Source organism: Dicentrarchus labrax, unplaced genomic scaffold, assembly GCF_905237075.1.
Source record: "Dicentrarchus labrax unplaced genomic scaffold, dlabrax2021, whole genome shotgun sequence".
In the NCBI taxonomy this organism is placed as follows: Eukaryota; Metazoa; Chordata; class Actinopteri; family Moronidae; genus Dicentrarchus; species Dicentrarchus labrax.
Genome location: NW_026136714.1, coordinates 22482687 through 22626865, shown reverse-complemented (window position 1 = coordinate 22626865; position 144179 = coordinate 22482687). Strand labels below are relative to the sequence as shown.

Below are 144179 nucleotides of genomic sequence, written 5' to 3'. Positions count from 1 at the left end.
TGAGCTCAGAGTTTTGTGGTGATTGAATTCCAACGCGAATGGATTTACAATTGCAAGCCTGGCGCCATTACTGAAGCCTATTCTAGACCCTGCAATTCCTCTCCTATTGCTGTTTCCCCCTCTTTCTTTGTCTCTTTCAAGTTTTTTCCTTTTCCCATTTCCTATCCTTGTAAGGCATAATGATGCACTGATGCACTCTAGGTAATGTGCAGAGGAGATGGAACAAGCTCTATAGCATGCCCTTGAGATTCCAAATCAAATAGCATCTTAACCCTTACAGAAATTGATTCCTTAACCCTCTGCCAGTACGGCTTGAACCCTGAATTGTGCCACTGATAGGCAGGAAATCATAGGAGAAGTACACCTCGTTTTCATCTTGAAAGAGAATCCGACGTAGTGCTCCTTCCCTCCGACACACTGGACAGATAGATTGTTTTTCTTAGCTTGAAATATTCCTGATGGTAAGCCCCAAACAGCGCAGGAAATCGGATTTCATTTCTCACTCACACAACCCTCTGCCACCTCTAATCCAGAGGCGGCTTCCATAGTCAGCCCCCCAGTAGGCCTAGAAAAACACAATTTCCCCACCACATCAATAAGCTGGGGTTTATTCAGCAGCATGGTGGTCCGTGTGGACTGGCTGTCTGCCCTGCCAGTGACAGAGTTTTATTAGTGGGAAGGGATAGTGAGGCGCACTGAGACAAAGAGATGAATGCTGCCACATGGATAAAGAGCGACAACAGATTATTGCTGTGGCCACACTGTTGTAGTTTCACACTTTTTCCCACTAACTTCAAATTCATGTATTGGTATTGGTAGAAATGTAACAAACCTTGTGTATGTAATCTTGTATTTAAAACCAACTGTTCAGCTGAAAACCATTAGAAAATTAAATTGATTTAAAAATAATCATAATATCAGGGTTCCTACACATCCTGGAAAACCTGGAAATTTAGAGACCAGTTTTCCAGTCATGGAAATACCTGGGAATTGATCAAAATGACCCAATATCCTGGAAATAATCTATGTTGTTATCTATTATTTTGTGTGTGATGTACAGCAGTCAGTATTAAACTGCAACCTAACGTTACTATCCCTCACCCTTACACTTACCACAACGATCTGGCACAGGTTACCCACAAGCCCACCTTTCTTAAAGGGCAAGGCTCGGCTTATATCACAGATGCAGTTAGGCTAGGAGTGTGCTAACCAGAGATGGACGAAGGATCACTAATACTAATACTAATACCCCACTTTGAAAATACTGCACTACCAGTACAGTGGGTGTACAACAGAAGCCTTTCCCCCTGCTGCTGAAAGAAATCCCACAGCAAACTCTGAAACCAATTGAAAAGACCTGTCTTACTTTCTCTATTGTATATTTACTATTGCTATATTGCTACTATTACTCTAATAAAGGAAAAGTATTTCTTATCCGATTACATGATGAATCGATGAAATAATCGATAGAATACTATACATTACTTTATTAATCGATAGCTGCAGTCCTAACAAAAGCCCTTAAGAATAACACAGATCAATCCATAATGAAAAGTTGCAGCTTTAAATTACTGTAATTTTAAAAATACATAGGTGTCACTGATAATTTTTTCTTACATCAAATACATACTTTTAACTAATTCTAAACAAGTCAGACAGCATTAAACCCTTCCTCTCTTTATCCCCAAACTCCCGGACTACCTGGTCTGATCCCCCATTACCGGGAGAAAGACGACGCATGCTCATTTTCACCACCACATAAAGCATGGCACCAAAAATAGTGTTGATCTATATTTAAGGATTTTATGACCTTCTGAGGAAGCAGATGAAGTGCTGAGTGGAAGAAATGGAACAAAAGCTCTCATCTCTGGTGTAAATGTACACGATAAAACAGAGAACTCTGCAGGGGGCAACAAAGTCACTATTCATTTCACACTGTGACAGCGAGAGATGGGGGGGTCGTGTTTTTTAATGGCATACTTAATCACTAGTTCATGTTGGCTGAGCAGACTGGTATGTAAAGGTCAGCACTCAGCTACATTTGTTTTTACCACCTGAAGCAATATTGTTTTAGGGTGAACCCAATGGGGTCCACATGGAAATACGATTTGAATGGGATTATGAATATTTACGCAATATGGATTCATCAAATGACATCCACAGAATTATTCTTTATTTTCCCCCTCAACTCCCTGCAGACAAATAAAGACCAATATTACCAAAGAGATGGAAAGCAGCAACCAAAGGACACACGGGGGAGAAACAACGCCTCTTCAGTTGAACTGGAACTGATTGTTCATTCATTCTGTGTCCAAATTAAGTGATTAGTCTCAATTCAAACAGAGAAAAGGACACACTGAAAGAAGTCTTTTCAATAAGCTGCACGTAGTCTGCCTATTTTAGTTCACTACCCACAGGCAACTATTAATTCACATAATGAGTAATAGTAAATATACAGCTTTAAGAGAATTTCTGTCTATGTTAATTTCCATGCGTTAGTTTGACATAAATTACAGCCATCCTTGTTAATGATACCTTTTACAGACTGAAAGCACTACTATGACGTGAATGTCTCGGCTGTGCAGTCCGCAGCTGGGGAGGCACTGGCTGTAATGGAAGCCAGATTTACTCCTAAAGCACCATGGTGAATATAATTATTCTGTAACAGGATTTTACCAATAGCTTAGAATCATGAGTAATAATAAGCTCAGATGGTCAGGGAGATCGCTGGCAACAAGCACACTGTAACCCATTCAACAAAATATTTCTGCCATGCAATGCGCAGTTTCTTCATGTTCAGGTTCACTTCTTCATGTTCAATCACATTAAAAGGATTTTTAAAAAGCAGACGACCATACTCTTTGCCAAAAGGTCACTTTACTCTCGGGGCTAGATATGGTAGGACCAGTGTCTCTGTGCTATTGAAACAAGTGGATAGGAAAACCTACAGCAGGGTGACTAAATATCATGCAGGTGCAAGTAGTAAATAACACAGTGGTTCCCAACCTTCTCCCTGAGGGGACCGATTTCTATCATTGCACACTGACGACCCCTGACTAAGTGACATATTAGAATAGAATGAATGAATATAGCCTGTGTTCAGGTTTGAAAAGTTTATCTTAAATAAAACATCTGAACTTTAAAGAGTAATTTCATTCTGTTTGTTTTTTTTACAAAATGCTGAGATAGAGGGCTGCTAAGTAATTTTCACCTGCATCTTCACCCCTTAAAATCAAGAAGGCCTGGCAACCCCCCATGAAGCTTTGGCAACTCCTAGTAGGGGTCCTGATAATTACAACAGACAATTCTGTGAAACATCTCTTGCCTTTGCTTTCAAATTACACTCTATCCCAAAAAACTCAAGCTTAACTATTTATTTAAAAAAAAAAAAAAAAACTTTTAACATAAAGTCACAGCCAAAAAAATGATTACTAATGAATTAATTGATAATGCAACAGTATCATTAACAACATCACTGGGCTATAAGTAACAATAGGTTGATTGTACCCCCAGTTTGTTCCTAAAATAGACTGCACCTACTTACATATTATTAGCTACATCTGTCCAATGTGAGATTATACATGCAACTGCAATGCCTACACTTTACATTGAAGCAATTCTCTAATGCTTGACTGAATGCAATGCGTGTGGAGAAAATGTGAATGCACTTATCTTGAGTGACAAAAGCATGCTGATTTTTTCCTGAAGACAATCATTAAACACAACAAAAGTCATCTTGACTACCCTGATGCTACTATACAACATTTTGCACAACACCTCAATACAATGGCAAGAACAACTAAAAAAAAACACAAAGTGAAAACCCATTGTGCTACCAGACTATACTCAAGCTACCCAGCTACAGTAAATAAACCATAACATAACAAATACAAAAGATGAGCTCAGCCTCCACAAACAAACAAACAAAAATCACAATTAATACCAGTGCAGGCACATACGTGTACACAGCAGCAGTAACACTGTATTAGAACACAAAAAACTTGCTAGCATTAGTTTGCTGATTGGCAAGCACACCAACACCAACTAAACAACAAGTCCAGACAATCAGACTGCAAACACGTACCTGTGAGGTGAAGCAGACGGCCTTTGGCACCTGGAGATGTTGTGTAGCCTGTTGTTCAAAGCAGCCGACAGCAGGGCAGGAAACTTTAGTGTGTGCCTAGTGCTAAAAATGGAGTCACAAGAATGGGGCACTAATGGCCAAACATGATTATTTCCTCCACAAAGCTGTCCTGAAGTGACATGGTTGAACTGTCTGGCGCTCAAGCTTTCTTACAAAATGCTACTGAGTGTGAGTAGGAGCAACACACTTGCACACTACAGCAGGAGTTAACAAAATTAGCAAATTGGCTTTTCAGCAATAGAAGGTGGGTGGAGCATTTAAAGTCTTATTAGCTACCAGTGATGGATAAACTGCATATTGCAGCAGGTATGTTCAGGATGAGAAAGTACATTAACTCAAGTGCCATACATAAGAACAATTTTTAAGCAATTGTAAAGTACTTCACCTCATTTCTGTTTCATGCTACTTTAAACTCTAAATACTTTAAAAAATATATGTTTTACTCCAAAATGTTCATTTAACAGTTCACACAGGTGTTTTCAGTCACTCCTGATAAGACCTGCGTAGACTCAAGTTATGCAAAGCTATGCTGAGACTTATACAAGGTCACTGAAGTCTGTGCAATAATAAAATGTTAAAAGTGTTACAAAAAAAAAAAAAGGACTTCATGAGAGGTTAATCAAGCTCAGCCTGTACACCCACACAGGTCTGAGTAGGGCTCTAATAAGCCAAATTAAGTGAAAATACCTGTGGGGGGGGGGGGCTGGTTCTCCAAGCTACACCCCACAGTTTATAAAATAGTTCAAATAAACTTTGCCTCGACCGGCTACATTCAAATGCTGCACACATTTTAATCCATGAATAATACAAATACACTAATGTAGTATATAAAATAATAACTGCAAGTTGCATTCAAGATAATGAATACTTTTGCATTGGATGTATTCACTTATAATTCTGCACTTTCAATCTCATGGAATTCTGAATGGTACATTAAGATTAAAAATTACCTTTGCTTAAATAAAAGATGTGGGTACTTTTCCACTGTCATCTGTGCATCTGTACAATATGTACAGCACATGAAAGATATTTTGGGTTAAATGACATGCTGATCATGTTTTATATTTTAATTTCAGAAAAGAACTGAACAGAATTTTTTTTAGTTTTTACAGTAAGACGTGTAATATAGATTTTAAGCTGCATCTCTAAATAATATTATGGGGTTAAACATATTGTGACATTTATTTTTTGCAACTTCCAGAAAAGACGGTGCATTAGGGAGTCAGTGAGAGTCACACTGGCTCAAATGTCAACTTCACTTTCCTCTTCTTTGCTGTGCGCGTCCCAGTGGCCAGACATCCTGTCTCACACTGCCAGGCTGTTGTGAAGGGTCCATTTTGTTTGTCACCATCTGTCTGCACCTGTCAGACATGTTAGTCTTTCATTTGAAGGTCCCCAGCATCAGGCCTGTGTGTGCACCTATGTGCATCAGTAGAGTATGCCTCTATGTGTCTATATGTACACCTATGCTGAATGCTATTGATTTTCCATATATCTGTGCCTGCACATACACAGACATGTGTTCCCCGGAGCAGTGACCTGTCAATCGCAGATGCTGTCTGAGAGAATTGCGTTCTGCTTTTAGACTCCTCGGTCTCTCTGACATAGCAGCCTGTGAGCTGGCCATTCACAGCCCCACTCTAACGCCTGTAGCTGCTGAAAGCATTCCCCAACTGCCGGGGCACCCAGAGAATAATGTGTGAAATGCATGTCATTTTCCATGATGAGAATTTCGATCAAAAGTGGAAAACTGTCACTGCAGGAGCATAAAAATAAACAAGAGAGGATCTGAATTTACTCATTGATCATCTAATTATATTAAAAAGCTGCCATTATAGAAGTCACACTAATACTGAAATTGGAAGAGGCTGAAGGCTGCCTTTTTCTCTCTCTATGGTTGGAAAAATGCAGCATTGTTTTTATTTCATCTGTCAGATGATACAAGGTGAGATCTGGCAGCCAGCTGATTGAAAAACACGAGTTGTGTTTTTCAATATTCCTATTCAGTTCTGCTTTATATGACTTGGTGAAGAGGAGGATACAGCAGGGTAAAATTATGCATTAGATGCAGCAACTCTACATGCTGCATACTCGCATAAGTATCATGTTGTGTTTGTGGTTCATGCTGCACTGTAAAGCTCCGTCATTGTTAAAAACGGCATTTAAAGAATAGATAATGGACCAAACTGCCTGTGCAGTCAACCTCACACTTTTTGCCTTTTTATGCTTTTACACATACAATATATTCACATTCCTGCACACACTGAATTGTGCGCCATCATTTATAATGCGCCCACAAAGGCCACAGGGGGTAAATAATATCTATTTTTCATGTCACACACATAATAGATCGCGTGAACCAGAATGGTATGTTTCCCCCCAAAAGCAAAAGCAAGAAAATCATGCTTTGGAGTTGGTATCGATTAGATGTGCCTGGATTTCCCCATTTCATCACTTTCTATTATTACCCCTGTGATTTATAGTATCATGGCAATGTCGGTATATTTTACTTGAGTGACTGGAACACCTTGCAAGAGGAATGGGAAACACACACACACACACACACACACACACACACACATACACACACACACAGAGAAAGAAAGTGAGAAACCAGGTTAAAATAAAGGTGGAATTCACATTTGTGCCAGGCTGGAAGTATAATGTTTCAAAAGAAGGTGACCAACAATTATACTTAGTTCTTAATTCAGTGCATGAATTGAGACATTAATGCAAAGTAATCAGTAAAAGACTGAAAATGTGTTATAATACTGCAATGTGGCATATAAGTTATAATAGAGAATTGGTTCAATTTCATTATCTCATGTAAAAGGTCAGATTCAATCTTAGACAGTAGACCATAGCATCTTCATTGGTGTACTGTATTAGATTAATAACGACCCTTCAAAAACCAAAGGAATAGGAATTTAAGTAACAGTCAAGTTTTAGCTGCCCAAATGCTGTTTCAGAGGTTTTTCCAGCAAGTCAAGAAAACAACTCAAGAATCAGCCAGTATCCCAGGAACTGCAAAGAAATGGTTGCCATTGCAGGACCTGGCATGCCCTTCATGTAAGTAACAATACAATATTTACCTTAAACAAGGTTCATATCCATAGTTCATCTGTCAGCAGTGTTTTTTCCCTACCATATACAGTACAGATGTTGTAGATGGCAAACCCTAGCATTCGATGTAAAGCAAATCACTGACATTAATCAAAGGTTTTGGAGAATTGTCAGTCATTGACATTCTGATGATAGCAAAGCAAAAAAATGCAAGCTGCTTTTTTTATATAAATACAGAATATGAGCACAATATTTGTTTACCCACTATTGAAATGTTTTGTTCTTGTCCTCAGTCAAATGCAGCACAATAGCTGCGAGCACTTTGTCTTCTGGCCAGATGAACAATGTTCACATGATACGTGATGTTCACCAAATCATAGGTACAAGAAACGACAAGTGACAGTTGAATGAATTATGTTGTTCAACTGAAAGTTATTTATATTCCGAAACAAACAAAAACTGTTTCTCTGCAGATGACAAACACTGCTAAATAGTGGGTGATGACACATTGCATTGTATAGGCAAATATGTCTGTCAAAAGGATATCTGACGGATTTTCATTCATAGGAATAAATCCTATGAATGCACAAGATAAAATGAGATAAGATAAAAAACATTATTATCTCCAAACAGCCTTATGAGTTATAAGTACAGGAAATCACTTACAACATACTGTATGTCTCCAACTGCTCCTTTGTGCAACATATTCAACAGGTTCTGTTGTTGTTGTTCTGTGCTGAATGAGGTGAATTGAATGATTTAAAATATGACTAGAACATTTACTAAACCCTGTCTGTACTTGAAATTGTGTTTCCCCCATCATCATACAAAAATGAAACATAATAAAAATGTAATCAACAATCTTTTTTTACAGTTGTGCTTATGTGATAGTTTTGATTGAAGGCCTGTTTACAAAGGGCTGGCTTTGCATAAATGATGCACAGCGTGACAGGATCGTATGAAAACATTGCTGTCCAACTAGTTTTGCTGCTGATTTTCATTTTGTTGACAATTCACAGCTTGTGGGAAAGAATTGTATTCAATAAAAAATGTGCAAACATATGAGCCCAAAGCTGTTATTGGCTGGAGAGTGGCTGAGCTTATGTAATACAAACAATATGTGATGTCCCTTCCTGCAAATCTTCTGTCTTGTGGTCAAAGCTCAATTTGTTATCAATAAACATGTCCAGGTATTTGTATTTGTCAAGCTGCTCCACAGATTGGCCCTTGACAACATTGGCATCTGTAATCGATCAACACGTTGTGATGCTAAGCTGCAAAAATGAATTCTCGCACGACTGAACAAAGTCCACCAGCAGGTCCAAGGCTGCCCATTCATCCTGTGGTAGTATATTTGTAGTGGGATATGGATCGTCTGCTGTCTATCATCCACAGGGATGTAGTGGAGGGATGCAAAATGAACTCAATTTAATGAAATTTTTAGGCTTATAAATCTTTAAGATGTAAATGCATAGTATACATCATGTAGACAGACATAAAAAAAATTTGCAAGTTATAAAAGAACAAGACTTACAAGGCTGAGATTAACTAGAATCTACAAGAATCTTAATCAACAAAGGATATTTAATCAGACAGAATTTTGCTATCTTGAGGTCATGTTATTCTAGTGTTTGGACATGGATCACCAAGACAAATTCAAGAAGGCAAAGAAATTACTGTGATTTTGTTACGTTTGGTAACAATAACAGTAGTGAGCATCATGCACCTAACAGACCAACGGAAATGTGGAACATAAGGAAGACTCTACCCTAGTGGGCATGGCCGTACGTGAGAGAGTGTATAGTGGATGTCAGTGGGTGTGTGTATTTGAGCACAGAGCTGTGTGAGCAGAATAGAGTAGCAGTGCTGAGTATATGAGGAGGATAAAAGTGCAAGGCATACAAAGATTTCAAGAAAATATTGGAAACAATATAAGGACTGGAGACAGGAGAAAACAAACAGCCTAGATCTTTCCAGTTTTACTATAATAATTTTGTTTTACTATATAAATAACATGTTATTTCTCAAACATAAGTGTAAAGATTACATGTTGTGGTTTTTACGGAGAGTTTGGAGCTGAACTATTTGCTGGCTGTGTGCAGTGACCTCCTGGAGTCAGCCAACCTCTTGCTGATATTGTAACTTCTGATGTACTAGTGGGAGTATTATTAAACTTTGGACAGTACCAGGCTGGCCATTCCCCCTGCTTCCAGAATTCATGCTAAGCTAAGCTAATAGCCTGCTACTCCTAAATTCAAATTAAGCACAGCAAAGACATGAGAGAGGTAGCCTATCATTCTTCTTGTGTAACCCTTGGCAACAAAGTGAATTACTATTTTACAAAATGTTAAACTATTCCTTTAAGAGACCAGCCTGCAGGATTTAGTGGCATCTAGTGGTGGCGACAAAACATGCAAAAAATGCGAAAGGCCCTCTCTAGAGCCAAAAGGCTCATTCTAAAGTAACAAAAACACAACAGTTCATTTTCTTTTTCTTTCTGGTGATAATACACTAATGAAAACATACTGAATATTATATTTTTAGCCAAAACATCCAGTCACACACAGAAAAAAATTGTTTTATCTTTCTCAGATGCAGTCAAACAGAAACCTAATAAGCAGTTGCCTATGTCTCTATCCATAAAAGTGGTGCATTTAGGTTGACAGATGATTTGGATCAGAATGTATCACTGTAGCCCTACTTTAGTTTCTTCCTCTGTAACCCCTATAACTCTGTAAATGCAAAAGAGGCTGAACTCTGGTAGATAGGGGAAGCTCTTGTGTTTAAGAACACAGTGCTGCACTCAGCTACTGCTGCCAGCTGTGAACTGGCTGTGATGGCAGTCCTTGATGAGTTGAATAAATGATGGTGCTCTTCTTTTTGTAGTGGGAGTAGAGCACTCTGCACTGCAGCTAATGGCGGCGCTAGAGGGTGGCCAGTGGTGGCCATGTCCACTGTAGGCTACAATGTGGCAACCCCACTTTCCACCCCACACAGCAGCATATTTCAGGTCATTTATGTCTTGTGCTGAACTTTTTCTCCACAGCCATAGCACCACTGGGGATGCTATTTAGTGTAACACCCATCTCCTTGTACTGCCCCTCCACAGCCTATTCTGCTGTAGTCTGAGGGGACAGGGGGCTGTCGCTGAGATTTGTTCCACACAGAAATAAAGAGTAATTTGGTCTAATTTGGTCGCCCATGATATTGTCTTTTTGTTGCTTTCATTGTTTTTATTTGTATTTATTTATTTATATTGATATTTTGGGGTCTTTTGTGTTCTTGTTACCAGTTCTCTATCTGTCAAGACAAGAGTAAACAGTAAAAGAGACCTAATGATATCACTGAGAGTTATACCTGGTTTTTCCCTATTTCTAGCAGTCAGGTTATTATACTTATGCGTCTCAGCATCCCTGTCCATGTGTTACTTCAAATTTGGAGGTTTGAATTACGCAGATAAATTAATGTGTATATTTGATCAACTACTATCTGCTATCTATTGTGCTATGCAAATACAATATATGAGTGAAAGTGGAGTATTTTTAATGTGTTTGAAAGACTTGAAAGACTCTAAATGTATACATGAAATAATTTGTTCTAAGACAATGTTTCTCGGAAGGGGGTACACACACCCCTTTAATAATGCATGGGGAGATGCAGTAAGATTTTTTCTAAATGTTAAAAATATCAATCATGCATATTTCCTAAAATAATGATACTATAAGTTCAATAAAATAATAAACTGTAAACTGCAGTAAGACCTCACAGAAGGAAGAAAGAAAGTGACAAACGCAATCACGTTCACATAAATGTTAGTTCAGTACGAAGCCAGTCTTCATATTGAACGACAGACACAAATCAAGAAGATGGAATTTGTGGTTGAAACATAGCAGCCATACAGCTGAAAACAGGAGAAAGAAGTGAAAGAGAAAGCGATAACATAAAAAAATAACGGTCTATAAATAGGTGGTGACTTACACTGGTCTGCTTGCATCATATGACGTACATGAATGAATAAAAGCATAACTCAACAAAGAGACAACAACAAGTACATGAACAACTCTCTTCTCCTCGTATCTTTATGGCCAATTGATTCATTTTCTAACGACCACAGTCATTATCGCCTGCATATCATCTGAAGGAAACAACCTCCACAAGGGTAGTGGTGTTTTTATGCCTAAGGCAACATTCCTTGGCAATCAATAGCCTGAGTTTTTCAGGATATAATTTCTTCTGGATTGCTGCTTATGGCTTCTGTTCTTCACATTCGTGAGGGGTACTGTTTACCCTCCGGTGTGCTGAGTGGACACCTGCCATCCACAGCTGAATCTGCACTCTGAAGCTTTAAGTCTTTATCTCTGCCTTTCCCTGTAATATTTAGCAGCTTGGAGCTTTTAGTTTACAACCCCTCATCCAGCTAAACCCATAAAACAAACCAATCAAAAGCCCAGCACAACACTGAGGCTTAGAGAAATCCAATGGCTTTCCTGGGCTATTGATCTTGCCCTCCAGAGCCAAGGCCTTTCTATTGCTCTGAGGCTTTACAAGAGAGATAGAGACACATCTACGCTGGTAAAAAAAAATTACATTGATTTAAATAGAGCTGCTTAACTCTTTAAGAAGCATAAATTACCTGGTGATCATTTGTCCGTGAAGGGGGTCACGCAGTTCGGTGCAGGCCTGTAGCAATCTGCATTTGGCCAGTTTGATTGACAAAGGTCAGAATTTAGCCAATGACATATTTGAATAGCTTAAATTTAAGCTCTGAAGACCAACTGGCTGTTCATCTATAACTTATGCATCTTGGGTATAAAGCACTGCATGCCAAGTAACATATGTGCAGGTTATAAACACGGTCCGGATGTTTCCATGTGATAACAGCAAATTGGAATTGTAGAAAGCATGTTGTGTTATTATTCACACGGGCCTCCATGGCGAATAACCATTTGCATGAAATTAATATGTGCATGGGGGAAGAAAATGGCTGAGCACTCAAGTTAAACTCATTAGCAAGCCCAGCAGGGGCATTTGTTCCACAGCTATCAAGGAATCCTAGGCTCCTTTTCATTATGCATTCTCTCCTAATGCTTCCATTCTCTATTTGGTTGGAGAGCATTTAACTACTAGAGATGGGGAGAGCGAAGACAGAAACGACACTGCCTTCAAGTGTTTGGTAAATAAAAAAAAAAGAAAAGTGCTTTGTTTTTCTGGACAAGAAACATTGATTTGAAGCTGTAAATTGCAAATTGTGAGGTAATGTGTGTGTGTGTGGTAAATATAAAACTAGTTTGAGAACAATTATTGTATGATGTCATTGTGGTTATTTTAAAATGTGTAATTAGTGCGTTTTTGTTGACAAATTATGTTGCAAACATAAGCTCTTTAATTGCTCAGCCATTTGAGTGATTTCAAAATCAAGAATCTTCCTTTTTTTCTTTATCACAAGGGTACGTACTTAAGTCATAGATACTTGAATGACAAATCCATAACTTAGAAATAACCTCTATAACACCCATACATGTAATAAGATAAGAAGTAATAAGAAATAATCTATGAAAGCTGAGTCCTGTTATTTTTCTTCCTGCTTATAATGATGATCCATGAATTTTACGGAGACCTGAGCTACCTCTCTGCATTACCCTGAACACTGTAGGGGTATATCTGCATCAAAGTGTAAATGGATCTTGGTTTTCAGTTTGACAAATGTCTTGTCGGCCAGCACCCACACGTTCCCACACATTCCTGTAAGGACAATGTCACTGTGAGAAAAGGGGAAGTGATGGGCAAAGACAAGCTCCTTTTTGTGGACTGTGATACTCAGGGGATCGATCAAGGGCAACACTGTCTGTATTTGGTTTTGGCGGCGCTCTCGTCCACAGATCAATATTTATCTGTTTATGATGCTATGAAAACAGCATTCCAACGTAGAGGTTCCTGTGGCCAAGGACACAGTTCATCCATTTAAACGGTTATATTCATTAATAGAAATCAAATTACACACGCGCTGTCTCCTGAAGGTTTCAGATTTCAACAGTACACTGACTAGCAAGTGAAAAGGGGCAGGGATACCTATAACTGCACTTGCTACCTGTATATGTTCATAGACAGTGAGTGCACTTAAATCAAAGATAAGGCCCGGTCACACCACCATCTGAAACGCCGAAATTTCACAGCAAAATCATTTCAGTCGAATCAGCGCGATCAGTGGTTTCATTCACACGTGTGCTACTTTCCGGTGTGACCAGGCTTTTACTCCGTACAGTTGCGTCTGCACTACCTGCAATGAGTCGAGCATATTCTCAGTGTCTAAAACCATTCTATGGTTGTGTTTTTCTGAACTGAACAGTGTACAGTTTGGTGGCCTCTGGAGTGAACCTTTGCTATGATGATGTAGTTCTGGCTTTATCAAGATTTTACTTTTAAATTGCTGACCCTTGTGCCAAATGTAAAGCAGTTGGCAGGAGGATCAGCACTTTAAATATGAGGCTGAGTTGCTTCCTCAGTTATGGGTGTTCAGTTGAAGTATTTCACAGTTTTATGCTGGAATCAGAGTAAAATGGAATGTGAGACAGGCAGGCAGATGGGAACAGTCACTGTGGGTGTGTAGGTGTTGTAGCTGAACCATATGGTAGTGACAAGGAAGCTGGAACCTCAAGTGAAAATGTTGATTTACTGTACAGTCACACTCTCACCATATGGCAAAAATATTTGGGTAGTGACCGGAAGGAAACATCAGAGATACAAGCAGTTAAAATGTGTTGCTTTTCTAAATGTCATGTCCTGTCAGTAGCTATGTGGGTGGAGCTCAGTTAGTTCAAAGTGGAGCTGTTGCTCTTTTGTATGAAAATGCTCTGGCTTAGGCAACTGATTAAGTTATGCCTCTTTAGTGTGGAGATTATTCTGGGCACATGAAATTGCGAGGAGACCCCAGGGAAGACCCAGAACACACTGGAGGCTTAATGTATCTCTGGTAGTTAGGAGACAACATGGGAACCCCCAGTAAGAGATATAAAATTAGAAAAAGAACGTTTGCTTGGTTAGCTGCCATTATTACCCAGACCTGTATAAGCCAGAAAATGGATGGATTGATTGAATTGTATTACATTCTCTGTGATATATTGTATTATATTACATTATCTATAGCTATAGCAGTATAGTTGCTCTTATAGCAATTGACTAGTGTGACCTTAGTTTTATTTATGCTTTGAATATTGTGAATTGTTCCCTCAAAAGGTCATATTCCTTAGGTTGTTGATGTTATTTACTACATACAGTCAGATAATCAACACTAGCCACAGCAGGGAGGACATAACAGGTTTCACGAGAATGCTGAGTTAATCTGCTTAAAAGAGACTGCGGCGTCATCAAGGTTGTCAGTGATAAAAAGGGCCCGGGTGAAATTCAATTGGATGAGATGAGTTGCGACAGTTGATATAGAGAGCTGTTGCGCTGATGAAATGGATTCATTGTGACAGCTGAAGATAATGAGCTTTACTCAATCAGCTTGAGAGGGCATCCAACTGCTGTTTCAATTGCTACCTTGGTGACTTTCGAGGGTCTATCGGGGACAGGCGTTACAGACAGGCAGAGCGCTGTTGTCCAGCTGTGGTATGTAGAGAGGCCTGCCAAAATGTGTTGAAAGATTTCTCAGGATACACAGCGCACACTGCTCAGCTCCCCATGGAGAGATATAACTTTAATGTGTTCACACTTTCTAGGGGTACATCTGTTGGTCAGTGAAGTAAAGCTGCATTAATCAATATTTTTATATATAAATAATGGATCAAATGATCAAAGTGTGTTGTCAACCCACGAAGCACTACCATACGACTTTGTGATTCCCCTCAGGTCTGTGGAGGCTTTTAGCATCTTTCAGCTCATTGTTTTGTTGTTGCTTCGATTCACTCTCACTGATGTCATCAGCCCTGTTTCCGATAAGATCTAAAACCCACTGTATAACTGCCCAGCACCACACAGCTGACAGACAGAGTTAGAGGCTAACATAGTGGAGCACTTAGTAGCTTAGAGCCAAGAAAAGAATCAAATAATTCAGCTTTAATTTTACTTTTAACATGCACCAGCTAAATGACTTGATGATTTAAGGACTGTCTTTTATATTGAATAATCACACAGCAACACTTGCCAGGCGTGAGAAAGTTACACAGTCTTGTCCAACTAGCTGAATTGTACCTTCCACTGAGCTGCATTGGAAACTGTGAGTCAAAACCACCTTGCTATAGTGACTAACAGTAGGTTTCAATTCTCAAATGTATATGTGATTGGACCTTACTGTGCAACCTTAACCGAAAAGCAGCCCAGCCTCAGTATTGATGGGTTGAGCTGATTTCTAGTCTTGCCTGTCGTACATTACAGTAGGTAGCTACTGTAAAACATCATAGTCATGTGACTGAGGGATGATCATTGTCAGTCGTGGATGATTAAACAGTGATGGGAGGTTAAATTCAGACTATAATTGCCCCAGCAGCACTACTGTCTAATTTAGCTTGACATTTTGACCATTAAATAATGCCTGCATTCAATGTCACTTTCAACTTTCTCTCAGCTAATTCATTCTATGGTCGCAGGATTATTTGCTACAGCCAGCAAGGACACTTTGACCTTTGCACCATTTCTTGGTGTCTTGTAAGGTTTGTGAGGCTAGAGTTACGACTCGTCTGCTTTTGCACTGTCAAACCCATTAGCAGCAAAATCCTGAAATATAAATGTTAACATTGTCATTATGTGAAACCCTCAAAAATGTGCATTTACAAAGGATTTATAAGCAGTTGGTTTAGCAGTAGTCAGTTCAGTATTGCTTATTCTGATTTTGCAACACAGTAGAGCTTCAGGGTAATTCTTCTTAGTTCCACATCCACCGCTATTTTTGTTCCAAGTATGTTCTAGCAGTTTGCTGTGCTAAATACATTCATTAAAAGATACATTTTAAACATTAGGATTAGACTTCTTTATATGTTACAGACGGTAGATGGTAAGAGTAATTTGAGTACAGGGGAAAGAGCTATTCCATGTAAAGAACAAGCATATAATGCCAACATGTAGGACACTCATTTTGGTGCACAGTGCAAAACTCAGTCAGCTGTGCACAGTGTGGGTGCACAGGATTAGCAGCAAATACAATACCTATCAAAACGTCCCTGCGTCAGAGTGTACTGACAATTTCCTTACAGAGAAGACAGTGCAGAACAGATCTGTCACAAAGCTCCACCAAAAACTGATGTCCTTGTGTGGGAGGTGCAGCATCACCCCGAGCAAATACAGTATACAGCACCTTAGGTTAGCTCGGGAGGAGATAACACATTTTGGTTAGCCTATGTTTCTGGTCCAAGAAGATACGCTGTCCAGAGAAAGAAAGGGTTTAATGATATTAAGTGACGAGCCAACTGGCTGCAGACCACAGGCACAGTTTTGCTAGAACAAGGGAACACCCACCACCCCTGACATTTATAGACAATCCCCATCAGTGCGCACACATTTATTTGTAGTTAGCATGGATAATGTTGGCTTCAAATAGTTTTTTCTGCTTGAGGGGTTTATATTAAACTCAAATTGTTCATACTGCATCACTTGGCAGGGCCACAGAAATAGCACAGAACACAAGTGCAACCACACACGTTTGACCTGGTCTGAGCAGGAAGTGGACATGGAACTGACATTTATTATTGCTGACCTGCTTATTTTTTTTTTTTTTTTTTTTACCTTTTCCGTCATCAAGATTAGGGAAACTCATGACAAAAAAAATGACATTTGGGAAATTCATTCAAATATGTTAATGCCCTGGTTCTTAAAAAAATGACAGTATTAATATTTACAAATGTTTTCAGCGTAATAAATGAATGCCTTATAATGAACTTTAAATACCAATAAGTAGCTGGCATTTGCAAATCCAAATAGCCCACAGCATGGACAGAATATAAGACAACAGCCTTCAGGACACAGACATGTAAATGGCCCCTCACCCTTCCAACACACTGTAGCAGCAAGACACGCAGTCAGAAAGTGATTCATCGTATTTTTGCGCCTCACCTCTGGCCCGGCCTCTGCTTATCCATAATGTGCTTTTTTTCATGTGAGCAATCACTCTGAGAGTAGATCTAATTATTTTCAAATGGTGGTTATCTCCCTGTGATACATGAAACTCTTATCCAGAGTGCTACACACCAAAAGTAATCAAGCTTTAATTCTAGAGAAACATTTTAAGGTAATCTAATTCTAACTCAGCTGTTCATGCTGAGATAAATGCTACATTTGCTAAACGGGAGAAAGTATCACAGATTAGGAGGCATTTCGTTTGGGTTTGAAAGCCTACATTATTTACTGCTCTGCTTTTAAAGTATTCTGTTTGCTCATGGTGGTAGCAGCAAACAATTACCTACTAAATATCCTGCACTCTCCCACAGAGAGGTAGCAGCGCCTTGGCAGTGATCTATCCTTCATGTTAGGTGGTCATTTGAGGTTTTTGATGGTTTTTCAAAATGTGCACAGTGTAATAAAAAACAGGAAAGAGTCTGTATGTGCATGCAATATAGACCACACTGCTAATGAATTCACTTGATGTCATGTTTTAGGCATTCATCTCAGTGATCCATATTGCTTTATTGTGGGAGATTAAGCCTATTATAAATGTGTTTTTGATGCCTTTGTCTCCTGGTGTGACGAAGTAAGAGTGTTATCAGCCCACACTGCAGCATCATTTAGAGGGTAACAACTCAAGGAAATTCAGTTAGTGGCATACTACATTTTGATACTGTAAATGATTTTAGCCATGTTAATGAACCTCCATAATGTCCGTGGCAAAATGCTAACCTTATTTTATTGGGTTTTTAAAGTAATTTACAATCACGTTCTCTATTAAAGCTTGGTTTGGCCACTCAAGCTTCATGCCATAAAAGCAGGCTGCGTGGGCTTAATGGAAAGAGCGAGGAAGGTTAACGGTGTTAACCAGGGACAAGCAGCGTAAAAGAGATGTTCGGAGAGATGTTTGGTGAAGCCAAAGCCAGTGAGACCCTTCCCCCAGAGGGCAGTTCAAACGTCAGCATACATAAACCAGGGACTCATTTATCTCCACTTCAATTACATCACATCGTATGGATAAAAAATTTGTTGACGTGTTAGTAAATAACATTTGCAAAACAAATTAGGAGTAATTATGGATTGAATGAAATATAATTGAGGTCATTCACTTCTATTACCATCAAGCTGGTGCAGTCCACAAAAACTCTTCTTCAGGAGGCTCATGGACACACAGCTCAACATGTTCTCCCAATCAGCGTTGGCCAGCGCTCTGTTCTTTGCGGTAGAGTGCTGGGGTGGAAACATCAAGGGCAGGGATGCAGACAGGATTAGCAAACTGGTGAAAAAGACATGGTTCTGTTGGAGAGCTGAGCCAGGACACCCTGGAGGATGTGAACTGAACTGAACTCCAGCCTAGACAACATAAGATGCATATTTGCACACCAAGCACAGCTCCAAATCCACAGATTAGCTGCTTCAGTTTCAGCATCTCACATTTACAATACATGCAGCATTCTATTTTTACAAGGCATATTACTGCTGTTCAAGTGACATAGATCACTTCTCATAATAAGTAAATGACTAAAATTCCCTTCTGACATAAGACATTAGCGTATAGGTAGCGTTAATGGTGAAACTTAGTCATGGCAATGATTGCTGTGATAGCTGTAGAGGATTACTATGTAACTATAGCCTCTAATTGGCATCATCCAGTACAAAATACCAGCACACCAAACATCAACGGTGCAACAGCACATATGCCACTAAAACAAGAGTTACATAACAGCTCTGTCTTGGCATCAATATAGTGTGTGCTGAGAATGCCACACAAACCAACCATAGGACATTTTGGTTAAAACTCGTGTAAAATGTGGGGTGTATTCAGGTGATTATGCACTAACAAAAACACATCTATGACCATTATATTCCATTTCTGTTCATAGATCCTCCTAAATGTTGCACACTGGACCTTTAAATACTCAATCCTTTTTTTAAATACTGATGCCTCTTTATGACTCTCACACGAGTCCATCAGTAGGAAGATTTCTATTTCTAGATAGTTATTTTTAATGAGTGCCATTGGGTCTGATTCACCTGGAAATCAATTAAACGGGGTAGTGGAAACACGACCGCTTTTGTCTATAGGGGCTGCCAGAATCAACAATAACTAAACATCCACATTTGCTTCCCTGTTTTTAAGCCATGATCTGTTTGCAGGTTAGAAACCTGAAAAGATAAAGAAGGGACTAGGAAGTGTAGTGTGGTTTGCTGTCTTAAACCTTTTCTTTGTGCTTCACCAAAAAAGAACAACAGGATAGCAAATCACCAAAACTATTGGACGAATCAAATATATAAATATATATATATATATATATATATATATATATATATATATTATCATCAATCAGTCATTCAATTGAGTTGACTAATACAAAATGACAAATTGTTTTTCTACCAAGAACATGAGCAGGTGTAGTTTCATCCCAAATTGAGTATGTGGGAGGAAAAATAATAATAATAAAAAAACATGTTCTGACCTTTGTTTCATTTGCAATCTTAAGTGATCCATGTCTACTACCTAATGTATAAGATACAGGCAACTCAGTGCTAATGAATTCAAATGAACTACGTTGAACTGATATTGTCTTTAATCTATCACACATTACAACTGCAGTCTTACCACCAGTAGATCAATCACCAGTAGACTCCAGCAACACCTGCAGCATGCATTGACAGCTAAAATGAATTTGAATCTTTACCTTACATCCTTTGGAAGAAGCCTGGAAACAAGACAACCAGTGTCAGAGGAGGGGTGAGGTGAGGGGAGGTGCAACAAAAACATTTACTCCAGGAGAAGGCAGGGAATAATTACCTGTGTGTGGCTTGAAATGGAACAGTTGAACAGTGCACAGATTAGAGTGCATCCTCCAGTGCCCATTAATCAGACACATTGGAATTAACTTTCAATTGACTTTCTTACCCTTCCGAATAAAATAGATGCCACGGGTGAAAAATGGAGTAAGCAAGCAATCTGTAGCTCAAACATGGTTTGTCACGCTGGTTGAAAAAAAGCAACAATAGAAGAGCTTCAATTTTCATTTGAGTTTCAAAGTTACAAGCGACAGTCTGAAACCCCAGGAGGACTTTTATTCCATGAGGATTCTCCATAACAACAGACTCAATACCTACTAACTGTTAGCTAACAGTTTGCAGTTTATTCAACAGAGGTATTTGTACTGACTGTAGACCATTCCTCTTCTGTGAAGCAGTTTAAACTCTGACAGAAATGGTCAAATAAAATTGGATGGTGCAACACAGCTAATAAGCTGTCTTCCTCCATTTTGAACTCTCCAACTTCCCCTTTCCTCAAAGGTTGAAGTCAACACAAAACAATTTTTCATACTTAAGCTCTCAGTATGGTCCGTGCGTGACCGTGGAATCATCTAACTCTCAGCAAAGAAAACAAATCTCCTAAAATGTGAAACTATTGTGATGGTGATACATGCAGATTACAGGAGCACACAGAACACTTGTACAGTTACACTGCAGTACCCCATTACCTAATGTCTCTGCAAAACACAACAAATTCTAAGTGGAATTAGTTTTACTAATTTCCCTTTACAAAATGAAATGGGGGAAAAAAACTCTAATCTCTCCTGATCCTGGCTGGATGATGTCTGCTTGATGGATCACCATCCGGCTCCACTGACTCACTTGTTACCATCATGGATCACTATATGGCTGTATTCTCATTATGGGTAGTGTCATGGACCACTATCTTGTTATGCTGCAAAAACATCAATGACAAATGAATGCCACAAACACATGAATTTAGCTCCAGTGCGTGTTGTGATTCTACGTGATTTTGATGTACTGTACCTTTGGTGCGATGCCAAACTGAATACAGCTTCAACTGGTGAACATAATTTCATCCTACCTCTCTCTCTCACTGTGACTGGCCTCTGGGGGGAGAGTTGCTTAAAAGATGCCCCTCTACACACTCCTGACACCCAACCTACCTCACTCTCTATCTCATTCTGCCCTCTAATCAGCCATCAGGGAGTGTGTGTGTGTGTGTGTGTGTGTGTGTGTGTGTGTGTGTGTGTGTGTGTGTGTGTGTGTGTGTGTGTGTGTGTGTGTGTGTGTGTGTGTGTGTGTGTGTGTGTGTGCGTGCGTGTTCAGGGACTTTGAATGTAGAGCTGTGCACAGAGGAGCGATGACCCGCAGTCCTCTGCACCCGCTTCGACCTCAGACGCTGCAATCCCCTGTGGCTTCCCCTCCCTCTGCACACACCTCAGCCCCTGCACGGCCTTACATTCATTCACCACCACCACCACCACAACCACCCCTCCCCTCCTCTCTACACCCAACCACATGCCCTCTTCACTGGCAGAGGCATGTAATTATTTTCTCTGGGAGACATACTGCATGTGTGCGCCTCTATCTTTAATTACAATTGAGCAAAAGCAGGCTTTAACAGGAGGGACGAGGCGTGCTGCTTTGATGTCTGTTCCTGGCCCTCCACATTTCTCTTTTTTTCCCTGGCAAATGGCAGAATGCTTACATGTCAGCCCCATTCTGACCACACAGCATCCTATTCTCCCATCGCAGTGATGGGATGTAAAGCATGATATCTTTGTCCAAAGCTTGGATCTGTGGCTGGTTTTCGTGCGGTGACATTAGCTTAACAATGGGCGGCGTATTGTTCTGCTCCGAAAGTGAATTCCAGTCTGACCATCTGCATGCTTTGATCCCCGCTGCCAACTACGACTTTGTTCTTTCGGAGGCAACACTGGCAGCAGGGAATATTATGTGTGTGAGGAGAGTGTGGGCATCCGTGTGATTGTACTATATGTTTTGAGGAGTGTCTTCACCTAATGCATGCATGATATGTGTAGAAAATTGTATTGTGGTGATATTCTATGTTTATAAAGACTGATACAGATAGATAAAAGTGCCAAAACGATCCAAAAATGCAATTTTGTGCAAAATACTCGTATTTAATGTTTCTCCTAGAATGTATTCCTGTTAGCATATGAAACAGCAATTCGAATTTTTAAACTTAAAAAAACCCCAGACTGATAAAAAATATATCTGAAGTGAGCCACCACACATTCATTTCGTGTGTGCATGCTGGAACTATTTGTGCAGTCACTGGTTTGTATGCGCATGCATGTATGCTTGTTTGCATGTGCGTGTTTGTGTTGACTGATTAGCAACTAGGTCTGTGATTACTGCTGTGAGCCTGTGATTAGAGCGTTGGCTGAGATGTTGGCTGCTGGCTCCTTTTGGCCACAAACGGACAAGAAACTGGCTTGAATCAGTGGCTCTGAGTTTGCCACTCAGCGAGCGAGGCCGGCCGCTTTCTGCCCCCGACACCCTGAACTCGTGCCAGTGAACACTTTGTTGTGTAAATAAAGCAACAAAAATGAAAGCCGAAACAATGTCTTTCTACAATTGTCATCTATAGCTATTATGTGGGTCATTTGTGAAAATGGGACCCTAATATCCTCCTGGTATCAGTTCAAAACATATCAGACTGTGCCACAGTTTGCTGGAACTTTGAAAGTTATTGTTCACAGTGTTAGTTTTCAGGCTGATGTTCAACTAATGTCTGTTTATTACATTCATTTCCACACAAAATTGATGTGGTGTGAAGATAAATCTGTGGCTGGACAGAAAAACAAAACAATGGAAACACTGACTCTGGTTCAAACGTGAGTCAGTAAATAAATTTACCTCACAGGAATAGTTCGACATTGTGGGAAATAATATGGTGGTTTGTCCGGGATTGTCACAGTTTGAAGATGGGTGTCCCGAGTCCGAACAAGTCCCACCTGTAAAACACTAAAATAGTGTAGTGGAGTCCCGTCTGTTTAACACTAAAATGTCCTGTTTTCAACATTCACTACCAAATTGTCCCGGTTTTCACCACAATTAAAATAATAATTATATTATATTGGTTTAAACTTGTTTTACATATCTGTCTATCCTCTTCTGCCCAACTCATTATTACCGAACCCAAAATACGTAAAAACATAACAACAATGCACCACGAGTCTGAATTCAGCACTAATTTGTCTGTATGTGTGTCAGTCAGTCAGTGTGTCGTTGTCAAGGCTTCTCCTTAGTCATAGGCAAGCTTGTGGCTCTTTCTGACAGAACCTGTTAATATGCTAACAGTTAGCTGCCATAGAGTCAGTCTTTTCTAAAGAGCTCCAGGTGGCTTCTTGTTAAGTACCGGACAAAGAAAATCCTGCGTTCATGATGTGCATGGTGTAGAGAGGTGCACTCGATAGGTGTGCTAAGTGCCGAAATAATTGTCCCCAATCCTGTTGAAAATGCCTATGGTGAGTGCATACATGTGCACATGCATGAACAGGTGATACACTTTTGAGGGTCCTGGTTTGGAGGTTTGAAAACATGGTCACCCTTGGATAAAGAGATTTGATAAGTAGATTGATACCACTCTTACATGTGTAGCTTAGCTTAGCATAAAGACTGGAAGCAGGTTAAAACAGCTAGCCGAGCTCTGGCCAACATTGAGAAATACACCATTACCTCTCAAGCTCCCTAATTAACTCATCATATCTATTCTCGTCAGGTTGCCAGGCAATACGTCACTAAAGCAGAAGCACGCTCTAAGTAAAACCAAAACTTAATCTTAACATTTCGGTTTTCAACAGATCAAACAAACACAATGTAGTGTGTTATTTTCTTACCTTAAGCTGTGCTGGTATTTGTTACCTTTGGACAGAGCCAGACTAGCTTTTTCCAGCCTGTGCTAAGCTCCTGATATATGTTTCATGTTTAGCAACAGAAATGAGACTGGTATCAATCTTCTCATCTAACTTTCATCAAGACACCAAACAAGCTCATTTCCCAAAATGTCAAACTATAAACTCCATAGAACATTTTTTTCCTTTTAACTTTCTTGTGAATCAATATAGTTATTACTAGTGCTGTCAGTTAAACGCGTTATTAACGGCGTTAACGCAAACCCATTTGTCCGGCATAAATTCTTTTATCGCGAGATTAACGTTCTTTTTAGCCTAGCACACTTTGTAGTTTTTTTCACATGCTGTTGCATCAACTAGTAACGTTAGAAGAACTACAACACCACACTGGATCTAGCTAGACCGGAAACAAAACAACAGGCACGCCGCACACACTTGTTTAAGAGTAGTAGACGTTGCGTTTTGAGTGGATGGCGAGCGCGAGACGCCGAAATGGATGCCAATAATATTCTGAATGGAAAGTTTACTTTGAAAAAGTTGCCAAATGGTTCCATTGACAAGACCAAAGTGATCTGTGTGTTTTGTTGTTGTGAACTGAGCTATCATCGCAGCAAGTCCAGTCTGAAATACCACTTGATGGCCAAGCACACAGCTGATGCAAATTCTCCGCCCCCTCGTCAAAGCCAGGCGACAATGGATGATTTTTCAATAACAGCAACATTTGCACAAAGCAAGCCGATCCACTTTTCTATGTTGATAAGAGCATTAAAATGAGAAAAAATAATGGGACAAAAAGAAATCAAGGGACATTTAGAATAGATAAAAATGTGCGATTAACTGCGATTAATTGCGAGTTAACTATGACATTAATGCGATTAATCGCGATTAAATATTTTAATCGTTTGACAGCATTAGTTATTACATGATACACCATATATCTGGTGTACTAGTTCAGTCTTCAGGCCCGTTAACACTGCTTGCAAACGCTTTTTAGTAGAATGAAGCAATATATTTTAAATTTACATTAATTTTTAAAATTATATAAAGGGCTTTAAACAAATTCCATGAAAATTAAGGGGAGGTTTTGTCTCCACAGCAGCAATATGTTATGGGAATATTTTGAAATGCAACTGAACAGAGTAGAGAACTGAGCAGAGGATTTGTTTGTAATTATAGCTGATTCCGCTTTAAAGGGTTTAGAGTTGACAGTATAGAAATCCTCACAACAGTTCCAACAGTGCACTTTAATGCGCCAATTAAATTAGCCAACACATACAGCTTCGTGTCTTTGTTTATGTGTGTGCATGTGCCTCTGTCGGAGCTCAAATGTATGCTTCTGGGTGCATTTTAATAACATTTCTGTATTCTTTTGTAAATCCATCAATAGCTGTTTTTCTCAGTATGAAATACCCCCACCCATTGTCTCACCCAGAAATTGAAAACATAAACTAGAGGAATGCTCACAAGCCATGGAATATCAATCAGTCTGCAAACAAGTCGAAGGTGTCAGCAGAGTAATGGCTTTTGTTTGAGAAAGAGTCCATAGCTGGTGCACACAGGGATTTAAAACAATAATCTTTCCGGCATAATGACTAGGTAATATGGATAGTCCATTTATCTTTGATTAGATTTTTTGATGCAGGGATTCATTCCCTTGGCTCACTGTTTCATTATTCTTTCTAATTACCTGCACCGATTCGCCCATCAAGCATCGGTACACTGGCAAGATGTAATTGCTTCTGCCATAAATCAAGAAACATTTGTGGGCGTCTCAAGAGCTTCTTCTCCATTTATACAAACACATTGAGAGGCCAAGCTTATGCTCATATTGATAAATCCAATCATTCATTTTGACATTTTGATATTTGATGTTCTCGGTCTCCAGCTCAATGTTTTGCTAGCTCTTACACTGATAATTCTTGTCACTGTTTTGTTTGACAATGTGTGTACAGAAGCAGTGCCTCTGTCTTTGTCTCATTAACATCAAGATTTGCCGTGTCCCCACTTGAGAAAAAAGCATTTTGCATTTGTGACTGGGATGCCACTGAGTGATGCATTACAGGTACAGCCACAGTGGGCTGCCAAGGTCAAGGAGCACATTGTGTCTTAATGAGGCCCCGGCTCTGATAAACATTCAGCTGCTGGCCCCTAGTGTTGCCTAATCTATGTTGTAGAAACACCAAAAACATGTAAAAATCTGCCCGGGGCCACCACATATTCCAGTCCACAGGGTTATTATTCTAATTTAGTTAAGGCATTAGGCAAATCAACAGCAGCGCAGTGGGGAGAAGTGGCTCGAGGAAGAATGTGAATGAGCTAAGTTAAGGCAGACAGAACTGGGGCTTAGCTGTTAGCCTGGGGGTCAAAGTGATAATGTATGAACTTAGCTCTGGCAGTGGAGCAGACAGCACTACATTAGTGACCAACGAGAATCTTAGAGTGGGTCCTTTATTCTGAAAGCGACACAGCAAGTGTGTATGTCAGCTGATCAGGGACAAACATGGATTATTTGCTCAGCTAAATCAGTACTGCTGTTCCTGCTGCATCAGATTTGTCAGCTGCTTTTTTTTTTCTTCTCTCAATGGTCACACTGACCTTGATGTAGCTTGTGGTGAATTAGATCGTTTGTGTTTATGCCAAAACCTTATGCATATTAGGCACTGTGAATACAAATGGAGGGCCCAACTTTTTATCTAAGGAAAGTAACAACCTTGCATATTTTTTGATGAAAGTTGCGGTGTCTAGAGGTCAGATAGGCTTAAATTATTTACCCTTTAAATATTGCATGTTTCGTTTGTGCTCAGTGTTTGCCAATTCTAGCAATTGTTAGTTTGCATTATACTGAACACAAACTACTTTACTTTTAAAAAAAACACAAGGTCTTTCTTTTATTAAATTCCATCAACACACCCAAGAGCATTCTTTTTTATTCTATTAGAATGGCAAGGACAGAGTTTGCATGTGGTTAGTTGAAACCTGGATGAAATGTTGAATAAACACACTATTACCAAAACTGATGAAAGGTTATTTTGATCTCTAAATTTAGTCCTGCAATGCAGTGGGTGTGTGTGATCTGTTGACTTCTGGCTGTCCTTGCTTAATAGCATCTTGTCTGAACACATTCACTCTGCCCGGCCATGTCTGCCTTTGTGAACCAAACAGTGAAGAGCTGCTTCAACTGACGAGAATGTCCAGTGTACTAAAATCACTGGAGTGCAGCTCTGCAACTAAATGGTCCCCAACAAAGCACTTGCTACCTTGGATTTTGCATTAGGTAATATCCTCCTTGGGGCCAAGACTTCTCTTGGCTCCTGGCTACCTATATGTACTGCTTGGTGCTTGTATAATATATGTTATTTACTTTTTAAAGTTGCAATAATCAATATTTTAGCATAATTCCATTCATTGTTTTGGTTTGTACGGCCCCCCAACATTACAGTTTTGGTTCACTGTCACCGCTCTTATCAGCCTCATTTCTAAATACATGAGGCACGTATTTTCAGTAAAATAAAGCTGATAAATTGACTCTGATAATTTGACTTTATAGGTCTCCTGCCTGGCACCAACACAATGATAGCAACTAGCTGGTAAACATTGTGGAGCATTTAGCTGCTGAAGAGTCATAAAATAAATATTTTTTGACTGTTGGTAGAGACCAAAACAGAGCTATGAGGAGAGTGAATATTGGACCTACATTCATCAGGCCTCCTGAAACATGACGTTCCTCAATGTGGGCTAGTCAGCTAGCACTTCCTGGCAAATGGTTTGTTTACATGCTAAATGCCCTGGTCCTTCGTCTTCAATAAAACAGTTCCTTGGCTTTTAAGCTATGGTTTACATTGCAAGTTTCCTTACCTTGTGTCTGGGCTAAAGGATCATTTCGGATTTGCCTTTGTTTTTTCCTTTCATTAATCAGACTGATTCATACTGACATTTTGAGTGAGTTCCGCTCTTTGTAGGATATTTACTGTGTAAGCCACGACTTCCTGTGAACACAGATCTGGTGAATACAAGGCTGCAGATATCTCCAGCTGTCTTTCAGCAGGAGACGCACACAGTCCTATCCAGCCTGTGTCCTTCCTCCCACTGAATATGTTCAAGTGGCTTCGAAACACTGAGTGGGATGACTAAGGGGCAGCTGGCAGTGACCCAGGTTAATATGGTTAAAACACTTGAGTGCCAGTGTCTGCAGTCGAGGCATGCATGGTGCTGAATGCAGAAAATGGAACAGAAGTCTACAGAGAGTCCTGTAGCTAGAGGAGCGTAGGGGGCAGTGATACTGTAGTTGCTGTATGAGCAGCTGTGCTGAGGTCTGCATGGTGGCTGAGGTGGCTGAAACAGTGATTTCCCCATAGTCTGTCTGTTTCTGCAGACCTCGAATTAAATCAGCACCTTTTGTAATGGGACTTGTGCGGCAGGAATGTAAATGTCATACAGAGCTGAGGAACACAAGAGCTGCACGACTGGAGAGGAAGCACATAGGCTACATTCATTAAAACACAGGGGTAGATGACAGGAAAGTGTATCCTCACAACGCCAAGAAAAGTTTAATCAGTGTGTTGTTTTGTTGGATTCAGCATTTTACACCTTTAAAACCCCATTTAACCACATTTTGGACTGCAGGGACTTTGTAGAATATATGGACCACTGATCATCTCTGTGCTCTTGGGTTAAGTTTGAATCTTTTTGAGACTGTGCTCTTCGAAGAGCATGCTCAGCACCACAGCATACCATTTCTCCAGCTCTGAAACAGATTTCCAAGAGGGTTAAAAATGAAAGCTCTCCAATCTGCTCTCAGAAAAGTGGAATTGATTTCATCTTGAAGACGTAGACCATTAAGGCATTTAAAGAGGTATGAGAATGCTTACAAGATCACGTTCGTACCAGATGTCCTCTGACAAAGAGCTGTGTGATCTATAATGTTTTTTTTTTTTTTTTTAACAGTTACAGCTGCCATCTGATTATAGTGAAGCAGCAAACACACTGAAGAGTATAAATCTGAGGTCCTCCGGTGGGTATGAAGTGGGATCACAGTGCTTTGGGAAGCCTGTGCCATGTCTGGGTTTGCTTAATCAAGTAAAAGTACACAGTGAGACTGAATCTCTCTGTACGTGATTTACTTGAGCTGTAATTCATTTGGAATTGGAGATGAGGAGCTGGCAGTGGCAGGAGGGAGGTTACAGTATATTGGGTTGTGAGGAGGGAGTGATTGGGACTGGCTGCTGATGTTCGGAATCATTACTGCATGCTGTGGTCTATACCACCCATGTACTTAAAGATTATAGCTGTGGGGCTTCTGTGCAGAGTCAGGAACCAGCAATGGGGGATTTTTGTGTTGATAAAAGTTGAAGTTCTTTTGTGAAGGTTGCTCACACAGAAATATAAATGAATGCTACCTCCTTTCCCAATGTGTTTGATAGATTGTTTACTGGGAGCAGGGTGTGTTTGTTTGTTCTAATAGGCCTATGATGGGGTTGAAACTCCATCCAAGCATGTGATTCGTGAAAAGATGATTATAGTCCTGAGGTTGACGATGCATGTATGCGGGGAGGGTTGCAGAACATTCAGATTAAAACCTATATACACCATGGATGTGAAGCTTTAAGCTGCCCCTGGCTGGGACATGAGAGGTGAGATGGAAACTGTTAACCTTGCATTACGGATCAGCAACAATCTGTCAACACGTCACATTTTTCACAGTTCAATAACTGATAGGGGGGGATGCTGCTCTACCGAGTGGAACTATTGCTGCTTTCATAGTCGTGCTGTTTATTTAATCCTGCGAGACCAACACGGCTCCTGAATATTCATGATTGTGTCTCCGAACGTCAGGACGCAGCGGTGGCTCTTCCCTCCCTGACAGAGAGCGGAGAGGCTGGGAGGAGGAGGGAGACAGCATGCCAGAGTCCGGCTGCATCTCTCCCACTGCATACGAGGGCAAATCTGCTCTCAACTCATCCTGCTCCGCACCGCCGACAACGGGGACAACAATGGACTGACGGAAAGACAAACGCGGAGCGAGAAGAGACACGGCGGGGGGACAGACAGCGCGGGAGAGAAACGCCGCCTTGTTTTTGAAGCGTGCACATATTTATCCGGACATAAGCTCCTTCGGGTTCACATTCGCAGAGCGGGACGGATCGAGCGACCACAACGCCTTTGAAAAAGGGGGATGTCACAGCAGAGCGGCGATAGCAGGAGGGTGCTTCGATGCGAGCGGTTATTGCAGCGCACCTCCTGGAAGATGGACCAGACATATTGGGGCTAAGGAACTGGCGACTTATCACGTTGCGGAGGAGAGATGTTTTGCAACTGCCGTAGGCTGCTCTAGAGGATGAATGTCTTCCCTGGCGTCGTTTGGCGCTTCTAATATGTAGCTCCAGCGACGGCAGAGCGTGTGCAGCTGTTTCTCGGCCAGTGAAGCCCGTAAAAAAAGCGTCGCTCGCCGGCTGGAGTCGAGCACCGTGGCCGCCAGCAACCTCTTCCGACCTCGGAGCTCCATGTGACGGGCGCGATGCCCCGCTAAAGAAGTGAGCGCAGCCCGCTGAGCTGTCCGTGGTGCTGAACGGATCCGCCAGCTCCTCCGGGGGGCTCTTAACGAGTTGACCTTCTCTCTCTCTCCCCCCCCCCCCCAGCAGAAAATCCCCCTCCAGGAATACACAGTAAGGTGGCAAAGCAGGCCACCGCACACGGACAGCTGCTGGGCTTGACTGTGTCGGCCGGACAATATTCTTCTTTCATGGCTGTGGCACGCAAAATCAAAACTTTGCTGACCGTCAACATTTTAGTGTTTGTGGGGATTATCCTGTTCTCGGTCTACTGCAGGATCCAGGACCGATCCGAGGAGCTCATCCAGATAGGGCGTATTTCTGACCAGAGGCTGCGAGCCAGGAATGGCAAAGTTTCCAACTTGGTGGACAGGCAGTCTATTCTCCAGAGGCTGGAGAGGCTGGAGGATGTGGTCTACAACCAGCTGAACGGTAGGGCTTGATAGGCTCAATAATAATGAAAGGTGGGCACAATGTGTAACTTACTAGTAAAGAGGTCATCAGCATACCGAAGTAAACAATGACCACTGCAAATAAAACTGTGTGAACTGTGTCTATGCCTGCTGAAAATACACTCCTTATGCAATGTAGAGCACTTTTTTGGATTAACTGACCAAACTGTCTTCCAAAATCTAAAATATGTGCTGGCTGCATGCATTGAGGTGAGTTTTCCGTAGACCTGAAGCATGACTCATGCATATTTTTCAGCCTGTCAGCCTGTAGCCTCATTTCTTTGGTAAAACAGTGAGAAATCTGCTTCATTTTGCACATGAAACGAGGTTAAGGTCTGCTGCCTCTGCAGCACTGACCCTGTCTGTTAAGAAGCTAATGAAGCAGGGTGATGTATTACAGTGCAATACATGGTATATGTGCTTAATACCGTTTGTGTTGATAGACTTTATGGGGCTGTTACTTTAACAGCCTATCAGACTGTGCCACCCCCAACCCCATAATTGACTTGTTGTAAACTTCACATAAACTTATGCTATAAGTATTGATGTCTGCAGATCTGCACTGAATTCCACTCAGAGGAAGTCTGTCTCTCAGCAGCAGCTCATTTCACTGGAGGCAGCGCTGGTGAAACATATCAGATTTAACAAGCTGTCTGAGTTTTGAAGGAGAGTCTAATGTAATGGCTATATAGCGGAATGACAGACTTGTATTTCATTACATGGCCATTAGTCTGTGGGGCGGATTTGCTCTCCCCAGCAGAGCAGCAATCTTTAAAATCAGGTTTGGTTACCTATGACTCCTCATGGTCTGTTCTCCTGTGGGAAATCAAACACAATCAGGACTGATGTTAAAGATACAATCAGGCATTTGTTTGGCATCAGTCATGCTTGAAAAAGACTGATCTGGATACAGTACATGACATATTAAAAGTGTATAAGTCACTATGTGTCAGCGTTTAATAACTCACCTACAAAAAGCAAACACATTTCTACTTCCTCAGAATTCATGTCAGAATCACATACTCCAATGCATTCAGTTATACTCATTCAATTACTTTATACACATAAATGCATACATTTGATACAACATTGTTTAAATCACTGAAATTTAGGGCTGGAACATTAATTGTTTGGCCTACTAAATGTCAAAATTATGAAAAAGACCTGTCTCAATTTCCAAGAGAATCAGACAATCGACTAATCGATTAATTGTTTCAGCTCTAATGACATGCATGTCATCAGCAAGTAAACCGAGAACTACTATTTTCTACTATTTCCTGATAAATGTCTGTCTACTAATGTTGGTTTAAAGACTCAAAGCCAACAATGTATGTAGAAGAGGATGGTAATTCACTGTTGGATAGCTCCCCACTGACTCCTGCGCAGGTCAAACGAAATAAACACATTTCATAAATTTAGTGTATTTTGGACTGACCAGTGCTCACTCACAGGATATCGAGGCTATGTGGGATCATAAGCACAGTGTTCTCACACTGTTGGGTCTGCTGTGGTGGCATACTTCAAGACAGTGTCAGTGGTGTTGTATGAGAGTGCCACAGACATGCTGTACTGCTGTAAATAGAATAGAATGCCTTTATTGTCACTGTAAACATGTACGATGAGATTAAAAAGCCAACTCCAACAGCAGTGCAAAAAAACAGTGTAAAGAATAAAAAATACATACAATGTAAACATAGCACATAAAGTAATTGTACAAAAAAGGGAGGTAAGGTGCACAGTCCTGAGGACTAAGAGCACTAATAGATCCTAATGCATGTGCAGGGGGGGTTGATAGAGTTGTTGAATGGCAATGACTCACTGATTGCTAAATTAGCAACCTTTCTGCCTTTTGAAAAATATACTCAAAAATATATATAAAAAATATTATTACATATATTCCAGCCCAACCTCAGTTTTGGATTAAAACTCCTCACACACAGGCATTTCAACTAATTCAAAATAATCCAACCTATTCACTCGACAGTGATAAGGGATGTGTTTTAAAGCATGATGTTTCATCTACTAAAGCTACAACGTCTTGTTCACAAACCAAATAATGAGAAATCAGTGTGCTGGAATGTTACTGCTTAGCAAGGTGTTACTGATTGATTTATAATCTATCAGTAAAGTCCATTCCTATTTACTAGCTTGCTGTTCTCTCCTGGGAAATTGTGACTTTAGCATCTGTGTAAATCACAAGCTGCTGAAGGGGGTCTGCGGGATAAGGACTGTGTAGGAGGAGGCGGGTTCTGCTTGTGTTGTTGTATTTCATGCTGGTCACCAGTAGAGGTCACAGATACCTTAATGCCCCTTTAACTACAATTCAATCCCCTGAAATGTGTTTCAGTGCCAAATTAAAGGCAGAAGAGAAATGGAAGATATATGGAGAAAGTAAGCATTTCCCTGTGGTTGAAGATACAGTATCCCTAACTGATTTGTAATGTTAGAAAGAGCCCTAAAAAGTGCCTTGACAGTCCATTTGACTGTTTTGTCCTCAACTGACTGTTCAACAGTCAGTAGTTGAGGACGTTTCACAGCTTCATGGCCGCAAAACAGTGCGAGTGTGGACCGTCTCGGCAGGATTGTGTTATTATGGCCGAGCTTTGGCAGCTATTTGAGGGTCACTCTGTCACTTTGAGTTATGCCTGGCATCTGGCATCCAGCCAGCAGGCATTGCCTCTCAAAAAGTACAATGCATCCCCTCAGTCACTTGGCTTTATATAGAGACAATGAAACTATAAGCCAGTCAGCCCCACAGTGTCACTGCTGTGGGACAGAAACACACTGTGTCTGAGAAATTTTTTAAGGGCTGAGAGAAAAAGCAGCACTTATCTACTTAAACATTTACTTGTGAGGTTATACAATGGGGGTGGGAAAGTCTATATGGATTGTATCAATTTGTCTCATGCCAATTTTGAGTGGGTGGATTTTAAAACATGAATCTGGGTTATTAAGTTTAATTGTTAATTGACTGTTCTGGCTGGATGGCATCTGCCTCCTCTCCTCTAGGCTAGTTATACAAAGTCTGAAGAGGTGCATTTCGTGTCAATTGTTTTATGTTAGCAAAAATCATATCAGGTTCATAAATGATTCTCAAAACTGACTCTTCAGCACTGTACAGTAACACAGTCAAGTCCAAGTAGCTGGGACACCATTTGCAGATCTTTCACAAGTGGAGAGAGTAACAGTCGATTATGGGCTGAAGAGAGGAACAAGCAATGAACTAAGTGCAAAGCTGGCACAGTTGCCTGCCTTCCAGTTAACATATGAATGCAAGAGAATAAAACCATTCTGAACCTAGGTGTGAGTCTAAAATGAATTAAATAAGTATAAAAAAATTCGGCAACAATCACATGCAGTGTAAGGCTGTTACACTGAATTCCAAATTGAGCTTCACATAGAAAATTGCTGAATCCAATAATTCAACAAACCCATTTGTTCATTGTGAGCATTACAAATTCCAATTTACAATTTGCAAACAAACTCTACAGACACATACTGTATCTCTTTCTATGCAATCCAAGTCTGAGACAGAAAAAGGAATCAATTGCGGTTCGTAATTTTTCTTTGACAGCGGCAATGTGTACCAAGGAGTGCACACAGGCTGGGAACGTTCGCTGGCTGTCACAATCCCTCCATGATTTGTCTTGAGCTCTTTAATGGCATACTTAATCATATCCTCATATCCCAGGTCACTGCCCCTTTTTCTAAATCGTGCACAGACCACAAATTGTATTCTATGGCCACTGGGAATAACTATGGTGAGAGGAGGACTCAGCGCGCCAATAACTATTAACATGTCCGGCAGCGATATGAAGTAATTGCCCATTCCCTCTGTTGTTTATTGCCTACCAATGGCATGCCGTGGGAGCTGCAGCAAGGTCCAATTAGATTTGAAGGACATAAACAAGTCGCAGAATTCTCTTTTATGGTCGCCTGATGGATGGTCACCAGACTCCCAACAAGAAAACAACAGTCAAGCTTTATCAGCAGCCCATTCTGCTCAGAAATGAGCAACATGAGGGTTATCAGTAGCACCGCTGTGCTGTGGATGCCACCGTCTTTGGGTTATCAGATGAGGAGGTTTTAAGCTTGTTAACAAGCTTATGAAGCAGCGATTTGACCTTAAGTACTGCATTAGAACCAGCGAATACCTTCCCGCCGGTACTTACCTGCTGAAGCCCTGTGAGTCTCACTAAATGAACACTAAACACAAATAAGATTAGCTGCCATTGTAACACTCAATTTGAAACAACAACTGTTGTTATAGATTTCATCAGCAGTGGCTAGGCAAGCTAATTAAGCTAACCTTAGCTCCAGGAGTTGGTCGGAAAGGCCTTCTGAGGTTGACTTTGTAATGTTTGCAGCTGGCTTGATATTAAACGAAAACCTAGTAAAATATGCGCTTTGGGCAAGATGCATGATATTGTGTTAAAAAGCTAAAGGATAAAGCTACATGTCACAAAAAAGTCATCTTCCCCAGTTAATGATCCATTGAAGACATGGAAATAAAGAAAAACAATTGTTTGTGTGTTGCAGTTTAGCACAATAGACCTTCCATTATAAGGAAATATGTAAAATATTTTATTCTAATAAGCTTACACACTTGTTTGTATTTTCATGTTACTAGAGTAATATCTTTGAGCGTGATAACTGACCAGCGTGTTCGGCAATATGGCGGGGAGTGAGTTTGGCTGGTTAGCCAGGATTGCAAACACAAATCAAACATACTGTTCAATCCATTCTTTACACTTTTTGGTTTGAAAAGGCTGGAAAAGACCACTTCAAGCGCTTCAAATGCGAGCATTGCTCTCACCACAGCTCCATGCACACCGCATCAACAGATATCCAAAGCCCTGCCATACCTAGGTACAGTTGCTAAGCTACGATTGGATGATTGATGTTCGGGGGAAGGGTGTAGTGAATTGTCAACTGCAAGGCTCAGATATGTAAAAATAGACTAGTTTAATAATAATAAACAAAACATTTAATAAACAAAAACAACATCAGATTGATGATTTTCATTCTGATGGTCTTAAGGTCAAGCTTAAATTGGATGAAGCTCAAATAAAACTACCTGATTTTTATTTAATTGTCTCTCTTTCTTCCGCTATTCTGTCACTGGAAGCAGAAATGCTCTAAAAATAAGCTTCTTAAAAAAACAAATATTGTCATTAACAGGTGAATGTGCCACTACTGAGTTCTGACCATGTGTCATTGCTAGAGCTCGGCTGTTGTCCCTCAGCTCACGGTCCTACTGGCGCTCTTGTCATCAGCCATGCATGTCACTCCCGGCCTTCTCCCGGTGCGTAGGTGCTGATGGGATGGCAGCCTCACAGGCCCAGCTGCAGCACCAGATATGCTTCTTATCTATAATGCCCAATTATGGCAAAGAAACCAACGCTGCTTATATGCTAAGCCTGCTGGGGCAAAGACTTGATGAGAAATGAGAAATGTCACACTCTTTTCCACGCTGACACACACTTGATGCTCTGACTGTATCTTAATGATACACATCACGGTGCGCCTATATTTGGTTGTGCAGTGTGGAATGGCGGCGGCTGCAGGGACACCGCATCACAGCGCGGTGAAGCCTGATGAAATGAAATATATTCCAATAACGATATGGAGATGAGGCTCTGGTCGACAAAACAGTTTCAGAAACAGATAAGAATCAATTCTGCTCAGCCTTGAGGAATCATGATAATGAATTCAGCGGCTAACCTGACAATCAGCACAGTCAGCCAGAGACAATAATGGGTATTTAAGATGGAGCGAGCATTCCTCTTATTTACACTGTTGGCCTTGAGTCATGCAGTGATTACATTACTAACATTTAATGATGACATCCGATGAAGGAGGGACATATAAGCCAGTATGCCAGGCTGGATAATTAATGATGTGAATGGATTTTTGTTTTCTTTCATTTTGTTTTGAAATGTTTGACTACTAAGGATGTAACTGAATACAAATACATTCAGATAGGAACAGATAGTGCACCCCGGACGGACAAACACAGTAGAATTTGTATTTTTTTTTTCCTTTACTAAATAGACCTGTCATCAGATTGACCTTCAGACATAATTTGGCACAGAAATCAGACAAAAAGGTGCTCCTCATAACTGGATCTTGCCTCATAGTCGTCGGATTCAGACTTTATCAGAAGCTGCTGCTACTCCGCAGGACTTTACATGCAGATTTGCTGAAATGTCAACAATCATAGGCAATACGTTTGATATTCAGGGGTTTGGTGTGGTCAGCCTATAATAATCAAGATCCGTTCTGATCAGATTTGCATGAAGCTTGACTGATGCTGCACAGGTGTTATTTACACCTGTTAATGCCATATTTAAGCCTGACTCTTTGAAATCTTTCATTATTTGGCAGTAGACAGAAAAATAACAATCTTAGAAGTGCATGCATGCAAACAGCCAAAAAAGCCAGACACTAACTTTATTCTCCCACTGCATGCACACCTCCATTTTGTTTAAACAATACTACACAATTAGCTTTTTTTATCAATAGCACACCACTATTTTATTTGAATAATTGAGGCACGTGTTTTTAATATAATATAATTTTTGTATAGTCTGGGAATAACTAAACTCACACACATATGAGGAGATTAAAGGCAGTAGAAAGCAATTGGACATAGAAGAAGGAGGCAGTAGATAATTCCCAGCAAGTTGTTGTGTGAATCAGAACACAGATAAGAATGCAGATATTATGTGTGAAATTAAGTGATACAGATAATAGCTTTGCACTCCTAGTAATTACAAAAATTAGATTGAAGATGCTTTCTATTCAGTTCTAACAATACACACAAAATACATGCTAGTGTGATTCTGCGTTGATACCGAAAAAGCATTTTCACTCCAGCGCAGTAGTATTTAGTCAAACACAGCGGCTAAGAGTCGGTGTGACAGGGAAAGCCGTACTAAAACTATGAATGGGGTCTTTAATGGGTTATTTTAATGCAGCTGCCTAACTACAGTTTTAAACGAATACAAAATGTGGCTAGTATGTGAAAAACAAATGAATAAAGATTAACCTAATGTCCTGCCTCTGCAGTTTGTGCTGTTTATATGTATATATTTGGTGTACTTGAACTGTCATGTGAGCTCTTGTAGGGCTTACATTTTGCATAAGGACAACAATCTATTGTTTAGAGATAATTTCCGTCTAGTGCTACCAATTTCCAAATCAGAGTTGTTATCCTCCTGACATGCCTGCTGCTGTTATGAGTGGCAGTGCTAGAATTAATGCAGCTCTTCTCCAAGCTCTCAATATTTCATAGATTTGTTTTGGCCTTTGAAGGCTTTAAACCTCTCTAGAAGAAGGAGTTATTTTTCCCTACTTGAAGAGATCACTGAATCCCCCACCATCCCCTCACCATCAATATTTAGTACTCCGCTGCATCACTTTGGACACACATAAATCCACTCTTGCTCTTAAATCATTCATTAAATATGGGGTCATCTTTGACTATTAGACTCTATCTTATAAAGGCCAAATCAGACACATTCCAAGGGTTGCTGTATAATTTATAGCTGTTATGGGTTTAATGTGTCATGTCAGAGGGATTTGGACAAATAGATTGTGAGGAAGGAACACATGGATGGAAGTATACTCGGACACAATAAGATTCAAATTGGCACCTGACGTTTCGAGGATCCGCATCCAGCTGACTCTCCGGATGGGAACGAAAGCAGAGTGGAAGAAGCAGATGTTGAGCTGAAACTGCCTCGGAGTGAGATGATGAAAGTGCTAATGTGGTGTTCGTAGTGTGAATCTCACATCGGAAATAATGAATGAAAGAATACTTCACAGGAAATACATGGAAATTTGCACAGTTAGTACAGGTATGATATCTGTTTTAGCTTAGAAATCAACATTCATCCCGTCTCAGCGGTTGAAGTCCTATACTACAACGAGCAGCGTGGGGGCCTTTAGTTGTTGTCATCTTTTTTTGACCAGAACAGAACAGCCCACTTACTGGATGCTTTTATACAAAGTGCCTCACAGGATCATGTGTGCATACATTTTTAACTTGTGCAGTCGCCGTGGGAATAGCTCTTAATCCTCACAGTGTTGCTCTACCCGCAGACATGCACAGTCCAATTCTTCCTTTCAAGATATGTATTAAAAGCTTCTATTTTTGTTCGTAAACAATCCACTTTTGAAATAAAAATGTTGCTGTGTAAAAGACGTATTTGGGTTTGGCTATTGATTAATTATGCATATTCAATTTTTGTATGACTTTCTGCTTTCCTCAAAATACATTTCCAAAGAAGAAATGGAGAAAACATGAAAGATGAATCAGAGCCAGGCAGAGTTATTTAGCTACCTCAAATTACCCACCAGGCATTATCAAAACAGACTTTTACTACATAAAGATTTATAAACCTTCGCAGTTAAAGCTTCCGAACACCATCAGTTTGCTGCACTGCTGTCATAATGTTAAAAATACAAACTCCCCATCATGAGATTGCTTCTGCAGAATCTTTAAACTGAAGTGCTGAAGTGCTACAGACAAACAACAGTGGAGCAGATTTTCAGGCTTCTCATCCCATAATGGAATTTCCTTCAGTCAGACCGAGGAAGTGGAAGGCACAGGGAAGAAATAACGCAGCAACCAGAAAACAAAGCTGGCAGGCATTGTCCTCCTTTCAAGACTCATGCAGAGACAGAGAGGCCCTCCAGACTCGAGTCTCCGGCTCTGGAGGGTATCTGTGTTATTGTGTGACATGGGCCGCTATGCCAGATGGCTAGTCCGTGACGTGAACCCCACCCATACTTGTCAAAATGCCACCATAGTGGCTGGTGCAGGGCATGCTAAATCCCTCTCGTGGGAGAAGCCAGTTTGCAACCATTCAGCTCCAATTACAAATCTTCAGTAGCACCCGAGGATTTGAGGCCATCCAAATATGGTGATTACTCCGCAGTTCCTGGAGGGGTGAGGCTGAGAGCTGAGCTCTTCATTGGTATGCACTGTTTACTTACTGTCTGTGTGTCCATCTGTTGATATGGAGAACAGACGCAGCTCGATTTTTCTGTGGAGGCCACACTGGAAGCTTGGCTCGCATAACAATTATCTGACATTATCCTGCAGTTTCATGGAATTTTAAATAGTCAAACAACAGTCAAGCCAGCAGAGACGGATATGAATAAAGCTGACAGCACGCTTTTGTTGAAACAAACTTTCTTTAACAGGCGCTTTAAAGCTACAGTAGGTAAAGTAGGCTAACAAAAATAACTTGCCATATGATTCCCAGGTTGTCAAATACTGATGTTTTGGGTTGGTGGCTTGAAGACAGTTGAATGAGAGTTGAGCCAAGAAAGATAGTTGATTGTTGAGTTTCATTCACCAACCCGGGAATGAAACTCAACAATCTATCTTTCTTGGCTCTAATTGGTTGCTTTTGTTCAGACGCAGTGGAGGAGCACTGTGAGGAGCCAGATTTTTTTCACAGATTATCTGTCTCATGTACTACTGTCAGGATGTAGTGAAGCAAATATGACAAAAAGTTATTTTTATAGAAGTTACCTTCTGCAGAACCAGTGTGTAGGATTGCAACTCCCTGCTTCACAATCCCCCTCCAAGCGCAAAGGAGAAACTAAGAACATGCGAAAAAAATGGAGCCAGCATTATGCTTGTCCCCTTCTGGGCTACTGCAGAAACATGGCAGACTCTAGGGTCTTTAATTTTTTCACATTTATTTAGTTTTGAAATTCCTTTTTTTGTTAAATTTACCACAAAAAAGACTGAATAGTTCAAGAACATAAACATCATAAACATGAATCCTAATAGTTTGTTTTAGTATGTGCAGAGGACAGAGCTGCTGCTTGCTTCATTTATTCATCAACAATATACACTATAACTTATTATTTACTAGCTCTTGGTTCAATAGAGAGCAGCTTGAAAAACAACAAAGAATACATTTATCATGTTTGCTAATGATAATGTTTATAATAGTGTGTATAATATGTAATTTATGTCAAAATATTGTTCAGTTAACATATTATGTTTGAAATTAATCTTTAGTTGAGATCAGGGAGGAGTGTGTTATATTTTTTCAAGTTAAGTCAAAGTCATCCCAGCTCTTCCTCCCAAATAATTTCCATACACTCCTTTAGAGTTGTGAATCAGACTTTTTTTTCCACCAGCCAAGATTTCATTCTTGACACTGCACCCCAGTTTCCCCCTTTCCCTTTCTGAAAATGTCACTGTCATGACACCAAAGTGACGGTCTGTTAAATCATAGTCATGAGTCATTTTAATGAGACCAGAGGGGTATTTTAAGTCCAACACATTAAATCCGGTGCTGAATTTAGTTGTGTTAGTCCAAAGAAGCCTAACATGAAGGGGTTGACCAAGGGCTGGCTCCCGTTCACCACTAAGCAAATTGAAATGGAGCTTTGATGTGAACGCTGAGGCAATATGCAAAAAGCAACAACAAAGGCTGTATTTTCTGTGGAGATAGAATGTTTTTAATGTTGACAGACAGTCAATGGTGCTATTCTGCAGACCCATCAGATTATCAGTCCTCACCTGCTCACTGATTTGTTGGTAAGGAAATCTCAATGTGCAAAGCAGGAATCAACTGGAAAACATTGTCAAGGCAGCTAGTCAAATCATTGGTGAGCAGCAGCTTCCTCCGTCTGACATTTGTAGCAGACAAATCACACAGAAAGCTAAATCCATCAAATCAAATCCAAACCACCCTCCCCTTAAGGAATTTAACTTCTTCAATGTTCATAAAGTACCAGCACTTTTCACCTTACTGTGTTTATGTTTCATACGTGTATGTTTTAATGCTGCCTTGCTGCCTCTTTTCTCAACCTGAACTGAACTATGCGCACACATAGGCAATCTGGTATCTCTTCAGGGATTACAAGGACCTGCATGGAACAAGCACTGTTGGAATAACCACCACTACGTTTATGGTGCTGCTAAACACAGCTTTCCTAATTCTTCCATTGAGCTGTTAGGGGTTCAGTTAATATCCAGTGGCAGTCTCAAATTTACAAAAACAAATTTACTTCAACTTCATGGCAGTGATGCTTTACAAGCATTTACATTGCTGCTTACATTGAAATCATGTTTCAATCCAAATGGCTATATGCAGTGTTGGGAGTAATGCATTATAAAGTAATGCATGACTGTAATTCCACTACTTTTGGGGGTAAGTAGTAATGTAAAGAATACATTTTGTCCTCAAGTTGATGTGTTAGAGACAGGAAAAATAGGCAGTGTGAGGATTTGAGCGACTTTGACAAGGGACAAATTGTGATGGCTAGAGAACTGGGTCAGAGCATCTCCAAAACTGCAGCTCTTGTGGGGTGATCCCGATCTGCAGTGGTCAGTACCTATCAGCTACGGGCTACTGTAGCTCAGACTGCTGAACAAGTTAATGCTGGTTCTGACAGAAAGGTGTCAGAACACACAGTGCAGCACAGTTTGTTGGTATGGGGCGGCAGAACATTATGACCACCAGGGTGCCCAGGTGCTCATAATGTTAAGGCTGATCGGTGTAAATAATGCATTTACAATTAGTGAAATTTAAATAGTCGTAACACTCTTTACTTTTGTCTCAACTGAAAATTGTGGACAACTGCAAAAAATGGCAGACAAACGCAACGCATCCAAGCATGATTTGTGGGTTTGTGTTCTAATGTCTCCCGACCTTACGGTGGCCCAAGACAGTTCAGTCCGTTCATCAAATATTTATTTATTAACTAACTGTAGCAAAGCTCGGTGAATGATTACATCCATATATACATACATTGTACTAAAGCCTGTGGTCTACTAATCAAGACAAAATGACAAGTGTAGCTTATAGGTAGGAATGCTAGTTGTTGCTGCCCTCTGGTGGTTGGGAGTATTAATAACTAGATAGATTTGTTGCCCCACAGCACCCCGAAAATAATAAGACATTTAAAAGTAGCAGAAGTTACTTTCTTTAGTAACTAGTCAATACTGGAGGATTCACCATGACCATGTTAGCCAGACACAGCATTCTGTTAGTCGCTCAACATGGTTTGGGTGACTTAGCGCTGGGTTGTGCGTGAAATCAGTGATCTTTTTTAAACTATGCCGAGGTACAATAATGCTAACCTTACCACAACGGCACCTCTCGCACCAACTGAGACTCCACCAGTGAATGTATATCATTTACAGCTGCGACCAGTGATTATTTTCATTATGGATCAGTCTTTCTGAATTAACGGATTAGTTTAGTCCATAAAATGTAAGAAAATGGTAAAGATGTTGATCATTGTTTCCCAAAGTCCACAGTGACCTCCCCAAATGTCTGGTTTTGTCCACAATGCAAAGATATTCAGTTTACTGAAAATATTCACATTTAAACTAGTTGGCAATGAATTTCATAGTTGACAAGTAATTGATTAATTGACCCATTGTGTTTTCATCTGCATGCAGTGTCTCCTCTCTTTTCTTTCAGTAAAGATAGTACATGTAATTTGTTACTTCCACCCATGCTTACAGCTGTGCACTATAAATTCTCTCTAGTCTCTATTGCATTGTTGGCCCATGTACCACTGTGTCTCTCAGCATCTGCTCTGCTCGCTTTTGTGACGTCTGTGTTCGTGTGGGTGTTTTGCACCATCTTCATTGACAGACAGTGTAATGATGCCCTATGGATGAGTCCCGCTGGGTCTCAGAGCTGCCATACACCAGTCTTCTCACACTGCTAGAGAATGTCAATCAGCTGCCCCTCCGCATGGCCTCTTTCCTCACCTGTCTCTCCCTATTCTGTACGTGTGCATGTGTGTGTGTGTGTGTGTGTATCTTCCTTCACACATGTACATCTGTATGATTGTCTTTCTGTTGTGTCATTTTCTTGGCAGGTTTAGCGAAGCCCATGGGGCTAGTTGAAGGACCCGGAGGCCTTGGCCAAGGGGGAGCTGCTGCCACTCTGGGAGAGGACAGTCATGATGCCGAGGGGAAATACGAGGAGTACGGTTACAACGCTCAGCTCAGTGACCGCATCTCCCTGGACAGGAGCATCCCTGACTACAGGCCTAAAAAGTATATCCACCTCCTGTTTCTTCCTATTTTCTGTCATGTACATTCTCCTTCCATCTACAGCTCTACACCTGTTTTTCCCTCTGGCGGGGTTGTATAATTTTAGAGAAACTTGTAACTGGAAAGTTCACCTGTTTAATCCCTGCTGCAGTTGATGGGCTCTATTTTTGTGAAGGCACACAATGTACAGCAGGACTTTTTGCCAGGAAACTGGCGTTTTCATCAAGCACACAGTGTTCATCTCCTCCTTCTCTTTTGTGTTTATTGGTATTTTGGTGACTCTCCAGGACATTTACTGTGCCAAAATAGTTGAGTTGCAGTACAAGGTGAGTCAGAAATAATAAGCTGTGCGGTTGAAGCGTGGAGTTGAGGATTACTGGAATTTACAAGAACTTCCTGCAAAGCTCAGACAAGGTCAAAAATGCATGCCGTACACATGATATTTTTATGCTTTTGATAAGTGATGAAGTCTGAAAAGCTTCTTTTCCACAATTCACCAACTCTTCTTGGATTTAATTCCTTTCACAGACATAGGAGAAAATCTAATATAGACACAGATATCAGCAGTGTTAACAACTGTGATCCAACAATGAAATGTATGCAGTTTGTGGGGATGCACTAAGTCAGACTTACTGTGTCCTCTACAGGTCTCTTAAGTCCGATGCAACATAGTACCCAAATTAGCTTTCTACTTTATTTAATTCAAAGTGCTGTATGTCATCCTAATGTCTTTATCTTTATTCAAGTCTTAGCATGTAGAACACTGGGCCCAGTACCTGCTGATGAGATGTATGGAATGTCATATGGATCAAAAACGGACTCTCATTGGATCCATATTAAACAAAAAAAATGCAAATGTAAATTTAAATGGCTTCCAGCAGGGGACATTCCTGCACACCAGGTGGTTTATGACATCAATTTTGCACTGGCTGCCCTCAACTTCCCATTGGCACATGGCATGTTGTAAACTTGCGCCAACCAAAATGACATGAGTCACAGAGCAGTGCATTTAAGAAGTATGAATACATTTATTTTGTGCTTGGAGCAAAATTCTCACTTCTCTCATATTTGGCATCCATTTTACAATGGTCAGCATTAATGTTGTTAGCAGGTAACATCAGCATTTTCATTGTTTGTGACCCTCTTGGTGTTCAATAGAGCAGCCTTTCTGCTCCAGTGTCCCTGATGAAATGTGCGTATGTGAGATATTATGCAAAGTTGACTTTCCCTCCACTTCTCAGATCTTGCTTCTCCTCTGTGCCTCCTCATTAGGGAGACTCTCGAGGGACCGCTACAACCTGCACATAGTGGGTCACATGACCCTTGAGAATAGCAGGCTCGCACTACCGCTAGCAAGCTAATCTGCTAGTATGTTTACTGCTGGCTGACCACTATTTTTTGTTCAAGCTACTATTACAGTGTTGTTTTTTATAGACTTTACTGGCTGTTGGTTTAACAATGTGGTTTTAGAAAACAATATAAGGGGACACATTTCAGTAAGTTTTTTTATAGACCAACACATCAGAATATTTTAGAGAACATATTTTGATAAACATCATTGCAATACAATAACTGTGAAGTAAGTTAAAAGCTGAAGAAATCCTTAAATTAGTTTTTTCATCATCATTAGTTTCCATATATAACAAGGTTGGCTTGCCACAAATCTGTATTCAGTTTGTTCTCTCAAAATCGTTTTTAAATTATCACAATTTTCCATTGATTACGTTTAAATCACAGTGATGAGGCACTGTTTTGTTGTCAAAGTAGAGCAAAACGCATCAGGTTGATTACCAAGCTGTACCGCCATTTTCCCTTTGCTGTAGAGACTTTAATTCACCCCTTTCTGTCAATGCATTACAGTCATTTTGCCGCAGGGCATCTCGGGGCCTCGGTCATGGGGAGTCATACAAAAGAAAACGACTTAAGACACGGCTAATCCCAACATGAAAGGGCATGGACAAGATGGTGGTGATAGTTAAAGAGCTATGTTATAATGTTGCAATAAAAGGAATCTTGAATTGCTTTATTTTTTATGAAAGAGACCCGGTGGACACCCAACAAGCTGCCTTAGTGGTCCTTTTAAAATACATTTTATATTTAGGCAGTGAACTACAGCTGTGATGGAGTGAGTGCTGCAGGAGAGGGATTGGGATGAGGGGGTGGGGGTGTAATCAGGGCTGCCAGTGGCGTTTATATCACACAGTGTCAAAGAACAATGGCGACAGGCAAAGACACTGAGAGGAAATCTGACGGCCAAGAGAGGTTTCTAAGGGCTTTAGTGGGGATAACAATTCATTTCATCCATGCTGCTTTGTTCTAGGCTCTTTTTCACACCCAGAAAAAATTAGACAAGAGTGGAACGGGGAGGGGGAAGGGGGAGTAAAAAGGAGCTCGCTAATTAATAAAGTCAGCTGAGAGTGCCTCTGGAATGGAAGGGTTTTAGGAAATTCCTTTCTTTAATCAACTGGTTTCACAAAAAATGGGAAGAAAGTAGGGTTGGGTACCGAAACACGCTACCAATAGGGCACCGGTTCCGACTGAAACGGTACTAACCAGACCGAATAAGAACGAACATTTCGGTGCCTGACTTTCTTTTTTTTTACCGCCCCCTGCTGTTCCGGTGTCAACTTGCGTGACTTCAGTGCCGCTACTCAGCACACTTGTTGATCAGAACTGATGGTGAGAGGATCAATGAAGATGGCGAAGGCAAACGCTCCAAGGTTTGGCTGCATTTCACGTCTAAAGATGCAGACTCTGCGACATGCAACAGATGCCATAAAAAAATTGCATGCAAGGGAGGTAACACGTTGAATTTGATGAAACATCTGGCGACAGAATGGAGTTTATTTAAAAGCCGAACAATGCACTCCAGCAGCCGCAGCCAGTGTCGACCTCGCCGGACAAATTGAAGAGACTCCCTGCCCTGCCAGTGTGGTGGTGGACATCACAGATAATGATAATGACAGCAGCCTTTCCTCTTCGGGTAAATCTAGTAATTTAATGCCAACCGCAAATCATGCATGTCAAGTAGGCTAGCAAACACCATTGCCATTCAACAGCGTGAGTGACAACGTGTGCTATGTCCACTCAGTGTCCGCTGACTTTCTGCTTAATATGAAACTCATAATATTGTGTTCAATTTGGCCCTGGAAATAAAAGGGTATTGTTTTTTGACAAAGTGTGTGTGGTTTAGTTTTTTTAAGTAACGGTTCGAGAACCGTTTAAGCACCGGAACTGTTTAAAAAATACCGAGTAGGCACCGGTATCGGATAAAACCCAACCGATACCCAACCCTAGAAGAAAGGCAAAAGTGAAGTGAGTTTTGGGGGTTTGCTGAAGTGGTTGAATCTGGTTTTAAGTGGTGCCAACTTTGTTATGAGTGTTTGAGTATTGATTTAGTGTTAGTTTCAAAGGTTGTGACAAGATTCTGCAGTCCCCTCATACACTCTGTTATATGTTTCCTCCTTCTATCCGACCTGTGTCTCTTTGTCCAGGCAATGTGTCAATTTCTGACATACAACATATATTTAATAATATAAATAAGCACACAGTCTCTGAGGGTTTAACAAAACAAGTTGTGTCAAACTAAGTAAAGCTTCAGTCTATGATAGGCATTCAGTAGGTACACTGTATGATACAGACTTTGTACATTTATTGTGAAACAATTATTAATACAATAGAAATTGCAAACATAGTTTTCTTTGTTTCTTTCTTTTTCACTGAAGCAGCACTTTAATGAACAAGAGAAACATCAAAGCACTGCAAGTGAAAGAACTGTTCCCAGAAGGAAAATTGATGTGCATACAGCCAGTACAATGCTGTAACTGCCAGTGTTGTTGTGGCTCTAGTGAGGACTTTAGGGGTGCCTTTACGCCTAACCTGTCTGGTTCAGTTTAACCAAACGCTGGTGCATATTTCTAGGAGATTTGACAGGTTAAGCTGTCAGTCAAACTCTGGTGTGGCCTGTGGTTCAGTACTTTTGTGGTGTTAAAGGCACACTATGCAAGATTTGTACCTTAATATAACAGCTTCAAAGTAATTTTGATGGTAAACGAACTCGTAATATAGCGAATCATCCCGATAGCAAAGCACGAGAGGGATGACGCTGGCAGAACCAGCAATGCAAGTCTGAAAGGTGGCGTCCGGCCAAATCTCGCGAGAATCACAAATTGCTTTACGGCGTGACATCACATACATCAGCGACATAAGATCAGCCTCAATGGAAGACACTAGCAAGCATTCACTCAGACGTTACCTGGTCAGTAGACATCTTCGGAGTCTATCTTTGCCTGTTCGATGTGCGACGCTTCCATCCTACTGAACATGTACCAGTATACAGGGGGGAGGGGATCAGGCCGTGAGTGTAGAGACGCAGAGCCGTATATAGAGACGGCTCTGGTGAGTGGTATTTACAACAGTTGACGATAAATACAAGTACTCCGCAGCGACTCTAGGGGTAGCTGTTTGACAAAACCGGAAAATTGCATAGTATGCCTTTAAATGAAAATGGACCAACCACAGATAGACAGCAGCAGTTACGTACGATATGGTAAAAGCTAAAATCTTTTAAATCCATTTGCTGGCTGTGAACTGTCAAGGAACAGATCTCGTAAGCAATCCGTATAGGCAACGTACTGTATATATTTATGAAGAAAAAAATCATTGTAACCATGGTAACATGTCAGCACGTGAATGTGGGTTGAAACGTAATGATAACATAACAACTATTCCCATGTGATATTTTCATCCTGGTCTTTGGTGTTCAGAAGAGGAGGCTGAGTTGCAGTCTAATAATGCTCATAATGAGTTATTTCTTGAACTCTTTGTGACACCAGAGAACATAAATCTGCATTTAAGGTTCAGTAAAGTGCTGCATGACTTCAGTCACTGGAATTTGCTCTCCCCACGTGGGTCCATGTGGCGCTGCTGATGATACAGTATGACAGTTGCCAACACTGTCCAATGAATGAGTTACCTGTCAGCTCATATAACTTCATGTTTACAGCTCTTGGGTCATTTATATCAAGGTATTTTCTATGTCCAGACCAAATGAACTGAACTACAGGTGTGACAGTGCCCTCGGTCTACCTGCTGCAGCTCTCTGCCTCATACATTATAAAAGCCAGTTACATATTTCTGATTTCTAATTCTGATACTGTAATTATGTCCTGCAGGCAAAAGGTGACTCGAGCACTGCAGAAGTGAGGTTAAATTCAGGAACCAGTCAGACTCCTGTCTAATGGGCTTTTAATTGAACAGAAGTCATTGAGCCGAGGACTTTGATGACTACAGGGAAGCAAAGTCCATCGCCATGACCGAACGGTCTGCACATTCTCAAATCTCTCTCTTTTCAAACCTGCCTGTCTGCAGCAAAACCAATTCATAATGATTACAGCCGCAATTGTCTCTCGCACAAAAACCTGTAATCCCCTTTCACCACCCACTAGCCTGTATTTCTCTCTTGTGCCCTTCACTTCTGCAAGTGACATTCTTAACTGAGATACCATGGGACTTATGTAGGCTCTATATTATGGTGACTCTGAGCCTGCCATTCGCTGTCCTTGGGAGGCTTAGGTATGATAACAGCTCATTGGGCTGTGGAGAGAAAAACAATACAGGTAGGCAAGCTGATAAGATTACTGATGCCCACAAAAGAAACTAAAAGATGTTAAATGTAACTTGTGTCACTCATAAATAGAAAAATACAATTCAAGGCATGAAACCTGCTTTTCGCCCTCCATTTCTCCTCTTCCTAGAGGATTCTTATTCAATTACACCTAATCGCACCTCTATCTCTATTGTCACTTTGCTGAAGATTTGATTTATATTTTGTCAAAATCGTTGTTAAACCCAAAACTATATTGAAGCGCAGCAGATTCTCTGCTTTCCCAAGGACCCTTTGCCTTCTGTTTGTCAGCCTGTGGGACGGTGATAACCAGAAAAGGAGGCTGAAGAAACAGGCTTACCTCATCTCCTGAGTGTCTGATATTGCAGAATGGGATCGTAAGGTCTCCACGGTGCGGGAGCTTCTGCTGCAAATTGTTGCTCTTTCCAGTGCTAGAGTTTATCTCCTGGATGGGGGGGGGGAGAAATGACAAGGCAAACGATTATCTTTCTGAGAGGAGTGCTCGCGGATTGGAAAGTTGCTTTGGTGTTGCCTGCACTGCATGGGTTACGGAAGGTTAATGTGAAATTTCACAGCAAATAAGAGCGGCCAGCGGGGAAAAAGTCAGAGGGAGCGGCCGGGGATGCAGGCTGGCGAAGGAGGAGAATGGGGGAGGTGTGATAGGAATGCATCTTAATCTGGCGCTCTGTTTCTGTCAAAGCTTGTTCCGGGTCAAATTATGAGCGCTGTCCAGTGAGCTCAGTCCCATTACAAACAGATGAGTCGATCGCTCATCCTGTTACGGCTTTACTAGGCTTTCCCGCTCCTGCAGACAGGTACAAATTTAAGGCTGAGCGATGCCCTAAATTGGATCCAGTAACTAGGGCAATGGAACTACAATATCACTTTACGATCCCGACACTGAAATCCAGCCTCACACCACATCTCAACTAGAAGCGATGAGGCAATAAGCAATGCCATGCCCCCTCTGACATTTTCAAGATATTACTTTGGTAATATTCATTAAACTCAGCCTCTCCACTAGTTGTATAACTGAACATGAGTGAAATATACATTACTTTGTTTTGCACAGTTGACATGTCATGCTGTGTCTCTGCAAAGGCACACCGCGGTGCAAAAAGTCCCCTCTCAAACTCACTGCCAGATTTCTCATTGTATTTATAGACCTGGCAAGGCTGATTGAGAGAGGCAATAGAGAAAGCTGCGAGAGGGAACAAAGGAGTTGCTGAGGGAGAGCATAAATGCATGGGGAAGGACTGAAATGATACAGTGGAGGGGTTATCAATCAAAACACTTGTGCATTTACTCTTACGAATAGAGCGCCAGAGCAGGGCTTAAAGTATAGATAGACGTGCGCAGTGTGCTCCATCATAAACACTCTCTGTGGTTTAGTTTTCCTTTTATTACCTCTGCTGTCAGATGCATGTGGGCTGCGGTAATGGAAGTGATTGATAACAGTGCATGAAATTAAGCTTTCCCAGTCCAGAACAGCAAGCACTTGCCTACTTGGCCAGTGAGACTATAGGCAGCAGATTGTCATTCCTGTGCATGAATCAATGCCAATATTTACTGAAGGTATCGTGTAGGAAATGAAAAGTAATTAAGTGTCTGAGTGCTTTTTAGGCAGTTATGTGTATTATATTCCAACCACCTTAAAATCCAAAGTGTCAATATCTGAGGCTTATCTCTGCACCAGTTGCCATAGTGTCGCACAAAGCAGAGATTCAGGCAGAATTTTAACAAGTCAACTGATGACAGTAAAAATCTTTTTATAGTAATATTGGATCACTTATGTATGTCTGTAAAATGGGTCACTTATGGTGATGAACCCATAACCTTGCGAATTCCTCAGCTCCAACCCTTACAGCTTCTTTCAGCATTTTGTTCAATTATTTTTGTCTCGCAACTCCTAAGGTAGTTTTTGACCTAAAACCACTGTGTGCTACCTGTCCAGGTATTTCTCTCAGGAGTTGGTGGCAACCAAAACAGAGCTAAAAGGAGAGTGAATATTGGACCTAAATTCATCTGATGGCGTTCATCACGACTCCAAATAAATGCTAATGGTGCTCAGTATCTTACGGAGCCCCTAAAGGGACATGAAAAAAAAAAAAAAATTAAACGTTTCTAGTGAGCACTAGATAGTATCTAGTGCTCACTAGATAGTATCTAGTGCGCACAAGATAGTATCTTGTGCTCACTAGATAGTATCTAGTGTGCACTAGATCAGTATGGATCTAGTGTTGTGGCGAACAGCACATGGCTCATTTAAATATTAAAATTAGCCATGTGTTAATAGGTCACAACACGAAAATGTAACCAATGAAATTACTTATTTTGACACACATTTTAAGCCAATAAGTACTACTATCTAGTGCCACTAGATACTATCCATATTGTGGTGAATCAACACATGGCTAATTTTAATATTCAAATGAGTATTAAACTAATTTGTCTGTAAGTAAAAAATAAATGTAAATTAATCTGTAACCTTTTTTGTTACAGTCCGCATTTAAATGCCTGTCCTCCTTTTGAGAAAATAACAAAAACAGTCCACCTTTTGACATATTACCTTGTTAGTTTAATACGTATTGGCTTAAAATGTGTGTCAAAATAAGTAATTTCATTGGTTACATTTTCGTGTTGTGACCTATTAACACATGGCTAATTTTGATATTTAAATGAGCCATGTGCTGATTCGCCACAACACTTGATCCATATCTAGTGCACACTAGATACGGATCTAGTGCTCACTAGATACGGATCTAGTGCGCACTAGATACTATCTAGTGAGCACAAGATACTATCTAGTGAGCACAAGATACTATCTAGTGCTCACTAGAAACGTTTCATTTTTTTTTTTTTTTTCATGTCCCTTTAGGGGCTCCGTAGTATCTGCTGTATTTGTAATAGCCAACTGTTTGCTCACAAGAAGCTAGAAAGAATTAGTTGGTGAGAAAAACAAATCTTAATACTCTCTATGCCAGTGTCCATGTACACCTGGCCAATTATAGATTTTGTGGAAGAAGAAACGTCATTTTGATGTTTCAAGGAACCGTGTCTAAAAACACCAACCGAGTGGAAAATCTTTTTCTACATAAACATTCTGGGAAGATGATTACCTCGCATTCATTTCAGAAAGTTAGCTAGCATGTAGCTCGGCAGGTGTTGAGTGTAAATGATAACAGACTTACATTTCGTGACATTTTCAAGCGCATCATTATCAGTTTAAGCTTATCCCCTTAAAAGCTCAGCATTGAGACTTCTAGCTTTTATGCAAAGCATTTACAATATAATTTCACAAATAAATAAGATACCATCTGTTGTGGCGTCCTACATAATTGCTAGTTCCTCTCTTGCCAGTTCTCATGGTTGAAAGGTGAGAACCTGCTAACACATGCCCGCCACACACACACACACACACACATACACACACACACACACACACACACACACACACACACAAAACAGTGGCTGTGAAGTACGCGGAGGGTTCCATTGGGTATAGAGGGGAGGATGTAACTTTAGTGCCACGCTGGGATCCATCTGCTGTGTGGCCGTCCCCCTGCGGCCTGACCCCATGGATGCTGCTGACTCAAGCTGACATCCCAGTACACTGGAGTAACAGGGCGCTGAGCACCAGTAGAGTTCAGATGGCTCACAGCAAGAGTGGAAGAGCAGCAAACGTGCTGTCTTTGAACAAAATGTGCTCAAGGTAGCATCACCACACAGAAATTTGACTTTGATCCCAACACTACTAAGTCATATATTTAAAAATCGGACATGAGGTGGGGAAAAACATTAACCACTATTACGTTTACTGTATGCAAATCTGAGGTTTCAATTGTATGTGCTTCAACATGCAGAATATAATACCACAGATTATACATTCGGTCACTGCTCGTCCCCTCCCATGGGCAGTGATTGTATACAGCGCCACAATTTCATTTGGGCATTTAGGATAAGTTTGCCGTGTCTTATTAGTTTTGACTATGGATGGGTTTTTTTGTAGCAGCCCTAATTTGTGATTCAGAATGATGAGACAGTACTTTGCCTAGTGCAGATTTTCAAGACTGAATTTCAGCCTCACTCGTTGCCTCTATCACATCTAATCATCTGTGATAGCATGTGAGACTGATACATTCTGACAAATCAATACATTGTCTCATTAATACTTCTAGCATGAATGGTATTTCACCTGGCAAATGCAATATGTCACTTCAGTGTCTTTAACTCAACTCTGCATTGATGTTTAGAAAAAGACTTCAAGAGCTTAAAAGGATTTACTGATTTGTTTACTCTATAGTTGATTTATATCAATTTGATATTCTAATACGGAACAATATTACAAGTGTTTCCTTACAGTCAAAATCCCTTGTAAATAATTGAACCACAACAATTACAATAGCCACCTCATTATCCCTACATAATGAGTCAGCACTGCTGAATAAGATATGTGAAAACATGGAGAAACAAAGGCAGAAGCGAGTGAAGTGTGTTTGTCAGCTGTTGCGTTCGGAGCCTAATTGGAGCAGCGTGGAAAGATTCACAAGATGTTGCCTCTGTCTGCGTTCACAGTTGCCATAGGTAACTTCCGTCCAGTCAACACTGTTATTTCTGACTTCAAACCACAGTATGTCAGTGAGAAAATACTGTTTTTTACTGTAAATTACAAGTTTGACACACTCAAGATCATCAGCGGAGTATATAAAGTGCTGAGTGTGGGACTGTGCTGAGTTTGAGAGGGAGACACACACACATACTTATAACCTCGCTTTGATCATGTTTATATGGAACATGGAGAAACCAGGTTTTTCATCTTCCCGTATAGGTGATCCTAACATTATCCAGGTTTCTGATTGTCTCTTTCTCCACATCTCTGTCATTTCGGGACTGAATGAGTTCCCACAGCAGTTGTGGATGAACCCAGTTTGGCTTTTGGCTACCTGGAGTCAGCAGCATTTCTCACTCTCAACAGGATCTGGCTTCTCCATCTGACCATTAGTAATGGCAGAAGAATGGGACAGTGTAGTTTATCTTCTACATTACTGAAGTTGGACTCTGCTTATAGATACATCAGATATCCTTTCTTGTTCTTAGTCATGTTAGCGAACTTTGGTAATCCCATGGCCTTTACTCTAGCGCCATCATCAGGTCAAAATGTAACTTTGTCCAATACTTTGGTTTATGATCAACTACCTGCAAAACTATTGAGATTTCCATCGGACTCAGCTGTATTCTGTGTTTAGTGCTAATTGTCAAATGTTAGCATGCTATGGTGAACATTGTAAAAATGCTACCGCTAACATCAGCATTGTCATAGTCATGGTAATAGAGTGCTGCAGGCATCGCCATTGTTCAATTGACAAAAAAAAAACCAATGGGATTGTTTATTGGATTTTGGATTAATGTACACATTTTGTTCAGTAAGATAATATTTACAAATGAACACCACTTTAATTATTTTGAAGCAAAAAGTTAACGTTAGGCTATAAATGAACTACACCGCTGTGTGATAATGGATTTTGACGGTAGAGACAGGGGTTATCTTCCTATGTCCCATTTATAGGTTTAGGTTACTAAAAAACTTGGTTATGGTTAGAGTGTTCATGGTTTTGGTTGAATATTGATACTGACTTTTCCAATATTTAACAATGACCACACCTATTCCCTTATATAATAAATTGCTTGAGATGTCCTAAAATTGTGTTGGCATTGAACAGTTTGTAGTTTAATGTGAGAGTTTATTTATAAAAACATAATGCACGGTGTAAAAGTGTATAAATGTAATCTTTTGTAACAAACATAATATGGCCTTATAGAAATAAGAACATAATACAACATAATGAGCACATTCTCCTTCTTTATAATGTCAAGTACAGTGGGTGCTACAAAATGTTACTTGGTCAAGAACCTCTCAAAAATACATATATTCTTCTCCTGACCCTGGAGAAATGTACTTTTTGCTCAGCAAATGGTTTCAGTTTGGCAGCTATACTGCAGCAGCAGCCAAAATACAGTACACAACATCCAGCTTCACCATCAATTGGATGTGGCCTTCAAATGATATCTTAGAACAGTGCTATTTTTTGCCTTGTTGGTTAGGTGCACAGTGGAAAAGTTATCCAGCATACGCCCCTTTGTTTTTGGAGAGAAATGTAAGGTTGCTACAACTTGGGAATACACTGGGAATGTGACACTGAATGTTTTACTTTACAGAAAAAGCATCTTAAACTCAAACCAGTGTGGTTGGCTGAGGCTGATTTACATCCGTCTCACAGACCTTTCTAGGTGACAGTTTAGCTTTTCAAACAGGTGTAACTAATTGCAGTAATTATGCCCACATCCCATTTACTGCAGGTGAGCCTGCTACTGCACATGCTCAATGGCTTAACTAAACAGAGCCATCGTTAATGTTATTAGTTACACCTGTATCCAGTATATTCCTGCTACGACAGGTCAAAATGTCTGCTGTGAGAAAGGTTTTCACTGTTCGCAAGGTCACACAGGGGTCCTTCAGGTAGCACTGGAAGACCCCGATGGGGTCCCTTGGAGCCATAAATATGTTTTCTGATGGGGTTTTATTTAAGAGGTTCCAGTGAATTTTCTGGAAGCTTCAGGGTAACCTGGCAAAACTGTGAATGATGTAATTTTACTTTTCTTTTACTCATTGTCTATTCTAAAGTGTTTTAGTCATCGTTGCACACTACATAGTTACATTTTAAATAATAAAATATAAATAATGAATTAATTCCTTGTTAAAACTGTTGACCCTTTCACATACCCTAATGCAGAAATCACTGTTTCTTACATATATTCCTACATATACTGCTGGACTACAATTGTCTGGCTTTAAGAAATAGTTCTTGCTGAGACTTAGTAGAGAAGATAGACATTGCTCACATGTCTGCACAGTAAATATGAAGCCAGCAGCTGGTTAGCATAGCTTAGCATAGGGACTGGAAACAGAAGGAAAGAGCTAGGTCCCTCTGTTTTCAGTCTTTGTGCAAAGTTAAGCCAACATTCTCCTGGCTTCTACTTAAAAGACAGATATGATATGGTATCAATCGTCTCATCTAACTCTCAGCAGGAAAGTGAATTTGCATATACAGTACATCTACTCTGTTGTGTCAGCTAACTGCTCATCTCAAACGCATACAGAGAAAGGTATACATGCTTTTCTCATGGAATGATATCCAGGTGGTCTTAGCGCTTGCTCATAATCTTGAATTTATTTTAACAGGTGTAAGCAGTTGACGTACCCAGAGGACCTTCCTCAGATCTCTGTGGTCTTCATCTTTGTGAACGAGGCACTGTCAGTGATCCTGCGCTCCGTCCACAGTGTGGTCAACCACACACCTGCACACTTGCTGAAGGAGATCATCCTGGTGGACGACAACAGTGACAGTGGTAAGAACTTTCACAGCTTTATTAATAGGATGGAAAAAATATATGGGTTGCTCGATTTCTAAGCAATATGTAACCAGCCTTTAACCTCCGGCCTCTAACTGTATCAGCTTGACATGAATTGATGGCAGCCACTGTGGAAGTTTTCTGATCATTTCCTTTTTGCATCACGTTTAATTGTTTCTCTTCCACAAGTGTATCCTCTCATACTTTAAACTTTAAATCATAAAACTTGCAACCGTTTATCACTGTCTAATGCTGCAGGTTTGCTTATGTAGTCAAGACATTCACCCTATTTATCATGTTTTGTCTTCCCTGGTGGAACGTGAGCTAAGGAGTCACAGACGGATGAATTACTGTGATGTTTTTGGACTCGTGCCAGGATAGTCAGTCTTCTTATGCTATAGTTTTCCGAGTTTTCTGCTTGTGTTTTGGTTGAAGGGATAGGGAACCCCTGAGGGTGGACTCTCGAACACCAGGTTTTAAAATAGCTGTATAAAAAGAGGAAAAAGAAGCGATGGGATTTGTCTCGTCCTTTTCTAAACTGCTGCGTACGTTTGTCTCCAATGGCGATGTGGGCAAATGCTTCAGTTGTTTCCACACCATGACGCCCACAGCAGCTGACGATGATCGACTCCACATCCCAAAAGCTTTCCCTTTTGGAGAAGGAGGGACAATGAACTAGATTCCAGACGACACTTGGCCCTCCTTCACTTGGCACAGAGTAGCAGGCCTGCTTCCCTCAGGCTGGCAGAGGAAAAGGGCGCATGAATAACATACTGAAAGAAGGCCGAGCGGGAGTTACCACTGGCACATCTCCGCTCCCCGCTGAGTCTCTAACTGTCTACCATTAAACATGAAGCCGTTAACAGCCAGTGACCAGACAAAAATGGAACCTGTCCGCTCCTCTCATTATGTCATTATGCCAGTTTGCACCACCCACTTTGACTCTCACAAGGGTTTCCCTGAAATACATTTTTGAAGGACAGCCCTATTTTCACTTTAAAGACTGCAATATTTTCTGAGAGTATTTAATTTGATCAAATTGTTCCTCTCCTCCTTCCCATGAAATGTTATTATTGCAGGAGTATGCAAGCTGTACTTGGAGTAACTCCAATTTCTTTATAAGCACAAAACTCTGACACACTGCTACAATCAATATTTTATATGCACAAAGATTATATGACTGTGAAATGTGAAAGGTGTTCCCCTCTTCCCTGCAGAGCATTTTACCATCTTTAAATTCATTGTTTTGGCCCTGCAAACTAACTGTTTTGGTTCATTCTCACTGCTCTCTTCAGTGTCATTTCCAGAAGTAACAGGTGGCTGTTTTCAGCAAAAAAAAACCCCTAAAAATGTACGCTACCTGCAGATAAAGAGCCAGATATTCTTTCAAGATTAAGTCGAGGGGGAAAACGGAACTAAATAGACACAATGGACATGCATTCCCATACACTGCATATGAATGCTAATGTTGCTCCATAACTGCTTGCTCTGTAAATAGGCAACTCTGTGCTAACACAGTTACCATACCCACTTTATAAGGTGATAGTGAGTCAATTTTATTGCACTGCCTCCAAGCGGCCAAAAAAAATCAATGAATGCCAGTTTACAAAAAGACAAAGGCACAGCTGAACAATTAACAAATAAATCATGCATGAAAATAAAATGTAAGTGCTATTGTTTGTTTTTTATGTAGTTTTTGACAATGAGTAACCACCTTCATCAACAAACAACATCCTGATATTTAAATCACAAAATTGGCATCCCATTCCAACTAATTAAACCCCGGAGAGTTACACACTTTGCCACAATAACACTTCAGGCATGGAAACTCATCAGAACTGTTAAAATTCTGACGATAAAATTCTCCACCCAGAAGAAGTGACAAACTGAAACCGATGTACAAGCTGTATTTTAAAACAGCAGCGAGCAAAACAGAAAGCCAAACTCCTGTTACAGCTTCTGCCTCTGTCACTTCTGTAGTAACCTTCACTGTTAAGCATCACAGACTGGGGTTTACCATTAGAGTCCTGTGTGCAGTTCACTGACACCAAGGTACATGACTACTAGGTGTTGACGTTCTCATCATCCACTTGCCTTGTGCATGCTTCATATGAGGTCAAATTCAGTTCACTTTCAGCCAACACATCCGTCAGCAGCTCTTACTGTATGTTTACCATCAGTGATGATAATTTGTGCAGATGTGTGAGCTGTTTCTTGGGAGCCGCTCTGCTGTGACATTAGACAATTAACATGCAGGCTGGACTGATTGACCTTTTCTGGATGGCTCTGTCTGTCCTTTCTCATTTAAACAAGGCTCAGTGAGACAAGTGAAGGTACAGCCACACTCACTCCTGGCAAAATAAATCACGCACAGGAAGCATGTTTGCCTTGTCGCCGCGACACGTTTCCTTTGCTGGCACAGCTGGTGACATTTATTGGTGGCTGAGAGGTTTATTCACACTGGTTCCAGCAGTCTGAACTAAATTCACATTCCCTGTGATGATATTTAGCTATTGTGTGTCAGGCAGCACAATTCATTGTTGTTTGCCATGTTAGCAGCAAGGATAGGCTTAATGAGCCCTACAGGATTCAATCCCAGCAAATAACACCACCAAATTGATAACTTAATGATTCATATAATGAAAACAGGATATAAACTGAGGACCAGTTGAGTACAGCTTGTATTATTATTTTTGAGTGGAGCTGAATTACTTCAAACATTGCATGCATTAAATCAAATTAAAGCTTCTGAGTGGAAGATTTGCTCATTAACATACTGCCGAAAATTAGTTTGAGACATTGCGTCATTTGCAGAAAATAATTTTGAAGTAGACACTGTTTCTATTTACTATTACTGATCTTCCTTTGTTCTCCATTTGGTCTAATTTAGCTCAGTTTTTTGCTCAGTTCTCTAAGTTTTTGTTCCAAACTGAATCTTCAGTTGAAAAAAAACAATTAATGAGCAAGAGATTGTCTTTTATGCACTGTAGTCGAGACGCTTGCATACAGCATTCAGTTACTTGCAGCCAGAAAGGAGTGTGCAGTATGTTTACATCTATAGAGCAAATAATACAGTAACCTGGCACTAGATAGAAAGAAACGAAGAGGGGTGATGAGAAGACAGTGCAGAGAACCAGAATTAAATTCAGGTTAGAGAGTAAATCCCTGGTAGCTGTTTTTCATAATTTATCTACCAGTGATTCAGAGAAAAGCAAAGCATATGATGTTGCCTGAGCAGAATTTTAAATGAAGGGAATGTAACAATGTTAAGAGTAGGTTAAGGGTGGAGGAGTCCAAAAACACGAACTCATTTACCATTGTGCTGTTTCCAATAAATGTGTGAGAGGTGGATAACCTCCATACTGCCACTGCATGGATTATTTCCACAAAGCACAGGTCTACTGCCAAAATGTTTCCCACTTACAGTCGAGGGCTCATACAGTAGCGCTGCATTTGGATGTTATTCCTGAGAGGCTGCTCTGCCAGGATAAGTAGCATCACTTTACTTCTGGCTACAATTATTTTATTTTTTTTTAATATTTAATGAACATCACATTACTTGTGGTGAGCCAGTTTACCCATTTATGCAACTTCACTAGTCTGCTTGTGATGGATCAAAGCGATCAATTTCTGACCTGTTTCCGTGTCGGTGTCTGAGACAAGTCCATAAATCCACTGTGAGCAGACTGTGGCCTGTGGTTTGTGGAGCTGGAGTAAATCTCTTTTCTCTGAAAATGATCATTACACAACAAAACACAACTGACAGGCTGATCTTACTGGATAAAGAAAATCATGCAGGCTGTTTTTTAAGGTATACTGGTAGTTAGTTAGCACATGTGAGGCAGTATGTGGGAGGGTATAATTCAAGCGTTGCAACATGTACTGTAAGTGAATTCTAAGGCTTTACCACAGTTTAAATAATCAAATGCATGTTCAGTACCTCTCCGCCATCTATCCTTAACACAGCCGCTGCCATAATCTCCTGTGTCGCCAAAGGAATTCATAGTGCTCCTCTTGAGTCTACTGTGCATTAATTTTAAATTCATAGCATGATGGATAGTTATTTATCCTCTGCTATGTTGCACTGCCAGTCCGTTAAAATGTATTCCCTGCTCCATAACTCTCCTCCCGTGGATGCAGTCCAATGTTTTATTTGCTAGGATCAGAGGGAGGCCCATAACTTTTCTCCTTCCCAGCAAAGCCCAGTAATTATTGCTCTCTAATAGCTTTTATCATATTGTAGCTGCAGGGTAGGCTGATGATGAAGGAGACTCATTGCACAGGTTGAAAAGCTCCAACAGTACATACAGAACCAAATTGCAAAGGTCTCTGGACCCTCAAAGAGGAACAATGCAGCTTCCAACTGTGACTGCTCCAAATGGGAATGCAGTAAAGTTGAAGCTCATTATTTATAAATGATTTTACGTGACATTAGTACTAAATGTTTCTACCCACCACTCTGAGATGCTTTATACCAAAGACATGAGAGAGAGAAAGGTCTAACTTTGAAGACTCCAACTTTCTCTCAATGGAGTTTTTTAACTGCCACTTCGGAGACAATTAAAACTTTTTTTTTTTTTTTTAATGTTTTAAAATATTTTAAAAGAGGTCATTTGGATAAAAGCAAACCTATATTACGTCAATTCTAAAATCATCACTTTATACAGAATTGGTAGGTAAGTGCTGAGATCTTTGATTCAAGTCAATTTAAACAGAGTAACATTTAGGAGGATCTATCGACAGAAATGGAATGCAATGTTCATATGAATAACATATTTTCGACAGAGGGAGCGGGCCTTCATCCAAGGGGTCAGCCATGTTGAATCACCATGTTTCTACAGTAGCTCAGAACGGACAAATAACTGGCTCTAAATAGGGCCTTTCGCATTTCTGTAGCCACTGTAGTTTCTCCTACATGCTAGGAAGGTGAATGGTATTCAGTTGGTTGCAACTTTACTGTTATATGCCACTAAGCCCAACACACTGGTCCTTTAACTATAAGTACCAACAAAGAAATGCTAAAATAATATTTTCAAGTGAAGTCCTGCATAAAGAAGAATGATCAACACAATGTATTTAGAGTGTCAAAGGTAAAAGTAATTGTTTGAAAGAAAAATGCCCACTTTGACTGATATATTATTATATGATACATTAGATTCTTGATACTGATGCATAATTATAAGTATTTTGCTGTTGTAGCAGGTGATGCTAGTTTTATGTAGTTGAGTCCAGTGATTTCCACCCTATAAGGCTCTGTCCTCCCTAAAAGGTCACAAGATAAATCTGAGGGACTTGATTAGTGGGGGAGGAAAGAAGGAAAACAAAATGTTATTTGTATCTTTTCTTTGCTTTTTTGTGAAATATTGGATAATTTAACCTCTTTGGACTTCAACGAATGAATGAATGAACAATCAAATGAAACCCTGTGAGACGTTTAAAAGGGAAAATTGTTTGGTGGAACTGTTAACAACTCATGGATTTAAAATATGACCCCAAAATCTTAATCTTTAACTATGACTTGTATTTTAAATCTAATTAGATTGTTTAATGTAAATCTGTCTTTAAAGTAGCATAATTGGAAATATTCATGTAAAGTACCAAAAAAAAATTGTGTATAGTGCTTGAGTTTATGCACTTAGTTACTTCCCACCTCTGGTATTAGACACATACACCTTCATTTACAGGCAGCGTGTCTTTGAACAGGGGAAGAAACATGACCAGTAGATGTAGCAGATTCAAATATACTACCAATTTTCAGTCACAGCGCTAACCACTGATCCATCCTGCTGCCCAATTGTTCATGTTAAACATAAGAGCGCTATTGAAGTAGAAAACATCCACAGACAGACAAAGACAGATACCAAGTTCCCATGACTCCCATGAGTGGTTGCTTTAATTCGGTGTCAAACGCTAACGCCTGTTTGCTTCAAGGGTCACTGCTTCCAAATTCGCCCTCTCTACCTGCAGCCAGCACCGCTGTACAGGATGTTAAGACCTTCAGGTAGAAAGAGACTCTCTGACAGCCCACACTCACTGCCTGTCCTCAGTCACACAGACAGGGGATTAGACTGCCATTTTTTTTACTCGCTGGCTGATTTATGTTTTCGAGCCAAAGTCAGAAGCTAGGTGTGGATGCTGTTTAGAGACGGTTTGCCATGAGCATCCTTATTAATCTCTCCCTCAGAAAGTGGAACGCTCAGCAGTAACCCAGAGGAGAAGCTCAAACAGCCATCTATCCTCAGACGAAACACAGACAGCAATTTGTGCATCTGGCTGTTTACCCGGCAAACTTTGTTTCCAGTGATGACAGCCAGCCTCATCTGTGAAAGCAGAGCAGGAGGGATGTTATAATCCAGTTGGAATAAAGATGTCAGCATAGGAATAAATTAGATAGCTGCACTGTACAGCAACGAAAGTAACCTTGAAGATTGTCTGTTAGGCTTTTTAAACGAATGCTGCTTTTGTTCGTTTAATTAGATTTATTGTTTTGTGATTTGCTGCCAAATATCACAACAATTTTCTGAAAAAATACGTAGGCCCTCAGATATTTTACGTCTCTCATCAGTTCAGTATCCTCTTTTCTCACTATTTGCAGCTCCCATCATGTATGTAAAGTTACTGTTAGACCACGCAGCCTGATTACTGATAACAAATTATGTAAATTATTATCAGGCAGCAACTGGAGGGAATGGACAAGATGCAGAAGGGGGGCAGAGAGGTCACTGGGCAGGTCTGGTGTTGGGCAGTAATGCCTTACTTAATAATTACAGAAATGTACAATTTTGGGGGTTCGGCTTGTTTGCAAACCTCTGAAACACATGTCCAGCCATAGTGTGCCATTAATTGGACCATGACTTAGTCTAGATGAGAATTGTGGGAAAATTCATGTTGTCTCTTTTTTGTTTTGTTTATTTGACAATTACTATAAAATGACAATTAACTTGGTTAGAACACCATTGTACCTGCACCATTAAAAAAACATCAAGAAAGTAACAGGACATATTTCCATAGTGGTCCTTACAGAGTTCTATAACTCTGTGATTCTGTTTGATGTCTTGTATAAGGCACCTCGGCACTGCCTCGGTGGAGGAACTGGCACCCCCCAGCTACCAGTCCACACTCGTACTGTGGTCTGTGCTGTTTATCATTAGAACGAGCCATTTATATTTACAGACGCCGTGGGTCGCCCTCCATGGAGTCTGCTATGTTTCTACGGTAGCCCAGGAGAGACAAACCAAACACTGGCTGTAGATCTGGCCTTTTCCGTTAGTTTTCAGCCGACGTAGTTTCTTCAACTGCAACTTCACTGCAAGATACCACTAAATTCTACTCACAAGGTTTTGATGATCAAGATATACCTCCAAACCATAGACTGGGTGCTTGTGAAACAATTATACCTCGTCTTCTGTTTCACACGTGAAGCACAGAAGACTTGTTGTGTGAGTATGGAGGCTTTGGAGTTGTTAACACCTGTGGGGCTGAAGTAATGTAACTATAGTTACATTACTTATGTAATGAGTAAAAACAAAAAAGTGTCTAAATGAACACTAACTTTTATTGCAGTCCTGATATAAAGACTCTAAGGCAAGTTGGAACAAGACCCATTAAACATTAGTTTTGGGTTATCGTGGAAACACTGGTTCATATTGTCATTTGGATGTCAAATAAAAAAAGGTTCTCTCTAATCTGCCCTCTTTCAGTGGAGCTGAAATTCAACTTGGACCAGTATGTGAACAAACGCTACCCAGGCCTGGTAAAGATTGTGAGGAACAGCAAGCGGGAGGGCCTGATCAGGGCCAGAATACACGGCTGGAACGCAGCCACGGCTCCTGTCGTTGGCTTCTTTGATGCCCACGTCGAGTTCAACACCGGCTGGTAAGAAAAGGTCATGTTTAACACGACAAGGTCTAAGCTGTTTCTCTGTCCTTTCTCACCTTTACCTTTGCAGTTTGCTTTTTATGTTTTCAGTACAGAGGGATGTCATGTAAGATTATTCCCGTTGAAATATGCAGTTTAGTCTGCCTTAAGCATTTTGATATAATGCCAGGCCATTTTCTGACTGAGACAGCACTTTTCACTAGAATGACCCTCATTATAAGTCAGGGTTTATCATTAAGAAGCCTTTCTCTCTTGCATCTCCTTTTTAAATTGTGAGCAATGGGCTTTGGTTTGAGTTAAATAAAAAGACATACCACTTTAAATGACACTTCGTGCCCAACAAATACACATTTATGACAAGAGAGAGAGCCAAACACTGTCAAAGGCGAGAGAGTGTAATTAAAGAGGGAGCTCAAATGTTGAGAATTTCAACATTATTTTACCTGCAGGCTCTGGGCTTATTTTGCGATATGAAATTACTTCTGGGGGTCTCAGTCCAATGTCTGCCTGCTGCTTAAGTTTACCAGCAAACAAGTCACTCAAATAGATGTAATTGGCACCTAATTTGAGCCTGTCATGCTGTCAGTGTTTGAAGATGAAGTGTAGCTTTTGTTCCCTGGGAAGCTGCCTGGGAGGCAAGAGGGGGACAAGGGGGATGAAGGAAGAAGAGGAGGGATGGAGGAGGATAGCAGAGAGTAATGTGTCAGTTTTATAAATTGTCTAGTGTCCATGGGTACAGCCTTTTTGGCTAACTAGATACAAGGAATGTAGAGAAATACTAATACATTGTTGGTAAATGAACAGATGGTGCGCTCTGAACTTATATGACAAGCTTAAGCATCCCCAACCCTCCATGTTTACTTGTAACTAAGTTGAAACACACTTCAGTCATAGACAGTAAGGTGCTCCACATAACTTCAGATCTTGGCTTAACAAATTCAAACTTTTTTTCTTCAGTATGTAATCCAAGGTGTAGGTGTCTGGAGGTGTAGATAGTTTTAAGAGAAATTAATCCTTCAGTTTGCACCAGATTTGTTGTTCAGGGTAAAGCTTGACTGAAGTTGGATATTGAAGCTGGGTAGTAGTTCTGTGAATTCAAAAAATCTCTCAATGCGTTCTCAGTCTTTTGACTACGTATTTTCAGATTCACATTTACATCATCTCATGCACATTTATATATTTGTGTACATGTTCACAAATCTTGTTACACTTGCAAATCTGAATTCACATGTTCTTACACACAACCTAACTTTCATCTGGATGCACAGACTTGTTAAATAGTGCAGTCTGGCCAAGTGAGTTATTACGGCCCATATTTTATATATTGGTCAAAGTGCAAGGGTAAACATCCCTTTTTAGATGTTAGTCACCAAGGGTTGGATTTTATTTTATTTTCAGGATAACACCTCTAGTACAATTGGTTAAGACGGGTCAGATATTTTATAATGTATTCTAATGGGTTAAAATGAGTAAGAAATAAATATAGTGTGATACAGAAATGGCTATATCTCAAAACCTACAATATCAAACCAACTTCACTTTCAATAATGTGTGCTTTGACCCAGTGCAAATATTATTTAATATATTTAACCAGTCAAATGAATGTTTAACTCATTTTGGCAATTTTCTTTTTTCAATTTTAGAAGAAAATCAGCTTTGTCTGCCAATTAAGGCTTCATAAATATAATCAAAAATGTTTATTATTTTTATTTATTATTATTATATTATTAAGTGTCAGTTTCAGCGCAGCTTTTGTGTTTCCACCTCTAACAGAAATAATTCTTTGGAGCTTTTTCTTAACATACTAAATATAATCATTGGTGATTGTTTTCATAGACACTTCTGACCAACTTTGTTGAAACACTTTTCATTTCCACCTGGACCTTTAACAGATACACAGCTTCTGTTTATGATCAGATTGGATTTTCAGTTTTTGAACACAAAACATGAATACCTATTTGATTCATTTAGGTTATGATGTATTTTAGTAACAGCGCAGTAAAGTATAAATAGCAGTAGAATCCTCGCATCATGCCTCACGGGTTGCAAACAAAAAAGTTCTGACACGCCAGTTAAAAGCAAGCTTTACGTTCAGTTTATGAACCGAACTAAATAAGGCCACTGTCTCACTCCCTTGGTCGTGAAAACACTTAAGTTCAGGGTGAACATGACCCAGCTTATAAAATGAATAAAGCATACACACTATCTACCAGCCATTTACTATACCACCAAAGACAATCGACCTTGTAACTCTTGCAAAGGAGTGAGATAATGCCTCTCAGCACACTGTTTTGTAGCCTGAATGGGAACTTCAGGCCCAGAGGCTGTGCAAGGCAAGCCGCCCAGCCAGCGAACAGCGCTCAGGGAGAAAGTTGCATCATTGCCTAGGTACATTACTGATGATAATTGATACCCTGGTGGTTCCCTCATCTGTTTCCCCATCTGTTCTTGCTCAAAAATAGACGTGCCTTTTCATGCCCCCATGTAACCCGTTCACCTCCGTATAGGCTTCCTTCCTTGTCAGTTCTTGTGCTATGCCAACCACCCCACCCCCGCTTGCGCTACATGCAGAGGCTGTGTCTGCAAATTTCCTTTGAGTTAGTTCACCTGCTGCCATCGTGTGAATTTCACACACCTCCCTCTCTTCAGTCCCCCCCCTCTTACACACCCTCACCCACGTACCCGCCTCAGTCTTTCTTTGATAACCCGCTTCCTTCATTTTTTTTGTTTTGCTGCCTCAGATTTGTTTTTGTGAGAGCTTTTATTTACAGGAGTCAATGAAAAGTAGAACAGAATCCCTGTGATTTTTCCTCAAGTAGATGCTGGGTAAGATGATATAGAAATGGAGATGACAGGCATCTTCCAGAAGCTCGATCGTGAAGCTTAGATATCTTTTGTGTGTAGGTGTGTGTGTGTCTGTGCATTTATTATCTACTGTACGTCTGCAAAGATTTGGTGCTACTCCTTTTATTCAGATATATTCACTCTTGGTATCTACACTATCTATTTGTTACAATGGAAGAAGCCTCCTATTTATCATAATTTGATTATTCACCATTGCACATACAGTGATAAGTGAGATGGATGGTTCCTCTAGATGTTGTGGTGAGTCTCCCTCAATGACCTTGTACACACTGCCTGTGCATACTGAGCCAGAGACAATGCTGCCAGCTCTCAGCTGCAGTGCTGTGATTCATTGGCATAGTGCCCCCCCTCCCCCCCAGGGTGCTGTACATTTGCAGCTGAATGTATTGCTGGTTCGAATTACTGTTAAAGCAAACATAATTGTATCATAGTATGGTGCACTTGACAGCCGTTTCCCATTCCCTCACACCATGTTGGTTTATGAGGAGTTAAGAAGTGAGCGGTTTCCACCAGAGGAGTGATGTAATTTGATTTCCACGGTTTTGCTCTGCTTTAATATGACGGTATGAAATCGTTGCCCATCATTAATGTGGTATTGCATCAGCTAAATGTTCACAATCCATCTCCTGTAACGCTCTATATCCATCCATCCCAGAGACAACGGTTGTCCATTCTGCTCCAAACAGGAGCAGTTTCCCCCAGCACACTCTGTAAATAAACAGAATTAATGGCAGGAAATGGGAGCGTGTTGTAATTAGGACCTACTGTATGCCACACTTAAACCACGCAGCTGCAGAGGGGAGGTGGAAGGAAATTGATATTTATTTGGGTTTTGAAGCCCCTGCACGGTTGCAATCTCAGGTTATTAACGATTAATGATTAGAAGTGTAGCAGCCGCTCCCTGCAGTGTGTGTGTGTGTGTGCTGGAGATAAGATTGTCATTGCAAGGAGGTTGTAATGAAATACATGCTTCAGAAAGCAACACTTTGATGAAATTTGAATGTTCTGCTTCTATGTGACCTGGTGAGTTTTTCTAAGAATAAGACAAACTGGTGGAATTCATAAAAGTAAGAAACTGATAAAAATCAACCTCCGCCTCCTGTAATTATGAAATATGTAATATTTGTCACATCCATATTTGATATCAGTTCCTTGTTAATATCTTGGAGCTCTATCTGCTTATAATGCCGTGCAGGTGCAGTGGTATTATATTAAATTCAATGGTACATACATTTCAGAGTTCTTGAAGGCTGAGGAAATATTTTTTTTAGCAAAAATAAATAATTTCTTTACTCTTGCTGGTGGCTCAGAGTTTATATCTGTCTGGAAACAACAAAGACGGCTGCAGCCACACTGAGTGCCTCACAGAGCACAGGCCAGGCACAACTCCAAAACTGCAGCAAAGACAGAGATTTATGCCACCTTTACATTTGTATCATATCAACCCCGTCCAGAGCAAATGCATTTAGAAGTAGTGTGGAATCTACATTGCATCGTCAGAACCTTTTCCAGTTCATGCTTCTGCGTCTGCTTCAAAAAGCCCTGACGGCATAATGAATTGATATTCTGCGTGGATACCTTTTTACTTTCTTTAGATTCTGCATTTTTTATAGGAGGCATGAGACTGGCCAATTTTAATATGTGCTCTACATGTACATGTCTGAGCTGCTCTGTTAAAAAAGAGCCTGGCAGGAGGACTGTGGACGGCCTCTCATTTACAGAGATTTAATGCGCTTAAAAATGGCTAGAGGCACTGCAGGCTTAGATTCTTCTCAACGACACATCACATCATATGCATATGCCTCATATGTACCCAGCAAGCATAATGAACACTATCAAAGCTCATTAAACACTTTACAAGTATATATTTGGGTCCACATCACAGCGTTCATTTAACTCTTTTTAAAGTGTTGGTATTTTAGCACAGTGAGTACATATATATTATAATTATCATACTATATATAATATGTAATTATTGACTCTTTGTTTGGTTAAAATTGAACAGCCCACAGTGCTACTTAATGTTGGCTGTTGTCAGCACTAGAGTGCATTTAGAAATAAACTCTCTCACAATGTCAGTGTTAACTATAGGAGTTCACTCCACATTAACCCAGTAAGGTGTGAATATGCTTGTTTCTCATAAATCACATCTAATGCAATCAACAGTGAACATACAGTGACCTGAGCAAAAACAAAACAATGTCTTCAACCCCAGTCATTCCCTATTCATTATGTTGTAATGGCGCTATAGTGATAACTATCTATATCATCCAAAATATTAATAAAACCCATATAATGATGACAAAAAAATAATACATTTGAAATATTCAATTATATTATATTAATTAAAATAAAAAGGATGAATGTGTATTCTTAATACAGTAACATATGTACATAGTACCAAAATATCCAGCTTCACTTAAAAATAAAGTCAGAAAAATGTAAAGAACTGATTAAAGCTCTTGGCAATAGCTAGAAAAGAGAGCCAACTTTTTAGCTAACCTTAAGTGATAAACAGCAATCACAACAAGTGAGGTAAAGTTACGATCTGCATTACAATACATGTGAATGTGCAAAGTCTTATCTTAAAATGTAATGTTAACACTCAGAGGATTTGTTACTTAGAGTTTAGCACTGTCAGAGGTCATTTAGAGAAAACAACCTTGACACTGTTAACACCAACTTTTCTGTTGACAGATGAATTAAACAGATTTCACTCAAAACAGAGATAAATCTTTTTTTAATTAAGAGAGATTTATAAAGGTTCTCCTAAACACCAGTTATGCAGTAAACTCTCCTCAGTTTGCTGTACTGCTGCACAAGAAAATAAAACATAATTATTCGGTTCATCCATGAAAGCAGCGGTACACCAAAATTATTTTTTTTCCTGCATGGATAGCTCACATGTTCTGCTGCGTTAGGTCCAATGCAGAATTAAAGGAGATCTTATTTTAGGCACTGAGGGCCCTGCTGCTCTTGGGGCATAATACTGAGGGCACTTAGATTCCATTATCTGATAATTCCCTGCTTCACAATCATTAACAATTTGAGATCCATTTATCTGGAAATTTTAAAATAAAATATGCAATCTCATAGGGGAGGGCTGCAGGGTTTTTACTTCAGCACTGGACAGAGGAAGGACAGATAGTGAAACATTCTGAGGTTGAGTCAAGCAGATATATAAATTGAGATTGTACAGAGATATTTGTCCTGGCTTGTTACACACTGTGCTGTTGGTTTAATTCCGCGAAATGTGTGCGCAGCCTGATGTTGAGCTCCATAAAGGTACACCGGCTATTATGAAAGACAAACAGGCAGCCATGAAGAGTTTATAAATCAAAAGAGCTCCTGCTTCAGTAAGGACTCCTACAAGAAATGGCATGGTGGAGCGAATGGCAATGAAGGTTGTCAACATGTATTCACAACATTGGATGAGTCATCGCTGGAAGGGGAAAAAATCCTATTGTAATATGAAGCAGAGAATGATTCAGGCCGATGTGGATGAATAACGCTCTCGGTGTTATGCAGATGAAATGGCAGATACAGGAAGAGGAATTACAAGGGCTCGTCTGTCAAACCCACATGTGTCCTCGCTTCCAGAGCGTCTCTATCTTATCAGCCTCATGGATCCCGGAGGTACAGGAACTGCTGGCTGGCTCTGGGTTGTTTCTGGGGTTCTGAAGGACGCAGGGAGATGAATTGAAGGTGCTGGGATGGCAGAGAGAGCACCTCAAGGTTAGGGAGTATAGGAAGAGATTCAGTAGCAGCAACGCCTCAGCTAACCTCGACAAACCAACCACGTCAGGAACAGCGATACATTAAATAAACCTGTCTAAAGGTTTAAAGCCAAGTCTTTATTCCAGCACATATTGTACACGACATGTTGGCCTTCAGTCAGCAACGTTTGCTCCTACTGTCTTATTCAAACAATGGAGTGACTCATTCAGTGAGATGGCTTTCAAACATCAAAAGGTTTCAAAAAGGATTCACTATGTTGCAACCTGCAGCAGTAAGAACTCGTTCAGGCCATTTTTCTGCAGAAATTTTTTTTTGAAGTTTAACTGTCAGATCTACTTGATTGTTCTCCACCAAACAGAATCAGCACCTAAACACATCTGTGCATCTTGCGGCACTGCGGTGAAAAAATCCTGAAGCCCTATCCCCACAGACAACCATTATAAAAGAGACATCTGTGAAACTGACGGGACACGTTGAACTGCAAACCAGATCAATTCTTCAATTATTACTCTTTGTATTTAGAATTTTTAATCAGTGAAGGCGTTATATTGGTACACCTTACCCAGAGCCTAGACATTTCATTTTCAAGTTTGTGATGTCAAATTTCATTACTTGCTAACTTATGATTATAAAGAAGCTTATCTATGATTTCTTGCAGTGTATGTGTGCAAATGAAAAAAGTGGAACTTCAACTGGGAAAATAGTTGTTGCCACTGCAGTTCAGAATGCAGACGTGAGGACTTATTGGAGATTAACTAAAGTGAACTTGACTGAGCAGAGATTTGTTTACTGTTGAGGTTGAACGTGGAACAGCCAGTGTAGTTTTGGTGATTTTCAGGTGCATACATGATAATTATACACTCAGTGGCCACTTTATATGGTACACCTGCATCTATTGCCCTCCGATACAACTGTTCTGCCATAAAGCCTACTTTTATAATGCCTGTAATGTTCAGTTATTTTTCTCATAGAGGTGTTCTAGCTCTGAGGTCACAGTTAGTATTGGTGTTGTACTGGACTACATTATACTGTGAGGCTTTTCTAATATTCTGCCAACACTACCGTAACACCACCTTTAACAATGACCTTCATCATGAACATATAATTGAATTGACAAAAACATAACCTTTTGTAAAAGCAGAATTTATGACAGTCTTCATAGCATACAATGTTATGCATAAGTTTAAAGAAATAGTTTTTCCATTTTGGGAAACACTCTCAAACATGTTTCTGTAAGAGTTAATATTGCTTCAGAGTAAAGACAGAGAGCCATCTGCCAGCCTCTCAGAAATCCGGCTGTAGTACTTTTACCAACCACTCAGGTTATTAAATGATGGCTTTTTCTAAGTACTGCTTCATATTTTACTGACATCATCCCATATAGTTCATTTTGGATCCATTCCCTCTGTACTTTCTGTCCCCTACCTTCATGTGATAAGTAGTAATTTTGCTTTTGGAAGATAAATGGGTTTCACTTTTTGAAGAGAAGTAGATGGGGGGGCAGAATCAGGGAGTAGACGGAGAGAAAGAAAGTCAGTGGGCAGGGAGATAGAAAGAAAGTTGGAAGTATTCGTGAGAGATACATTTATCATTTCATAATTGCATCCTCTTTTTTTAAATTTAGAAGTATATCATGTGAAGAGTTGAGCATATGAAGAGTTGCTTTGAAGATGTGGTGGAGATCATCTCTCAGCATAAGCAGAAGATTATAGCCAGTGCCAGCAGCACTTTCATGTCCTTCTGTACCATATGGATCTCAATACCATATATACTGTGAAACTTTTGCTTTGGATGATGTTACATCTTATGATTGGTCAAAGGTGTGGTATACGCCGATCAGCCATAACATCCTGAGCAGTGACAGGTGAAGTGAATAACACTGATTATCTGGTTATCATGGCACCTTTCAGTGGGTGGGCTATATTAGGCAGCAAGTGAACATTTTGTTGTCAAGTTAGAAGCAGGAAAAATGGGCAGCGTAAGGATTTGAGCGACTTTGACAAGGGCCACATTGTGATGGCTAGACGACTGGGTCAGAGCATCTCCAAAACTGCAGCTCTTGTGGGGTGTTCCCGGTCTGCAGTGGTCAGTATCTATCAGAAGTGGTCGAAGTAAGGAAAAGCGGTGTACATTTACGCGGGGAGTGAAGGTTCGATCCAATAGATGAGTAACTGTAGCTCAAACTGCTAAAAGAGTTAATGCTGGTTCTGATAGAAAGGTGTCAGAACACACAGTGCATCACAGTTTTTTGGTATGGGGCTGCAGAACATTATGACCACCAGCGTGCCCAGGTGGTCAGAATGTTAAGGCTGATCAGTGTATGGATGCATCTATTCATCAAGAGAATGAAGAATGAATGGCATGCGAGTGGTATCAATCTTCTCTTCTAACTCTTGGCAAGAAATCAGTGCTTTTATTATAGGTGGTGTAAATCTATAACAAATTAACTGTTCTGTGAAATGGTTTGCAGGGTTTGATGTACCTAGTGCCTAGAGAGCTGCATACTGTAACTAGCTGTGCTCTCATCAACATACTCAAATTCATATTATATATTTATTTTGACCCAGTCACTAGATGGACTGCCAGCCGCGGCCACTTTCAGGACTGTTTGTGACTTGTTCGTAGTGACTTATGCGTCCTCTTGACTACCCCTAACCTTCCACAGACTTGTGCTAAAATTCTCCATGAACTAAGACAAAACCCTTTATTAAAGTATGTAAGGTATGACAAGCCCATAATTTTGAGGCTTTTCTTCCAAATTGGCCGGTTTAGAGCTACTCTTAAGCTTTAAGATGTTATGTGAATATGGCCCCTGCTCTCTGCTTGGTGTGCTCTAAAAGAATGTGTGCCAGCCAAAGCTGCCTGGGAGCAAAAGCCATGAGATGAAGAGTGTGGCGAGCCAAGGCCTTTTTCAAAAAACTAACTCGCAACCCTTCACATAGAGGAAAAATAAGAGAGTGGATATTTTTCCTAGGAGCGGACTAAGCCTCTCTTTTCACCTGATGTGTTTTACTTTAGCAGATTTTACCTCTTATCAAGTCTCTCACCAGGATACATGTCACATTTTGACATTTCGTTTTCATGAGCAGGAGATATAAAATAAGATATGATATTTGTTGTTCCATGGAAAAATTCATTTTGCAAGACCTTCACATCGCAAACAGTGGAGGAAAGTGGATCCTTGAAATCGTTTTGAATGCTGAATAAATGCTGATTCGACAGACTGCATCATTGCTGAAAACCAGTGTAAAGTCGAGACGACATCTGCAGTCATCCATAGCTGCTCCCGGCATCATTTTGTGGAATCAAGATCTACAGTAAATACCTCTCTTCTCAAAGAAAAAATATTTGGGTTGATTTCCTTCACAGTTTATATGAAACCACATTCACAGCTTTCACTTCACTTTTGCATTCAGTTACATTATCCATCTTCATATCAGATTTATTCATTCTAACATTGTTGCAATATTAATACTTCCAACCTCTACAGGGCAGAATGAAAATATGCAATACTTTATTGTTTGTCCTATAGCAGACTTTTCTCCTCTCGCGCTCTTTCCACCTTTTGCAAGTGTTCAATGAAGCTTCTGCATACCTAATTCAAAAAGTCCACTCTTAACTTCTGTCTATTTTTCTCATCCAAAGGGCTGAACCTATTCTGACCCGGATGAAGGAAGATCACACCCGCATCATCCTGCCCGCCATAGACAACATCAAGTACAACACGTTTGAGGTGCAGCAGTACGCCAATGCCGCCCATGGCTACAACTGGGGTTTGTGGTGCATGTACATCATCCCTCCGCAGGAGTGGCTGGACAAGGGCGATGAGACCGCCCCTATCAGGTGAGAAGCCCAGCTGGCGAACGGCGTCCATTATAGATGAGGATGTTTGATGAAATATGGATAGCCTTGGGATATTACTTATTTATGTGTGGAACTATCAAACTAAGTTACTCTGTAGTCCAACATGCTGCCCAAACACACAAATAAAGCCTTCCTGTAGAAAGCTGTCTAATTACCATGATGAATGTCTTCATTTTGATGCAGGATCACGAGGTCACAGCGAAGCAGTGTCATTAGTGTAATTGTGTGTTGAATATGAGCAGGGCATTCCATTATACCACCGCTGATTGGAGGACAGCATTGGCTGGTATCATGTTTCTGTATAATCCTAGAATTGATTATGTGTGTCCTGGGTCAAATCATATTAGATTTTAATTGACTGAGAAAGAGTACAGGAGTATTGTGTGACATGGAAGTGGTTTTATATTTCAATCAACATCTGTTTGGCCAGGGAAAGGTACAGTAATACTTAGTAGTAGTAGTAGTAGTAGTAGTAGTAGTAGTAGTAGTAGTAGTAGTAGTAGTAGTAGTAGTAGTAGTAAGTAGTAGTACAGAGTCCACATGGTTGTTAAATTTGATGCTTTATCTGTGGACATTAGCTTACTATTAAAGCACTTTACTAGACCTATTGCTTTCAGTACATATCTGCATAAAATAGTGGCCATATAGGTTAGAATAATATTATGTAATCACAAGGCGCCAGTTGTTCAAAACATTTTCACATCCAGATACACAGTTTTCAAGGTTACCAAATCCGGATTACCAGTGCTCTAAATGGGACAACATATCACAATGTGGGCTACCAGCTATGTAAAGAACAACAGGTAGAAGAGCCAACATGGGGTCACTGTGTTTCTCATTTTGAGACAAAACACAAAAATAACAAACATCCACTTCCATTCATAATTTCTTTTATGACCCCTCATCTGAGCAACAACAAATAAAAAACAAATATACATTAACAAATACATTGTGGATATTTTGAAAACATCTTAAACTAAAAAAAAGGCTCCAATAGTTAATAGTTAATAAAATAAAGAATGTTCAGGGTTCTTCTTCATCTTCGGAGGAGAGACCAGCATTTTCAAGCCCTGCTTTTAGGAGACGGAACTGAAGTTTCGCTCTGGTTTGCTGCAGTTTGGTCAGCTTGATTTGTTCCTCTGCCAGGAGTATCTGTGCTTCTGCTCTTTCAGTTTCTCGTTTAAGAAGTGATTCATAGGCATCATCATTATTATTTGGCAAAGGACGCTTCAAGGCTCTTTTCTGAGCTCCTGTGACTGCTGGCTCTACCAGTGAGGATCCAGGTTGTTCTTCAATAATAGGGCTGAGATCCTCTGCATTAGGAGGTACTGGCTCACTTTCCTCTACAATCGTAGGCTCACCATCCCCTAGAACACCTTGAATCCCGTGCAGAGCTTTAGAGTTCTCACCTCCAATAATGTCCAGAACCACATCTGTGTATTCACCTTTCTTAAAGGGTTTGTTGCCTGTTTGGGTGCTTCAGCAAGGTCCTTTGTTGCTCTGGCCCTCAGATTCTTCCATCTAAATTTCACTTGCTCCAAGGTCCTCTTCTGGCCAGACCCCATTGCATTCACATTCTGGGGGATTTCAACCCAAATGTCTTTCTTCCTTTTGTTTGTCACCATTCCACCTGCAACAGAGCTTCCTACTATTGAGGCATAATGGCACTTAACACCCTCCAGCAGTGCATGGGTTTCTGCAACAGTGAAATTAGGTCCTTTTGAGTCCATGGTTCCACCTCATCTGTTGCAGTGAACATAGTATTTATATGCCTTGGGCATGATTGATTTAATTGAAAACAAGCCAAAGCATGTCAGCTAATGGGTGGGTGGGTATTTGACAGCCATCTTATATTCAGCCTTTCTCAGAGGACTTTCTCAGAGAGGCACTGACATGGCAGGTATTGTCCATCGCTACCACCATTTTGGTGGAAGAGGATACCATCAAATGGTGTATGTTGAGTGTGCAAAACCACTGGAGCAATACACCACTGAAGAACTGTATGCTCGCTTTCGCTTTGGGAATGCTGATATTAAGTACATTGCAGACCTTGTCAGGCCAAAACTTCAACGGAGAACCTGAAGGAGTCACAGTCTGTCTGTGGAAGAACAGGTTCTCATTGGTCTGCGCTTCTATGCATCTGGGACTTTCTACCAAGTTGTTGGTGACAATATAGGAGTGGACAAATCAACTGTGAGTGATGTAGTGAAAGCTGTGTCAATTTCATTGGCCAGCCTGGTCAATCAGTTTGTTTCACTTCCAAGGGATGACCAGATTGCCCAGAACAAGCACAAGTTTTTTCTTTTGAGGAACATGCCCAATACTATTGGGGTTACTGACTGCACTCATGTGCATATCCAAACACCTCATGAGAGGGATTGGGAGTACATCAACCGAAAGGGCAGTTGCAGCATCAACATCCAACTTGTGGGCGACGCTGACCTCATCATCACAAACTGTGTCGTGAAGTGGCCTGGGTCTGTTCATGATGCACGTATCCTGAGAGAGAGTGCTTTATACAGAGAGCTCCAAACCAACCGACCGGATGGCATAATATTAGGAAACAGTGCCTATCCACTCCTACCATGGCTGATGACTCCTTTTCTTGCAGCAACCACACCTGCGCAGGCACGCTTCAACACTGCTCATTGCAAAACAAGATGTGCAATTGAGCGTTTAAATGGAGTTCTGAAGAGACGCTTTGCATGCCTTAACTACTTGCGAGTGGAACCACAGGGAGCATCCAACATAATAGTTGCGTGTACAGTCCTGCACAACATCCCTACCAGGTGCAATGTCCCTCTCTGTGATGATGTTTATGAGGCACCTGAGCCTGTTGAAGAACCAGACCAACCTCTGGCGTTCTGTCAGAATGAGGGACTGACTGGACGTGTAGTAAGGGATGCAATTGTTAGAAATTACTTTTGACAGGTTCATCTCTGATGATTGTTTCTTTGAAATTAATATACAGTGATGAATGACAGAAAAATGTTACATATGATTTTTGTTTGTTATTGAAATCTGTTTGGGGATAATATCATGGGGACAAGATCATTTTTATTTTTATTTTATTTTTACTTTACTATACTGAAAGGCTTAATTGGTAGCCTATGTCTACTTTATCTACTTTATCACTGTAACTGTTAAACAAGTCAAGTTCAATATATAAATAAAAGTATATACACTAAATGATACAAATGTATTATTTGACCAATTTTAAAGTTTTACTACATTTTCTTCCTGGAATCCACCTTGAAATCCTACCCCCTGTTGGGGTCAGGATAATCCTGTTTTTTTGGATCAAAGTTATCCAAATCCTACTGACAAGTTTTGAACAACACAAACTGAAGGTTTGATCCAGATTAAAACTAGGATTGGATTCCATGATCTAATCTGATTTCTGATTCCTTCTTTCCCTTTTGAACAACCCATTTTCAAGATTTGATCCAATCCGATCAGTTTACCTTTGAACAACTGCCCCAGGATTACAGGTTTGCTCATAGAAACAAAATAAAATGAATATAATGTATTTTTCCACAACACCATTTTAACTTTTTGATGTCTTTTCGATTACTTTTAAGCTACAGTCAATGAAACTCAACCCTTCCTCCCGATGTTTCATGGGAAGTCTACCAGAAAACACAGAGCAGGATAATGCTTTTTGGGCCACTGGAAGACTTTTTTACGTGAAACATCTGTGCAGGAAGTGTTAGAAGTGTCTTAAGGTGGGGTCCATTGACCCATGAACGCCACCTGTTGTGTTGTGTGGCTTGCTCTGAGTTTGTTTCCTGTTTACCATTACCCAAAGCATCAGTATTTGATGTCCTGGGAATGGAACCATCAGTTATCGTTCTCTAGAATGACTGACACAATCTTTTGAAAAGGTTAAAAACCTAAAGGACCAGTGCGTAAGATTTAGTGGCATCTAGTGGTTAAGTTGCAGATTGCAACTAATTGAAACAATTTGCCTCAACCATGCGTGTAGGAGAAACTATAGTGGCCGCGAAAAACTTGAAAGGCCCTATCTAGAGCCGATTTATGGCTACTGTAGAAATGTGGCCACCATGTCACCATGGCCTACTCTGTAGGAGAAGACCCACTCCCTCTGTATATAAAATGGCTAATTCTAAACCCAACACAATTCTTATTTTGAGGCATTATACACTAATGAAAACATACCTATGAATATCATGTTCCATTTCTAGGTCCTCCTAAATATTACACACTGGATACACAGAGTGATTAATAAAAAAACTTCTACTGCAAAGTGGACTTGAAATAATTATTGGATCTGTTAAAAAGCAAGGCTGGGAGTATGGCAAGTTGTAATTGATGCTCTGGAAATTATTATAACGAATTTATCAAGACAACAGGAAAACACTGGAACTGTGATTATGTTTTTTAGTTGTACATCTGCATAGTGATAGGTACAGAAAATTTGAATATCAATGGATGTTTACCTGCTAAAACTAAAGAGTTAGATTTCTTTGTCCATTTCATGTTTTATAATCAGTGTGGACACTAAAAGACTATTAGGCATCACATTGTGGGTGTGTGATACAATATCACATCCTGAGGCATGCAGCCAACCAGCATCTTCTCTTTGAATGATCAAATCAGAATTGGTCAGCACTGCCATAACAATAGAGAAAATTCAACAGAGAAGATTACTGTGATTTTGTTGCCACGGCAGCGAGGCTGAGCCTGCATGAACATGAAGGCACAAACAGAGAGACAGCAGTAACTGGAACGTGTTCAAAACCAGCAAGAGAGATGTGACTGCAAAAATGGATGTGTTGCCTTTTATCGATACTCAATACTATTCAATATCTCTGGCTAGGCTTGATTCTAGACTAAATATGAGCAAAATAGGAATATGGGAGAAAGGAAAAAAAACTGATAAAAGATCTTGTAGGATGCATATAGCAAATGTGGTCATGCCTATTAAAATGTCCTTAAACATTGTAGCTGCCTCCCAGGTACAGGGTTAACACTGCTTTTTATGAGTAAAATGCGTAAATGCATGCGTGTCAGTGGGACATGTAAGGAAACAAATGGCAATGTGAAAATGTAAGAAATATCATGACTGAATTGTATTATTTGTGGACATTTAGAAGATCTTGATGGACACTCTGAACATTTCATTATTTCTCCTACTTTAATTGAAGAACTATAACTATAGTTGCTGGTGCAGGAGCCAAGTCGGTAAGGTCAAGCCAGAGCCAGCATGAAATAGCTCAGCTATTGTTTTTCATCTCCTCCATATTCATGGCACTGCTGGATTTCAAATGTTGCTGGGGGCTTGGTGTATTGCCACTGCAACTTTAGTGCTATAACATTTTGGGTTCAGAACTGAAGGGGTCATATTAAAATATTTTTTTTAAATGGAAATAAAATGAATATACAGCAGTTATTTGGTGTGACTTGTCATGACCCTGAAAAATATCTCCATTCTTTAGGAGCCATAGATGATACTAAAAATACTGCAGCACATTATCCTGCTCTACAGGGAAGTCAGAGGTCAGCGATAGAACAGCAGCCTTGATTATTATTCTGCGTCTTGTTCAATTACACTTCAGTGAGGAAGCAATTGCTTTCACTTGCTTTCTAGCTCTGCTTTTGGTGTCTACCAAATCCTGAGGGAAACACCTGGCTCTTTATGCAAATGCACAACTATGTTCACCAGCTAGTCACTAACTTTTGGTGATGAACAGGTAGTTAACAGTAGATTTTTAGAGCTTTTCACTGAAAACTGCAGCCTGTTAAAAGCGAAACTATGAGAGCGATGAGAGTGAATCAAAACAGCTCTGTAAAGCTTAGGGGAGCTGATAATTGGGGGGATGATTCTCTTTAGTATAGTATATACTACGTATATAACTATAGAATAACTATGTTATACCCCTTTCACATTGTCATTATTTTCACATTGTCATTGGATACATTGTTCTAAAAATATCGATTAGAAGATTGCTTATGTGCCAGGGTATCGAAATAATAAAGAGACACTGATTAACAGAAGCAGTTAAATGAAGAAGGGGACTATTCAAGAGTGAGCATAGAGAGCATAAACATACAGCAAATGGCAAACTATGGCTGCATACTTGCTTGCAGCTTTTTATTGTCTTGTAATGCTCCAAAGTCAATTAGTAACTCTGTCAGATGAATCTAAACCCATAGGCAAATTGAACATTTGCAGAATATATAATAATAAAATAAATATATTTTTTAAATCACCAAAGCATCAGCTGCTGTATTTGCTGCAAATGAGCCATATTGATACCTACTGCCAGAATGGCTTTTAATATCCCAATCTACTATAAACTCAGACATTCACACACACTGTCGAATTTTGACCAAGGGCAACAGAAACTGAATTCCAAACCAGAGTTTCATTGCCTCGCTTGGTTCAGCATAAGCAAAGCAATAACAGTTTCATTTGATACACTTGGTCTCATGCAAACAAACAATGTGGTATCAGTTTATACTGTGGACCTAAATATTGGATGTCTTATCAAAGCTCCATAAAAATCATGTATTATTGAGCATTAAGTGCTAGACTTGAGATAGGAGGCAGATAAGAGCAGCCTCAGACACTGCAGAGCTGGTTCGTGTTCCCTATTGACACTTTTCTGCAAATGGACAGATCGCCTCAAGGCCCAGCTGAAGTGTGTCGGCTGCGCGGATTTCTATTGGAAATCATTCTCCCACTTGTTTCCTCAAGGTATCTGCCCATCAACAACAGAAGCTCTGTGGCCATTCAGAGCTCAGACTCAAAGCCTTTTCTGCCTATTTGGACACATTCAACAACAAAGCGGGTAGAAGGACACAAGAAGACACAAAACAGCCACACTCTGAGAGTACAGAGGATTGCAACCATTTTGGAGATTTGACGAAAAGAGGTTTTCTCTTTCTTTTCAACTACAATGAGTATTGACAGGACAGAGTAGGAAGGGGGTGGAAACCACCAAGTGGTTTTGATGTGTGGACTGAAACCTAAAGTCTTCAACTGAAATCACACAGAGGCTGTTGTTTCCTGAGTGAAAAGCCATCTATATGGAAGTAAGTAAAGGCCCACACTAAAAACCTGCGTAATTTTGTAAGACTGTTTATTACTTTTTCGCAAAGACAATATCATAGATTGTATAAAACATGGATGTAGTCTCTGTGACGTCACCCGTAGGTTTCTGAAGAGCTGTTGTGAAGCTCACTGTGGTGGCTCCGGCCATCTTGGCAGTCCTGACTCCACCGGCTCCTGGCTAATCCAAAAGTGGGCAATGGTGTGGAGTGTGGGTGGAGCTAAGGCAGGCCGAATGAAGGTTACTGAAAACAGTCACCTGTGACGAGACCCACGTGCCACTCAAAGCAGTCATGCCATTAATCGTGCATAACATTAAGCCTTAATACAACTTAACAGGTTGAGTTATATTGTACAGTTGTCATGAAAGGGGGAAATTAGCTTTAAAGACCAAAACCGTCTTTTGTATGACACTGTAAACCTGTTTGTCTGTTATGAAGTTGGGCATTTTTAACCTAAACCATAAACCCCTTATGGAGATTGACTTGCTTTTGGAGCAATCAAATGGTCTTTCGAGGGACTGCAGCTCAAAATATAAGCATCAGACATGAATAAGAAATGGATACGGGCATCGCACCCACATGTCACAAAATGGACAAAAAACTACAAGTATTTCCTACCTTTAAATTATCTGTCCAGTGAAGTAGTCTTTGATGGCTAAATCTTTTTTAAATTACTTTTTGTATGGTCAACTTATTATTATTATTATTATTATTATTATTATTATTTATTATTAGATATTACTGCATGAATGAAATATGTCAAACAAAAATATGTATTACATAAAAGTGGCTTCAGTCATTCTGGACAAAGATAGTTGACTGTCGAGTCTCACTCTCAGGTCATCAAATACACTCAATCACAGTCACACACAAATTACCATAACCCAAAGCGTCAGTGTTTGACGACCTAGGAATGAAACTCAATAATCAGCTATTATTCTCTAGAATGACTGACCCCAACTTAAAAAAACTTCCATTAGTATGTCTGCATTTTTCTTTCATACTTTACTTGAACCATCAGGGCTATCATACAATTTAAATGGGAGGTCATAGACGAACCAGCTGTCGGCTTCAAAAAGCAGTTTCAACAGCAGTGTCTTCATCTAGGAGAGAATTAAGCAATCTTAAATGAAAGTCTATTTTTCCAAATTGCATACATGTGTCAGGGGTTCATACTGCTCACTGCAAGCAAATAATGTGGCGGGGGCCAGAGTTAAGGGCTGTGAGGGGCGGATGAGCCCTGCAGGCTGACCATCTGTACACTAAAAATAACTTAACCTAATGACATTAAATGAGAAATTCACTGGAAGATTGCAGCATCAGTCTGTGATGTCTAATGTGGTCCAGAAGTTATTTTGTGTCTAACTCTTAAGATTTCTTCTTGTATTTCTTTCTCTCAAGTTGCTGTTTGAGAAACCTCAGAGTTCTCTGTGCTGTAATACATGTAGGTACAAAGAGCCGGAACAACGGAGAGAGAACAATGGCTGGGTGTGTCATTCCCACTTACAAAATATCACAAAAAAGCCACAGGGGACTGCTGTATTTCACACACAACTGATGGCAGGGTCACACAGAGTAGAAACTGTGGTCACATTGCATCAGAGTTCATTGAACGGTTTTGTCGATGGAGAAATGTCTGCCTCCTCTATGATTGATTTCTCTTTGATTGTTGAACGCTGCTGTAAATCGTGAGTAGAGACTGAAACCAATGCTGTTTGATTCTCCGAAGCAAGAGTGGACATTTATATAGCATTTTTGGAGGAACAGCTGGTTCTAATTATTCATTTAATTGGTTTCAGTTAATTGGCTCTAGTAAGGGAATTACATTTTCATGGCTAAATATTGCACGTTTGATCACCTTGCACATCAGACAATTGAGAGAGGCACCAAACCTCCTCATTTGTTCTCTTTTCTTTTCCCATCAAACATTACCAACACATAACCCACTAAAGTTCTGACTATAATCCCTGTGGGGGTGTTTCTTTTACAACATAATACCTTACCTGATGTGGAAAAGCTTCAGAAACATAACAAATCTGGTCAAGCAGACATTTTCGCTCCATCATCACAAGCATCTGATGTAAGGTGCTGAGTCTGTACTTACACACAGAAACAGTGTTTACCTTGCCAGGAAGCTTATTCTAAAGAGCGCACTCAAAGAGAGCTGCACAGAGTTTGCACTGTGCAGACAGGCAAGGTAGGTCACTTGTCAAGAGAGGAGAAAGGATTGAGGTGATCGGGGCTGAGTGTATGCTGTGTCTGTCTTTTTATCTGCACAGTGAGTGCAAATAATGGTACTTGAAAGCCTCTCTGTCACCACCTTATCATTTAAACAAAGACTATATGAGGCTGCATCAGACAATAAGAGCATATATACTATAAGTCAGCAAGCATGAGTCACTTTAAGTGTGGAACAAAGGTATTTAGGTAATAATAGAAAAGACATTCTCAGCATTATTTCGAGGTTTTTATTCTCCACTAAAAATGTGAGAGAGCAAGGCTAAATTGTTATAATGAGTGTCAAAATACAACTTTCAATATAAATATCAATGAAACTTTCACAGTTGTCGCTTTCAAATGTCTTGACTCACATCAATTCGACACTACTTATATTACACATACTATGAATGTCAAGCCATAAAGATTTCTGTCTGAAAAAATTGTGAGAAAGATTGTCTTGGAAATATGATGGTCCGGGTGGGTTTACATCCATCCCTGCATCAGAGATCTATTTATCTACTGATCAAGGGTTTTGAACACTCCATGGTCCTGATAATGTTCTATATGTGGTCTAAACTTAAAAGCACCATTATTTTTGGCTCAAACTCTATATGGCTCAGCACACTCTTTTAATACAGAGTCAATGAATCATACTGCAGCTGCCTTCTTCTGGTACTTTCTACTGCCATGTCTTTCAAACTGAATTGGCAGACACACATTTGTCTCTTCTGTCTGTGTGTGTGTGTGTGTGTGTGTGTGTGTGTGTGTGTCATAATATATAGCGTACTTACCCCAGGAGCCATTCCAGAAAGCAGAAGAATAAAGCCACTCATTGGTCACTTTAGTGAAAAGAATATAGCTCAGTACTCTGTATGAATGTAATGCCTTTTGTGAGGCTTTGTCCAAGAGCACTTAAGAACTGACAGATAATAGTAGTGAAAAGCAGCCCCGGGGGGACAGCAGCTAAAGTGGGACCATTTCTTTTAGTAGAGGTGGAAAGTAACCACTTCCCTCTCTGAAAAACATTCACTAACTCATGCTCTACCAGTCGAACCTGGTTGATGCGCTAGTTTTGAGAGTATTTTAAGGTCTTACTGAATTGGGATAAGGAATAATGCGAGCGTGTTTTATTTTCTCCTCTACTGTAATTTTTTATTTCATGGAAATATTAAAGCTGTACAAATCATAGTTTTATATTAACTATGTACCAAATACCTATATTTAATATGAAGGGTGTAGCTCATAGAGATGAACCCACAGAATAATCCCCCAGTCTCTGCAGTAACCCCCCATAATACAGAGCATTTTTGTGTCTTTCAGTTAATGATTTTGGTTTCACTTAACACTACTGTTTCACTCTCATCAACCTCAATTCTAGCAGCAGCTGGCTAAATTAAACCAGGCTGAACTGGGCTGATGATAAATTCAAATTGCTTTTATTATTCATGTTGACATTTCCTTATTGTCACAACAGAATACTGAGAATACTCAGAAGTTGATAACTGCATGAAGAAACTGCCACACAGTATCAGATACTGTATATGTGATCCTCAAATAAGACTGTGTAGTCTATCCTAGAGCAATGGGAATAGACCAGAGTCTCTCCATGTTGTATACATACATTAATCACAGTTTCACACACATTTATAGTTGTAATAAATACGCTGAGACGTTAAAAGGTGCTTCATTTTGCCATATTAAAATCCACCTCATCAGTGCATAAATACACTCCAAAATCAAAACTGTACCTTCTCTGGACATTTACATACACTTGATTAGTTACAATACTGTAACTTTACTTTGAAGACATCACAACTAGTGCTTTTATTTTTCCAAGCTCAACAAGAGAACCCTCTAAATCCTAAGATTCCTTCTGCCTTGATAGCATTGAATATATTAGCATTCTCTGTTGGTGTGTAAAAGTTTAGTGGCTGGATAATGATTTTCAAAAACTGTCTCTCTCTTCTCTTCCAGAACTCCAGCTATGATTGGCTGCTCCTTTGTGGTTGATCGGGAATACTTTGGCGAGATTGGTCTTCTGGATCCTGGCATGGAGGTCTACGGAGGAGAGAACATTGAGCTCGGCATGCGGGTAAGGACCACAGATTGCTTCCCATGCTGCTGTTGAAATGCATTCAAACTGGAAGGAGACTTTAATAAATAACTTGAAATATAGACTTTTTTTCTATTTTAAACTCAATTAAAAGTCACTGTGTTAAGCAGAAGATGAAATTGCTGGGTGAATTGCTGCAAGAAAAAGTGTTTTTTCATGAGGCATTCCTACAAAGCTGGAGGGTTTTTTGTGTGCAGTTGTGCACCAGGACGGCCACACAAAAAGTCATAATTACAAATCCAATATTTGACAGGGTAATATTTAGATGTACAGTCCTGCTCGGAATGATTTGTGAAATCTATATTCAGACTTTGGAAAAGCTTATGATGAAGTTTTCTTACGTTTTCCAGCTGGAGGGATACAGCTTAAGATACAAAACCCAGGGGCGTCAACAGAAGCCATGATTAAACTTTGCAAAGTTTCTTAGATGGGAGTGGAGGAGGGAAAAAAATCCCCTTAATGCAAATCTTCAGCCAAACCAAAGGCTCTAAAGCCTGTATACGGAAAATGTAAATCTCTTTTGCTGCTGCTTTGAGTTGAATTTAACGCTTCATATGAGCGAAGGGCTTGCTGAAGAATTGGTTAGCGTTTAAATTCAGAAAATGTTTCTCTCCAGCCGAGTGGAACCATTTTGAATCTAAATGCACTCCTTCAGCTTATTGGAATGAGATATGCTTGAAAGATCTCACTCCTTCATTTAACGTCATCCCCACATCCATTTTAAAATCTCGAGATGGCTTCAACAACACCTCTGAAGTGTCGACCGCCTTTGAAAAAGCACTTGAACGGAGGTCGGAGAATGGATCTTGGTTTACAGATTGCTGCAGTGCTTTATCCAAGCAACAGACATTTACAGTTGTTGACCATTTCAGAGCCTCTCATTACTCCAGAGTGGCCTTTCTCCTACATCAACAGCATGTGTTTTTTTTGCCATGACACAATCATCTAGTTTCTCGTGTCTTCATCTTATAGTTGTTTTGCCATTATAATAGAGTGATATCTCAGCATTATGTATTATGTGCCAACAGCCTACAGCCTCCCCCAAGGTTACACAGTGTTTTCTCACTCAGTAGAGCTGCTTATGTGTACCTAACAAACCATGCAACTGAGTTAGATGAGGTTTGTGCAGCTAAACAGCAGCTAAATAAAGTTAGGACAACGGTGAACTGTGTGATATAGTGTAACAGTGAACTTCTTTTGGCTCTTGCACAAGCTCCTCATTGACTCTTGTCTTTTTTTCATCATGAATATTTACTGTTGCTCTTTGATTCATGAAGTGAAGAGAATATGCCTCTCTGTCTGCAAACACAATGCCATCACAAATGCAATTACCTCTCCTCCTGTTTGGCCCGTCTGTGTGGAAATGAAACACATGCTGCAGAAAAAGGGTTATTCAGCACATGTACAAGCTTGAATAGGTCTGCAGTCAACAACCAGCTTCAACCATTCATATTGTACAGCTGCTAATGGAATGGAGATGGGCTTCTGGCGAGTGGACGGCAATTATTCCTCTAAGGCTACATCGGCTCGGGCAGCTCATTGTAGTGCCGGCTGAGGAGTTGCCGTTTGGGACCGGCTTGATTGACAAGAACATGTTTAACAATTAGCCAGGGCAGCTCACAATAGCTGAGCCTGCCCAGTACCATCTGACTACAGGGGGCTGATGAAAGGCAGGGTTCACACAGAGAGGTTACTGTGTATTTATAATTTACTGTGAGTCCCGGCTTCTGTAGCTTGCTCTGGGTAAAGAGGCTGCCAGGATCCAAAGATCTGGTCTCTCTGTAAGCAGCTAGGATGTGCCGGTCTGATTATACCACACATAGCACTGCATGTGGTGTTGTTTCTGTGAGGAGGAGAATAAAATAAAGCCAAGGGAGGGGGGAAAAAAACAGATTGCATTGAATATTTCTGTTTGTTCGGGTGTGCAGTAATTTACAGGGTAGGACCTGTAAATGAAAGGAAATGAACAGAGAGAGGATAAAACTGCAGAGACAAAGAAAATGGATATGTAAAAGATGCTCCCAGCATGATGTAGTGAAGGGTAGATACATCATCTACAGACACACCACTAATACATGAATTCTCAGCTAGACAGATTGGAAGCTACTTAATCATTGCAAAAGCATATAGAATCAACTGGATGTATTCTTACTGTCAATCGATCAGCGACTAATGCTGCTTAACGCCAGGACACGTCTCCCTTTTGCCACATCTACTAGCAACATAAGAATGTGATAACTTCACCTTTTAAAAAATTGTAAATGACATGTCTGAACAAGAACATCCCGCTTGGCACCAGGCTCCGTTTGCAAACAGAGAAAAACGGATGGGAACAGAAATGATGAATTCTGCCAGAAGTGTCAATATGAGTTTATCTTGTAATGCGTCTCCCACCCCTCCTGCTTTGCTGAGTCTTTGCTGATATAGCATCTCAGGAGACCAGGACATTGCCTTTCATTTCAAAGTTCCTGTGGGCACAAGTATTATGGTGGGTAACTCTGTCAGCAAATATAATACTACATCAAATCTATCAAGGGTCATCCCCGCAGCTGCTGCTCCTGCTAGTTGCACTGCGAGCAAATGTGGAGTGAAACCGTTGTACGCATAGTTCATTTTTCATATAGATTAAGGTAAGGGAATGGCGATCAACGGAGTGTTAAATTTGAATCAGCACATTGATGAGTTAACATTATCTGCTGGGGTTTGACTGATTGTGTTTTTTTTTTAAATGCACGCAGTCACACAATTATAATTATATAAAAGTTGCCGGGGGGCATTGTTAATACTGTCTTTAATATCATCTCATTTTCCAAAGTAGTAAAATAAATTATTTCCCTAGCCTGTGAAGCAGCATTTAGACTCTAAAAACAGGGACGCATACCCTGTTTAAAACCACAATTAATCCTCAAAAATATTCATGTAAATTTGAATAATTGCAAAGACACACAACTATGCATGAACAGGAAGTGCCAGTAATTAGAGGAAGTAAAGGAATGTATGCTTCATTGTATTAATTTGGAGGCTAATAACTTATATTACTTATTATATAATATATACAATTGTGTTTATTCTACATGTCTTTTTTTCTTCAGTAAGTAAATCAATATATGTCAACGCATGTGCATGTTGAATCATGACAGTAGCAGAAATATTAAATTAATTGGACAAGGTTAAAGTATTTAAATCAATTTCACAAACAATTAACACTGAAGTATTGTCTACACAGTTTGAGTCGTCCGTTTCACATGTGTCTGACGGAGCAGATACACTTCTATTTCAATCAATCCAGCTGTCTTCATGCTGCATAACATTCTCAGGCTTTTTTCTTACATTTTATGTCAGTTACTACTGGGCAACATATTTGTCTGACCCTAGTTTGTATTTTAGAGTGACTTATCGTCAAATGCAGTTCAGCCCAAACAGTAACTTAAAAGGTGATCATCACTATCAAAAACATAAAACCAGCAACATCACAACATTCAGTCATGCCGTTTCTCTAAATACCAACTTTATATGTTGTGTACTCATTTGGTAAATAAGTACTTTCTGCCAGGCAACATGATGATAGTATCTTTTCTGCCAAGAAAGGCCAATCTGAGTCTAGATGGGTTTACCTCACACAATATGCCCATGTGCTCACTTTGCCATCGGGAAACCATCCAAGCTGCTTTTTGAAATCTGTCTCATTTTCATAACAGTTCAGTCAATCAGTCACTTCCAAATCCAAGAAACTCAAGTGTGATCTCATGGGGTGGCCTGCCTTTCTCAGTGACATTTATTAAACTCACCAGGAACTCCTTTCAAGAAGTAATGAACCAAAAAATGATTCTATTTTTTTTCCCATCTTTGAAGTCTCGTCTCCATAACCACCTGGGTTGGGCCTCGAGGCATCTGGTCATAATCTCTCTGTAGTGAGGAGAATGGAGCTAATTAAAGTCTAGCAGTACCAGCAGCTAGACAGGATTGGGAGATAATTACACTTCACTTGGTCCCCTCTGCATCCCAAGCAGAGTTATTACAGTGTGATGACAGTTTACAGTACAACAGTTTATTATTTTGGGTTTAGATATGATTTTTCATCAGTTTTGTGTATCAAATATTGAACAGAAAATGCACCACTATTCATAATTTACAAATTAATTTAAAAAAGGGAATAGGTGCATGACCGGGTCCTGAAGACAACAGGAAGCTTGTTATTGTAGTCTGACTCACAAACACGGTGAGCGGTTGGAGCTGCAGCAATGGCTGTGACACACAGCTCATGGAGCCAGTTATGGTACTTTAAAACCCTTAGTGCCTCCTTCTCTGAGTCAGAACTCAGTCAAATCTGAACACACAGAAATGATGCACACATTTTTAGACTTCCGGAGGACATCCCTATCCCAAATCAAATAAACGTCCATAAAACAACTTAGAAAATAGCAACAAAAAGACTCCTTAACTTGCCTGAGAATCATCATATTTTCAAGTTAAGTCTTCAGTATCAAAGTAATCCAGTGATAGCTGTCTGTACCTCCATGGATACTTTGCAAACAGGAATTGCTAATAATTCAGCATACTGGGGCTCAAGTTGTAGCCCAGAACTAACTGACTCCATGGCAATGTCATACTTCCTGCTAACATCCCCCAAACCCACCAGTTCTCTTAATTTAGTGTGAGGGGACCCCACAGTGTCACACTTTGAACCTGCTAGAAAAATGTCAGCTGTGTAAAAGGGTTGTGTGCAGTACATAGACGGTACCAAGCCTTTACCTGAACAGACAAACCATTCCCTCTTTGCTTTTGTTTAACAGATGTACTGCATACTTGTTGTGCCTAGCTGGACACCATCAGATGTTGCTGAAGTTGAGTCCTGTTATTTTGGACTCTATGAACTATTGTGGTAATTCATTCTCATACTCAGTTTCTATGCAGTTTGCTTCAGTTTATTCAAAATCTTTTGCAAATGGAAAAACATTCTAAATCAGTATTATGATACAGTATGTCATTTAGTAACAAAAATATATTTATTTGTGGTCAAATATGGTAGATTATTGTTTAAGTATAACAACCTCTACCTAAAAGACGGATGATGTATCGACGATGATCCATTAGTTATCAGTCAGCCAGACAATAAACCTAAGAGCCAATCTTACAGTATGCTGCATCTTATACCACCCACTGCTCTCATATCACAGTCCATCAGTTTTTTTCCAGATGGAATCTTTTTCTTCATAAAAAATAAATAAATTAAAACTGTGAACTCAAGAGGAGCTGGTAAGCATTATTACGGTGGTACAATAACAGGTGCTGCATCAAAGCAGTTGGTGGATGCAGTCAGATGTTGCTTTTGGTTCATTCTGAGAACATCTGCCCCACTGATACAAACATGAAACCTGGACACTTTAACACAGTTGATTAACCTCACAAACCATCTGGATTTGTAGATACAAATGGATTCAAAGCGAATTGCCACACTCTAGGTGCATTTCTTTGTTAAAAGTGTGACGACAATACAGTGTATTATACAAATTCTTAAATGGATGCATGCCAATATAACTATATAGTTTATACCACATTTTACCATTATTGTTGCATGATACTGCAGGTGTTGGTATTATATGACAGCTAGACATGATGTTCTGAGACTGTGGAAAGGATTGTTCAAACCGTTCTGTCATTCTAATGTATGAGAATTGAGAATTGAGCAGGGGATTGGGGCTACAACAGTTACAGAGATAGCACGTGGGGACTCCAAGAACTGAAACAGAAAATGTGCGTGTTTCTATACATTTCTGATGCTGGACTGAGATTGATACAGCATGACGCAAGTTTAAAAAAGGCTCCATTATCTTCTCCTTTCCAGCAACACACACCTATAGAGACATATTCACTGCACTCAGAATAGAGACATATTCACTGCACTCAGAATAGAGACATATTCAGTTTTATCGGTAACAAAGCAGCCCTTCCCAAGTTAGTGAGAAACTGTAAACACAGTTACTGTGGGGAATATAATTAAAGCACAGTACAGCCCGATCATGTAAAATACCCTGATGATATACTCAATCAACCAATCAATCAGACTTTATTTATACAGCTCCTTTCAGACTAATGAGATGCGATTCAAAGTGCTTTACTGATAGATTGTCAAAACAGGATTTTGAGACCAAGGCACATCGAAAAAACAACAAACGAAAAGTAAAAGTTAAATTAAAAGATAGCAATAAAAGCAGTAAAAAAATTAAATGATCAAATGCTACACAAAAAAAAATAATGATAATAAAACAGTAAAATGTGTCAAAATAGAATAAAATAAAAATAAATATTTTAATTAATAAAATAAGTATACAGATTACAAAAAACACTGCATAAAAGCATGACGGAATAGATGTGTTTTTACAATCAAAAATTTTTTTTTTGTTGAACAGCTAAAAAAGAAGAACCAGAGGATGCGAGCGGCCATCCTGGCTCATAAACGTAAACATAAAATCAGTTCTGAGAGGTACTCTGATGCAAGGCCATGTACTGCCTTATAAAACTAATAAAATACTTTAAAAATCAATATGAAAACCGAAAGGTAACCAGTGTAAAGCCATTAAAACAGGCGTAATGCGTTTTCTCCTTTTGGTCTTAGTGACCGCTATGTTTGAGGGACCTCGCTCATGAGCCTTGGGATTATACTGTTGGGGTCTCGGGTGCGACTCCCAATCAAGCCCTTATATCAAGCGTAAATTCAGGTTTACACTGACAACCAACACAATGGCTAACACCATTAAAAACACATTCAATCTGCTTTCCAAAGGTTGTGATCCTAAAGCTAGGACCAGCATAATTTTGGTAGCACTCTTTCTGTCAATTCACAACATATCACAGCAAGAATGATCTTGTTCTTCATAAGGAAGTGTGTTTGTGTGTGTGTTTTGGTAGGTTGCCTTATGTATTTAGCATACAGGAACAGTCAGATCATACAGACTATACCTCAGGCATTTCCCACATACACCCAATCAGAACAGCTGACAGACTGCACAACGTCTGTAGTACTTGCCTCAGACTCCACATCGAAAGCAGTCACCTTGAAAAGGGCAGAAACGTCGTTATGAGGCAGCATTAAGCCCCAGCCATCTGTGGACACCAGCCATTCTGGCAGCTTCAAAATCACCAGCGTGCCCGTGTCCATCAAGCAGCAAATGACAGTGGGCGCTGACCATATGTGAGCCCTTTCCAACAAACTGAGTCATTTCAAAGATGAGAACAAATCTGAGGCGTCTGAGGAATTCTGATATTACACATCAACAAATGGAAGAGACAAATGCAGAGAATTATTGGATAAATGCCATAATGAGGAATGCTGTAGGAACCTGTGGACACAATATACCAAATAATCTGGTAGTATAGTGCAGTACAGTAATCTTTATTGACCTCTGCTTATATGACTGCTGTTATCTGTTACGTGGCAGTAATACTTGACTATGGTCTCATTCTAAGTTCTATTCTAAGACACTTTCTCCATGTTGTTTTCCATCATCTCAGAATAAACCAACAAAATTTAATGGACACTGGTCAGAGACTAGTTCAAGCTTGGTCTTGGGAGAGAAGTCTTGGTCTTCACGTGACTCTCAATCTCAGACCTTTGTCACGACTGTGTTCGGTCTCAGGTAGCCCTAGCTACGACTCTACCCCATTTGCTCATCCCAACCCTCGTACACGACTGATTCGTTCTCTCACAACATAGTAGACCTACAACGAGGGAGGAACCATCTGCTCTCTATCAATACTGCCTGCAAAAAGGTAACAATAGCATCGGATATTGATTGGGCATTTGTCTTTTTCAATGCCTGCATTATTTAGTGGCTGAATCAATCTGTTAGGCCTTAATGGACTCAGGTTTACTTACTCCATGGTTCATTACTGTATGTTCCAGCCTGCATCCATCTCAGGGGGGAGAGACAAGTGAAAATAGATGCAGTTGTAAAAAAGTTATACAAGGCTTGGATCAAGTATTGTTTCAGAGGAATTACTGCAGCTACTGAGGGGCTTAGTGCTGACATATGGTAAAGTAGAGCAGCTCTGGATATGCTTTATGTTGTTGTGGAATTTACCGTATGTGTTTGCATTTAATTCACTGACATTATAAAACATGTTCGTGATTTGCATTCATCGGTGCGTTCCATGCATAGATAATTCAAGACATACATTGTCTTGTTGTTACTTCAGGTCCTGCTGATCCAGGCTATATTTATAATTTACACCTCAACAGATGTGTGTGTTTGGAAAACATACTTTATGATTACAATGACATGTAGCATACGCCTGAAATGGCTTTAGGAAGATGACACGGGTTCCTGAGCATCAGCATACCTCAGAGAGCTGCTGCTTTGGTGTTTAGGGCTAGAGGGATGAGTAATTAGACAGACCTTGTCAGCCTGCCTATTTTCCAAGTGAATCATAAACTTCATTAAAAAACACTCCCACCTTAATTTGAGCACACTTTGACAAGGTAATTAACAGCATTTTAGAATGAACTGGGCATTGAAAATTGATCTGCTATTCAGGACAATTGAATTACGTGAAGAAGGATGGAAACCTCTCTCTGTGGACGGTAGCCTCACCAGGAAATACAGTAACACACACGGGCTCATCTCGTCATTATCTGAGCATTAGTTAATCTGTTCACGTAATTGTCTGTTAGATGTCTCAGACTCAGGCAGAAAACTTGAAATGATCTGACAAGGCCGACGTATTTGCAGAGTACTAGCACGCGCTGATTTGGCCGCACCAGCAAATTGGCAAGCATATCAAAGACAAAGGACAGCAACTGGATGGAATTAGCTTTTGACAGGCACAGTTAAAAGGGCCTCTGCATCTATCTCTCCATCAACATCCTGCGTTTTATGGATGTATGAGGAGGAGAGGCAGGAAAAGAAGGCATTAAATGAAGTGATGGGCCACGGGGAGTGGCTCATATGCAGCCTCTCAATGGAGGAGGGAGCCTTCAGTTCCAAACGCTTTGAAAAATCACTCATCATTACACAACAAGACTTGAGAGGAAGGCAGCGGAGGAGGGTAGCGTGGCTGTGAATTCTGTCCGGTGTGAGATATCAACTACTCTGGTAAAATCCTCAGTTAAAAATGTAAAAGGGTTTAATCTAAAATAACAAAACAAAGAAAGCAGAGGGTTCTGCTAACTCTGGCAAGGGTAACAAAACAAAGAATACTAACATTTGATAAATACTCTCATTTGCTCCTATTCAATACCAATGGTCTGTAGCTTCTGCGAGGTAGCTTCAGATAAAGCCTATGCTCAGCTAAGCTACCTATTTAACATTGAGTACAGACATGAGAGTGATAGTGATCTTATCCAACTGTCCACAAGAAAGCAAATAAACGTTTTCCCCAAAATGTCGGACTATTCCCATACCAGTCTTTATTTTATAATGGAACAGCTAAAAAGTAAAGCAGGGTATCGGCTATTGAAGGCTCATTATGGTGAAAAACATCAGTCAAATGTCAGGTGCCTTAAATAAAACTTCAGGATCAGGCACCATGTCATCTAACACACAATGACTCGGTGAGTCAGGGTATACTGCTCAGATTTCAGCCTTTCACAAAGTAATTTTCCACCCTACTCCAACACACATCATTTACAGAAAAACACTATTATTGTGAGTACTGCTTAACCTCTTAACCAGATGTTCTGTTGTTGGGGCTCTGTCTGAATGAACTAGCTGGTTTGTGCTTTTGTAAATATGTCAATTTATTATTCATGGTAATTAGAGGCCACTGTGAGCACTGCCAGAGAGCTGTCAATGTCGCATTTCCTCCTTTTCTGATGGAGGTCGATAAGTCATAAATTACTTAATGCACATTTAACTCTTCAAATGCCAATGTGAGATTGAAGCGGCTGGCTTTATCTCACGAGTGTGCCCAAGATCATCTTAGTTCAATTCTAATTAAAACAAATGATTCCTAAATTCCTGTAAAAACAGTGTGTGTTTGTGATAGATTTCAGTTATTAAATCAGGTTGTTTGTAGTCCTTCACATCATAACGTTGCCTCTTTATTTCCCTGTTGATATTCTTCTCACTCAAACAGCTTTGAGAAATTACTTGCTACCATGTGATTTTCACAGCTTTCAGATCTGGAAATTGGTGTCGGTGAGAATAAACATTGCATAGATAGTGACACCAGAGCTGATTCTAAATAAGGAAAAAGGTTAGCTCCATGCGTGTTTTTGTATATGCTGCCTTCCCTGAGTTTTTTAACAGTGCTGAATCAAGATGATTCATCACAGGGAACTCAGATTGTGTTTACTGTTTCTGTAAAAATCACTTGATATTTATCACAATGTCTAAATGTCTTTCTCCCCATAACATAAAAAAAAAAAAAAAAAGGATGAGAGCAAATATAAACATGTAGTCTGACCAGCTTGCACCCGTAATAAGCATTTCCTGGGATTTCTTTGAAATGGGTGAGACTTTTTGGGATATTATCCTGCAAAAAGACATCCCTTGGGTGTAGAGATTGCAGAGTGGAGAGCATTTCAATTAAAAACAGGGACATGTAAAATTCCCCCTATGCAACCAAGCGCACACAATTCATTATCTCAAGTGGATACAGAAAGTCTGTGGATGGCTTTTTTCCAAATTAATTGTGAACATTTCTATATGAATGTGAAAAAGTCCTGTGACACAGGTCTGCATATGAATCAACCTAACTCTATTAAGAATACATCATGTTTTTTTGTCTACTGGCACTGGGTCCAACCAGAAATGTGATGGAGGCATATCTGCTGGCTGCACAACAGTAACGTCCAGTTCCTGTTAACTAGATGGGCACTCAGAAGCTGCAGACCTCCACCAAGGCCCCCTGTCCTGCTTGCTCTGCTGCTGTGATTCACTGCATGCTATTAAGATAAACAGTCAGACTACATACAGGCAGCTTTTGTTTTAGCTTGTTTGCAACAATTTGCTATTAGCTTAACAAGTGTGCTGGGATTGTAACAACTACGGACAAAGTAGGTGGAAATATTTTTTCTGCTTTATATTGGAGTTGACGGCATTCATAAGATCTGTTTTTTATGCACCTCCATGATTCTGTTTTGTGTCCACTGTGATGTTTGAGGTGGCTGTTTATTCGCAGCACATTGTTCAGTTCAACGATGGGTTCACGCATTGCTAAATGAATTCATTTCAATTTGCCACAGGAAAGTGAAAAATAATTTTTGTATCCACCCTGTGATTCAGATCAGCTCCAGGTCATGTCATGTCATGTCAAAGTCATGGGTCCACCCTTGGTCCATGCTAGACCCTCATACCAAGTTTCATGGAAATCAGGCCAGCAATTTTTCTATAATCCTGCTGACAGACAGACCACACACTGCTATGTTCATTACCTCCTTGGTAGAGGTAATGAACAGGAGCAAACATACTGCAGCTTCACATTCAGCTTGTGGACATGCAGTTTGTGATGTCTACATTTTATGTGAGATTACCAAAGTGAAAAATGAAAAATACACATTATATGGTCATATTTGTGTCATGCAACATATCAGCATGTAAACATATTCAATTCCTAGATGTTTTTTTTTTTTTTTTTGTTGGTATTAATAAGTAGCTCTCAATCTTAATCCTCAAGTATTACAGTACTTCTGGTTTACCTACTGTCTAGTCAGGGACTGACTCATACCTGGGATTTAAGATGAATGGTATTTAGTGGCTGATAAGACAGAAAACAATCTCAGATGTGTATTCAAGTACCAGGACTGAGAGCTGCTGGATTAATGCATGTGCACAATCAATTCTGAATGCAGCAGTCACGCTGCAGGATGATGATCTGTTCAGGTTTTTAAATGTCACCTTCCTGCAAACTGAGCCTGTTGAACGTCCACAAAATAAAGAGGAATAGATATTTAAGTTTATTTAGCCTACTTTCGACAGAAGACAGGAACAAAAGCCACACAGAGTTGTCTACCATCATCACAAGTCACCACACCGGCTGAGAGGAATACTAAATAAATGAAACTGTTTGAAAGTAAAGAGATGAGTTATATAAAGTTAATTCCCAGTGTTCTGCCAACAGTGCAGTAATGACAGAGTAGTAATTATCTTCTGCTCCATATGGAGAGGAACAAATGACAGGAGGAATTAATGCATTTTCATGATGTTTTGTGAAGAAACTTCAAGCAAGCAGGTAGATTGGCAGTCAATTAAGCCCCCCCAGTGAACCAGAGAGGCACAACATGTCACTCTGTGATATGACACATAAAATGAGAGCCTTCATCTTTTGTTAAATTGTGAATAGTGCTGAAAGTTTTAACCAAAGTGAGTAAACTTCAGTTCAATATGTTGGAATAGTAAGCATTATTGGCCACTGTTACTTGAAAAGGGATGACTGGAATGCAGTCGTAAGTGTTGGACATTCTGACCTGTCAGTGGTGCCAGGTGTAAAACAGATGAATTAATGCAGACATATGCTTTCATAGCTTTATCTACAGCAAAGACAATAGCATAGATGTCTCATGTCTCATCTCAAGCACCATGACTCCAAAATGTCAATAACTTCACGCCAGGAAGAAGGCATTAGCTAAAGCATCGATTTTTAGAGCAGTATGGCAGATGTTATATTTATGACTGTGCACATGCTGAAACATGCACAGAGGTGCAGGACATAAAGGTATCCTTCTAAAAGAAAGTCACACGGTTACTATGAAGAGTGCAACAAAACATGACATGTTTGAACTTGCTATAAGTCTATAATCAATATCAAGGTGAAATCAGGTGACAAATGTCACAGTAAAATAAGAAAACATCAGGACCCACTTTTAAATGTTGCTGTGTGTTGCTGAAAGCGGCAGACATGCTGTCTTCTTCTTCTTGAAAAGATCAATACAGCCAATGAATTACACACCAAATACACCAAAAATTAGATCGCTGCACATCTTCAAACCATTGGTACTTGTTTGTGGCCATGCTGTTTCCGTCATGCAGGCGGAACAGCAGAGAAAAGTGGAGATGAACTTTGGTTGACCTCAGGCCTCTGCTACATTCATTTGTGCAAAGCTGGGACATCCGTTTGTCGCTCCCAGTCTGTCAAATGCGTCAGCTGTCAAGCAAGATGAAGCATTACAGTATATTAAGTCCGCATGACCTCAGCACTCCCTTTCATCGTCTCAATCTGGGTTCTAAGCTGCTCACTGGATCCTTCTCCTCTGCCCTATTTTCCATTTTGACCACTAACTGTGAAAAAGCCTGGCTTGCAACATCCTTGCAGTTTCAGTAAAGGTTACACCGGTTGGATTAAAAATCATGGGCTATTTTTCAAGGTGTCTATATATACTAGGGATGGGCATTTTAGGAAATGTATATGTAATATATATATCTCTAGTCACAATTATCCTGATAAGATATCCTCTCTGCCCTGGTGGCATCACAATGGTGTGTGCTAACACTGCTAGCAAATAGGGTGATGATAGATTGCCTGTTATCTGTCTCCGCTGTTCTTCCTTGCGCTTAAACACAAATGGTTTTCTTTGAAATGCAAGGTAACGTTACATTGCTTGCACTGCACGTTCATTTTGTTTTTGTCAAAATACAAGCATGTCACTTATCCATTCAATATTAGATTGAGTGATATGTGACTGAAAATGTTAAACATTATCGGCAACTGCGCAGATCTATCGTTTTTACTATATAGAAAAACATTTTAAAAAATGAAAAAAATACTGACGTCCAAATTGAGTAGTGGAGTACTCACGCCCCTTCCGAATGTATACTCCAACAGAACTGCTTGTCAGAAGGTTAAATTCCCTCCCTCTACCTTACTGACGTGGAATGAAACAACAATTCAACATTTACACCCACTTCATGGAGGAGGCAGGGTTTGAACTTTTTTTCTACAGCTCTCCTTTTTCATTCTTTACACAACTATTCACTGTCACCTTTTGGAACTGTCACTCTTTGTATTCACAACCAAGTGCAACACAATGAATGCCTTCCATGAGAGGCTATCTGTTAATGTGTGCCATTATCCCCATACCCAAATGGTTATTGGGTCTCGCTCCTCTCTGTGATGCCAGTGTTGAACCCTGTTCACCATCAGTTTGTATTTCTTCTTACCTTAACCCAAGCCTAACCCCCAGCCAGTAATCTCTGAGACCAGATCAGCCTTTTACCCTGCCTTCAACTGTGGTTGCTAGAAACTGCTAAGTGCTTTTGCCTTCAACGTGGTTGGAGATGTTATATTACCTTTTCAAGCATAAGCCAGCCTTCAGGGTTGATGCACTGGGAACCAATTGATACGTCTGGTGTAATAGTAAAAAAAAAAAAAAAGAACCTACCTGAACCTTTGACCTAGTCATTGTAGAACCATACACAACTGGTTAAAGATGCTATTATATGCATATAACCTTTATACCTTTCTAACTACACAAAACAGCGGAATGTTGAGACTTCACTAAGAAGCCAAGGACAAACGATACTGCTTATTTGAATCTTTCCCATACGAGAGTGTGTAACCGTTGAGTCCATTCATGGATGACATGAATAAAACTTTACAGAAAAATAAGATCATACTTTATAGCCATCACACTGGTCCATTGCTTGGAATTAATATATGAGTATATATATATATATATATATATATATATATATATATATATATATATATATATACTCATATATATATATATATATATACTCATATATATATATATATATATATATATATATATATACACTCATATTTATATACACATACACAGTATAAATAACAGTAGTATAGTATTAGAGGAGAAGTTTTGTCTAGTCACTCTTATATTTCTTAAAGGTTGATTCAATTCTTTGCAGAGTAATTCCAATCTGGGCACACTGATGATGCCCAATTTTTATTCTTTTAAATATAATTCAGTGTCAGTGGAGAGTTCTCATGGCCTATGATTAAATGCCGTTTCAGTGGCTTTTTTTTCCCCAGGTTAAGATTTTTTTGGCCATGAAAACAGCAAAGAGTAAATGTAAAGCCTGTCTAAATGCCAATCATAAGCTTCTTTATGCTGCATTTTTCCAGTTTATTGATTGTACTGTGTAATGGCGCTGATGGAAACCTGTTTACTGCTGTTAATAGCTTTTATGCTTTTTTATGGCAGATGTTTTCTGTAGCCCTGTGGAGCTTATCACACAAATGGTCCGGCTGCAATTAACTAACTGCGTGAACAGAGACAATTAAATTAAATTAGCAATTACATTACCACTACATCAAAGTGCTCTGTGTTAAGTGCTTCCTCTTAATGATGCAGGCTGCAATTTTATGAAAGGGTCAGTGCCAAATGGACTTCACAAAAGTGCAGTCCTGAGGACCTGTGTGGGATGTCATAAAAGGTAGAAGATTACAACAATCTTATTTGGTATTTAGATGTTGTTATATTTCCATAATATTAGAATATTTAAAGACACAATCTGTAACTACAACCCACCTGGTTTTGAAGTGCTGTAATAGCTTTTTAAAAATGTATTGTCCATTCATAAATGAAGCCAAACTTTTTTATTCCATGTGTTTGGATGATTCCATTGTACACTAATTTATTTAGATAATGAGGTATTCAATTTCATTAGTAAGTACAGCGGCAGATAGACATCGACGTATCGAACAACTCAGTTTAGTTAGTGTAAATGAGTCAACCTATAGTTGAGTGTGAATTCTAATGATTTGCATTACAGCAACATAAAGTGAGACCTATCATTAGCAGAGGCAGAGGCACTCTCAGCATGGTGTTAATATATTTTACAGTGTGAACACAAAAGCAAAAGCATCCTTATGTCTTATGTCAAGGGGGAAAATTATCTGACATTTGGTCTGATATTCTCTGCTAATGCTGTGACTGTCGCCCTGGTTACAAAGATACAGACAGCAGCACGGAGTCATGAGCAGTCCTGTTTGAGCCAGCAATCTGCTGTCCTGTTTTTTTCTCCAAATCATCAGATTGGTGATTCTCTCATGCGTTGAAAAAGGTCACATCAGCACTGATGATCCTCAAAGGCAGAGTTGACTCCCTGCAGATGTCTTGTCCCAGGTTGTTCGCTGTTAAATCGAGGAAGAAATGTACCTCAGCCTCCCCCCTCTTTACCCCTGTTGTATAGTTAGTGGTTTGTAATTAGTTTTTCACATCACCAGATAGTCTCTTAATACAGACAATAAAGGTTACAATGTAACCAGATGTTCTCTATTGCATTGAAATTGTCTTTCCACTCCATTACACATTCCACATGCACAGGGGAACTGTAAAATACACTGTGGAGAGATGGTGCAGTCTAATAAATCCTGAGGCCTGCACCCAGAGGTGAGGGGCAGCTGAATTCAGAATATAAGATGAAAAGCTGATGGAATGATGTTGAGTCTAAAGTTGAGTTTAGATCGAGATTACTGCTGCATTTCAAAACACATCCTCCTCATTCCTTTCAGTAAGACAACTGTGTTGGCTCAGCGGGGGTCCTGATGCAGAGGGTCTGGTTAAAAAAAATGCAGCATCATCTGCAAAAAGTAGTAAAGCAAAAAAGGTATTTTGACATAGAAGTGTTGTGACTGCCAATAAGCCTTCAAACTCATGAATGTATCAAACCCACCCCACCCCAAACCCACCCCAATGCAGCCTCTTGCCTCTTTTTTTTTTTTAAAGTTGTGGAAGTTGGATCAAGTAATTGAACTGAATTGAAATTATTGGCTGGTGAATGAACATGTTGAAGGAAGACGGAAATTACTTTTCAGTTACACAATGACCAAGCAGTTACCATGTCATGCCACTTATGTCATATATCAAAAAAAGGCAAAAACCGCTGTGTGCACATGTAGATCTATCAGAAGAGAATCACAATCTAGAGTGTAAAATACCGGCAACACAGAGAGGTCCCACTACATTCGACTGTAATTGCCATAGTGAGAGGGATACTGACAAACATGGTAAACTGTATAAGATGAACCACATACAGTTGGCTTACAGTCTCTCAGACTCTGCCCTGCTCCTAGAGATGAACAGGGATGAGCATCTATATGTAAGAAGCTACAGCAGCTCAGGTTATTCAGACATGCCATCTTTTTTTTTTTTTTAAACATAGGAATAGCTGTACTTCATTTTCTGCCCTTAAAGTATCTGGAGCTCAGAAAACACCCACAGCTTCCTAAATTGGCAGATAATATAGCACTTTGCTTGGTTGGATGTCACATTTAAAAGTTTCTTGCTGTTTACTTGTGCATGTGATTTATAGCACCGCATGTTGTGATATATAGTTAAAAGACATTATGCTTACTGAGATGATTACGGCCGCACAGTACTATTATCATCTGTCTGGGGGTGCAGTGGTAACAATGTTTCTATATGAAAGAAAAAAATATATATAAATTAAAATAAATATTTGACACTTGATCTACCTATTGTATAATTCAATTGTGTATTTTCAAACAATACCTGGGTTTAGGTAAGAAAATTATTATTTCCCTCATTACTGAAAAAAAATGTTGAGTTGATTGTGTCCAATGACATTCCAAGAGTCCTGATGTGATGCAAAGAAACTAAAGCCTGTTTCACAAGTCTAGTTAGCTATTATGTTTCTGACCTTCTGGAAATGGTGGTTGAGAAAATATTGATCTTCAATTTGCTTTTAGTGCCAGGCAAACTGCTAACTGCAATTACACATATACACATTTTCAATTATCCATGAGTGCTCCATGCACATCTCCACACGCTTTTAAAACACACACACACACACACACACACACACACACACACACACACACACACTCTATTGATTTTAAACAGGAAACCTGGATAACGAAACCAAAGAAAGACGGAATTGCACAGAGCTTACCATGGTACAAAAAGGTGATGGGTGGAATCTGCAAGGACTAAAGACTTACCATTAAATTGGTATTGCACTTACACCCACATAAATGCACCAACCATGAAGGCTATGGTGGAAAAGTAGCACTTGTCATGGGCAGCAGCAAAGCAGCCAAAGCCTACTCCAAAGTACTAATGGATTTTTTAGTCCAGGGTCACTGTGGATCATCAGCAGTGAAGATGAGGGGTCAGCCAGTCAATGGAGGTGTTTAAGCTTAGGTCAGCCCCAGCCAACTACTACCACTGTTACAGCTGGGAAAATTAAGGGTTTCAGGGTAAGAGGGAATAAAAAGAGGATGGATGCCTTTATTAACGTACAATTAAACACCCTTGAGCACTACAGAAACATGTCAATTATGATAATTGGGACTAGAGTAGATGTTTGATAGTGTCTCATTTCCTTGAACACTGCACACTTGGCCATATGGCTCAAAGCTTACTGATTCAAGCAGATTTTGATGTTATTTTGTTATCAGTTTGGTCTATTAAATAACACTTTACAATGAAGAACACAGAATCCTATAGTTGGCAAGGAAGGAGTAAGAAACAAACTAGGAGTGAATGACTTAATTATTGCAAATCAATCGCTAATAAGTAGCTTCTGAACAAAGAAAGTTGCTTGAGAAAAGACTTTGTGATACTGTATTAATGAAACATTATGAAATGATTAGTTGACATACTCACTACTTTCTCAGGGAATAAGTCGGATGATATTCTATATTTTTTAACAAATTCCAACTCAACTGATTATATATAGTAATACGTATTGTCCATGTCCCCAAAGTCAGATTTAGCTTAATCCTCTCCACCATACACCTCCATTGTTGTCCAAAACTATTAAAAACACATTCATGAGTCACACCGTGTTCCTAGGTGACATGTTCTTTCATTACCATTAACATGGGCACTGCAGTGTATTTTGAGGCAATCCCACATATACCGAGCTGCTGCCAAGTCCTCACTAGAGTACCAAATGTGTACTAATCCGTGGCTGAAAATAAATCCCAACAAATGCACTTTTTCCTCATTGTTTGACTAACATTTGGTAAAAACTGCAATTCTCAGTTGTTTCAGAAACTTATTTAGCTGATCTACATCTTCAGTAAATCTTGGGGTTTCTCTGACAGAGAAGTCTTGAGAAACACATTATTTTTTTCTGCTCTTTTCAAGGAATTTATTGACATTAACAAGGGACAGCATCGACTCACCTTATTCTTTAATGAGTAGATTCTGATTAACCTTGAATCTGATGCTGAGTGGCAAAACTAATAATCATTTATTTCTAATTACTTAACATATTTTTGTGACTCCTCATCTAAAGTGGTTCATTATACTAAGTAGAATGAACCTTCATTATTTCATGATTACCTCACCATTACTTATTATTTGTGGACCCCCCTGAAGGAAGGCATCATCCCACAAAACTAAAAAGTAGCTAGTGAGTGTTTACCTACCTGAGTATTGTGAACATGCCCTAACGCATAAGAAGCTGTATTTATTTGCATGGCATTAAATAAACACGGCCAGCTCAACACAGGCTTCACCCCTGCTCTGGACTTAATTGAGAAAATAGTTTTGCAGCAGTATTCTCCTTTAACACCATGCAGAGGGTATCATTTTGGGTTCAGAGGGAAGTTAATGGATCAGGACATCTGTTACGCATTGTGGCGATCATCATTAAGAGACTGTGGGTGGTGGAGGCTCTGCAGTTTGTACGGCTGGAACGACATTACCATATGCTGTGGCATTCTGATGACGTTGCGCGAGTGTCTAACTCCTGGGCCACTTTCCCACAGCATGCTGTGTATGTGCTGATTTGCATACAGTATATCAATGCAGGATGTTATTTTGCAGAGTTTTTTTTTTTAAATTCTAATCTTTTGCTGCACTCTGTGAAATGACTGTTTTACTACTGTGCCACTATTTTCTTACCTTGAGGATGTCGGACGACTGTCACAACATCCCAGAGTCTACAATCAATCAATACTTTCTGCTGTGATGGATGCTTTTCAAGATGACATAGATGTACTGCCTGGCTTTATATATCACTCCTTATGTCATACACACAGCACTCATGGTCTCAGGGTCTCCTGGTCGTCACAGTAAACTCTCCACAGACTTGTATTCATGGGCGATGTGCTCTTAAAGCTACTTATCACACTTTGTGTTTTGTATATTTGATTTGGCTTGTTTGAGAGCTGGAATATGTAGTAGCAGATTTCTGTGTGTGCATGCATTTATCTTATATGTTAAGCAGTCAGCTGCATCAGAAAGCAGGGGAACACGATGTGACTAACACATTAATGAAGATGTATGTTTGACCCCGTATTTAAATTTGATACCAACAGTAGTAAGATATGAATGTGTGTATTTTACTCTTTAAACTCCTGGGCTTCACAGTCAGAGCTGCAGTGGTAAGAGATTAAAATTCCAAGTTTAACACTTGACTAGTATTTAATGCAAGAATGCAAGATTTAAAGAATTTTAAACAATGAATAGAGTGCACTTGTGTTTCATGTTGTCACACATAAGGTCAAATTTGAATGGATTTACGCTATGGCGTGAATATATGTACATGATATATAAGGCAAATGTGACTGTTTAGAATCTGTGGCAAATACCTAAAGCAACAGAAGCTGTGTATAGCAATGCTCTTGCATAATTCAGTAAACTACAACTTTTGATCAAACAAAGCATGTAAATGGAGCAGAAGGGGAAAATGCTGTTGAAAGGCTTTAAAAAGTTTCTTTGTAGAAAATTGTTGTTGGCTATCCCTCCCATTGGCAATGATTGCATTGTACTCACTAAGTTGCTCAAATGTGGCGAGGTTGCTAAAAAAAATTCAGATGGGGCAAGGAGCACAAGCAGCAAGACAATCAGGCAGGTTTTTTAAATAAACTCACAGGACATATTAACCGTTGCAAACATCCATCACAGTTTACAGTCCAAGCTCCGGCTCCTGTGCAAGAATTATTACCGACATTAGACCGGCCTCTGCTTTTCCCTCAAAATGCAATGTTTAAAATAATCTGACTAAACTGTTGGCTTGTTAACAATTAATCAGATTTTCTGACAGCTCTGTTTTGTCTGGACTGACTACATTGTAGCACTGTTGCCGTGTTCCAAGATCTCAGCAATTACTCTGTGAGTTCAATGTAATAATGACTGATAGGATTAACAGCCAAAACTATGAAAGTAAGAACCAATAAAGCAGAATTATCCTGTAATACCCATGCTGCCTGATATTCAGGTAGGTTTCTTTTTTAGAGGAATTGTTGCAACTGTTTTCAGCTTGACTTCATGTCAAATGTGCTTCAGTAGAAACAGATTTTCATTGCGGAAGACTCAGTATCAGTATGTCCATATAATTCCTTAAAGGTCCACATTTAGGAGGATCTATTGGCAGAAACTGAATATAATTTGCATAGTTTTCATTGTATAATAACCTAAAATAAGAATCATTGTGTTTTCCTTACCTTAGAATGAGCTGTTTTTATCTACAGAGGGTCCTCTTCCACAGAGGTGGCCATGTTGAACCGCTGTTTCTTCAGTATTCCAGAACCTGATACCAAACACTGGCTCTAGATAGGGCTTTTTGCATTTCTTGAGTTTGACTGTAATTTTTCCTATACTGAACGTACTATACGTGCGGTATTCAGTTGGTTGCAATCTGCAACTTCACTGCTAGATGCCACTAAATCCTATACACTGGTACTTCACTCAGCATAATCGACGTAAAAGTCCTGATTATCAGTGTCTTTTAAAGCCTCATATTTTAGTCAAATATGGTGCAGTTATCGCCTCCTTTTTTGCTAACGGAGCGATGAGGACAACTGCTTCATAAGCGAGAAAAAAGGTGGCATTTCAGTGGCATACTTTTTTGTATTTGGGCCTGGCGAGGGTAGATCATACTTGTCAATTCTAATTAGCAGTAGCTGTGGAAGAGTTTACTTTCCACTGCACCCAGACATCCTCCATTCCCATTATGTTATGTATATTAAAAAAAATCTCTGGACCGACATTTCTGTGTAAATCCACATTTGATGGTAACATGGACTGTCTTTCCTGCTGCTGTCTAGGTGTGGCAGTGTGGAGGGAGTATGGAAGTCCTGCCGTGCGCCAGAGTGGCCCACATCGAGCGCACCAAGAAGCCCTACAACAATGACATAGATTACTACGCTAAACGCAATGCCCTCCGGGCTGCTGAGGTGTGGATGGATGAATACAAATCCCACGTCTACATGGCCTGGAACATTCCCATGAACGTAAGTTTTTCTCCATCTTAGATCCCTCCCTCCCTCGATCCCTGAGCTCCATCTGCCCCCTCTCTTCCCCTCTGACTTGCTCATTCAGACATGCAGCCCCGGTTCTCCGGAGACACCAGTCAATAGAAATTCAAAATTCAGATTTCATCCCACTTGACCTTCACACTGGCAGCCGAGCGAAGGCAAGGAAGCAGTAGATTCTCACTCCAAACAGAGGAGAGAGGTGCACCAAGTGAACGAGAGGAGCCTTCTGTCTAATAAGTCCATTTTCATACACATCACTTTAGCTTAATTGCTTTCAAGGTTCTTTTGAGATGGGCTGCAAAATAATAAACAGCTACTTTCATTAATAAAGAGTTTAATATTGAATCCTAATTGCCTCTTCAGCCATGCAGAATGAGATGATTGTCAGTGAAGGACGTCAGTGAAGGCCTCTGAACGCTGCCCAAAATAACACGCTGCTGTTCATAACAAAACAACAACTGGCTGTGTGGCAGTCACACACAGGTCTGATACGCTGCTGATACCTGCATGCTATCTAGAAATTTGGCACAAACATCATTACATGAGAACTCACTTAGTGCAGGGAGGAAGTGCCAACTCTGGAAATGTTTGAAACATTGTGTGTGTGTGTGTGTGTGTGTGTGTGTGTGCGCGCACGCAGCATGGAGGGCATGTTGTGTAAGGGGGAGGGCAGCACTGACAAACTAGCCAATCAGGACACATCCCCTCTCCAGTGTAATTACAAACACAGTGGTATGGCACGTTATTACCCCAGCTGTCCTGTGGCGCAGAGTTATTTTGTGTACAGTACAAAGACCTAACACTACGATTATTCCATCTACCCCCCTTCCTCCCTCCCTTCAAATCCGCCCATACACACAATCATAGATTCTTGTTATTGTCTGAGGTACCCACTGAGAGCACAATTACTTTGGTGGGGGAAGGCTTTATGATTCACCACAGTGGCCAGCCCCAAGTCCAAATACTAAACAACATCTCAGTGAAATTGAATGCATTTGTTAGTGTCACTTTATGGTAGAAAAAAGTGGACTTTTCCAGCTAGAATTCATTATTAACAGATGTGGAAAAGCAAGTTCAGCAGCTGGCTGTAGACTCCAACAGTTAGGGGGAACTGATGGGGAGGATTTGCCTGTAAACACTGGTAGTAAAACAACGGTGTGTGTGTGTGTGTGTGTGTGTGTGTGTGTGTGTGTGTGTGCGTGCGTGCCTTCCATCATTTTCTATGGGAAAGCCATTGTCCTTTTATATGCATGTTGTGTATATTTTCTATGGCTATACAGAATGTGTGTTTATTTGCATATTCATGTGCATTTAGTGCACTGTATGGCACATACTGATATGGACTTGGTGTGTGTGTCAGGATCAGGCCTCTGTGCCAGGCAGGGAAGCTATTAGGCATTCCCCTAATCAATCCGTGAAGCCACCTCCATAATGCAGGCAGGGCCGTGAGGGCTCATAATTAAGCAGCTGATTAGAATTTGCTCAGCACAGATCATGTCTAATGAAAGAACAATGAAGATCCCACATGACAGGCGCATCTATCCATCTCTTAACTAAACGCTTGTTGCATCCTCTCAGCACCTCAACAGTCTTGCGTATTCTATTTCTCCAGCATCTAGTACTCTCACTTGGTTCTTAAGTAAAGTGCCCGCTGGCTAAGAGTCTTTTTTTTTTTTCTCTGTCTCATTTTTGCACCATTTGTTGACAGAACCCGGGGGTAGATTTTGGGGATGTCTCGGAGCGCCTGGCCCTAAGGAAGAGGCTGCAATGTCGGAGTTTCCGCTGGTACCTTGAACACGTCTACCCGGAGATGCGGATCTACAACAACACAATCACATACGGCGAGGTGAGAAAGATACTTGCTAAAATGATTACTGGCAAAACTCTGCATCTTAATTTTTATAATTCTGTTACAGAGCTGTGCTTTAAAGAGGATGCACACACTGGAACTAGTCCCACAGATGAGAAACACAGAAAATGTGTGAGAACTTAATTTGAGTTGTGCATTATCAGGATATTTTCTTTAGAAATGTTTTTCTGCAGCACAGATGTAAGCAGGTATATGAGATCTGCTTTAGTCTGTACAAAAATCCTAACCATCCACATCAAAGATTATGCTTAAATAAATATGCTTTCACTGTAGCCAGTAAGGTAAAGGTATCATTTCTACAGCATCACCACACAGGATAAGATGCAATTTCCTCAGAATGAGTTTTAATTAAACACTTATTAGTTTTCCATTCCAACTTGATTGTTTTGGGCTTGGTTGCACACTCAGCACAGTGGGGGAAGAAAACAGGATTAGAACAGGTTGAAAAATGTAACACACTCCAGACTCAGACACTATTTGGAGGTTTTCTCAAACACACAATTTTTTTCGTTATATCAACTGCAACAATGGAAAACAGAGGAAAATCAATATGCTCTGCAAATGCAAAATGCTGGAATACATTAAAATTAACCTCTAGATTCATCAAAGCTGCGTGAATTTACTCCCCTCTTTGTTTCCCCTGCCGTCTGTTTTGGCTCTGGCACCCAGCTAATGGATGCCTCAGAGCGGCAGCCACTTAAGTGGCACTATTTCAGATCTGTCGACAAGCCTTGTGTTGCCACACAGCCGCTGCAGCAGAAGTGAGTCTCATCTGTCACTGAGCATCAGCACCGCGCTAGGCCATGCTGACCAGACCAGCCGAGTGGAACCTTCCCTGACAACAGCACATGATAGATATGTCACAACCTGGAAATGAAGCCGTACGCATTCAAATCACACTGAAGTGAAGCTCACGCTCAATGCACACCACCATCTGGAGGCCTGGAGGGAGAGACAGAACTGGGACTGGTCACTGCATGATGATATCCTATCATGGCCAGGTCATCAATTTGTGATGATATAAGACTCTGCTGTGTGAACAAGTCACAATGGATCCAGTAGATCTTAGCAAAGAATAAGGCAGGTTTCTAACCAACTGACACCCCTAAGGCTGATGACAGAAACTAGAACTGTGACAATTATTGTCCATTTTATGATCAATGCAAGACTGCAACATTTTGGGAAATATACTTACTTTCTCACTGACAGATGGGAAGATTGAAATCTGCAGCCAGGAGACAGTTAGCGTAGCTTAGCATAAGACTGTAAACAGGGAGAAAGAGCTAGCCAAAGGTAACAAAATCTACCTACCACTAATTAACATGTTATATCTTGTTTGTTTCATTCACCCAAAAACCTAAGTGAAAAAAACAACAAGTTGCAGCTTTTTGCGGGGGGGGAGTATTTCTTGGCTTGGCTTCCTAAAAACATGAAATAAAATGTGTTAATTAGTGAGCTTAAGAGGTGCTGGTAGGCTTCAGCTTCATAAAGTATTTAAGGAACAGGCAGGAGAGTGGTGAATCTTTTCATTTAACTCTTGGCAAGTCGAATGAGAATCTTTCCAAAAATGTCAAACTCCTCCTGTTAAATCCTTTGTAGGAACAACCTTTAATCCTGATGGTCTCGCAACTGCCATCTACCATACGAGATCCTTCTCTCTTGTCTCTTCTCAACTCCTACCATAATCTTTTCTTTAATAATTCAAACATTTATTGAATACCAGTGCCTCCTGTGTTCTCTTTCAGGTGAGGAACAGCAAAGCTAGTGGCTACTGCCTGGACCAGGGCTCTGAGGACGACGACAAAGCCATCCTCTACCCCTGCCACGGCATGTCCTCCCAGGTCAGACCAGTCCCGTGAACTGTTAGTGTGTCCATGTTCACTGCTGTATTCATTAAGCAACCATGTTCATCAGGCAGTCAGTGAATAATGCAATTAGGCTGTCAGTCAGTGTAGTGTGTGGATTCTTCCAAAGTAACATTACAAGTGTGTGTGTGTGTGTGTGTGTGTGTGTGTGTGTGTGTTTATGTATTGCCCTCCTGGCAAATGTAAATACTCATTCTTAGATTTACAGATCAACTTATTCTGCATTTTAACACTTGAGGACTCTCCTCAGGATGATGTGGTGTAATTACTCTCCTTCTCAAGCACCATAGAATTTAGTGGTAGTAGCAGTGGTGGTAGCAACAGCGCTTTAGAGAGAAATATGTTGCCTGATTGCTTCTCATTTACCAGAACTATAGACCCCCGCACACATCTCCACTGAAGCTTTTGAGTGAACAGCTATGACACACATTAGACACACTGAGGCCAGATTATAATATTATAACCCAAATCACCAGCGAAGTAGTTACAATAAATTGCTAGCCAAACTAATTATAAAAACACATTTGAGAGCTACATAAATTGAAATAAACTGGTGTGTGGATTCAATCAGGACGCACATCTACTTCAGCAAGTGTTCTGGTTGAATAAACTACAGAAGATGTTCGTCAGGATACTCATGAACGAAGGCCCCACACACCCGCAAGCTGTTCACAGTTGAGTGGAACTAAAACAAAAATAAGACAGGAGTTTCAGGAAGATAATGATCAAGTTTGGTCTTAACATGACACATCCACTAAACCTGTGTGGGTTTAATTATTGAATAATAAATAAAGAAGGAAACAAACCAGAATAAAAGAAAGAAATGCAAGTGATATGTGCTGGAAACAAATTTGCCATGCATTTAAAAAAGTCTCAATTAGATTTAATTTCAGGAGGTCCAGGTGCAAAATGTTACGATTGTATCATTTAAAAGAGTTTTTATTAGCATTAGCTAAGAGGTCCCAACTTTTGTTTTATCAATATCTTTGTTAAGGTTCTAAAATCTTTTCATGTTATAAAGCTGAAGGATGTCCTGGGGATGGGTCTTCATTTATCAAGTGGTTCATATATACAGTATATGTATAGCAGATGCATGGCCTCTAGGCACATGAGTTGGACTCCAGTCAGACTCAAGTCACAAATTCAATGACTTTAGACTGACCTGACAAAATCAAGAAAGACTTGCCTCTCGACTTGGACTTTAACACCTGTGACTAGTGACTTGTGACTTCACTTGGACTTGAGCCTTTTAATTTGAAAAGAATGGACACCTTCCCCCAAGCCCAAAGATTAAAAAGTTATTTGTCTATTTTAAAAAAGTGTGTCACGTAACAATTTCCTAAAACAACTAATTTCCATTCATTCCCAGCAGGTCGACACTTAATTCCACTTTGTTTAAACCAATCTGACATCATCCAATCATGTTGCAAGAGAGAACCATGGAAAACTAACATTACCTTACTGAGCACCAGTTTTGTACCAAAGATTATTTGGTTTTGTTTGCATTCGGACTCATTTCTATGACTTGAAACTCAAAGTTTAGGACTTTAGACTTGCCGGTCAAAACTTGGGACTTGAGTGCAAAGACTTGAGATTTGCTTTGGACTTGTAAAACAAAGACTTAATTCCACCTCTGGTGTAAAGTAATCCATTTGCAGCTGTCATATGAAATTATATCTCTCTTTTATTCATTCAGAGACCTTCCTCTAGCATCCTGCCTTATTTAATTAGCTCTTGTCATAAATGTGAAAACATCTCTCAGCACGCTCAATTACAGCAGTGTCGACAATATCCTGTATCTGGATTTAATGTGAAATGCATTTAAATATAGACATCATTTCTCTGAATCATAATCAGTGGGAACTTGAGTTGTAGAGGAAACACATACTGTAGAGTGTGTGAGTAAAAAGGTAACCAGATAGAAAGCTATTTATTTTGTGGACAAAGAATGCCTTTGGGCCCTTTTGTATTCTTCAATCTATCTATCCAAAAACACTTGTTACATTGCAACCCACTTCAATACTTGCACCCCATATTGTTTTTCTGGAACTCAACTTCTTACTATCTATGATATGTTTTCTGAAGATGGACTTTTCCAGTGGGTACGGAAAGTATTCAGACCCCTTTAAAATTTTCACTCTTTGTTTCATTGCAGCCATTTGCTAAAATCAAAAAAGTTCATTTTATTTCTCATTAATGTACACTCAGCACCCCATCTTGACAGAAAAAAACAGAAATGTAGAAATTTTTGCAAATTTATTAAAAAAGAAAAACTGAAATATCACATGGTCATAAGTATTCAGACCCTTTGCTGTGACACTCATATTTAACTCACATGCTGTCCATTTCTTCTGATCCTCCTTGAGATGGTCCTGCTCCTTCATTGGAGTCTAGCTGTGTTTAATTAAACTGATTGGACTTGATTAGGAAAGGCACACACCTGTCTATATAAGACCTTACAGCTCACAGTGCATGTCAGAGCAAATGAGAATCATGAGGTCGAAGGAACTGCCCAAGGAGCTCAGAGACAGAATTGTAGCAAGGCACAGATCTGGCCAAGGTTACAAAAAAAATTCTGCAGCACTCAAGGTTCCTAAGAGCACAGTGGCCTCCATAATCCTTAAATGGAAGAAGTTTGGGACGACCAGAACTCTTCCTAGACCTGACCGTCCAGCCAAACTGAGCAATCGTGGGAGAAGAGCCTTGGTGAGAGAGGTAAAGAAGAACCCAAAGATCACTGTGGCTGAGCTCCAGAGATGCAGTAGGGAGATGGGAGAAAGTTCCACAAAGTCAACTATCACTGCAGCCCTCCACCAGTCGGGGCTTTATGGCAGAGTGGCCCGACGGAAGCCTCTCCTCAGTGCAAGACATATGAAAGCCCGCATAGAGTTTGCCAAAAAACACATGAAGGACTCCCAGACTATGAGAAATAAGATTCTCTGGTCTGATGAGACCAAGATTGAACTTTTTGGCGTTAATTTTAAGCGGTATGTGTGGAGAAAACCAGGCACTGCTCATCACCTGCCCAATACAATCCCAACATTGAAACATGGTGGTGGCAGCATCAGGCTATGAGGATGTTTTTCAGCTGCAGGGACAGGACGACTGGTTGCAATTGAAGGAAAGATGAATGCGGCCAAGTACAGAGAGATCCTGGAAGAAAACCTCTTCCAGAGTGCTCAGGACCTCAGACTGGGCCGAAGGTTTACCTTCCAACAAGACAATGACCCTAAGCACACAGCTAAAATAACAAAGGAGTGGCTTCGGAACAACTCTGTGACCATTCTTGACTGGCCCAGCCAGAGCCCTGACCTAAACCCAATTGAGCATCTCTGGAGAGATCTGAAAATGGCTGTCCACCAAAGTTCACCATCCAACCTGACAGAACTGGAGAGGATCTGCAAGGAAGAATGACAGAGGATCCCCAAATCCAGGTGTGAAAAACTTGTTGCATCATTCCCAAGAAGACTGGCTATAGTAGCTCAAAAGGGTGCTTCTACTCAATACTGAGCAAAGGGTCTGAATACTTATGACCATGTGATATTTCAGTTTTTCTTTTTTAATAAATTTGCAAACATTTCTACATTTCTGTTTTTTTTCTGTCAAGATGGGGTGCTGAGTGTACATTAATGAGAAATAAAATGAGCTTTTTTGATTTTAGCAAATGGCTGCAATGAAACAAAGAGTGAAAAATTTAAAGGGGTCTGAATACTTTCCGTACCCACTGTATATACAAGATGTATATAAAAGCAAGTAGGAGATTGAAATTTCCAGATCCTTTTTAAACTTATTCACAGATTCACTCTTACGGTCCATACAGACTCCATACAGTCATTTAATCTTCATCTTCCCAAATATCTCTTCTCAGTCATATACAGTGGGGCCAGTTAAAATCACATCTTCCTTAAAGTCCTACAAAGCATATTTTGAGAAGACTATATGCGTATTTTGACTATATGAATTTGTCCTACATTATTTAGGAAATTATTATTTAATTATTATTTATTTAGGAAATTTTCATCTCCCTGTTCATTAATTTTCATTATTTGTCATTTGTTTGATTTGAACCTGTGTAAATAAACAACTCAACCTCAAAACCCTCAAAAGTTATGTGAAGACCTGAACACAAAAAAAAATCTCCATTAATCTCTAAATTAATTGAAATAATTCAAGTTTCCATATAGGTTAACAGGGAGAGTGATGCATTTTGTCCTTTTTATAAAACAAAATCTGAGAGACCCGTGGGCTTGAGGATTCACATTAATGAGTGCAGTTAGTCATGGACATACTGGTTTAAAACAGAGAATGACCAAATTACAAAGTGTATTTTGCAAGCCTCATTGGGTATCTGTATTATTTCTTTATTTAACAGTAAAAGAGCACAGAATATATGGCTCTTGGGAGTATAATACTGCAATGAACCAAATCTTCACAGTGCTTCATGATTAGGTAAAATCTATTTCAAGGTTTTCACTGGCTTAATAACACTGCATGACATCGGAATGCTAGGCTTAGAAACTGTTCATCAGCCAGAGGAAGCAAAAGGTGGATGGTAGTGCCGTGCCTGTACAATTGAGCAAGGCATCACCAACAGCTCTGAGCTGCTCAGTGGGAAAACTGGGCCACTCCCAGGTGAGAGTGCATGAATATGCAGTCACAGCTGCCGTGTGCTCAGCATAATAATTTACTTGAATAGATACCAGGACAAATGGCATGGTGGGTGGGAGCCTGTCCTGTTTTTGTGCTTATTTTCCTTTTATGCTTTGGAACAAAAGATAACCCTGAAAACAAATCATGCAAATGCTATTCATGCATCACTTTTCTTACATTTTCCACCTTTCCTAACCACTTCCCTGAGTGACATGTTCATTATTTGTCTTATGAGGGAGTTTTTATAAAAAGGCCAGCCTCTTCTCTCTATAAAGCAAGAGCTCACTGAGGTCCAGTAATGTAAAGCTTCACTGACTCTTTTAATACTGATCCCTTGGGGACACAAACAAATGTATGATGAATGAATTTTGTGCCTTTGTATCATTAGATTACAGTGATGACCGACATTACTGTGAGCAGACAGAATTTAATTTTGTGGGAGACTGTGATTTTGCATTCCTTTTTACCATTGCTCCTTTTACTTATAAAAAAATATAATTGGCCAGAATAAATCTTTATTGTAGTTCTGACGAATGAGTCTCTCTCTGCTGGCTCTCCCAGTGGAAATCTAAATCACGGATAATGTCTCACCTTTGTCCGATGCCCCTGCATGGCAGAGGAGCTACAAAGCCTGCATCACTGCTCATATTCACACATAAACACACCAAGCAGTAGTCTCTTAAAAGTAAATGATGCATCTTTTTTTCTTCCTTCCTTTCTGTTGACGAGCATATCTACAAGAAAACACGGAACGCAATAGTGGTAAAAATAAAAAAGCCTGAAAGGAGGCTGTGACAGGATTAATGTGCCCCGTTAATCCAGCGTTCTGCATAAACAGGCAGAATACCTACCCGTCTGATGTGTATAGAGGTGTGTGTGGTTATTTTGAAGCGGCCTGGTGTACAGTCCATTTACAATTTTGGGATCAACTATATTCATTTATAGATAGACTGCTTAACTAACGTCCCCTCTTCAACCAGATCAAATGAGTGTTTCAATAAAGTACTTTTTAAGCATTATTGCTGCACATTTGCATTAAGTATTTAGTTTGCTGTTGTGATTCTGAGACAAACACTGCTTAGGGCTCTCAGACTGGGTTTCCTCCCACAAGGAATCCCAGCTATGTGCGGAGCACTTGGGTACGCGTGGTGCTGATGGACACCATCTGTGCTGCTTATGCAATGGGGCCTCTTAAGTCTGTCCTTCAGGGGTTTGTGTAGAGGTTGGAACCTCACTCAGATTCCCATGCCAGACCATAGTCCTGTATTGAGAGGACCTGTGCTGGGCCCAGAGCCGAGGCCCCATGCCAAGCCCTTTTTAAGACGTTTGCCATAATCTGTAGAATTAACTTTCTCATAATGTCATGGTGGAGCAAGGTACAGCAAAGGTAGAAATGTGGAGATTACAACCCGATACAATGTACAAACACTCCACTCCACTTATATTTATATTGTCACGGTGTTGCACCGTTAATGAGCTAATTAAGTAACTTGTGATTAGCCTGACCTCCAAAAAGTAGCTGCAAAACTTTCCCGAGGTACGGCGCGAAGGCAATGGAGCGTCTAATGTTGCTGCATGAGGCACAGGTTAATTGGCTTGGCAGAATCATTTCCTCACGTTAATTATTTGTTATGGTCCCGTTTTAAATGTATTAGCGTATAAAAGGCTGCAAGACTGAGCTGTAAACAGGTATTAGCAGGGATTATACGGGGGTTTCCTTGTGCCCAGTCATAGTTTACACCATGGATAAATCAGCTTAGAGCCTTATAACCCACAAAGACCCAAGACAGCAGTACAAAATTCCATGAAGAATTCTTAATCAAACTGTCTGTAATAATGACCTTTGAGAAAAGTTCAAGGCATTATGTGTTTTGCATTAGACTGAGAGTTTGAAATATGTTTATGTAAATGTCTGACATTCCTTAGTCCAAAGAATTATCTTTATCAGCAGCCCTGAGCAACCTCGAGTGACATATAAAGTGGTGCTTCATTGTTTTCTTATTTGTTCCAAGTGGCTCTTTCAAAAACCACCTGCATTCGCTCTTCTCACAAGGAGCAACACCCACACAGGCCACTTACTGCAGCTCCAAAAGTCTCCACTCAAACAAAGTTATATTGTTGGACAGATTTCTTTACTAAAATTAACTGAGTACTTGAACAGGGACTATCTGTGTATGACCACATTAATAAGTTTTTCAAACTATTACATTTGAAGTTTCAACAGATTCATTGACAGGTGTGAAGAGATGGTAGCTACAAGAAACAGCTTTTGCATTGGGCTCAAAAATGTGCTTATATTTCATCTCATTTTCTCAGTCAAACCCTCAGACAATCTGTAACAAAGTAACATTTGGACACAAAAGGATAGAGTATATTTTTGCATCAATAAGCATTGGAAGACACATTTTTTTATAAGTCGTCTTTTTTTAGCAGTCTGGATTCAGAGGCATTCTGTTACACTGATTCTTCCAGGACTGTGAATAACATATAGCTACCTTCCCTGTGCTTTAACAGAAGGCTGTGTGTGTGTGTGTGTGTGTGTGTGTGTGTGTGTGTGTGTGTGTGTGTGTGTGTGTGTGGTGTGTGACATTCATGTATTTGTCCCCCTCAAAGTAGGGCTGCTGTCGTACCAAAGACCCCCCTATCTTTAGTATCTCGTTTTTCAGAGAGGATCACTCCCATAAATAATAAATGGTATCTCTACTGTATCCTTACGTAATAGATACTTATCGTTACAGAGCCTTTCATGTGGCGGATTAAACAGTGACGGATCAAGTTTTGGTTTGGGGAAATATTTTGGCATTAACAAGCTGTGCACTCTGGTTTCTGTGCAGTGCTGTACACTGAAAACAAGACTACATGTAATAAGGAGGGACAGTCTTGCACTGAAGTCTAATAAAATAAACGGTTAAGGTGAAAGACAAAATTATATAATATTATATATTATATCAAGTATTATGCCATAGAAATGTATAATTTCAGTGAAAACAGCTTTATAAAATTGCACCAAACAGCCCACTAGAAATAGATAGAGTGAAAGAGTGATAGACCTTAGAGTGAGACAGCCACACCTTAACTTAAACTAAATGTACTTACTGAAGCGAGGGCATCGTCTGTAACGACACCACTAGATGTCACCAATTCCTACACACTGGTCTTTTAAATGTACTGAACTATAAATTCAGCATTGTATTGTTTTCAGTATAAATATGTATAGGTGACGGGCAGACGACAGACACCTAGCAAAACAGAGGGTTAACATGTGTAAGATATGGGCTGTGAATAATTAAAATAAACTTCTATTTTCTTGAGCAAGCTGTTAAAATGACAAAGGAAGCTGAAAGAACACATTTTGATGGTATATAATGTGTTTTCCCTTATATTCAGCATGGATTTTCTTAGAGTCAGTAACGTTATGTGTTATGTAGGTTCCTGTCACGCAGTCTGCCATTGTTGAAGCTATGATTGCTGCAACCGTGCGTGTGTCTTGCAGTTTAACACATTGGCTATTTCGGTGTTGCAGCTCGCCCGCTACTCTACCGAGGGCCTTCTCCAGCTAGGGCCCCTGGGGTCGACCACCTTCCTGCCTGACACAAAATGCCTCGTTGATGATGGCAGAGGACGTACTCCCAGACTGAAAAAATGCGACGCCATTTCAAGGATTTCCCAGAGGCTTTGGGACTTTACACAGGTAAAAAGAAAATACATGATCTTTTGATCGCCATTGCAACACTTCAGACACCAAATGCAATAAAATGGATGGTGATGCATATGTTACTGAACAGATTATAACTGCCATCGTTATTCTATGAATGAGCTCTTGTTGTTGCAACCATCTGTTTTGTCTTAGGTTATCGTGCAAATTTGGTCATGTTTTTTTTGTTTTGTTTTTTGCAGAATGGTCCAATCATCAGTAGGGACACTGGTCGATGCTTAGAGGTAGAGATGTCTAAAGATGCCAACTTCGGCCTTCGCCTGGTGGTCCAGAGATGCTCTGGTCAGAAATGGATGATACGAAACTGGATTAAGCATCCCAGGCATTGAAGCCTGGGCAGTTTTTCAAGTCACAGTTGGATTTCAAATGTTGGGACAGTTCAGAGGAGAGCGAGGACTGGTGATGCTAGTGTGTGGTATTTCACACAAACAGACTGTACTGCACACTAAGCTTCCCTCAGGCCACAGAGCTTCTCGACACTTAGTCTTAAAGAAGAATATGATCAATTCAAGTGTTCCACTGAGCTGTGCGTTCACAGAGACCTTACGGCAAGCTGCACTGTTTGAAATGGCCCACATTTCTGACATTCAGCGACATGTATAGAACAGAGAAACAGAACAGAGAGACACCTGAGTGCAGCCCCTGAAGGTGGTTCAAGATCCTAGCAACTCTTTTGTTTCTACTGTAAACTAAACTATCAGATCTTTGGAGGTGAGAAAGCGTGTGTGTGTGTGTGTGTGTGTGTGTGTGTGTGTGTGTGTGTGTGTGTGTGTGTGTGTGTGTGTGTGTTTTCTTTTTCCTGAGTGCATCTGAGCAAATCAAAAGATATGATTACTGTCAATTGCCACATCAAAATGGTTATTTTGGGTTGTGATTTGGAAAATTGCTTTAGTCATATTGCGCTGCCCTGACAAGACATGTAACAGGCTTCGAGGCTGCCCATCATCTGACAGGGAGGCCTTTCACCTGCACTCACACAAACTACTACAGCTCTTTGTTTCTTTGGACTGTATTGCTCACTGTGGACAGGAGCAATCATGTGCCTTTTTTCTCATTTTTCTGCTTAATCTGACCAGGGAATGTCAGTCCCAAAAGCATGTACAAAATTATTTGAGAATTATTAATATATAAAACAATGTATAAAACAGTCTAATGATAGTAATATATTGTAAAAAGTGAAAAATTGATATCCGTCCTCTGATAACAATTAGGATAATAAAATCATTTTTATGATGAGACGCCGCTTCGTCTTTCTCTTCCCAAGTGTTTATATCACCGCTGTCGTCAGTTCAAAGAATTCAATGTCAACTTTTGCTCCCCGTGTGTACTTGGCTGTGTCTTACATAAAAACTACAGATCTTCTTTTGTAGTGTTGTAAAGGCAGTTGCTAACAGCGCCAGAACGATTGCCTGTCTTTTGTTTTGCCCGCACTTACAACCACCTCAAGCCTCCATCAGGTTTCTGGCTCTGTGTACTGTGATTGTTCCAACCCGCCCACTGGATAACGGGTCTGCAGAAAGCACAGAAAGCTTTCCAATTATTTTACCCAGAAAGAAACTTCTTTACTTGTTCAGTTGTTCTCATGTCTGGCCAGAAATGTGTCCGTTTAGAAAGAATGACTTTAAAGTGTCTGACATGCTTTTTGCTTAAATATCTAATCATGTTTAACACACAATCTTTTTTTTATGTAGTTGGTTACTTTTATTGACATGCATTATGATAAATTTACTACACCAATTGACAGGTTCCTCACTGGTGCCCCCCCCAGAAAGTGAAGTCATTGCTTGGCGAGTGTAACAAAGCACGGCAAGGCTGTCAAGCTTTGAATTGACTTGCATTGTTATATTTTGTTTCTAAACCAAAAAACACAAAAGCAAACTAAAAACTTTTAAACAAAGTTTTTATGTATGCTGTAATTGTTAGCGTGTCGAGCTTACTACCTACTACCCTACTACTAGTATATACTATCATTAATTAACTCTATCAGTTTGTGGGGCTACAGGTTATGTTCAAAAACAACAAAAACTCATTCACAACTTTCACATCCACTGTGTAAGTATTTTCCCACTGTGTGGATGCTTGTCCTGGATGCTATCAATGTGCTAACTTTAGTATCTCTTTTCTCTTTTGGTAGAAAAATACCAACAAGTCTATCAGCTATGCAACCAAATTGGGTTATGTTACAATGAAAAAAGTCTGATTTGGCATTTTTTCTTATCATACTTAGGACTACCTAGCTGTACACTGCGATACGAGAACAATACTGTTAATTTATTACCATGTATTTTACATGGATCATCAGCTACTGAGGATGCAATATATGTTTAGCCTCAGTCATAGTCCGGTATCATGTATGTAGCCATCAAGTGCATATTTACAGGATTCTCAAGTGAGCAGGGATTTTAACCACTTTATGGAATTAACATTATCTGGTTGCTGTAGCTAGAGCTGATCAAATCTGACTGTGTTAGTTGTCATTTAAGTTAAGAAATGAAGGGCTTAAAGTTAACTGTGTATGTGCTGATACAGCAACAATAACTAAGGGGAGCAATTGATAACACTTTTTTATTATTATTATTTGGCGTGAGAACAAGATGTGAAAATTCTTTTCCTTTAACACAGACATCATATACAGCAGGGCTTAAGCTTAAAAGTGCTCTCTACCTTGAAAGCACTGAATACATTTGTTGCATTCACAAGAGGCTTCCTTGTGTGTCCAATTTATTTCTCCTCCATCCTCAAGCCCTGATATACTGAGCATTTTAGGACCCAATGGAAAGTGAAAAGTCCTTTTACTGTGGTTGGCCATGCTATGCAACCTGCATGTTCCAAAGGCTCATTTTAATTTGGTTTCCAGCTGGTTTACCCTGAGAGATTGCCTGTACTTGCCACTATGTCATGCTTCTTTGCCTCTAATCATTTCACATAAGCAATGCATCATCTGTGTGTCCTCTAAACGAAGACTGCTTCAGCCCTCCCAAGGTAATATCTTATTCCGGTCTCTGACAAGGTTTACAAACACACCGCCAGGGCAATGTCTCACGGACCCCATGTCAGGAAATAGTTTGAACCGAGAAATTATTATTCTAGCAATATGGGTTTCCCTGGACTTAACACCCGCAGAATAATGGTACCCCACCTGATAGAATGAATGGATCCAGTGGGTTACAGGTCTGTGCCACAGAGGCTTGCCTGCTGAGTCGATTTACACCGGGCTCCACAGCACAGAGTGAGAGCTACTGTACTGAATGTGGTTTAGCTGTATTTATATTAGGTGGTTTGTGTCAATGTATGTGTAATTCCTTAATAATTATTTGAATTGATGGTTATTACTTTTGCCATCGGGGTAGTAGTACCCAAAATCAGGACTTTAAAGTATCAAACACCCTTTGTAGAATATGCAACAAAACATAATGCCTCTGCATCTGTGTGAAGAAGCAAAGCATGAGTGACAGATTTTGGGTGGATTATCACTTGAAGTTCAGCTCATGGATAGTGTTACATTTGTGTGTGCAAGGTGTGCATTAGCGCTGAACGCTTGAGCATCAGACAACAGCCACTGAGCTGATCGCAGCAGGTGAAAGGGAAGGCGAGCCTGCATTAAAGGTTTCATTTTCCCTAAGACTGGATGACAGAGTGACAGTGAGTGATGGGCTGGAGGCGGGCGGGCGGTTGGAGCAGGAGGGTGGGGGTAAGATATGTGTGACAGGGAGCTAGAGGCAGGAAGCAGTGTTGTGCGGGAGGTGGGGGGGAGGGGGGGGTTGGATGGACAAGGACACCACATCCGTCTCATGAGCAGGGGACCCTCGTTCAATCTCATTGTGATACTGACAATACTCTTTTTACGTCTGGCCTGCAGCCAAGAGGGAGAGGTGACTTTATTATTCAGACAGCCGCGGTTTGAGGAGGGGGGAGGGGGGGTGTAGGGTGGCAGGTACAGGGAGTTGGTGGGTTTTGAATTGTTGCAAAAGGCTAATCTGATGCTAATTTCCTGGACTGCCTGGAATGGATACTGTTTGCACATATATTCAGAACTACGAGAGAGGCAGGAGAGCAATCGGTGTATTATTTATCTGCAGAGAAACTGACAGCAATTACTGCTGTGTTTGGAAAGCAGAGATCTGGACAGATAGCCAACTCAATAAGCAAAAAAGTGCAAAAGTTTTAATGAGCAAAGTTTGAGGGGCAAACACACAAACCTGTATAATATAAGAATATAAGATGATATAAATGTAGATTCATCTTATAGAAAAGTGCATGCATGGGTGCAATGTAAATGTTACCTTAGGAGATACAGATATATTAATCAAAATCACAAGAAGAATTTTTTTTTAATTGACCTTTTGGCTCTGTCTACTCAAATCCATCAATGGGGATTATTTAAAAAAAAAAAAAAAAACAGATTTTCCTGTGGTCTGGGTACCAGCCAGACTTTATGGGTGACTGTGAGTGGGTCATTCCTGCACAGATTAATGTCATACAGTTTATGAGCCCTACTTGATATAAAATGACAATTTCTCGATACAATATTTCACCTCTTTAGGACCGATAGCCAGTGTTCACTCTCATTCTGGGCTGGAAACATTTTTCCTTGTCATATTTCTGCCTGTTTAATAGTGTGCCATTTACACAGACCCAAAATGGGAACATAAAAGAATACTCAAATAAACTCAATATACAAGGTAGCGTAGTATAAAAACGCCACCCAGTGTGGCTTTGCCTGGGCAGGATATCAACTTTAAAGAGAGACATTTTTGGCGTTAGAGTTATGTAACACAGTGATTTCAGGTTTGATCGACACCCCAACTTAAGTGTCCTTGAGCAACATACTAAAACCAATGCTTGTTTCCTTGTTTTACTGATGCCTTTCCTGAACTCTTTGTTCTATGTTCTATTCTTTCAACATATTTTGAGTGTTTTTGAAGGTTTTCCTGCAAAAATATGTTGAAAGAATTGTTCAATATATTAGCGACTTTTTGGGAAATACACTTATTTGCTTTCTGTCTGTGAGTTAGATGAGAAGATCAATACAAAACTTTTGCCTGTGCATTAAGTACTATGGCTGGAGCTGGGGAACCGTTAGCTTAGCTTAGCTTAGCTTAGCATACAGACTGGAAGAAGCAGTTAGCCAGGCTCTCTCAAAAGTTCCAAAATAGCTCTAGAGCAGAAAAAGACTGAAATAACACATTAAATCTTGTTTGTTTAATCCATACACAAACAGTTCTGTAATAACTGATGGCTTTAGAGCAACTAACATGATGTAACTATTTCTTGTCAACAACAGTTTATCCATCCAGCTAGAACTTATGTGCCAGTTTCCCCATTCTTCCTGTTCTTTTATGCTACGCTAAGTAGGTATGTCACGATACCAGAAAAAAAAATTTAGTAGTCGATAGCAATACAAGCGAAAATTTCACAATTCTGAATACTAATTCAATAACATGGTAAAAAACAAAATGATAAATCCTTTTTCTTGAACATACATTGCTTTTCTTAACAACATTTGAACATTTCACTAAACTTTGATTCACTTGATTCCCCGGTACCTTCAGTACTTACGGTACTGAAGAAAGACGAGTACCGTCACATTTTTAAAACGCTGGTATCGACTTGGAACTGAAGTAGTAGTTCTTGTGACATCCCTAAAGCTAAGCTAAGCTACACAAGCGCAATTCCCAAAACTATACTATACTATTACTGTAGTGGTTACCTGCATCTTCTCGTAGAATCAAGCTGAGCACCTTCACTTCCAAACAGTAGTTTTCTTGTAGTAATGTTTTATTAAACTTAGTATTATGTTGTGGAAAAAGTTATGCATGCTTGTTTTTGTAGTGTGTTCTTACATTGTCTTATATATACATATACATATACACATATACACACACACACACGCACGCTTGATAATACTAATCCATAACTCTGGAAATGTTGCACCTGTGGAAGAGAAAGTGAGGGGTGAAAGAGTGAAAACAGTGTGAGAGCTAAGCACCCGAGCAGCATTATGAAGAAAAAAAAAGTCATGCTTTGGGCATTTCAACAGTCATATCTGCTGTCAAATGGACAAAACTTTCTAAAGACTTTGAAACCCACGCTGTTCTCATGGCTCAGATCAGAGCTGCTAACTAGACACTCGCTATTGACAGCTAACGGCAAGATCAAACACCTCGCAGAGCAGTTTATCTGTTTGTCTCTATGCCTCTCTCTTAAGGTGCACAGTGCAATTTCCTAATCAGCAATAATTGTTTTATTCTGTCAATACGGCAAAGGGGCGATGGAGATTTCAGACAGTTATGATGTACAAGCTGATGGGATGAGAGAGTGAAGAGAGCGGGTACGTGCCTGAACAGCTTGTGGATCTTATAATGAGATCTCCAGAGATGAGCAGCACAGTAGCTCCAAGACACAATTAGGCCTAGTGTTGCTCTGCCTCCGAGATAGAACTGCACAGAGGTGGTATGTGTGCATGTGGGGGTATGTGTGTGTATGTGTGTGTGGGTGCGCACGCTGGTCTGTTTAAGATTTAAGCAATGCAATAAATAATTGAGCATTTTTAGAGGCTTAACTAAAACAAAAAACAATGACAATGATCTTCAGGTGATTTTCATTTGGTAAGTTTTATTTCTTAAACTTGCTTTGGTGTTTGGTAATGCTTCAGTTACGCTTCACAAGTCATACTGCATGGTGCTATGTATTTATATATTGATTGTACTTTCTGTAGCTAGTCAGATCACATTCTCTCTCCAGACGGCGCTCCAGGCTGGTTTGGAAACCTTAAGAGGAAACCAGCCCCTCAACACAGTCTCTGACCCATTGGTTTGGACAGCAGTGGTCCCTCATGCCCAAATAAACCCAGCTGAGGAAGAAACTGCTCCAGGGTTGAAAATAACTGCTAAAAACCAATAAAGCAGCAAGATGCCTTTAGGCCTTGATTTGGCAAATGAGTAGACAAACAGGTTTCATCTGTTTAATGGGCTTACATTTAATGTGATGGAAAACAAAAGGCTGTCTACAGGGACAGTTATTGAACAAAGTGGAGGAGTCTCTAGCTTGTAGAATGACTGTTATTATAATACAAAGTTGTTCCAGCATTTAATAGCATCAGAAAGAAGAGAGAAACGTTACATTGACAGGCAACCGACCACATTAAATAATCTATGACCTTGGAGAAGTTACATCAGCACTGAAAGAACGTGTCTTCTCCTACACATGTCCCTGGCAAGCATGTCTGATGTCATCAGTTTTTATTTCACCGCAACTTCAAGCTGGAAAGTCAGCAGCATCTGGCCGAAATAAATGATAAGTATTATTATAAATAGTAATAAGTCAAAGGTATTGATCAGCAATTCTTCCCTGATTCTAACCTCCACACAAACAAACTCACAGGTTCACTCATTTACAGCCCAGGCTCTACCAACAACAATCTTGATAACTTTTTTCACTGCAGCAGCATAAATCATGAGAAAAACAAACACAAAACAAACAGGTGGAATTTTAACAGAATGGCTTCCATGCTTGCAAACTGTAAACTCAAACCAGCCGTGGACTAATAGACTAAGTGTGAACCTGCTGGTTGGTGTGTCAATTGTTTGGTCGATATGCTCTCATCCGACCAAATTGTCATTGATCACACAATCGCTTGTGTTACTTTAATAAGGAAAAAAGCGCTTCTTAAAGTTATTTTTGGGGGTGGGAGGGACATATGCACAACGGACTTATGTTGATGTAAAGTATGCTATATTGTTAGAAATAACATTAATTATGTATGAAAATAATATTCCAATATATTAAACTCAACAAGTGTGGTTCTGTTTTTATGATCGTATGGTTTGATAGACAATAAGATCTATATCTATCTAAGTCAGGAATTCAAAATGTACAACTGGCAACCTGGACACTGCAGGGCGTAAGTTTCTGAACACCTACTCAGCTCCAAACTGACACAATGTCAAATAACCAGCGATAATCTCTACATCAGCCCCCAGCCTCTGAGGACGGAAGAGCTGAGTGGATAGAGTTTATTTTTGATGACAGCGTGTGTGCGCATTTTACTACTGAGTGCTACGGAGTAAGGAGGGCTAACAACGGGCTGGTAACGAAGGTTCAAACTCAATGATGGATGGATAATACCAGCCGCCTGCGACCGGACTTCAAGCTGTGAGTTTTGTCGAGTTTTATGTTGTTTTTGTGTTAACTGTGTTGAAACTGAGAAACTGAGAAAGGTTAAGCCTCGTTTGAAGCCAACTACCGGTCAGGTTTGATGCCGGTGACTTTTTACTGTGTTAGCTTTGTTATTGTACAGAAGCCCATTTTGCTCGGTGGTCCTCGCTGATACGTGCGTTTGCATGTGTGTATGTGTTGTTGCTGTATGTAAATATACTTGACATGTCCTGGAGGTAGAGATACAGCTACGTGTGTTAAAATAAACAGTTAAAGTGCAGGAATTCACTACCAGATATCAGCTACCAGGTAGAGTGCACTGTGGTAGACTTCGCTGACCTAGAAATAACATGCTGATCTTTTTTTCCCCATCAATCAGAGAGCGTGAGAGAGAGAGAGAGAGATAGTGTGTCCTGTTAATAGAATATTACTGCAGTGCTTTTACTTTGAAAAGAAAGTTTAAACTGTAGTGAAATAACAACAATAACAATATTGTATATTAGGTATTAAAATTAAGTTAATAAAAAAATAATATTGAATTATTACAAAACTCAATACCCCATTCTTGGTTATTGGGAGCAGCTTAGAGCGCAAAGAACAGTGTTTCCACAGAATTACTCAACAGTGGAGGAGTAGATTTCTATTTCTATGTCACTTCCTATTTCACCATTTTAATTTTACTTGATAACCCACCTTATGTTGGGGTTTTATTGTTGACTCACAAAATGCTTTGTGCACTTGCTATTTCCATTATCTTTCCCCTCACACACGCACACATGTGTCTCACACACACACACACACACACACACACACACACACACCAGCTTGCCCCCTGCATGCATCATACTGTATCAACAGAGGCTGCATGTTTCTGCTCCGTTACTTTGTTGGTTCAGCAATACGTGAACCAACGTGCAAGAAACACAACTCATTTTTTCACCCGTCATTCCGTTTTCCCAACAGCAGGTAAACCACGAGCGGAGAACGTTTGTTAATGACGTCGCCTATCGAAGCTTATCGTTTTGGTTGTTTGGCTGCAACTGTAACAGGCAGGTTTTTTTTTCAGCAAACACACAAGGTCTGATAAACCCATTGTGCACTCCTTACCCTTACACACACACACACACACACCTCAGGTTAACAAAGTTAGCGCCGAAATAGTGGGCGTGACGAAGCAGTATCCACGAAAGAGCCATGCATTTTTCTCAGGAGTTGATGGAGACAAAACAGAGCAAAAAAAGACAACGAATATTGGACTTAAATTGGTTGGCCAGGCAAAAATATGACTAAATTAATGTGAATGTCAGTTCTCTTGCTGGATTTGTAAAATATGAAAAGTCAGTGTTGTGTTTCAAAGTTGTTGTTTTTTTAGCAGTTTTCAAGTGTCCAGAAAAATCAATGTACACAGCTTTCAATACCAAAATCAACAGTGTGATCTCATTACTGCGGGATTACTTTGCCTATAAATAGTCACAGTGTCCAGTGAATGAATAGAACAGAAAAATGAAACAATCACAGCTGACTTTCAAGAAATCTATCTAATTTCAGATAAAAGCATCAAATCCACTTATTGAGAGTGCTCATGTCAAATTGTTTACACGCCATACTTATTTGTTTTAATCGTTTTGTCATTAGATCGCAGCAATCCTATTATATATAAAAACTATTACTCTCCATTTCAGAGTGTACATACATCAAGCAGTGAACAGGAGAGTTTCTTTACTCTTTAGTTCTGTATAATGCAAGGTTATGGGAAGCAGCTTGCAGAGCTGACTACATTTCCACATGCACACACAACACCACTACCACCCAGTATGTGGGGCCCAAAGGGCTGCTTTATGCTAATAAGCTCCATCAAGGTCAGCCAGTCTTTTCACTGCTCTCACATCCCTGTGTTCTTTCCACATTGTAGACAGTGATGACTTTAATGGTGCTATTTCCCAAAACAGCACAATGACTTGAGGGGGAATGCATTACCCATAGCAACATTTGAGGTTATTTGCCACAGCAAGGTTCCCTCAGCCCCTGAACTCTTTCTGCAGCTTCATCCCACCAGAGATCTCTCAGTGTGTTTTCTGCTCTGGTTTCATACTCTTCATATTAACACAATGGCCTTGCAAAAATGGCTCCATGCATTACGATCAGTCTGTAAACATCAATCAAATATCGAGGTTCCATATTGTTACACCCTAATGAGACAGCTCATACATTAATGCCATGTTGAGCCTGTTCTAAATCCAAAAATCAGAAAGCGAATTAAATCTTTTCCAAGCTGTGGGCTCTCTCAGCAGCAAAGTGATGACAGTTGAAATACTGTTTGTGGTTAAGACAAGCTCAGGACAATTTTCAGACTCATACTGTGATGCATTCCTATGCATGATTTTTGCTGTGAACTGCACACTGATGTGGGAGGAGAAGCTCAGCAAGAGTCAGCAATGATCAAGAAGCACAGTCCAATTTTCGCTGTTAAGGATTATTGGAACTTGTTTATATGCCACTTGCCCAAAACCCTGTCAAAGACACATGGTGTGAGGCAGAGTAGTGTTCTGTGCTATTTCTTTTGGTTTTGCCAAGTAATGTTCACATGAACAGATCCTATGCAAAGGCTTAGCCACCCTTGCTGTGAATGTTAGCCAGTTTGACTTTGATGTAAATTCCCTCAAGCAGAAAAAAGTGAAAGCCAACATGTTCTAACTATAGTATATACACATGTGGCTATATATGTGAATGTCATCCTAAATAGAACCATGAGAGACATTATCCAGGCAGCAATGTCCTCTATAGATGTCAAAGACTGGCTGGTAGATGGAGCCCCCCCTTAGCCAAACTGTCCCCGCTGCTCACTGTTGACTTGTTTGGCTCTTTGCCTAATATCACTGAACTGGCTCCTACATTGGAATCTCCTCCCAAGCTAATTCAGTGCTATGTTGACATACTAATTCAGGTTATTTCTACACCTCAAGGACATCCACTTTCCTTTGGGAAAGGCTTTTTTGTTAAGTCCACTCAGGGCTTTTCTCTCCATTGCAGGATTTTCACAGATCTGTAGTTGTAGGAAGGACAAGAGGCGATTTGATTGGTCTTTGTACATGTGCTGGCTTATAGCTGCACCTGTGGTGATTTAATTTAACAGAAATAAGTCTAAATGTCCTGTGCGCTTGTACAGAAAATGAGAAAACTCAAAGAAATAAGGTAAGCTGTGGTGGAGCTGCTGCTGCCAGCCCTACGATTCCCTATACACTATATGCTGTATAATGTCCATGCAAAATCTAAATTTTCATATAATTCAATTTACAATAAAATATAGTTTGAATGTAAATGTATAGAGTGGTAACAAGGAAGCATGTGTTTAATTTTGATTAGAGTGAAAACTGTGTGAGTTGCCTGAGACACATAAACTTCCATCCTTTCTCAAAAGAAGGCTTCCTGGAGAATTTTAACCCCAATACAACTTGATTCGATGAGTTCAGTGAACTGCATTGTGTAAAGTCTGAAATGGTTCCAGGTAGGGTTCGGGCAATTTGTTAAAATGCCCGATATATTAGCGCATGTGTGTGTGCTGTCCGACCCCCCTTAATCCTCGCTCCAGCAGTTTCAGCTGGGAGATGAGCTACATGCAACAAGCTATAACAGTTTTAATACAGAAAATAAACTCATCAAATGGAAAAGGAAAAGAAAAACACCTTTTTCCTGCATTAAAAAGAAAATACAACCATGCACCTTCTAAATGACAGTTTCTCTCTTATACCGAACTAAGACCAGTTAAGCAATCTTAAAACACACTTCATTCACAGAACGCCTGTCTCTGAGCGGCTCTCATTCTTCGATCAGTAAAGACCAGTAAATTTGCAAAACAAAGTGGCAAAAAAATCAGGCAAAAAAAAAAAAAAAATTGTAAGTCAGTACTGTATCTGTAATTTTTTTTACTTTAAATATAATTCCTGTTGTAAATCCAGACAATTTAGAATCCTTAATACCAAAGAATGCATATTGGTGTTTTTACAGTCTATCATGCTGCACAAGATGCAACTGTGTATTTCTGTCATGCAATTTGGACTTGACTGTGACAAGATCAGTAACTAATGTGATGCAGGTCCATGTTATTCAAAAAGGTACATGGTGAACTGCCATAAGTATTGTTATCAAGCAACTACCACTGAAACAACAGAGATCAGCTAATACAAGTGAAATGTACAGTATGGTAGCCTATTTGAGAAGCCTCACTCTTATCACCTTAAAAAATATTTTTGTCTTTTAGATTTATACGTACGATATATGGAAATGGAAGCAATTGGCAAATGATTACTATTAAATATTCAGCAGTCGCAGAGCATTACAAACATTTCATAATTTCAAGGCTTAAATTGATTTCCTATAAATATGGTAAGTGACAGAGAGAATGTAGGTTACAGTATACGTATGCACAGATGAGCCAGGGTCGATCAGCCAACATGAAAACCGTACACAGTAAGCTGGTTTACAATATTCGGCAGTAATGAGCTACTAGGTAATCTTGTAACACACAAATCCAGGAATAAAATTACAGGTTATAAGTGAAGTACTGCAGCTGCAAGATAAATGATTATATTCACTGACGGCACACTGGTCGCATTCTGAGAGAATAGAGGAGAGGGCTGTAATTTGAATTTGCTTTTGTGTATTCTGAAATTGTACCGACACTGATTTTCTACAGCTATTACGCTGAAACCAATCTCAGAACTGAAAATAGGAGAAGCCCCCCCCTACACCCATCCCATTAACCTAAAGTCCTTTCAGCCAATCAGCATGTTGGTTGCATTCGCGGCACAACCCAAGGATGCCATCACTTTACTTAGGTTGAACGTCAGCAAAAACTACTGATGCAGGTCATGTGGAGGTGGTGCAAAGATGGAGGCAGCTAATTGAATTGTCACCGTAGCTCTGCTGTGCCATACTGTACTCCCCCTTCATTGGCTGCCCTCCAGGCCTCTAATAACACGGATGAATGGAATCAATCTCACCATACATAGAAGCCGTAATGGGACATTCACGCGTTCATGCGTCTGGGTGTGCAGTGGGCTGAGAGGAGTTAAAAGCTGGCCAATGAGGTGGGTAAAGATGATGCCATCGCATACAATACTGTACCTGACCACAGGGTTTCCATCCATCTGGAGAGGCATGGAAACATGGTAACAATTGTGTTTCCTGGTTTCTCCTCTACTTTTCAACAAAATAAAGCCCCATCTCTCTGGAAAAGGTCTCAAGGCAATGCTCTCTACCTGATTTAACTCGGGGTCAAACCACCTCCAGAAGCTCTCTGATGACTCTCCTATTGTGGGATGCACTGGTGAGTACAAAGACAAGTGCAGGAGTTTGATGTAGAACTTTTCTAGCACAGTATGTGTCTGAAATTTGAGACCTGAAATATTCCTTAACCAAAAGGTAGGTTTCTACTAAGCACATTATTTGGGCCTTATTCAGTTGTTATTGCTGTTGCCGTTTAGTTTTTTGTATTTTCGTTTCACATCAAACATGGTTGTCTATAGTTTTTCTCCATCTGAATAAGGACCAATATGAAGTGTCGTTATTTAGGCTGCTTTATTTGCAAATTAGTTAGACAATAAAAAGTAATCTAACCTCCTGCATCAAGCCCTCTTCAAAAACTACTGCAGTGACCTTTGATTTTTACTTATTCTAGATTTATCCATATTTATTTTTTTTGTTTACGTTATTTTTTTGGCCTTTTTATTGCCTTTATTTGATAGTGACAGCTGAAGATAGACAGGAAAGGGGGACAGAGAGAGTGGGGATGACACGCAGCAAAGGGCCGCAGGTCGGATTCGAACCCTGGGCCAAGGACTCAGCCTCAGTACATGGGTTGCCAGCTCTACCCACTGAGCTGTGTCTCATTTTGGTTTTTGCAACACGCAACTTCCAGCAGTAATGAGATCAATGTTGATTTGCTCTCACAGCTCTCATCATTATTGTTTAAGGATCAACCTCAGAAGTCAATCAAGCCAAAACCAGAACTTCAACCATACCGATTATCGGACTTGCATTCTTTGGGTGTCCAGACACACACCTTCAAATAAAATGACTGACAAGAATATGTCACTTTTGTGTTTACAACCGCTGCACCGCAGCCAACTGGCAGATTAGTTAATGCAGGTCTAAGTTTTGACAATCATGGGCAATAAACAGTCCATCCTGTTTTTACCAGCTGAGATCTATATCCAACATATGTTTTTATCATCATAAGGCATCTCAAGCTAATTTAAAATGCTGCAGCAGAATTGATTTTATACCAGGGTTAGGCTGCTGATTGTCTATAAAAAGAACAATGATTTAGACCTTATCTTCATACTTGAGTCCCTATACAAACCCTAAAATAACTAAATCACTTCTATAAGCCAGCTTCACTCATTTATTTTATAATTTATGTTTCAATACATTTAACACCTTTATTTGGAGTTTAATTTTAATGGCCTTGCTTCCATTTGTGTTGTAAAATAACTATGAAATACATAATATCCTACGTAATATAAATATACAGTAATATTTATTGGCAGTAGAAGTAGTAGTAGTATTTATACATTTTTATATAAAGGGAGCTATGTGGTACAACCAGTCTTTTCTGTAGCGAAGACACAAGAAGGAAATGTGTAAGTCACAAAGGTGGTTAATAATACAATATACTAAATATTCCACCAGCTGAGACTCCCAGTTAAACTAGTAGGCAAAGCACATGTCAATATGAGCATTCATTGGCTCCAGATATTAAAAGAATCAATAGCACAGAACAAATAACCCAGACACATAGTCTTTCAAAGTCTAAAGAGGACATTCAAACCTGTTCACTTTCATTACAGATCTGATTTCCATTATATGGAGGGAAAGGCAAGAGGTGGAGTTGCTGAGTTCATCTTGGAATGGTTCATCATTCCCAAATGCAGAGGATAGGAAAAAAATAGCAACGCAAATGTCAACCCTCTCCAGGATACTTGAAGCTTTGTTTAAATGCCAATCAGAGATTGGCTGAGGAGGAAATGGAAATGAAAGCTTAGAGAACAATTCTCAACAGATGTGACTCATCTCAGATGTGAGTATTCAAATATTCATGCTTACAGGTTCCCGTTTGCATTGTTTTTCCTTTTTAAACCCATAGAAGAGCATATAGGAATGATGAGTGGCTGGGTGATGTGCCAGCATGTGTGTGTGTGTGTGTGTGTGTGTGTGTGTGTGTGTGTGTGTGTGTGCTCTGCAGCTTCAGGACTGTGGCCATCCATTGCATTGTTGAGGTTGTAAGTGTTATTAAAGACAAATGGCCTTGGTATGCCACTTTACAGTATTATCATAGACACCGTATTGATTTGACCTGTGGGTTGCTTTCATTTGCAAGTACTGGTCCTGCCCAGGCGTGATGTACTCACTTCTCCCTCTTTACTCATCTCTGAATACAAATGAGCCTCCTTTTATCTATCTAAATAATCAGCCATGTCTGTTCAAATGTAGGCAGCCACTGATGCCCTTGATGTAGTTCTTAAAGGGGACATTTGCACAACAAACATAAGCGACAACGCTAGTCCTTACCTCTGCTGAGGACATTCAGTCTACAGTCTTTATGAACACCAACACAGTTTCAGACTTTTGAGAGATATTTCAAAGAGTAGTCTTGCAATTTGAAGAAATCTGTCCAAGGTTGTTCTCAGAAGAAAGGAGAGCTCTTATCTTACTCCTAGATAACCTTTGCAATCAGTCTATGACTGGTTGTAATCGGGAACAGTGGGGTAAAAATACATCACTTGCTACCTCTCTGAAGGACAATCGCCAATTAATCGTCGTTGCTGTGCTCTGCTACAGATGATTATCATCAATGGGAAGTGTATCGCTATCTAAACAGAACAGAGGACTGAAACATAACAATTTATTACCTGTGTTCTCCGGAGAAAAATATGCCAAGGACACACTGTACCAGGAAAATCACACAGTTCCACAATAGGCAGTCTGCTGGCTTATGAAAAATTAATGACTGTCAAAGCAAATCATTTGAGAGTCTTTTGGCCCCAACAAAAGAAAAAGTTCTTGTTTTGAAAGTTCTTGTTCTGGCAAATGCCAAAGTTGTTTACAGACACATCAATAATATTATAAGCAGTATGTAAAACATTAATAAATGTGCTATTATATGTTTGTAAGCAATATACAAACATTTTAGTGTTAATTATAATGTTATAACGTTTTTAAGTATTATTATGAAACAGTTAATCAGTGATTGACAATATAAGATAACACACTTGTAATTAAATTAAATATGTCCCTACATTTGAGAAATTAAGTATTTATTTATTACATTTATTAACAAAGTATTTCTTTATTTGTAAATGCATTCACTCTCATGTCAACTGAGAAAACTCAATTTGTTGACTAAGGTAACAAGATGCGGCTGAAAGCTCCAGAAGAAAACTCTGTAAGTATCCAAACCCATCTGTGAATCATCACAATGTAAGGATTTGTTCATGTGCGTAATGCTTAACTGTTAAATACAGTTTGATGATTAATATACACTCCCTGTCCTTATATCTGCTTAGCATTTACATTCCAAATCTTTATTTACCTTAATATCTTCCTCACCAATGGGAATCTGGATATACCGCTCACCAGCTCTGGTGAAGCCAGTGCCGTCCACACTGTCCAATCAGTAGTGATTTATGGTTTGTTTGTTTCATGAGACAGAAAAGGGTAGCCTTTGATACCTACAAACAATTGTGGCGCCGGGTGCTCTTGCTTCAAATTGATTCTCTTCTGTATCTGCTTTGGAAAATGCACTTGCTCAACCTCAAAGATCAATTGCTTTTCAGGCGTATGGTCTTCAGACAAAAATTGAAAGAAAAAAGCCTGTGGATAAAAAAAACAATTACAGCAACAGTGGAGTGTGTACTGAATCATATTTCCAGTGTATTAGTCTTTCTCTTATATGTGAAACACAATTTAAGGCATGGGTAACTTTAAGGATAAAAACAGTACAACAGGACATGGTGATGTGTAGATGGCCCAACAAACCCCAAAACCATAAAAACAGCATTTGAGTGTATATAACCTCTATACAAATACAGAACGTTCAAATTACTTACTACAAAATGGCCACTATGAGAAAACAGTATATTGGGGAGTTAAAACTTGCATTTTTCCAATAACAGACCGACTAAAGTGAAGGCCCATGTACTAGAAAGAAGTCATCAGATAATCGATTGTGTTTTCTCTTGTGATTATATCCGCTGATATACATTAACTTATAGCTGCTAGCTAACTAGCTTTTCACACTGAAGCACGAATGTCATGGTATTGTGCTAGGCTACTTCAGTTTTAGAACAGACACACTGTACAATGATTTTCACTTTCACGCGTCCATGCACACTAACATGGTAACATGGCATTAAGGCATTGGTGCATCAGCATTGTCTGACTTACAAAAGGTGAAACATCTGTCTCACAAGTCAAGGATCATTAAAACACTATCACAGATCTATATCCAGACTAATGTGAAACCATCTACAAAAAACACTGTACCCAATGTGGCAGCACTGACATTTAGAAATGGCTTGTGTCCAGGGTGAATGCACAAAGTCACATAACACAATTTAAAGCACAAAAGACAAAGACCTGGAAACAACCAAAGGATAATGTCAATATACAATGGTTTTAGCCAACTATTAAACATAAGGATGACAGCAATAAGGGGCGTGTTAGGGTGCAGAAACTCATGCTTTTGCCCTTTTTCAAGATGATACACACAACAAGCCACACCGCTGTATAACAACAAGAATGGTTTTACAAATCTAGAATGGAGTTCACAGTTCACAGCGTCCCCAGACTCCACATCCAAACATCACTGAAATAGATTTCCTCATTGAGTTCTGCTGTTAAAATAAAACCGAGTGACTGCATATCTACACCTGGCTAAGAGGTCAAAACTATAGGGAAATAAAGAAAAAGGTCATTGAGGTTTTCCAAGTGAACACATTCCAAATGCTCTGTTGAAATAGAAAGGCACCATCTTCAGTGAGACTGGCAGGTTCTCAGCACCGTGTCTCTGCAACCCTGTCAGCGACTATACCTTCACACATGGTACAATATGATATACAAATAGGTAACATCATACACTGGTGCCCCCAAATAGCTACTACTAGGATATTTGTTTAAAAAAAGTTTTCATATCAAGACGATGTTTTTTACGTTTCTTACTACAATCGACTCAGGATCAACTTTAATAATGTGGTAGATGAATGTTTTTACAGTTTGGTTAGGGGGGTTGTGTTTTGATGGTAAGGGGTGACTGATAAGACTCTGGTCACAGTCACAGGGTCAGATCAAAGGACCATATGTGTTGAAGACCTAAACCTGTCTTGTGTGATTTACAGCATTATGTAAATAGGATAACAGATGTGACTTTGGTTGGATGTACTGAAAGGTATATAAAGGAGAGCATTCTGGAAGTTGAGAGAGAACATCTATGCTGTGGTTTTCTCTCCATGCTGCATGAGTAAAGGAATTTGATTCATCACACTGGGTTGGTAATTCTTCAGAGAACTAGCAACTCTCAATATTATGGAAGAAGTTCCCCTGCAATAACTTCAAGCTTCTGTTAACATCTAACCTCTAGTGCCAGAATCAGGTCGAAGTTTTTGAATACTTTTGTTTGTGACCAAAGACCTGCAAATCCAACAATGTTCCCATCATCCTCCGCTGTAGGCTGCTTTGTGTTTAGTTCTGATTAGCAAATGTTAACATGCCAACAAAGTTAAACTAAGAATAACTAAGCATCAGCATGTTAGCATTGCCATTGCATATGTTAGCATCATAGAGTCAGTAAAGTGGCTTTCTTGGTTACAGTTTGACAGTGACACCGTGTCAACACAGTAGCAGAGCTGCAACAGGAGCTTCAGTCTGTGTCTACACAGACTGTGTGGGGGAGGGATGGACATGGACGGGACTAACTGGAAGTTGTTCATTTAAGCCGAAAATGTATATGGGTTTATCAGAAGTTGCTATATTTATTAGAAAACTATTTACAGAACAGCCTCAGAATTGATCTTCAAAGCAATATTTATATTAATAGTAGAATATTTTTTATTTATTTATTTATTTATTTATTTGTTTTTTAAATAAAAGCTGATATATATATATTATGTTTATTAGAAAATGAGCATACTCTGACTTGTAAAAAGCACATCATGCGTACCGGACATTCAATTCAGCCCAGTACTCGCTCAGCCCTAGCATTTTTGGTGTAGATAATCAGCTCAGAGGCCAACACACAATCACTGTAATAGTGTCAAGGTCAGATGCTTTCTGGGTAGCTGGGAATCATCTCCAAGACATCATACTATTTCTAGTTGGTCTCTAGAGGTCTTTTGAAGCTGTCTGAAAGGACGACCATTGCTGTTGTTTTTCTCAAGGTGACCGTTGCTGTTTCGGCCACAGTGGGTTTTATTCTAAAGTTTTAAATCAACTTGGCTGTGAGCAGAGAGTTGTCTAAACTGTCATCTTATTTTGTAAAATCAAAGCCTCCCAAATACAGGGATGGGACAATTCTTTCCGTGGCAGTCCTACTTTCTCCTCTTAGACGGGATAACGGCATTATTTTCCCCAAAAAATCCTGCCAAGTAGTGAAGCAAGATTACAGATGACGTCAAGCAGCAGAAATCTAACTCTGCCTTGATCTAGGCCTACATTTTGGCTAGGTGCCTACCGCCTCCAGTCCCATTTACCAAAGACCTCTCAATGTTATTCGCCATCCTGTATCGACAGCCTTTAGATTGCTTTCCATGCTTGATTGATGAGGAGGTGAAACAAGCGCACTCTATTCACTCTCTTAGCGAGCTCTATCTCTTGTGTGAGACATCCATAATTTATTCAGGTTGCTCTAAAGATACTGCTCTGTTCCATAAGTCCCCATGACTTAAATAGCTGCAGTGCTGTCCTTGTTGCATTCTTGAGTGTATTTTCTCCCTCTAGGTGCTGTTCTCCCACTTAAAAATGGGATCATAAGTCCTATTTTCCACGTTCTACTTTGAGGAGCAAGTAACTGAGCCAGCAGTTGTGTGGATGCCAAGTTGTGCTCTCTTGACCTGCTGGCGTCCCACCAATGAAGACATCTATTAGAAAAGTAGTGGATTTCATTAATGGAAGCTATGACTTTTTGTGCATGTACAGTAATCACAATGTTTCTGAAAACAATTGTATACGGCTGGTAATTAATAATCCCCTGTCAAGATGATATGTAAAGCGATGCTATTTTAATTTGGGGTCCCTGGGAACACTCATTAATCTTTCCGAGATGCTGCTCGGTGCCGGAGGCCATGTTGTTTTCTGTTTATTCTTCCCTGTATCCCTGTACGTTGTTTCCATACTTTGTCTCAACACTTTCATGTTCTTGGTCTTTTATTTCAAGAAAACATACCATATACAGGACACACTATCCCGAGCGCTGAAGCATGTAGGGACATGAAATATGTTGCTCTTTAACAAGCCTCCCGAAGATGCGGTTCATGTATGGTCAGTATGTAGGACACATCTATAAACATGCTGAGGTGCAAGTATGAAACTGCTGAGTGAACACATTGGTCCCAAAAGTCAAAGCAATGTGCTTTATATGTCCCTCTTTCTTGCTAGTAAACTGTATCACAGGCTGTCAGTCGGTTCCTCTCTCCATGATGAGATGGGTTTTGACAGTCCTGTGCCGAGTGTTTGATCCGCGGGGTACAGCAGAAGAAGCGAGGGCCCCGGGGTTTGACAGCGACGGGGCTGCAGGGCCCAAGGGGCCGAGCATCAGCCACTGCTCTCAGATGTCTCCCTCAAACGTTGGCCAAACATTCCCCAGACCTCGGTACGGCAGCAAACACAATGCACAGAGCTGTATGGGCTGTCAGGGAGGAACAAGAGCATTTCACTGCGCTTCCCATGTGGCCCCAATTTACTCTCACCGCTCAAGACAAGGCCAAGGCGCTCAGGCTCTGTTGTGTTGCTTCTTATGCAGTTGTTTCAGTGAAAATTGAGATTTGATTTCATTACGCTGTGATTGTCAGTGCTGGCTGGGGATAATAATTTACATAAAACCACATTCTGTAAGCATGCAATGTTCTTTTGATGCTACACAAAAGTTATTTTTTGTTTGTTAAAAGTCTTACAGCATAGCAATATCATCAGGGTTTATTTAAAGGATAATTCCACCCTTTAATTACTCAGCACTGACAACAATCCTATTACTAAAAGAATCTGTTCCAGTTAAAACATGTAAAATAAAATCTTACTATTTGTGCAAAATTTGCACGGGAGCCTTTTGTTTGTCCAAAGCAGTGGATCAATAGCAAATCTTTAGCCCCGCTAGCTTTGTCATTTTCTCGGTCATATAAGCATTTAGCTCAAAGCTTCACTGTACAACAGTACAACCTCGCAGAGCTTCTAGCACGGCAGTAGAGCAGCAGTCTTGTAATAATAGAAATACCAAGAGGCCAATAGAAGACTTCAGATAACACTGCCAGTATCTAGTTCCAATTTTCTGTTCCTGACAGGAGGTCTATGCAGCAGGTGATTAAACCCGCTCGGAAGATCATTGGTACCAATCTAGCGAGCATCACCGACATCAGTGAGGTGAGGTAGCTGTGCGAGCCCAAAGGATATAAAAGACAGTACCAACCACAGCCATAGCCTGTTAACCCTGCTGCCATCTGGCAAGAGATACAGTATCTGTTGCCATACCACAAAACTACAGAGCAGCTTCTTCCCTCGGGCTGCGAGTCTCCTTAATTCATCCTCAGCACTACACTACATAAAAAAAAATTGATTTCTAATAATTCTTATCTATTCACCCATTTTTTATGTTTATTTTTGTGAGCAGCATAAAGAAAACTACGACCTAATCTGGCTAGCACCCTGTGTTGTAAAATGATAAATTAATGATAAATAAATAATGAATATGTAAACATTAACTTAACTTAAACGTTAGAAGTTTACTTGTTGAATGCAAAATGTCTCTTACGTCACTGAAAAGTCTACTCTCAGTCTTTGTGCACTTGAGGCCTCTATTTTCCACAGCACTCTTGTGAAAGTTGTATATTAGACCATAACTGGCTCCAATACTTGTTGCAATGTCAAAAGTAATGCTTGTACAGGCACATCTTACACCGAAACATAGAAACTTTCAGCAGTCAGCAGTGTCAGACTCTGCACATACATCATTCTGCACAATGAAGATCAAACATCCAAGGGAAATAAAAAACAAATTTTTGCTGCTTAAAAACTGGACTACAGTGTCAGTAATTGCTGCCATAGTTTTCGAATCCAGATGTCATCAAGGTTGTTGAAGTGTTATGGCCATTCGTTTGTTGCACCCAGATTTGAAAACATCTGCCTTCCATATGGTGTTCCCTACTTATTAATGGAGCATTTATAGTGCAATAGTAATCCACAAAATTGAACTTTGACATAAATTAGTTCATGGATGTGCACCTAACAGTCTTTGCAAGCTGTAACTCAGATTCCACACCACCATTTCTGATGGTCCAGCTGGCTCTCAATAATAAGACTGCGTTTGTAACAACTGCACTGTCCCACTTAAGTTCACCCATGAACAAGGATACTATAGAGCTGTTAGTGACTCTGCACTGGTCAATTCAGCAATGAGGAAAGTGTTACAGTGGGGCATATGGTCATGCATATGGTCATGCTATAATACTATCCTACTATATATGACTGGCCTAGAGTCAGCAATCTGGGTATTATAAATGCATACAGTATGCATGTGATGATTGAAACAATTTTTTATTTTTCAACACAACAGCTAAAATATCCAACAGAAGATAATAATAATAATAATACTTGATGTATTTTAACATACAGATTGTGCATTAAAGTTTGGTTGGGAAAAAAAATGTCACAAGTCACCTGTTGATTATTTAACTGATTATAAGCCAGTCA

At 39.9% G+C, this 144179-nt stretch overlaps 1 protein-coding gene across 1 annotated transcript; it reads left to right on the top strand.

Moving 5' to 3' along the window:
- Positions 1–29716: 29716 nt before the first annotated feature.
- On the top strand, positions 29717–122306 carry galnt9 (polypeptide N-acetylgalactosaminyltransferase 9). Its single transcript, XM_051423602.1, has 11 exons — positions 29717–30956; positions 43847–44027; positions 56891–57057; positions 64761–64935; positions 75187–75384; positions 86677–86794; positions 108761–108946; positions 110679–110816; positions 112586–112681; positions 120879–121046; positions 121253–122306. Exons 1-11 carry the CDS (start codon positions 30716–30718, stop codon positions 121397–121399), a joined length of 1815 nt encoding a protein of 604 aa, XP_051279562.1. The 5' UTR covers positions 29717–30715; the 3' UTR covers positions 121400–122306.
- Positions 122307–144179: the final 21873 nt, after the last annotated feature.

Coding starts and splice junctions, on each gene's coding strand:
- galnt9 (XM_051423602.1), top strand. CDS start 30,716: ATGGCTGTGGCACGCAAAATCAAAACTTTGCTGACCGTCAACATTTTA. Junction 110,817..112,585: donor ACACAATCACATACGGCGAG/GTGAGAAAGATA, acceptor GTTCTCTTTCAG/GTGAGGAACAGCAAAGCTAG. Junction 121,047..121,252: donor GGCTTTGGGACTTTACACAG/GTAAAAAGAAAA, acceptor TGTTTTTTGCAG/AATGGTCCAATCATCAGTAG.